Source organism: Paralichthys olivaceus, chromosome 10, assembly GCF_024713975.1.
Source record: "Paralichthys olivaceus isolate ysfri-2021 chromosome 10, ASM2471397v2, whole genome shotgun sequence".
NCBI lineage: Eukaryota > Metazoa > Chordata > Actinopteri > Pleuronectiformes > Paralichthyidae > Paralichthys > Paralichthys olivaceus.
The window spans coordinates 17,739,414-17,852,087 of record NC_091102.1 but is presented as its reverse complement, the minus strand read 5'-3'; the positions used below and the strand labels follow the sequence as shown (position 1 = coordinate 17,852,087).

Sequence of the window (112,674 nt, the reverse complement as noted above, 5' to 3'; positions counted from 1 at the left end):
GACTGTTTATGATGAAAAAAATCCTGGCATTAGACATGTTTTATGTCATGTTGCAGTGACCACATGTTGGGAAACAAAGTAGTTACATTCATACACCAAGCATCCAGGCAGTAATTCTTTCCCTACATTATGAAAGAAAGACTGAAAAAAAGGTCTTCAGGGTTGTTTGACCCTGTTTGACGTAAGCTTCTATTGATTTAGGCTTTGGAAGACTTGTAGGAAGCAATCAAGAGGTGGTGAACTGATTGACTGGGTTACTGATTTATTCATTCTCAAGAGGTCACTTGACTGGATTGGACGGCAAGTTGATGGGATCTTAATTTGAGAATTGATTTCTCTGTGTCTACTGAATAATCATTTTTCTTCACATGCTGCAGGTGTTCATGGGGCAAGGTCAGACAGTGGGAGCCTTTCTGATGGCAGCCATATGCTTGCAGTCACAGAAAGAACAAAGTTTATACACACATTTATAGTAAACCAGATGTTTAACAGTTTTACCCTGATAGGAATTAGATTAGCATTTATATACTTTTTAATGTGGATTTTCTCAAAAAAACACTATCCACCTTGAGACGAAATACAACGTACATCAATGTTCAGCCAATAGCCCATGCTCTAGGGCTGTTTTGGAAAACATCTGACTTCTCCACCTCACCATAAAGTAGCCTAGTTTCATGTAATCACTTTAAAAGGGTCTACGATGACAAGGACCAAAGGGAACCATGTGCCAGAGGTTTTTTTTTAACATATGTGGTTTCTCCCAGCATGTATTGTACTAAAGAGAACCATGAAATGCTTCTAGTTCATCACAGGACGGACACAGCTCTATATGTTCTTTATTATAAAAACTGAATATTTTTACTCATATGACTGTGGCTGTTCATCTGTAAATGTGGTTGAGTAGAATAGAACAGCATAGAAAAGAATAGAAAACTGGATTCTCTGTCTTTCTCTTCAGATTCACACACGTTCCACATAAAGACACACACTTCCATTGCCACTTGGCTGTTTCCATGGAGACTGCAGCGAGCTCTTTCTCTCCACCACAAGATCAGACCGTCTGACTTGAACACAAAACATATGCACATACACGTTCTTGCAAGCACACACACTGTAAAGTGTTACATTTTCAGTTTTACCCAATCAGTCTGTACTATGATGACTGTTACAGCTACTGTCCTACTTAGAGCTTATCCCTACATCCTACATGCACAAGTTTATTATCACCACTGTACTGCTATATAGATCACTCTACTCATCTACAGACTTCATGTTATTCTATGTCCTGTGCAACAGCAGTCCAATCCCTCGCATATTAAGGTTTTTATGTGAGGAGAATGTAAATATTTCTTCTGTGTGCATATTAAAAGAGAATCACTTTATACATTTGTATTTTGTAGAGACATGAGGTAAAACACTGACAGAGAGGAGTGCAATGAGTTCTGAGGGGGATGAGGGTTTGGGAGGATAAATTGTGTTTTTGGTATTGTGGATGTACACCCTCCAAATACAAAACGTGTTATTGTTCTAGCACTAGATTTGAATTATTATAAAGGTTCACATGTAGTGAGAAGATACTGGCACTGCTATGTCACTGCTGTGTCTTAAGCAACAGCACAACTCTCACTTCCCCCTCCACCAGTGGTCCATGTGCAGCCGTGTCACCACTGTGATTCTGCTGAGGTTCTTTTTCATATCCTTGGGACAATTATTTCTATATCTATCTGCTTCTCTTTAGCATACAATAACACTTAAGATGCATACAGGTACATACAATAAAAATGAAAAGAAAAATGTGTACCAATATTGATTTTTGTGACCTCTTTTCACCCCCAATAGTCACTGTTAAATTATTTTCTATACTTAAATGTGGCCACAATGCAGTTGGCTTGGTTCCCACTGTACAAAATAATAGGTGAATAAATAAAGACACTGATGAGTGAATCACACAGTCAATTAATTGTGATTTTGACGGCTGAAATTTTCAAAGGCATTAGGCATAAAGCTGTAGCCCCTGAACTTACAAATACAGATAACAGTATTTTGCATTACATGAATTTGATGTCTTTTTTACTTATAAAAATATATATAAAGGTGCACTTTTGTCCAGTGAGAAAATGTTATGATGCATGAAATGTTTGAAAATGGAGACGTCGGACAGGCTGTGTACCATCACGTTGCTTGTACAGTGTTATACTAACAGACTTCAGTATTGCTCAATAGCAATCTGCTTAATAGTGCATTATATTTATTTCTTCTACTGGACTGAAGAAAATGTGACTGTATTGTTGTTGAGCACCAAGCAGGGCAGCATAAAGGCTACCTTTCCTTGACTTGTCCCCTTTTGTGTCTACCAGAAATTAAATGAAAAGATGCACACCATGCAAAGGCTGCTATATGTACTATAAATCTATAAATGTAGACTTGGTAAAATCAGGATTATCTTCTCTGTATACATTAAGATTTTTTGAAGAGAATCCATTTTTTCAGTGTTGAACATCCTCGTGTGTGTATGGTACAATTTCTACTTGAGCACCTGCCTCCCAAAATGTAAGGCCCAGCTCATGGGTTTTGTTATGACTTTCACAAGCATGAAAAACAAAACTCACTCTGCAAATTGAGTATGTGTATTAGGCTTGTATGCCCGTCTGTGAAAAATGACCCCAAGACCTTACAGTTGAGTGCATGAAAAATCTTAATGTCATACTCGAAAATGCCATCATGCGTCAAAGCCAAGATGTTTAGCCACATCTGCATGATTTCATAGGAGATAGTCACCCCAAAAAATGTATCTTAGAAACTGTAAAAAAAAAAATTATTTTGTGTTTTGTGCTAATGTTTATTTTCTGTTCCATACATTTACTCTAACCATGTGAAAGCTATACTGATGCTTACACCTCTAAAGAAATTGTTATCTTTATGATTAGTTGCAGAGATATAGATTTGGGCATGCAAAGAGGAGGAGCCTAAAAAATAGACAAGATGTTTTGAATCAGCTCTTTGACTGCAGGCTGTAAAACCAATTGAAACTAAACTATGTTTTCTTCACAGTGGATCAAAGAAATCAAATTGTTGGTGTGATCACTCTCCTGAGTCTAAATGATCCTTTATCAGTGACTTTATGAGACTGGACATAATTCATTTGTCACAGTTCACACAGGAACATGACAACCAGGGGTGCTCCCGTATCCGCTCCAGTGTTGCACGTTTGTCAGAATATACAGCCAGACACATGCGCAACAGATCCTGGCACTCTGAGAAGAGAGACGACAGAAGAGAAAGGAAAGATTAGTCTGGAATCTGCACTGATATACTGCGACATGGAAGGAACACTATAACTGCACACTATTAATACGAAAACAAAGCTACTCTGATTTTACCATGGGACAGCTCATTGTTGAATTTCATCCCACTGCGGATGAAGGCACAGGTGTTAAATCGTGTGCTTCCATCCACCAACTCAAACAGCAGCACACCCAACTGCCAGACTGTGGTGGGGAGGGCCTCGTAACTGTTTGTTGTAAAAAACTCTGGAGGAGCACATGAATAGGTTCCTGTATGCAAAATAGACGGAGACAGAAAGAAACAAAGGATAAGGGAAGAGGTGGGGACTTTAGTGAAAGTCATCAATACAAAGATCAACAGATGAATGAAGAGCAGCAACAGAACCGTACCAGAGAAAGAGTGGTAAGGGGTATCTTTTGCATAGCAGCCACATCCAAAGTTTATGATCCGCACTCGAGGACCATCAGAGGTGGTTTGGATCAGGATGTTCTCCAATTTGAGGTCCCGATGGAACATATTCATGGCGTGCATCTCTATGGCTGCCTCCACCAGCTGCTTCATGATGATCTGAAACAGAAATACAGAGACACAGATGAGTTAGAGTGGTGAAGAAGGGACTGAAGTTACACTGATTATTGTCAAAGTAGCAGCTTTTCATCAAACAGGTTTGATGTAGTAAGCTTCCTGGAGCTTCCCACCAGAAATCAATGCTCAAGAAACTATAGGTGTTTAAAGAACTTATGTTTAAATTGAGTTTCAATCTAGTTTTGGTTGGAGTCAAATGAAATGTTTCAAAGTGATGACAGGTTCAGAAGCAGTCTAGTGCAGCTTAAAAAATGTCTGACAACTCAAACTGCTTCAGTACCTTTGCCTTGTGCTCGTCCAGTTGGCCACAGTTGTCCTGTAGGTGGTCAAACAGGTCGACACAGGGGACCGGTCTCTCCATGACCAGGAAAATCTCATCACCTAGATCGTACCAATCTAAAAACTGTACAACTGCAGATTTGCCCGCCAAGCCTGCTGGACCTGCTGCTGCCGTCATGACGAGCACCTCCAAGGGGATTTGATGATTCTGCCCATCGAAGACCTGATGGAAAACAATACAATATTAGTGTTTCTGCAACTGTGTGTGTGTGTTTTCCTCATCAACTACAGAAATATAAGAACAACAAAAATCGAAAATGATCCATTTGATTGAGTTACTCACAAATGTTCCAATTTTCTCATTTCGTTTGGGCATGTGTTTGATCGCCACCTGCAGGATAGAATCATATATCAGTACATTTGGTCAGCACAGTATGGTGAAAGTATGGATGGTGACTGTGTAAATGATGTGAAAATAGATATGATTCCACTTACCGGTTGAAAATCTGAATTTCTCTGACCAGCATAGACTGATCCTAAGCCTCTATTATTAATCTTGTAAAGCAACTGGTACTTGTCATCGAAGTCAGCTACACACAAACACATAAACACACACGTTTGTAGTTGAGATAAACATGAAAAAATATTGAATCTGTGACGGGTTAGATCTCATTTTTCTTATTTGAGTGCAAATTAAAAATGCAGCTAAATGTGGATACAGAGGAATATTAAAACATCGCAAAACCATAGTCGACTAATCCTAACTTTAACCCTAATCCAGAATTCAAAACCAAACTACACAGTGTTATCTGTTGGGATCTTGCTTCATGCAAACAGGAGCACAGTTATTTTCTTTCTCACACAACTTACCTCTGCTGTAGTGGCCAATGAGGAAAGAGAATCTGCTCTTTCCTTCAGAGGATGATTGGCCTCCGGAACTAGGGGAAGTGTCAGTGTCATTGTTGTCACCCCTCTTCCTCTTGCTGGGTGTCTCTGCCTCTGTGCTGGCCATTATTTTGTCTGTTACCAATCGATTCTTGTAAATGATTTTGGTGGAATTTGAATTTTTAGAGGTCAGGAATCGAAGCTCGTTTGTAATCTGGAACATGTTGTGGTTGTCTTAATCAGTACGAATGAAGAAAATATCCAACTGAGAATATCCACAAGCTGTTTCATACTCTTGAGTGTGACTGAGTTGCAGCAGCCTTTTGACCGCTTTAATGTTAGGTTGAGTTTAAAGACAGATCAAAGGAGCAAAGATGATTACATGTTCATATTCCCTTTCAAGATTTGAATGTCAGATATTGTTGTTCTCAAATATTTCATTAAAACTTAATTGTAGTCATGTTGTCAGTGTATTCAAATACAACTAAATTAATAAAACACTTTAATCCATGAACAAAACAGTTGTTTGAATGATGCAAAATGATTGAATAGAATCAAATTTAAAATGACCTACAGATAATGAAAATAAATAAAAATGAACAAGGGATAAAACAAAAAATGAACACATATATCCAATCTGTACATGGCTTTTGACAAACACTGTCGTAAAACGGTCGTGCAACAGCCAGGACGGCAGCTAAACCGCTTTACGGCAGGTACCTCTGTGGAGCTGAGCCGCAGCTGTCCTTGTGAAGATGTCAACAACATGTGAGTGTTTTAAAGATAACTTCTGCCTGCGGAGACAGTGAATGCTGTTGTACGTTTAGCGCTTACAAATAACCCAGTTAGTGAGGTAAATATGAGCTCAACAGTGGTGTTTTAGCGTCGTTATCTAACGTAAAAAAAAAAAAACACGCTGCATTGATCAACTTAATGTTCATTTATTTTTATTTCTCAGTGTTTTAGCGATCATTGGTGGCCTGGTTTAGTGACTGACACGTACTGCTGGGGTAGGACTCCACGGTTCCAACCAGTAAAGTTCAACACACATTTCCATGTGCATGTAAACCCCATAGCCAAGTTGTTTCTCTGTGTGAGCTGTATAACTGGACTGGAATATATAACAGTTTAACATGTCAGCTGTTCTCTCCCCACCTGGTGTCACTGTTGTTGTTAACCTTGAAGACATACTGACAGGGCTGTTGTGTTCACTTCTGAATATGATCATAAATATGCAGCGATGAAGGTGATGTTACCGAGGCCAAGATGTTGAAAGAGAGGGTTTCTTCAATGGGACAACCAGGGTTCAAATTCCTGCCTGAAGTGTCCTGATAGAATCTCAGACCCCTGTTCAGACCTGGAACTAACATTTATCCAGGGTGATCTGATTAAAAGTGATCTGAGAGATTTAAAAGTTAAAGTCTGAATGCATCCTGAGATTCGATAACTCACTCTACATCAGGATGTGGTAAGGGACGCATATGGCTGTAGGACCCTAAATGCATCCTGGGCCACATATGATGTCCTCAGATAGTAGCAGTCCTCTGATCTGCTACTGTTTAACCATGTTTTTACTCTTCTCAATGTCCATACACAATATCAACAATGATATAATGATTAATCCTTTTTCATTCATTAACTTACTGAATCCGCTTGTTCGGTCTCTCGTTTGCACAGACACACACACAAACATTGTCATCGGACAAATCTAAGGTCTCTTCGGGAATGCAAATTTACGTACGTGATTATTTTCATATAGAGCGGGGAAGTGAGATCGGATCACAAGGGGTCACTGGAGACACATTCAGGACACATTTTATTGCAAGGTGTGAACAGACAAGTTTCACGCTGTTCATCTTTGTGAATCTTTCAGAATGGATGTTTATACCAGGTCTGAACGGAGCCTTTAAGGCGATCTATCCTCTTTGAAATGGAGGGAGTTGCGTTGGTTATCATGTTTCTAGGAAACTGATTTCTTGGTATACTCATTAATGTACTGTCTGCCTTCTTCACAGATACTGCCTACTGAAGTCTGCATCACCTAATTTACGTTTAACAAGGACAAAAACGTGACATGGCATCTCGCCTCCTCAAGTACACGGTGCTTCTTCAGAAGTACCGCACCCCGCTGCTTGTGGTGAGCTGTGGCGGGGTGTTTGCAGCCAATATCGTCTACCATGTCTTCCCTGACATGTCCTACCGCCGGCTGTATCAGGCCTGGTACAAAGGAGAGCCAGTCACACTGTCGAAAAAGTTAGAGGAGGTTTTCCAGCAGGTACTGTGTGTGTGTGTGTGTGTGTGTGTGTGTGTGTGTGTGTGTGTGTGTGTGTGTGTTTGCATAATTTATTGAGCTCTCTGTTTTCTTCTCTCAAGGTCACATTTTTGTAATTTTAATTAGATTTGTAAAATTTTTGCAGATGAAAGATCCAAAAGATGTTACAGAGATAAATATTAGCACAATGTATATGTTTTTTTTTAGTAACGTTCTTATACAAATGCATAACATTTGCAACAGTTTTACAGTTTGTGAGGTGAAATTAATAGAGAAAAATAAAAGCTATTTAAGTTGCATCAATTGCAAACAGAAGGTACATAGATAACTGACAAAAGACTATAAATTAATATTTTGTCGAGCATCAATGGAATTTAGGGTTTGGGAGTAAAGCAGATTATTACAAAATGTAGTGACATTTTAATGTACTTGTCATTTGTAGGTGTTAAAGGATTATGGTATCAGCTCAGCCAAGAATTTCTCCTCCTTCGCCTCCTTTGGGTTCCATCCTGTCGGCGCTGGTGTCCCTTGGCTCCCTGCAGGGGCACAAATTGGCATCCCAGCAAACTTCAACAGCACAGCCGATGACTTAAGTGGCATCACCAACCGAAGCATTTTCATCAACGGCAAAACGGTGGACTGGAGCAGTGATACTGGCTCTGCACTAAAAGAGTCACTGGTGTTTTCACTCGAGGCACAGAAGTTTGCCATAGCACGAGAAGTGGCCCGTTTGCAGTCTGGAGGACCTGTTCTGAATGCTGCTGTGGCCCCATTCTGCCTGGGCGGGGTTTGGGTGTACAGTGTCGTTCTGAAGCAGGTGTTTGGGCTCCATGCCGGGCCGCTGCTTTTTCGCGGTGCTGCGAATGTTGTGGCGCTCTGCCTTGGTTACGTGTCTTACTTCCTCACCTCGGATGCTGTCAGCCAGTGGATTGACTACAACTCAGACAGAAGTGCAGCCAGGGTATCACATGATTATGCCAAAGGAGGGGTAGAGTTCTACGATAAGATTCTGTACAGAAACAAAACTTTGCGCACTCTGATGGGTCAGAAGGGAGAGGAGATGTATGCTCCCAGTGGGAACTTGTTTCCTGCTCACCTCCTTCAGCTGAAACACACATCATACACATCCAGGAGGGAAGGGATCCTCACTCTGCTCAAAAAGGATAAAGTTTGAAAGTCACCAGGGCTCTCAGGAACAACTGTAATGACTTATGTGAATTGTAAATGTCTCTGAATAGACTGTAGAGACCTATGAGAGTCTCTGAGCTCTTTTAAGCAGTAAAAAACTGGCAAAATAAATTCTTATTCTCCTTGTTTTGTGTATTTTCTGTTGTATTTTATGAATCCAGAAGTGCAGAGCAATTCAAATTTAACTGGGAAGCAGCATCAAAATGCCCTACTGAGACAGTTTAAACTAATATTGTTCAAATAATGATTCCCTATCATATGATGTCATAAAGAAGTCACTAACACAACATAAAATAACATTGTACATAGTTCATAAATTGATATTTAGAGGTATCTCATGCATCTACTTAAGCATGTTTGTGTCAGGCACAGACACATATAGGGAACTTAAGGAATTGAAGGGGACTGTATGCTCTCTACAGTGTGCCATATATATACATGTATGTATATATATAGATATATAATATATATATAGATATATATATCTACATTAGTTTTGTGCCTCTTACTATTACATTTACAACCTGCTTGGAATGATCAGTGTTGGAAAACAGTTTAACTGTGAGGTTCCTCCTAGGTTAGAAAGAAAAACATTTATTTTTACATTTTGTTTAATGGTAACTTGCTATTTTATTATCCGAAGTAATATTGTTTTAAAAGTATTTTTCTTAATTCCATTATACAATTTTTCATTCATCAAAACCTGAAACCCTTTATTTAGCACTGGAAGCTTCCTGTTGCACACCATGGGCCCACATTTGGTCGTACTGTCAGAGAATCTGAATTATCCTCGTGTACACTATCACTCAATGAAAGGCCAGAAGAACCCATTATGGAGCAAAACATGCTGAGTGTCTGTGGAATGGACAAGCACTGAAAAGCACTGTACAGTTGTGGCATGGCAGAAATGTGGAGCCATATCAAAGCAGTGAATCCTCTCACAAAGAAAGAAGCTGTTTGTACTGTTGAAAGAAGCCACGACAATCATAATATGAGGCTGAATAATGTAACGTGTTCCCAGTACGCCTGTATAAAAGCTCCGTCTTTCTCTTTCCCTTGCACTCTTTGTTCACCTTTAGTGACTTGTTTTTCCTTATATGAATAATCGAATTGATTATTTAACAACATCACTTTTATCAATACCACTGTTCTTTCATCCTCCTCAGCTCAGGCCTTTAATAACCTTTATTGAGAGCAACACTCTGCATACCCACACATCATTTGCATGCCCCCTACTAATTTGTTGGGTGATAGTAATCTTAATATGCAGCTTATTGTGGAAAGAGCTCCTCATATACTGTAGCACCCGAGTTCCCTTAGGTTGTCCGTTTGCATATTAACAAGGTTCAGATATGCTGTTTTAATTACATTTCTAATTTTGTACCCGGTGGATTGAACTAAATATAGAGGTCTTTAATTAATAGAGTTGCAGGCAGACATGCATTTAAAATCTTTTACATCATTGTCCTCAGGGACACTGTTTAATAGAAATACACGTGAAAAAAATCTGCCTGTTTTTTTCTCTATCCAGCAAGAACTAGAAAAATGCATGTTCTGATCAAATCTGGATATAAAAAGCATGCAGGCAGCAGAACTTGTGGAGTAACTCGACTGTTGTTCATCAAGGCAACTCGGGGATGGTGTTCTCTGACAGAGAGAACCTCTTTACATTGTGCCTTTGAGCAAGATACTGGATTTGTTCTATATCTATGCTCATGAAGCAGATTTGGGAACTTTCTGCAACTTTCATCGAGAAACTTCCCCCCGATGAACTAACTATTGTCATTGTTTCTTATCATCATATCATGCTGGGAAAATGTTGCAAATGAAACGTTGGGAGAAAAAGGGAATGTTCCCGTCAAGAATAAGACTAAACAATCAAAGTGTTGGCTAGATTTTTAGTTTTTAGTCCATCATTTCCATGACTACAAAGTGGCTTTGAGATGTGTATATGAACAACACTGGGCTTATTGTCTCGCTCTTGCCGCTCCGCTTCATCTGCTTACTTCATTGTTTACTCTCAGATACAACTGTACAATGGACCATTGTTTGTTGCATTGTACGCTATTCCTTTTAGAAGCCACTAGGGGTCAGGACAGCCTACATTACCACTCATACAATTTGCTACTATGTTTCTTTTACAGTGTCCATGAATGACGAATCCATTAAATGTGAATGGGTAGAGTTGGACTGGAAGTGAAAGGAAAGAAAAGAAAGGGGGGATGTTGATTATCAGTGATTAATTCTGAAAATCTGCCATTTATAAAGACACATATTTTCTCAATGAAATTCAAGTTAAAAATGCAATCACTGTGTGTGCTAGTACTTTTTTTTGCTAATTATTCTGGACCATATTGGGACCAAAGCCTGGTCCAAATGAGACAAGACTTCATTTCTGACATCCCGATCAAGGTAAAGGGTCTGATGTGAATTGTGGATAGGTTAGGTTAGGGTTAGGCATGGACTGTTCATCTCTGAGGTTAAGGGATGAGATACTAGTTTAGGGTTAGAAATTTAGCTGTGATGGTTGTGGTTTGGGTAAGGGTTCGACAATAATGAAAATAACAATATTTAAATAGCACTTTTCAAAACACAGGATGTTGTTTTAGAGGTGTAAGGTTAGGGAGGCCGGTGAGTGTCCTCATGAGACAGAAGTCCAAGGTTGTGTGAGTGTGTGTGTGTGTGTGTGTGTGTGTGTGTCTGTGTCACGAGTAGCAGGCTGCTGCAAATGTCCTCCAGAAAAGCTGAGAAAGTTTTTTTTTTTCTGCTCTTGTGGTCAAATAAATTCAACCTTAATTTTATTAGTGTATTATCATTGAGTAATGATTTGGCCCCATTCAGAAAAACTGGAGCGTAAAAACACGTGAATAATTTCGAAGGATTTCCCAATACATTTCACAACCCATGCAAACCGTGTTGTCAGTGAATGCAGCACATGTGTGCAGTGCATATTATTACAGTGTTGATGTTCATTAATGCCACAAGTTAAAACACAGATTAAAAACGCTACGGGCTTTCGCCTTTGTTCTTCAAAGGATCGTGTGTGTGAGTGTTAAGATTAGATTAGATCATGCAGCGGTTCTACGTGGATGCGCGCAAAAACAAACAGCGCGCCTCCCGCTCGCTGGCCCCGCCCCTGTGCGCTCGGTTTGCGCCATGACGTCGCCGCTGCTCGGAGCTGCGGTGCAGGCAGGAGCAGCTGCAGAGAGCAGGGACCGCGGACAACAACGGACACGCTCCCGCTGAAGTCTCCAACGCAACATTCGCCTCATCGCCGATCTGACGTCCACAAATCTACGCTTGTGATATTTTTTTCTTCGGTGGTTGCATTTTCTCTATTTTTTTTTTATCACGCATGCGTGGGATTATATTTCACATTGTGTCGACCTGAAATGACTGCTGCTGGTCGCCGCGTCTAGCCAATGGTTACTGCGGGGGCTCCTGTCTTGTGGATTATCCGTCGTCGCCGAGCCAGTCGCATGGTCGAGCCCGGAGGAGGCCCCGCTCTGCTGGGTGGATGTGTGTGAGGCACCGCCGGACTGCGAGTGCTGATGAAGACGGTGATAGTGATGATGCTCGGGCTTCGTCGGCAGTGGGCGAACTGATCTTGGATGTTCGGGCCACATCGCCCCGACACAAACCATTTCCTCACACAGCAAACATTCAATTGCTTAAAAACTGGACGCCCCTGGAGCAGTTTATGACGGTAAGAGAGACCCGCAGGCCACCAGCTCCACACTGCCAACTGACGTTAGCTTGCTAACTAGCTTAGCGCTGTCACTTTTACCCAAGTTGCTGCCCGCACAGGCTAAAATTGGCCACTATTGCGAAATAGCCCCGACATAACGTCACTCCAAGGGGCTCGTGTTGCAATTACACTTGTGCCTATTTAAGTGCGACCCCCCCACCAACAAGAAATACAAAGCTTTAACACACATTTCCCTCCACAAGCTCAGTAGCCAGTGCTTGTGTAGCTTGCTTGTTAGCTAGCCGCGTCTTAGCCCATTCAATATCTCGCTGCTTACTTTACGCAGCTGCGAAACAGCAGCGGATCCAGTCTGCGAAGCGTCGGTTTGCGTTTTTCCACGTTTATCGAATGAGCTTCACTTCCCCTGTAGTGGTCGCATGTCATTCACTCAAACAGGCCCGTTAATGGCTCATTCATTGTACAGTGCACAAGGAGCCCTTTAATGACAGGAGCCCAAGTTGGCGTTGAACGGAGCCAGTGCGGCGTCTGTTCAGCTCAGTTGCGGCTGTGGCTTAAAAATGTCACATCGCTGTTATCATATGCACCAGCCATTGTTTGATTTGTGATCGTTGAGAGGTTTGCGTTGACAGCTGCTGTGGAGATCCTGCCCTGGAGCCTGAACGTAAACAGATAAACCGAATAGAGATCATGCAGATCACCGTGAACGTGTGCGGTCATTCATTGGTGAGTGACTGTTGAAGCAGATGCGTTCACGTACGTGTCATATTCCAGAAACGTCACGCAAGGAGGCCTGTGTGGATAAGCTGCTTATTTCGCCTCTGCATGGATGATACTTCATTGTTGTCGTGCAGTAAATGACAGCATGAAGTCCTGTGTGCTGGGTGAGCAGCTCTAAACTGTGCTGTTCAGTAATGGATGTGATGGTTTTTTGCTGTGATGAGGCGTCCTCTTCTTTTCCTCTCTCTCTCTCTCTCTCTCTCTCTCTCTCTCTCGATGACGTAACCCTCCACCATCCGTGCCACATCTTTTGGGTCGCAGTCGGTTCCTCCGCTGCCTGCTGCTTGCCAGTCTGCTGCCGATGCTGAGATCATATGGACGGTGCTCTCTCCTGTTTGTCCGACCTCCCATCTCTCCATCGCTGGTCCCCTCTCCTCCTGTTTTAGCTATCTAAACTGCAGAACGACTTTAAAGACATTTCCACGATAGCTCATGAACTGGTTCTCAAATACAGGGGGCAGCCAGTGAATGAAATATTCAATCTCTCTTCAGTTTTCCCAAAAAACTGTGTGACCGGGGTCCCCAGGGATCTGTGAAGGCAGCAGCATAAGCCCCCCTACCCATCCCCTCACGCCCTTAACCCACTGATAATTTTACTGACTCTTTATTTGTAAGATGAGACAGTGGGAATTGTTTTGACAAGAGCTTTTCTACACTATCCACGTCTGAAAGAATCCCTATGAACACCTAGCTTAACAGACACCCCACCCCCTCCCAAAATGACTTTGACCTTATGTTAGTGGCTCATCTTGACCTGAATACATCTAGGATGGGGGGTGGGGTGGGTGGGAGGGCGATGGTTGCTGAAGCTGAACTACTTATCTTGGGAATTAGGCCTGCCATGTAGCACATTTTTAATATGGGACACCACTAAAGCTGTTGCATCAAGGATTATTTTACATTAGATTACACTACTAGAAAAGTGTGACTGGCTTTTTAGCCTGTACAGTCCTTAGACTTGTAAATGACATGCAACTTTGTGAAGGTCACTGATGCCACTTTTGCTATCAAATGTTGGTATCATCAAAATGCTGTATATTATATTTAGTAGTGCAATTACTTACAGTGAGATACACCCTGAAGAGCTTAGTTAAATGAACTCCACATTATTGTCATCCCTTAATTATATGTGTTTAGCTACGTATTTTTATCTGATCCACCTGCTTTCTCTTTCCACACACTAAGTGATAATTATTCTTTAAAATGATAAATACATAATTCCTGCCTGCGCAAGAATGTTTCTTGCTTCTGCTGAAACCAACAGAAGCGCCATGAAAGTCTGCAACCAGAGCTTGGCCATAACAGCAGAGTTGGATTCTCTGAAGCAACAATCCTTAACGAGTACATTTACATGGACACCAATAATCTTATTGTTGGTTTTATTTTGAGCAAGACATTATTTCAATGAGCATGTTTACATGAGTTGCTAATAGAACATTCTATTCATATTCCTGTTTACATGTTACAGAGCATAGTCTGATTATGACTCCCATGAACATTATGTTCACTACCTTATACGCCCCTTGTTCCCGCCAGAATTTAAAACCCTTAACCTGTGCTGTACAGTTCAATGTCGCAAAATGCTGGACGTCATAGTGGATTAAGACGTATATGTCTAATGAGTCTAAGGTTGGAATGCTCCCCCTGACCTTTTTTCTCCAGAGGCATATTATAAATCCTTTCATGATGTGCTGAGCAGAATCCTGGATTGAACTAAATATCTTTGCTTGTTGTGCTGTCCAGTACTGAAGAACTGGACTCAGCTGGTGAAGATTAAATTGCCTGTGGCAATGGCCCCGCTTTACTTGAGCAGTGCACCTGAACCAGCCATCCCCATGGTTTACGACAGAAGTGTGTGTGTTTGAGGTAGAGAGGGCAGATAGTAAGAAGCGAGGGGAAGGTTGGGATAGGGAGGGATGGGGGAAGAAGATGGAGGGGGGCACAGGTGTGGCGGAGGTAATTGGAATTAACTAAACCTGCTAGCAGAAGGCTGGGGTAACCCATGGGAGCAAGCTAGGAGTCAGGGGGTATCATTATCAAATTGGGAGTCAATTTCAACTGTGGATATGAAGCAGGGGCAAACTGTTATTGACCCCTGTGTTATATCCAACCATTCAACCTCAGAAGTATATTGTGTTTTTTTATAACAATAATACAAATAAGCATATTGCCTGTAGCAAGACTCTGCGATGACAACAAGGGCAAACATAGTTGGATTAGATTTTGACAGTCAGTTCTTTATCCTTAACTTGATGATATTCTGTTGTATCAATCCAAGATAAAGGATGTTTATATGTTGAATAATTCTGTTTGCCAGCCCTACGTCCTCAGGGGTTTAGTTGATGGCTGCAGGAATTTGACTGCTCCATTACCTCCTCAAAGGATGTTTTGTTTGTTAAATTTTGGTGCAGATTCAGGAGATTTTTTTCACTTTCTTTAACAATTTTCCCCTCTTAATATTTAACGGATCTCAGGCACATTTAAGGAACTGATTTTAATGTTCTTTATTGAGTCATATTGGGGCTGCTGGGGCTTAGTGGTGGTATGTGTTCTACTGAGTACCATTCTAATTGAAAATAGAAACAAGGAGACGCAGCAAATCCATGTCCACTTTGGCGTCCTGAGACTTCTCACTACCGATGAATCATTGTGTCTCCCAGGGGTTGATGAGTGCCAGTCGAGAAGATGCATACAGATGACAGCCATCTGCTTAAACATCATAAACTGAGCCACATAGCAACGTGGTCAAAGGTCAACCATTGTTCTCGTCAGTTTGAGAGACTGAGAGATGTGTATACAATGTGGGATGGGCTCCGAGTAGAGAATGTTAGGGAATCTGTGGAATATTGTATGCCTAAAGATCATGTTTAATAGGTCTTGTACAAAATTAGTGGATATGGGCAATAGAATAATACATATATGAATGAGGGTATTATCTTCATTCACCAAAGTTTTAGCTGCTGGCTGACATTCTGTCCTTCCAACATACTGTATGTTCCTTACTTGCCAGTTCCTCACCGCTTTCTTTTCTTTGTCTGAAACCTTATTTCTGGTTGGTCTCAATGTTATAAAGGCACGTGCTGCCACATAGAGTGGTGCTCAGTAGGGCTGACCGCTCAGTGTTTGTGTGAACTGACAAGTGTAGGTAAGAGTACTGCTAGTTGAGTGCTGCAGGCAAGATCAGAATTTGAAGATGGTGGCATTTGGTGAATCTTACTTTAGTTAGCTTATTTTGTTATAGTAAAAGAATCCAAGTAGTATTAGTGAACTATCCTTCCTGCCAATTACAGTGTCAGTCTGACATGGCAGAGGCTAACATTGAATTCACAGATCACCATGATTGTCCTGAGTCACAGTTCTTTCTGGCAGCACTTGAGTGAACATCCATTCATGAATATCTTGCAAGGTAGCTCCCAGGAAGGCAGCTACTTAGTGTTGTGTTGCTGAGGTGGATATGACACATAGTTCCTCAGCAAAAATCATCTCCCGAGTCCCAAACACAGCTGTGTTTACCCTGCACAAGACACCACGGCTACAGAATGCCAGGACGAAGGTGCCTCCACAGATCCAGACTTCCAAAATAGAAAGCAAGTAATGCCATATTAATAGCACATTCTGACTGGCTACAAAAGAAAGCTATATCAAATATGGATGCATCTGTCAGGCACAGTAGTCTCAGTATAATTCAGAAAGTAGCGGAGAAGACTTGCATGTTGTTATTTGCTGCCTGTGAACACTGGGACAAAAATAATAGTGGCCTTGTGAATTGAGTGTAAATGATTGGGGGTAGATTCACTTCTGTGTGGGAAAGAAGCCTTATTTTACTTAAGAATGAAGTGTTTATTCATAGTGGCACAGTCGTAGTATTGTTCTGTCTTGTTCCAAGATTTTATTTTAGATGTAATATTGTCAGATCAGGGTCACATTCTCTCTTTCTCTCTCTCTCTCTCTCTCTCATTCATTACAGAGAATTGTGACTCTACATGCATGAACAAGATCAGAGTCGTATCTGAATATTCTTCTCCTTAATAATCATACCACTGTCTCAGAGTGTAACAAAAATCACTCTTTCATCTGATCCAATATTGCACTAACAGAAAAAAACGCTTTATTACCTCTACCAGGGAGCTTATGTCTTTGTTTGTTTGTTGCTCAGTAGGATTATACGAAACCTCTCAACTGATGACATTTTGTGGGGGGATGAGGCATGATGCAAGCAAGAACCTGTTATATTTCAGTGAGGTCAGGGGTCGAGACAGGGATTTTCTATCAATGTTTCAATAAATCAATGGAGCTTGAAAAAAAAAAAGCATTTTTAGGGGACTGATATTTGTGTGCTTGCAATTTAGCGGAGATCCAAATAAAAATATAGGTCTCCAGGTCTCTGTACTGATTCACCAGATCATCTCAGGTTGTGAGAGAACAGTTATTTTCCTGTCCCACTGGATCTGTAAAATGGAGTTAGGGAATACAGCTCCTATCAAAGGTTTCTCTCAGAGGAGCATCCAATAAAGACAAAATAATTGATGGGTTGGGAAATCAAGGGGGATGTCATGCAACATGAATTAAGTTAAGAAATTCATTATGTTGTAAGAGATTTTATCCTTTCTACTTCATTCCTGACAAATAATCACAGAAAGAGTAAAATAAACTTATAAAATAAACTTATTTAAAAAATGACCTTACACAACACACAACAAAAGGAGTGGCTCTAGGTATCTCTTTTAATTAATCATGCAGTATTGTCCCCTTTATTAATGTTTTCTAACCCAAATTCAAAAAATGCAGGGCAAGATTATACCAACATGCCAGGAGATAAAGCTAGCTAGATTATGGTTTACGAGCTGTGAGATAGGCCGAGCCAGCCGTGCAGGGGTTGGATTAATTGACTAGAACATAAAGCGATTAAGGGATTAAAATGATCATTCATCATCAACAGGTATGAGATGGATAGATGTAATGATGGTTGTCAGATGAATGGGGGAATGGTAAAAAAGGGTGTTGGACAGGTGAACAAACAGGTGGTCAAGGATCAACTGATTGTCGTCATTGAGTGAATTGAATATGTGAAGCAGCATAAGGATAAACATGCTTGTGGTATATGGTACCATTTAGAAACATTTCATCCAGTTTGCATAGTACATTCAAGACTTCCAATAACCTTTTTTTTTCTTAAGCAAGATTCATTGCTCTACTTACAAACAAAAGAAAAAAAAAAGTTGTGGCCTATTCTATAATTATGCACTAAATGAGTATTAAACAAAGACAATTTCTATGCATTATTCTTTCTTAATTTTGTAATTCAATCAACTGACTGGGATTGTTTTAATGTGGACCTAAATAGAACTAATAATCCATAGTCGTTGTCTGATTTAAAGTCTGGTGTTGATATCAGCGGGACAAACACAAATGAAAACTAGACTTCTACACTAATTTCCCCTCATTTAATAGTTAGACAATTATCATTGTCACTGTCAAATAAACTGTCAATTGTAGCTGCTCAGATCCACTCATTCCTTCTCCTCAACCTGTCCACCCCTTTCGGTCCGACTTTCTCCTCAGCATATCCACCCGGATCTCTCTAGCCTGCAGGGGTTGTATCAAGAACCAGTTTTAACCAGTTTATTGCTGGGTAATGATAAGAACTGGAATACTGACGAGCTCCTGGTCAGTTGATGCTGCTATTGCTCATCATCATGTGGTTTAACCATGGGCATTTTTGGTTTGCTCTTTTGAATATCCATGGTTTAAATGTATAAATAAATAGAACTTTTAGACATTTGTTTCAACTGTCTGCTAATGTATGTTAGCAAGTAGCTCAGACAGTGATAGGAAGTTGTGTGTTGAATGTGGGCACAATTAAAACCTAAATATACATCTCAAATGTAGTTGCAACCTGGTCTCTGCAAGTGTTGATTGGAATTATGTAAGAATCTTGGTTTTTCAGACTGCGACTTGAAACAATGGGATTAAGATGATTAAGTCAGTCCTTTCTCACCACCACATCCATGTCATCATATTATTTAAAAATGTGAAAGAGGACTCCTGTCCTCTGCAGCCCCACCCCCACCTTTACACTCCTCAGGTATGTGAGTACAGCTGGCTCCTGACTCTTTACTCTAGAGTTATGCTTGAGTGCGTGTTCTGGCTTGTCCTTCCCTTCACCATCAACCTTCCCATTTTCTCCCAAAGTGTGTATACTCTGCAGCACTTGTAGTCCTCTGCACATTAAGACATACCCACAGTTCCCTAAAGGTGCCTTGTGCCCATTTTAATCTGTTGCTTGTGCAACCTGAGCTTAGTGTGCACGCACACATGTGTGTGTGTGTTGGCTTCAGATCCTCAGGTCTGCCTTTGAAACAGCTGCTTAAAGAGCCTTGAATATCTCAGGGGGTCAAAGGACACAGTTGCTTAAGAACAGTGGGTCAGAGCCAAAAATGGATGAGGTTCCTTATTCTGCTGTGTCCCCATGAGAATCTGCAAGGTTTCACATATTTTTTACCCAGCAGTGCCTAGTAATATTTTGAGGTGTGCCATTACAGGCAGTAATCAACTGTTATACAAACACTGTGACAGTAAGAGTTAGTTTTGTTTCTTTATCAAAACAAGCAGAAAATTGTGCATTTGTTTCCAACCTTAAATTTCCTGCCCCCATTTTCAAACACGCAGTGTGTTTTTTGTTTGTCAATGGACAGGGTTATTTCCAGGAGATCAACAGTTTACATGGTAGAACCTAGTTTATTCTGCTGCTTGTTTTGCTTGGAGATCTGGGGAAGTGCAAGGGACTGCATCCAACTCAAACACGAACAGATAGAGCAGTCTAAAAACACAGGGCATTAGTCTTTTTTATCCTTTCTTTTCTCCTTTGTTTTATATCCTTACTGTTCGTAAAATTTCAATTTTGCCTCTGCATGATTCCCTCTGTTTTTGTCAACAGATGGGTGCTGAATGTAGACGTGTGAGCATGTCATATCTTTACATGTGAGATGAGAAGCGAACAGAGCAAGAGGGGAAAGCGTCGACAACATGCGTATTGATATCTGGTTACAAAGGCTGACAGGCTTGGTTTTTAGGAGGGTGTATCCACCCACGTGATCTTTGATCTGAACACTACCCACACAAACTCTTTTGACATCTGGATCTCACAGCATGACTATCGCTAACATCAGCAAACTTTTTACACAATTCCAATTGCTCCCTTAAGAAACTACATTTAAACTCTGTATATTTGGATTTATATTTGGAAGTGCTCCAAATTGCACACACTCCTCTAAACATGGCTTATTTAAATTTTTTCATCAAGATCCATGAATTATTCTCTTAGAAGTCAAAGTAAAAGTTGAAGAACACACCAGCCCACAATGTAAAGAAAGTGAAAATAAACTCCTGGATCCATCCCTTGATCTAGATCTGAACAAAAATTGTATGAATTCTCCACTGATTCATAGCACATCCTTCCAACAAATTTCATGGTAATCTGTCCATTAGATTTTGTGTAATCCTGCTAACCAACAGACAGACAGACGAATAAAAGCAGACAAAATCACTACCAACTTAATGCAAATGGATAGGCAATTTCTCAAAAACAGTGTCATGCATTAATAAGTATATTTTCCAATATTGGTATTGGCAAATGTATGTTTGTTTAGAGAAATTTACAGAAAAAGCATAAAAAACCCTTAAAAGTTACCATTACATTTTAAAATGAATATGATCTAAAATTGATAACTAAATATAATTAACTCATTTTTAGTTATCGAATAAAAGCAACAAGGCTTTTGTTGACTTACATTTTTGTATACCAGAACTGGTGTGGTGAGTTGAATGGAGACTCAAGCAGACCCACTGTGTATTAGCTTGGTATTAATTGTGAAAGCTACATTGATTTTGTAGCTGTAGATGGTTATGATGACAGCTGACAGCTGTAATATGATTAAAGTAAAGTAGTTTGTTAACTAGTGAGCATGTGAGCTTGTTGTGTGTGTATGTACCTATCCATTGTGCTATCAATTTATTGCACTTTCAGTCTATTGATCTGTTGTAGTGTGTCTGCTGACAATGTATGTACTGTATCAGCTTGTTTTTTCTCTGTGGGTATTTGTGTAGATGTTTCTATGTGTCTGATAGCCTTTGGTTTGCAGCCATGCTCAGTAGGAAAAACAAATTGCAGTGCATGTGATTTTGCACTGTCAGGTCGTGTGTGTGTGTGGTGTGGTGTGGTGTGTGTGTGGAGTATCTGTGTGCAGAAAGAAAGTGACCAATATGTACATTCATACCCGCAGAGAATCTATGTGTTTGTGTCAGATGAGAAGGAGAGCAGCAAGAGAACATGAGAACAAGAATGTGTGTTTGTGTGTGTGCGTGCTTGAGCGTGTGCATGTGTGTGTTGGAGGAATAGGCAGCCTCACTACTTTTTTCTGGGGCAGGCTATCAGGCAGGGAGGCAGCAGGGAGGGATAATAACAGAAGCTGTTACATTCTTGTGGTTTCTCTGATTTCAGCATGAGGCTGGGGGGAGGCTGGCTCCGGCTGACTCATGGCTGTTCTGCATGCTTTGTCTCTGTCAGCCTCTGAGCCGGCATGGAGGCTGCTAGTACAAGGACAATGCATGACATTTCTCAGACACTTTAATCCAAGACACATTAATTACAAGACCATCAATCTCTGCATATTTTAGCACCTCTTCCTCAAGCATCAACCTGGCAACTGATTAACACTGCACACTGCAGCAATGATTTAAGTTTAGAGTTTGTCATGTGAGAGTTGTTCCTCAAGTTATTTGGATTGCGAATATCTCGCTGTGTTTCAACACAATTCCAATTCATTGATTTCTAGAGGAGCTGATAAATTGCTATAGCTACATGAATGCAACAAAGCACTCACACACTCATCATTGATCAACTCCAACAAGAACAAGCCCTGTAGAAAAACTTGGCTGTGTATATTGGTTGGAACCAAATGGGATACTCTTGTGTTTATGTCATGGCTGGGCAATAAAACAATATCAATAATCATCATGATCAAGTTTGAATCAATAGCAGTACAACAAATATTACAATATATATATTAATACATAGCTTATACAAATTGTCCACAGTGAGAAGGTAGAACAGACACAATTAAAAGTACAGTGTGTAGAAATTTGTGATATCTAGTGTTGAAATTGCATGTTGCAGCTGAACACCCCTTACCTCACCCTCTCCTTCCAAACATGAAAAAGAAACTGTGGTAGCCTTTAATTGTCATAAAAACTCAAAAGGTGTTTAGTTTGTCCAGTCTGGCCTAATGTAAAAAACATGGCGGCCTCCGTAGAGAGGGTCCCCTCGATGTAAATATAAAGTATTTAAATATAAAGGGCCTTTTCTGGGGTTAAGAAAATGAACTAGTGAAAACATCATGAGGATTATTCTACATTAAATTTCTGCCAATAGTTCCTGCTGTTTGTGTTTGTCATTCTCTGCCCATAAAGAGTGTAAAACCACCACCTTCACCTGGGTGCTAAAGTCAGTCCTTAAACATAAAGAAATAATAATAATGTGACATTTATCCTCTATACAATCACATCATTCCTGTGAATTGGAATCTGTTTCATCTGTCATTTAAAGCCGTCACTTAGGTCTGGGGTTGCACTAATCTTCTTTCGTAAAATCAGATTAATGTAGAGCTGGCATACCTGTGGTTGTTGCATAAGGCCAGTGCTGCAGAGGAAAAGCCATCTGTTATCAATAGCACAAATGCATAACCTGCACCGGCCTAAATACTGTATGTAACCATGAAAAAAGCCACAGAGCAAACATTTTACCTGTATTTTTAAATAAAGCTAATGCTCCTCCTGAATAAACAGGGCAGCCCAGAATTGCTCGATGTTTGAAGTGTTTGCACATGCAAATACAGTGGTTTGCATTGTTCCAGCTGATCACATGCCAGTTCTTCAGAAAAAAGCTTTGGTTAGTTTGGTAAGCTGCTTTATCGTGACGCATTATTCTGCATAAAAGCTGTGCCAGTGCTGTCAGAAGACAAAACGTCACACACTCAAAAAGCCTTACTCTTGGAGAGTTGTTTGAGTTATAAACACAGGTGTTTTGAACAAAGCACACTGTGGCCTTCTCATGTGGATCATTCCAGTTGCATGTTTCTGCCTTCATACATGCAAAATAATGGACAAGTTGCTGTCTCAGTATTTTTGCACTAGCAGCTAACCTTAATTTCTACCTTGTGGAAATGTTGTACAATGTACGAGATGACTGTCAGGTTGGCCCACGCTTTCCTGTTTTGGCTCTATTTACCAACCACAATGTGTTCCACACACCTCCATCTCTTCATCCTCATCTCTTCATGCAAATCTGTGGTACAGAGACATCCCCTAACACCTCACCCACACATGCTCTTTGTTATACGAGCCATACAATACATTCAAGCCAACTGTTTAATCATCAGCTCCAGTGTTGAAGCGCCTCTGCTTCTTCAGTCGCCTGTGTTCTTGCAGGGGCTTCAGGCTGTTAAGCTGTGTCGCTAAATAGTTTGCGGTTGACCATTATCCTCTCTACAGACACGTTTTTGTGTATGTGTATTATTTTCTATTTAGATATTGTATAGGTCTTCTATCTTGAGCATTCTTGTTATTGCTACCCACATCCCCTGTTTGTCGTCATTGTTGCTTGCAATGTCTTTGACCTCCCACCCATAAACCTCGTACACAACAGGTATTATTATGGTTTTTGTGATCCGATCACAAACAGGCAGCTCTAAGCACAGGTGTGAACACACTCAGATCGGATCGCGCCACATTTGGAGATGGTCTGGGCCACATGTGTCCAAATTCTATTAGCAGTGTGAATGCAAATCCATCCTGGGCCACATATGAAGGAGCTTGTACTCGGCTGACGTCCTCTGCAGTTTCACTATGAATCAAATGTATATTTTCTCTTCTCATTGATTTATTTTTTGATTGCTGCCACAATATCAACACTGATCACCACATAATCATCAATACTTTCCTTAAATGGAAAAAATCTTTCTTCGCAAGGCAGCAGCAGGAGCCATTCAAAGCCTCTCTCACCTCTCTTACCCGCTCTCACACATACACACACACACACTTGTGCATTCAGACTGAGAACAACAAAACTTGTTCTTCGTGAACAGAAACGTTTGTGTTTATTTGCATATAGGGCGGTGAAGTGAGATCTGATCAGAGATCCGAGACGCATGTGAATGCATGTGAATCACAAAAACCACACGTTAATACAGGTGTGTACGATGCCATAGACACTTGTAGGCTTGAAGGGCTGCACTGTGGGGTCAAATCAAGTTGGTGTCTAACAAGGAAGTGGACAAAACAGCAACATAGTAGACAAAACACATATTCAATTCACAACGAGCAAGTGGGCATGTTGATGCCGTTTGACACACTATGGACACAAACCTGGAAATACACAAATATTTCAGGATGGAAAAGAGGTGCCATACATGTAGGAGATGCCAACGAAGATTTTGAAGAAAGTGTTGATGTGTAGAAAAAAAGCATGCTTCCTGCTGTGGAATTTGTATGACCTATCCTGTGTTCTTCATGCTCTACCAGGCGCTACCCCTCATCTGTATGTTGTGTAAATTTAACTGTTGTTATGAAGGTGTAGAATCCAATCTCCTGCTGCGTTCTTCATATATGAAAGGCAAACTGATGTCTGGAACCAATCTGAGCACAGTTTGCCTTTTCATGTTCAATGTCTGGAAAGGGCGTCAGAGGCAGACGTGTTTATTCAAGTCTTCTTCGAAAAGGGCTCCAGTTTGTGTGAGGGGGAAACAGATAATGAACGAGGCGGGTTGAACTTAAATGAGATAAGTTCTGATTGGTTTAGCAGTGTTTGAGTATTATCTGTATTGAGTATCAACTGCCATATCTTCTAAGAATAGAAATACGGGGTCATCCTGAGGGTGAAGGGGATTAAGTAAATCATAGTCATCATGACTTTATCACATGCTGTCCCCGCTCTGTCCTTTTTTTAAGAGACAGACAGATTTTGTTGCTCCAGCATCACCAAAATCCAGCCTTTATTTTGAGTGTATTTATATCGAGCTTGGCCTACGCTGTTACCACTGGCACAGGGTGCACATCTCTATACTGGTGTAACTTTCCCAACACTTGCTGTGGTCATTTAGTTCTTGGGGAAAAAATAAAGTCAACATGTGTTCCATCTTTTTGATTTGGGAAGTTATTCTATGAATTATTATGCTACGATAATACAGTCAGATAACTGTGTTTCCAGTGTGTTTTTCTATTCTTCCATAGAAAAAAATCAGCTTGTTGTCTGTTGCTTCACTGTGCTCCATGCCACCAAATAAAAGAGTGTTAGAATACTCTGGCCTCTTTCACAGTAAGACCTGTATGAGCTCCTTGGTGTATGCAGGCAATGCTAAAGCTGCTTTCACATGATCAGCATCATAGTGCTTATGGCGTAAATCCATTCTAATTTTCTCATGTTTGGAGTAGTGATGCCCCAACTCAGCATCTGTGTTAAACTTAACTTCCTTTCTGCAGCAATGCTCAAAGTTACAATCCTTCCCATTTCTGCATATTGGCACACATGCATTTGTTTTGTTGCACCTATGTCAATATTGTAATGAAAGACTTGCACATTTATTCAGAACATTTTCAATTTAATTTAATTAATTATGGACATTAATTCAGAACCAGATACTGTTGTGTGGTTAAAGATGATTCTGTGGAAGGTGTGGATGGAAGACCTATATTCAACGCATACATGTGTGTGCGTTGCTTGTTCTTTATGGTTTATGGTGTCAGGGGAGCTTTTACACCCTAATGAAGAGATTCACTTTGCTGCCTATTGATCCTACATGCTGTTAAACACATATTCACACTTAGTTGGAGTGGTGGTGGATCTTTTATCAAAACTGAAATAGTTGTCTAGGATTGCTGTCTGGGGGACGACTGACTGGTGGACGCTGGCAACTGTCATGTTTTCACTGTTAAGTTTGTGATATAAAGATGCTGGTTATCATTACGTCTGCTAAGCTAAGGAGATCTGGACTTTTTTCACTTCCCTTAACATTATGAGATCTGAGAAGTGAATAATGGATTGCTCTTGATGAAAAGAATCTGGCATATATAGGGGAGTGATATCTATCAGTGTGTGCTATTTGGTGAGACCAGCACCTTTCAATGGCACTGCATCAATGCACCATCCAATTCTCCGGACAATGACCCTCTCTATTTACTCATTGGCTCTACGACATGAACTTTGTTTCAGGGAGCTGATAAACTAAAGTCGGTTTATTGTCCGGTTTAACTGATTTAACTGACATTTGCCCTCACACATACATTCATGTCCAGAAAATGTCAGGTCTTCAGCAATGTTAGAAATGCTCTCCTCAAATTCTGAATGAAAAACACAAAAATCTGGGTATTCCTGAATACATTTTAGTTTAAACAGCCAGGCTTCGATCAGTGTAGTATTGCCATGAAGCTGAGCTGCTACTTCCCCAAAACGAACCTAATGCAGCAGCAGTAGGGGGATGTGCTTGGCACAAAACACCTGGCCTCCCTGCTGGTGGGGCAGGAATGTGCCGGGCTGAGGTGGATGCAGGTGGAAATTTGCTGCGTTCTCAGAACATACCTGGTAACATTTGAAGATGCCAGTGTCAGCAGGAACAGCACAAAAATCATCTGGGGAATGTGCCGCTTTAATCAGACCATCATCTCTGTTTCTCTCTCTCAGTTGCATGTCTGAGAGAAGGAGAACGAGACTTATTGTTATATAAATTGTTATATAAGTCCATAATCTTTCCTATGCTTAAAGTATAGCTTTTTCATTTCATGTTTTTCCCCATCACTTGAAAGTGGTGGTATGCAATTGCTTGCATTGTAAAATCTGAACGCCTTGTGGCAAACAATTCCAGAAAGTGTCATAGCTCAGTAATAACTGTCACCTATGTAACAGTGCTGCATGCAGGTAACAGGGTCTGTCCCGGTTATTTAGAATTAATCTTTGTGAGACTACTCAGAACTAAAAAGGGAAACGTTTGTTGTGATTTCAATCAGTTATTGAAGCAGCCATGTGCCTTTTGTATTATATTTCTCTCAGTGTTTTGACTGCAGGTTGAATTATTTCTGGGACTGTTGTCGCACAGAACAGCCTGACAGGTGGAAATGGAATAGTTAGATGTTAATGTTTTTATGGAGCACTGTGACCTCTCCGCTACTGTATATGGAAATTCAAAACATCAGCTCTAGTCAAAAACACTGTAGGTATGTGTAACTGTAATCAAATATTTAGGTTGTACCTGCAAGTTTCCATAGTTTCAGAGGATGTAACGATTCTCCAAATCTAGACTTTGGTCCTGACCTCATTTCTTCTTGAATTTGTTGACTTTAATGTGCATTGGGCTTCTCTAATCTCAAGATTATTATCCATCAGGAGTTAATTTAACTATTTCTTAACCATTACCATGGACGTGATCACTCATGATGGTTAGACCAAAGCATTCAAATGACACAATAAAAGAGGTGTGTTGACTAATACACAAAACAGCAGCTTTCCTAACTTTAGCTATATTAATATAGTGATCTACATGTGTTATAGTGTTAATTGTAAAATGAAAATTAGTTTTTTACTTTAGTAAAATGATGAAAGGGCTGTGCCTGCAGCAGCGCTAGTAGGCTCAGGTTAGGTTACTGTGGTTCTATTGTTCCATATTGCAATACGATATTGCAGACATATGTATCTCGGTTTTGGTCTCAGTTTAAGAATTGTTACACCCTGACTGACTAGTAGATGTATTGAAGTTGAATGTTCACTATTTAAATAAGTGTATGCTTGTGCGTGTAATAATGTGCCAACTTGATGAACCATAGAGATAATTTTCACAGCTTTTAACATTAAATGTAAACCAACTCCAACCATTATCTATACTGCTTATCCCTTGAGTGCTGGGGGGGGCTAACATTAGGTGAGGGGCGGGGTACACTCTTTACCGGTCACTAGCATATTGCACCATCTTGTTAGACTGAGAGACACAAAAGTATAAATTCTGTCAAATAAACTTGAAATTATGAACAACATTTATGGGCTGGCACTTTTTCCAATGACACACAATTTGTTAGCTAAAGTGTAGGAAATCTGTGCCTGTTAAACACTTATGATGGATATACACTCTAGTCTAGTCCAAATAAACAGTATTATATACAGTATTTGTATTGCCAGTGATTTATATTTACTTCAAACTTCAAAATTTTGAATTCTCACAGGTAATAAAAGAGGTCATATAACCATTTCTAATCACTCTATGTGCTTAGTGGTAAATTATATGAATAGCTGGTAAAGCCAGATGAAACGGTTCACAATGACACATTAGGAAGAAAACATGTTGTTGAGTTTTTGTCCCTGTGTGTGCATTTAGCTCTCCAGCTGGAGGAAATGCATGCTGGCAAGGTCAAGAGGGGGAAATGAGAGCAGAGGTAACGACACGAGAAAAGACGAGAAGAGAATAGAGAAAAGATGCTCATGTACGGAAGAAGGGACACAACAAGAGGGGGTGGGGCAAGTAGTGGTTTTGGGGCTGTGTGGTGGGGGTAAGATGAGAGAGCGGTATAGCTGCAAAGGAGGAAATGGTATGAGAAGGCATACAGAGTCAGTGTAACATGGAAAGAACATAGACGCTCTGTTCGGGGTGAGGGGAGGAGAACAGGATGTGGATTGGATGATATTGTAATGAGGACATCATGATGGTTGGGTGAGATACATCTTAATGACATGAGTGCCGCAGAAACATTATCCAGAATGAGCTGAAAGAATGGCTGTAAATATCTGTCAGTTTCCATTATCTTCTGCATCTTTGATTCAGGAGGAATCTCTGTGACTGGTCTAACGTTGTATAAATGGCTCTCTTTGTGTGCATGTGTGGACACGTATGTACGTATGCAAAGGGCTGCTCCTTGTTACTGATGACTATAATTTGCGTAATGGGTTCACAGGCCATACTGATGCCTAAAGACAAGAGAGATAAAAGAAAGAAAGAAGAAATCGGTTTAAATGAAAGCTGTGATCAAGAACACTTGATTCAATTACTGGTTTTAAATCCCAAATGAATGGAAATTGTTACTGGTGAGGTGAAAAATATGTCATCCTCCAGAGATCGTGCTTCAGTGTGTTTATACTGAGGCCAATGTGTTGCAAAGTCAAAGACAAGCATGAGTGCTGTATGAAGACAAAAGAATGCACTGATCCAATCAAGCTCATCAGACTGAATGAAAGAAACGTGGTGTTCATAATATGTCAATAAAATAAAACTGTCTGTTTTCATGTATGATGGTTGTAGGAAGCTTAGAATTTGACTGGTCACTCAGCATTGGGGCAGACTGACTCAGGCTTTGCACGAATGCACTTGCAGAAGCTTGTTCCACAAAGGTTCAGTAAAGTCCAATCATCAGTTTGCAGGTGTTTGCAGTCTGTGTGACTGAATTGTGATGGTTTCACATTGGACACGCCAACCTCTCATAATGTACTATTGACTAATTTTGGTAGATGGAAGTGGAGCCACAATATCGATTGAAATCAGCCACTATATTTAGAATTGCAGGTAAAAGTGTCTGCTGGATGATTACAATGCAATGGGTAATATGTGTCATAATTGTTTTTTGATACTTATACAGACTGGGAAGACTTACAGTGGCTTGACTTGAAAAAAAAATTATATTTGTCACACGTTATATTTTTTGCATGAATTATGACAATGGAACCTAAAGAGACAGAAAGGTAGATTACTTTTAATTGTTAAAAAATTATAAATAGCAATGAATAGATTACGGAAGAACGTCACATTTTTGAAGAAAGTAAAATGATAGAATTGTCAAGAAGAAAGAGCCGTGTTCATCTCAGAGTACAAAAACCTTATCGTTCCGTTTCACCCTCTTCTCTGAAATGAAAATATACTGTAGCAATCCGATTACAACCAGTACTATATGACTTTGCCATTAGCTAGGGCTACATATTGCTACCCCCAAAAGGAGGTCAGAGGTCAGTCGCTGCCCACATTCCTAAAACTAGAACTTCCCTGGCACCCCACCTCCCCCACATAGACACATGTTAAATGCTTTGTCTAAATCCACCGGTTACACACACACACACACACACACACACACACACACACACACACTAAACAGCGCTGTCTGCTGTTTTTGCCCTACATAAGAGATCATTAGGATTGTGGGATATGGGTGGGGAGGCTGATCGCTAGACGAACAAAAAAGAGTGCAACACCAAATCTTGGTAAAGAAGGTGTGTTAAAAATTTGATTGTAGGTGAATGCGGGAGAGTGAAGGTCTATAAAGAGGCACAGGTAGGTAGAGGATGGGTGAGGGTGCCGTGGGGGCACGATTAATATACCGACCTGGAACAAGAGGTCTCTTTATTTTTGATCTTGGACTGGCAGTGTTAATTCCAAGCGTGCGTCTTTCTTTATGAAGACATGAAGATCTAAAATATTACACTGGGTCAGGCCATGTTTGTGTCCATGTCACGCAGCCCTCTGCTCTGTGTATAGTGCGTGTTTTATCCCTCTGTTCTTATTTAAACATAAAACACAGAAAGAGAGACAGTTTTACATTGGATTTTAAGCATTCCCCCCCGGGTCATTTATAATGAAAACTCACAACAATCGCAAGCTGTCTGCAACACACACACACACACACACACACACACACACACACAAACACACACACACACACACACACACACAGGCGGTGGCACACATCTGTAATTGACCACCTGTTTGACTATGGCCTAGTTTATGCTTTACGAAACACTGTAGAGGAGTGATGCACCATTCCTTTGGGAGTCCTAACTGCTTGCATATTATTTCAATTGTTCCACAGCAACACAAAGGGACAGAAAAAGAACATAAATAGCCCATATTTTGAGTTTCTTTTGAAGGAATTATGGGTATAAATAGAATTGTGTGGGCCAAATGAAGTTCACTCTTCAGCCCACATTTGAACTGGGAAAGGCCGCTGTCTCTTGTGCAACTTTCTCTTTTGAAGATTTTTGTTCTTCAAGTATGAATAAGAAATATGGGGAGAATCTTAGTTCACTAGTTTGGTAGTAACTTTATTGCTGTACTTCTGTGTTTGTGCGTATAAGTGTGTGTATGTGTATACTGATGAAGTGGAGCGACACACAACCTCATGTTGACATTAGATAACTTCCGTGTGCGTGTGTGTGCATGTGTGTGTTGATGAGATGTATTAGGTATGTTTATATGAAGGGTGTGTATTCCTGTGTACAGACGGGAAGACTGCAGGGGCATCTGTGTTTGCAATAAGCTGAGTGAGCTGGAGGAGCCCACCAGTGAGGGAAGCTTTAGGGTCAAGAGCCCTCATGCACATGCACGCACACACACACACACACACACACACACACACACACACACACACACACACACACACACACACACACACACACACACACACACACACACACACACACACACACACACACACACACACACACACACACACACTTGCCTGTTTGTAAGCTCTGCTGACTGCAGGAAGCAATAATGGTAGCGTGTTTCCGGAGTTCCGGAGGGTTCTCTCAGGGGAGTGTGGCTGTCCTGTACAGCTCAGCAGAGCAAAACTGAAAAGAGCACAGCAGAGCAGGAAATGATTGAACATTGAGAAAAGAATGCAATAGAGTAACAGAAAATGGTACAGTGTATCATAGAGAAAGGTAAAACCAACAATTGCTTGAGTACAATGAAATATAAGAAAACGCAACTTAAAATATGATCAAAGAAATTATGGTAATTATTTAAAGTCACAACCCTAGGGGAAAAAACTTTGTAGAACTGTAAGTCAGTGGTTGCATACTACAGAGATGATGCAGCCCTCTGCTCCTCTGTCTTAAAGTTAGGAAAATGTTAGGACAGGAAAAGAGCAGGGACAGCGATGCAGCCTGTGGAGAGTGTGTCTGTGTCAGAGCTCATCATCTGTGTGTCAGAGCTCATCATCTGTGTCCCACAGCTCCCCCTCAGCATGAGCCAGCATCGTCCCTCAGTTCTTCCTTCCTTCCTTCTGCATGGCTTCATCCCTACATCCCTTTCTGCTTATCTCGCTGGTCCGTTCGCTTGACTTCCCAAACTAACGGCTCTGCGACTAACATTGGCATGTGTGTCGCTCGCATGCATTCGTGGTGGGTGCATAAACTTATGCTGTTGACAAATGTATCGATCTCATCACGGCCAGTTGGATATTACCTGCTAGCTGTCATCCAACACTTCCCGTAATGCAGCCCCATTTGCTTTTCTTTATTACAGTAAACGCCTAAGTCTTACAAACCCCACCCACACTCCAAGTTGCTACACACAGGAAATTGTCAGTGGAGATTGTGAGCTGGATTACAGTTACTGATTCATCTCCCATCACTGGTACCAGTGGCTAGCCATATCTGTTTCAAAACACTAGTTCTTGCCTTCCGTACTGCGGACAGATCGGGTCCAGTCTACATCCAGGACATGGTTAAATTTTGCATCCCAGTCCATCCACTCTGCTCTGCATCAGGTGATCGGCTTGCTGCTCCCTCACTGTGAGGGACAGCTAGCCACTCAACAAAATCACGACTGTTTGCTATCCTGGCTCCTATATGATGGAAAGAGCTCCCCATTGACACCAGGACAGCAGAAAGTCTACACATCTAAAGACACATATTTTCTGACTACACCTTGGTTAGGGGTTAGGGTAGAAGATTATGTCTATCTAAAAAATAAAAATAATAAGTCTAGTTATATATTGCACTTACATGTAGAACTTTGTAGTTTGGCTTTTTTTTAAGCAAATGTACTCACATGATTCTTGCTGTTCTGGGTTTGTACCCTCACGGTTGAATGCACTTATTGTAATTCGCTATGGATAAAAACATCAGCTTGATGATATGGAATGTAATGTAATACCATTTAGTCACTAAATGTCAACATAAGCATCACCCCCACCCCCTTGTGGCATATGTTTGTGTGTAGCATGAATGTCTGGTGGTGACGGGATGGTCTGTGATGGCCTTGCTTATAGATTTGTGTACATGCACAGTGTGCACACGATCTGCCCTCGGTCATGAGGTTTGTGCTGATATACAGTGACAAGCCACTCAGACATGCAGTGCCCTCCATAGAACTATCTACCCCCACACACACACACACACACACACACACACACACACACACACACACACACACACACACACACACACACACCCACACCCACACACACCACACTTTGTACCAATGGCTATGCAGTAGTGCTCGATTACAGGGCCATAACCCTTGTGGAGTTATTATGTCTCCTGTCATAGTAGATCACCTGAGAATGACAAGTGACTTATATTATTATTATATCATATCTATGTATGTATTATATTTATCAAACCTGATTCACATACGAATAACTAATATAAAATAATACACCCCATTAGATGTTAATGTACAATATATGTGAAAACCATTATGTCTGTGATCAGACATTTTTCCTGTCCGTGTAAACTCGACTTAAACCACATTTGAGCGGTTTCAAATCTGGGCAGTCAAAGGAAAGCAGTGAGGCGTGGTGTCAGTAATTAGCGGCTTTGGTTTGTTCTAAATGGAGCAGCTTCAGATAGAGTTATTGTTATTTCTTCCCACTGATGAGCAGACTGGGGCACCCTCAGCCCTTGTTAATTTCCCAACCAATCACGAACCGCTCCAGCCAAGCACGTTGATGATTAAATGTTCAAATTAAAGGTATTGATCACAATCAAAAAGCATTAATGGCTTCTAATTGTCGAACCAGGCTGCTCATAGTGCTGATTGTTTTATTGCAATTACTTTTCATTCTCTGCTATTGCAGTTTATAATAATCCCATGCTGAAATAATGACACATACGATTCTCTCATTGTATCGTGTCTTGTGAGTGTGATAGAGCTGTGCTGTTGTGGAGTTTCCACATCTCCTCGTAGGGAATCTCCTACTTGCCTACTCATTGACATTCTTTTCTTATGAAGCAGTCAGTCTGTGCTTGTACAGACTTGTTTTACAGTGTTGCTGCCCTCCAGAGAAATCTTGTTGTACTCTAAGTTGACTTATTGTGTTCCGTGTAAACAGAAGGGGATTTTGTAACCTGTGTCATATAATATACATATATACATTACAGGTAATGTGGTCATTTGTAAATGGATTTCATAGATCAGACTTTGACGTTAATGATGCCACATTTCATTTATCTGACTTTTGTTTTTCCTCTTGCTGTGTCTTGGCCCATTACAGACCCTGGTAGGAGCGTGATGAGCGCGCGCTTCCGCTTGCCTGCTGGCAGATCCTACAATGTCCGGGCGACGGAGCTGGAGCGAGACAGGCCGCACACACAGGTTGTGTGCAACATACTGCTGCTGGACAACACTGTCCAGGCATTCAAAGTCAGCGTAAGTACCCCTCCTCCACTCAAGTATCCTACTTTTGATGCAGAGCCTGTGGGAACTGAAGCAGGAAGATTTTTGATCACAGCACAATTGCTACCTACAAAGTGAATACATGTGAGGTGTGTGTGTGTCAGAATATGTTCCCCCTGGGGTTATGATTTAGTCAAACCTTAACACACAGATATGTTACATATATCTTTTTGACCCATTAAGACCAAAGGAGCTGAATTCGCTCTAGGCTCGCTCTAAAACCTTAGCATTGTTTGAATTCACCCCCTAAAAGCTGAGGGGTTTGTGATGAGCTGACAGAAATTGCTTTGTTAAGAAAAAACTAAGGGGATAGAGACATTAAATAAATACCATTTAATAGAGTTAACATTTGGCTCTCATTGTAAATCATGACTTCCCCTTGAGTTAATCAACAAATCACAATATCTTTTATCAGTCACGTCTTATAAACATGAACTTGTCGCACCAGGTCTTAACACCCGGTCCACACAAATGTTGCAGCAGTTCTAAATAGCTTAATTCAGTGTGACTTAAACTTACTTACAGAAATAAACCTGTGAATAAAGATGCTCCATAAATCTGCAGAGCCTGATGAATCAACTCATAGTTGAGTCTTCTTCACTACCAGATAAATCAAGTAATAGCTGTTGTAGATCCATATGCTGCAAACAGGAACTGCCAAAATGTACAGAATCACATTCTTATGTTTCTCTAATTGTACATTAATTCAAGCAAAGCCTTGAGAATTAAAAACAGGAAATTGGAACATCAGTATTGCGCCTCTTCCTCCCTCTCACACCCCCCCTTCCTTCCCCTACTCCCATTACAGTAAGTTTCCCCTCAAGCCCACTCAAATGTACTTTATAGTCGGTGGGGAAACAGCCTGAGTGTGTCTCTACATGTTTGCAGTTTAAAAAGCAACCCACATTGTATGCTTTTTCTGGTGGGACTTTTTGTGTAATTTCTTTGTTTCACACTTCTTCAGTATCCTCTCCTACTGGTGCTCTGACATCATTGGTCGATCAGTGAGGTTTACAAGCATCCAGTCGGTCACATGCTGTCACACCTTGAGAGGACAGAAGGAGAGAATGTGTCAGTGAGTGTGTGTGTGTGTGTGTGTGTGTGTGTGTGTGTGTGTGTGTGTGTGTGTGTGTGTGTGTGTGTGTGTGTGTGTGTGTGTGTGTGTGTGTCTTTGTCGGAGTGTCTGTATATTTGTGATTTATTTTCTGCCAGGTCACAAGTTGACTTGTGACTGGCGTTACATTTGTCTGTCACTTCATGTGATAGCACATTTCCTTTTCTCTCTCTGTCTCTCTCTCTCTTTGTGTCTGTCTTGATGTCTCCCTCTGTCTGTGAGTGTTTGATCAGCTCTGTCAGCGCAGGGAGGGAAATTCCCTTTGTGAGCCAGAAAATACAAATCCTCTAATGACATCCCCTCTGACAGATCACATCCTGTTGGATCTCAAAATGTTTTGTGTGAGTGTGTGTATCAGTAAATATGCCCCAAAAATGCTTAAATAATAATATGCGCATTATTGTATATATATATATATATATATATATATATATTTATTTTTTTATTTTTATTTTTATTTTTTATTATTAATTAATTCATTCATTCATTTATTTTTCTCACTGGTTTGTTGCTGGAATGTTTTTCATTTCCTACCACTCTTTTCTATACTCCTCTTCCTGTGGCTCACACCAATACTACCTGAGTCACAAAGTTTCATATGAACCTTTTGCATATTATACCCCATTTATACCAGAATTGTGTGGGTCTTTTAAGCGTGGGTAAACCTGCAAAAAGAGGTGATTGGCTCCTTTCCCATTAACATTAGAAGAGTTTGCCTTTCATATTATCCCCTGATGTGTCGTGTTCCACGCCACTAAATTCTAAATTAACCTATACCCCTGGTTGTCACGTTTCTATCACTGCTGACTAAAACCTGTCTACGCAGTCAAATGACCGCAGTAGACGGGTTTTGGTCAGATGTTAGTGTGTTTTTTGACCAGGAAAAGGGATGTTTTAAATGTGGCCGGAACCTGACATATATTCAGTTTTTTGTGTCCAAGCTGCACTGAGTTTGTGTTACTCTATCCCTGACATGCATGGTTATTGCTTGTTTTCCTCATTACAGACAAGTGCAGCGTAAAAAATTCAGTAGGTTAGTCCAACCAACGTGACTGAACGCGTCTTGATGGGTCTGTTATGCACTCTCTTGTGTATATGTAACTACTTTTACAGTAATACTGTTTATTTACATTCATAGTAATTTAACCAAATCATCAGTATGATGTGCTCTCGTCATGGTATTCCATCTCCTGAAATGTGTGAATTTCAAACAAAACAAATAACATAAGAAGAAGAATAAGATAATTTATACATGATAGAGTTGTATAACTAGGTTTTCTTTTTTAACCAAAACTCATTATTCTGTTGTCTGCTGTTTGTGTTTTTTTTAGAATCTGCACAGTTGCAAAAATAATCAGGATTATCCCTCTAGGGATGGATCTCTCAGTCTTTCTTGTAAAATCTCTCCTCTTTCTTTACATTCCTCCCTGCCGACTTCTCTCCCTCTGTGCTTCCTGCTCCAGACCCCCCACCCCCCCCCCCTCCCTGCCTCTTGCTGAATGAATGACTCGGTCTCTGTCAGTCTCTGTGACAGTGTCATTGATCAGACCCCTTCAGCAGCAGTAACTTCCTGGAAAGACAAGGCGTCCTAAGAGCAACAATACTTCTATTGATCCTCTCCCTGGCCGACTGGTCTTGATATTTAGCGGCGAGTGAAAATCCAGAAGCAGTCACTTATCGTCATGGGAACCATGACATTTGTGGTGTGCCGGGCAGGCTTGTATTGATGATACCTATAGATAGGGAAGTCTGTGGCAATTGAAATGATACCGGTATAAAGCATAATCTGGTGTCGCTTGAAAGCATGATAGATGACAAGAAATTTAAAAAAGGCCAGTCCACCACTGACCCACCTCTCCACCAGAACAAAAGCAGGGTCAGAGGCAGGAGCAAAGCAGTAACCATAGTAATGACTGCACACCACATAAACATCTAGCTGTACGAGCCGTTTGGTAATCAAGTAGCTCCTCATACTGTGCAAGTAAGAGCAGCAAGGGGCAAAGGATAAATAATCCTAATAAAACCGCTTTTAGTTCAATGTTGAACGAGACCTCTGAATAAAATACAAATGGAAGTTGCATGGAAGAAGTGATTTGAAAAGGATGAGAGCATTAGATCTAATTTTCCTCATGCACAATTATGCTTTTTTTTCTAGCGCCTGAACCCTGTGGCTGCTTTTGTTCATCTGTGGAAAATTTGCATTGGCTATTACCTTTTGACATTTTGTTCCCACTTAGAAAAATATTCTAACAGTCTTCTAGCACAACTAACTGTTTGTGAGGAGGCGTGAACAGAATGTAGTTCACGGTTCAAGTCAACATTGACTTAATTTTGTGTGTGTGTGTGTGTGTGTGTGTGTGTGTGTGTGTGTGTGTGTGTGTGTGTGTGTGTGTGTGTGTGTGTGTGTGTGTGTGTGTGTGACTTAAGTCTACTCACTAAATTGCAATTTGAAACCAAAACTAACCAGATCAACCTAAGTCCAAATGTTCAGGTGGAAAAAAACAACCCTCAAACTAGGAACTATTTCATGATAAAAAAAAAACAGACATGATAGCCAGCCCTATTAAAAGAAACATAAGGCGAAAACACTATCATTATAAAATGTCTTCCATTGTTACTATAAGCAGCGTAAAAACTGTAAATATTCTCTGTGATGCAACATGATGCAATGTAGCTGCATAATTTTACCCTGCTCTTTATTTTCCCTTTCGTTGCCCAATGAGCCATCATCCCAAACACCAATGCTCAAGCAGTTGCCGTGCCATGTCTGTTACTGGGTGAATCAAAGTGTAGACTGCAGCTGCTTGGTGTTTGGGAAATTATTTCATTTTAATTACGTGTTAGAACGAGAATCTGTGTGAAAAGCGGGAAGAGGCATATTTGTGTTTGCGCGGCGGGACGGGTGTGGCTGTGGGAGCGTTGTGCTCTTTAAGCTCCTTCTCCATCCAGAAACAGGGAGGTGTCAGAGTGTCCTATGGAAAGCCTGGGTGGGATATTGAGTATGTAGTTATTCCCTTGGTATATTTTTGTCCGCTTTTGAATGACTCAATACCAATCTCTGCCTTAAAATATCTAAAAGCTGGTTAGAATGCGATATGGATTGGAGAAGGTTATATTTAGCAGCTCCATCACAATAGATCGACTGCGTGAGTGACACAAACTTTACTCATAAACTTGAAAGAATATAGACATACAGTTTATCATAACCTCTATAGATATTTGAGTCTTGTCTATTTGATAGTATTCAGACTGCAGGATTACAATAATGCATTTAAACTGAGTTTGGCGACATTTTTTGTCTTTTGAACATGCACAGAGTGAGACAGGGGTAGACGTGAATGACTCCTCCTGTGTAGCTTCCTGTCTGGACAAGCTTCCTCATGCATTCCTGAATTTCCATCATTCTTTAACACAAACTTGTACATGCACCACATTCAGCTGTGTGTCCCGTGGAAGGACTGAAATGAAAGTGTCACTATTTTGCTTTTTATTTTTGTTAATCTTAAAAAAATCAAATTACTGATGTCTTTGCGGCTGTTCCCCTCTTACCCTGCAGATAAACCCTTCGTGTCGGGGGAGTGGGTGGGGGTAAAAATTATCAGAGCATCTCCCTCTCACTCCCTCTCACACTCTCTCAGCCTGTCTCTGGGCTGTGATTTCTCTCTGTCACCGAGTCTCCCTCTTCTGTCCTCGCTCTCATGCACACAGACACTATTTCAGTCAGTGGTGCTGGTGAACTGCACAAAGAGCGTTTGTTTCAGTCAGTGCATCGTCAATCACCCCTTTTCTCTTCTTCCCTCTCTGTGTCTCTGTGACTCCCTCTCTTCCTCTTACTTTTGTTTTCACTCTCTCTTTTACTTTTTCTCTATCTTTACGCTTCATGACTTCACTGAGTATCTAGTCCATGAGCTGTCCACAATATGGAGTTGTCACTGCTGTAGACTTTCCTGTAAAGAGAGAGAATGTGTGAAATTGTGTGAGTGTGTGTGTTTTAATTCTGGCTCAGTTTAACAACATATATTGGTTTGCTCCTGTGGTGTCAACAATCACACATTCGGCTTGCACGCATTTCAAATATCAGAAGCGACTAGCACCACATACGGACACGCATATAGAGAGAAGCAATTGGTTTCCTGGGAGCACAGTTTAAAAAGTGCACAGAGGGCGCCCACATCCAGCTTGAAAAGCAGCTTCATACAAAGGGGAAGTAGATGAGACACACACACTCAGAGGTGTCTGTGAGGAGCCTTACATGATGAAGGATCATATTAGAGTGCTGCAGGTTTTCTCACATCTCCATTTTGTCTATTCAACCCTGGTCGGTCAGTTACATCATCAAACTATTTAAATACTTTTTAAGTCCATCTGAAGGGAGGATCACAACCACCAGTTGGTTTTCAAGCCATTTTAAGGTAGAGATCTTGTGACGGTTAGATATGAGCTTTTTTGAGAAGCTATGTTCTCCCCTAACTAAACACAACGCAACATCTACATTTTCAGAGTTTGTCACGTTAGAGAGCAAAGACACATTTTCAATACTTAGCTTAGTGTTGATCAAAAACTAAAAGTGTAAGACGTACTGTATATTATATAATTCTGCAACCCTTATATAATAACAGATTTTAAGATTAAACACATTTTAACTTTTTTTCATCATTGACATGAAAGTTAAGCTGTAGGTAGGAGAGCAAGAGGAGAGGGGATATACAGAGGGTATCAGAGTTGACTCACACTTAACAAGGCTCTGACAGTTGTAGAACACACACACACACACACACACACACACACACACACACACACACACACACACACACACACACACACACACAGAGCACTAAAAGACTGCTGGTGATCCTAGAGGGCTGTCTTGTCAACATGTCAACTGTCAACTATCATTTCATGTGTTCCCTACGCACACATGCTGGGCTGTAAAACTGTGTCACCAAGGGAAAGGAGAGTGTTGAACGAGAGCTGTGCATGTGCATGTGCGCGTGCGTGTGCGTGTGTGTGTGTGTGTTCTCCCATGGGAGCTCTGATGGAGTTGCACACCATCCCTCTCTTCCTCTCAAAGTCGCAGTGGGATCAGGTGGGAATTTCTGCTCCACTTGTCATCCCACAGTTTATCCTCTTGCCCTTATACTCTCTCAATGTTACATTAATAATCTCTTTGATAAATTATTCCTCACTTTATTCAGGTTTGACAACCTTTCACCCCTTTTTCATTCAATCCCTCACTCTGTGTGTTTTTATTTCTCTTTTCTTGTTGTTATTTTATTCGCACAAAGTGCATAACCTCTTCACCATGTTGAGGCCTTTGCCTTCAAATGTTATGGTGTCTCTTGTATTCTTGAGTAAAACGTTAGTATAGCTGATGGTAACATCTTTAAGACTTAACAATAAAAACATATTTTCTTATTAAGGTACGTAGACATACTTTTTAACATCTGCTTGAGTATAGCAGAAGATTATTACATAAATCCTTCTTGTCTGTACCAAGTGAACAACACATAGCAGCGCTGGTTGCTCCCCACCTCGAAGCCCCTTTTGAAGTAAACATCAGAAAGCATGAGTTAAACCCTGTCAAAGCTTGTCGTCATTGATTAACTTGAAATTAATAACTGTCTCGGCCTCTGAGTGTTTCTCTTTCCATGTCTCTCCTTTATAAAACTTTAACCACACACAAATGATGGTTTCAGGGTTAAGCTTTGACAGTTTTTTTTTTGCCCACCCAGACTTTAGATGTACATTTTTGTGCCTGCAATATTTTAAGAGCAGTGTTCAATTGCTAGAAAGTTGTCAGATGGTATTAAACATTCACTGAAAAAAAAGCAAGTACCAGAATTGATAAATATGTGACAATAGCCCAAAATCATGCATTTGCTTAATTCCTTATACATGTTATGCCCTATGTGGTTGGAAAGAAATTTAATATGGCTTGACACAGGTTAATCTCACATGAGTCTGAACTTTGTGAAATGTTTCTGGAGCAGTGAGCGTTTAAATAATTTAAACATCTGTGGTGGCAAAAGTGGATATCGGCGTTTGAAGTGTAACAACACTGGGCTTCAGTCTTCACTACAATATGGCACAGGATGGGGTTTAATCGGTTCCCCTTTGCATTCTCTCATTGTTCCCTCTGTGACCTTCCACTGAGAGGAGTAGCCAAGAAACAAGAACAAGATCCAGAGATCCAGTTTGTCTGCAGTGTAACAAACCACGTAACGAATTCTGGATTTATTCTCTGTTTTGTGTCTCTTCACTCTGCAGAAGTCGGACCATGGCCAGCTGCTGCTGGATGCTGTCTTTAAGCACCTGGAGCTGACTGAGAGGGACTACTTCGGGCTGCACTTGGCTGATGACTCCTCAGATACACCGGTTAGTTTCATTTTCATTAAGAATCTGCATGTTTGTATATGAAGGTACATGTGTAAACCTGCAGGAGGCCTCTAGAGATGCTCTGTATTTGGATCAGTCTCATAAAATCAGATATATCCTCTATGTGTGTGTATTACTATCTAGGTTGTACATTTACTGTCAGTGAGCATATATTGGTGTGTGTGTGTATGTGCATAGTATTTAAATATTTCTGACAGGTGTGTGTGTGGTTTGTGTGTGTGGTTTGTGTGTGTGGTGTGTGTGTGGTGTGTGTGTGTGTGTGTGTGTGTGTGTGTGTGTGTGTGTGTGTGTGTGTGTGTGTGTGTGTGTGTGTGTGTGTGTGTGTGTGTGCGTGTGTGTGTGTGTGAGAGAGAGTCTACTGGTGAATAATTTAGCTTGTGTAGTCATGCTGTGGAAGCGTTACTGTGTCTCTAAGTGTCTCACGATCAATATTTTACAGCGCTGGCTCGATCCCAACAAGCCCATCAGGAAACAGTTAAAAAGTAGGTGAAATCCACAACACTCCACTTTAACGAACCAGCTCAGTCCACATGAAGCAAACATCACAAAATCTTAAAGGGATAGTTCACCCAAAAACGAAAATTCCCTCATTGTCTATTCACCACTATGCAGATGGAGGGGTGGGGGATTGAGTCCACAAAACGCTTTTGGAGTTTCTGGGGTAAACAGCGTTGCAGCCAAATTGAGTAAATGGTGACTGAAAAAAAACCCAACATGCCTCCATGCTGCTCCTGTGGTGTCATCAAAGTGTACATACGCCCATGTTTTTTGCCCTTAATGTCTGCTGTGATCCATGGATGATTGGGATCCAGAGGAGGATATCAGAGGACTAAAAACATGGAGTAAATGACGCCGTTTTAATTCCAATTTGAATGTCGGGGCTTAAGGAGGCTTGGAGGAGCAGTATGGAGACATTTGTGTTCTCACATACGTACACTCCCTCTGGGTAACTGGGAATGTGAGTGCTTCTGCAGCTGGGGCAGTAGCAGCTCAGCACTTTATCCACCTATGCAAACTTTGGGATACTCAGTGCAATATGTGCATGTTCAGGCCTGCTGGGCCTACACCCCCTTTTCTCCAACCCTCCTGGGATGGGGACATGCGCCCCCGTTGGGCCCACATAAATCTGGTTCAACTGCCAAGAGGTTAGCCTCAGCAATGTTTAAAAACATACTCCTCCTACCTAAAGCAAAATCGTCCAGTGCACATGGAGCGTGATAGAAAATTCTGAATATGCCTTAAGCAGTGATTAAACTTCATTTCAACTCAAGTCTTATTTTTTATGAGTAATAGAATTTGTAACATGTAGAATTAAGAAGTAGCCCTAGTAAGATCTGCAGTCATCCTCCAGCAATGTGTGAACTGAGCTTCAACTCTGTTTTTCTGCAGAGGAGTAATGATTTTGTATTATATACCTTGTGAGAATAGGCCGATGTGTTTGTATAAACGTAGACTTATAAGAAAATACACATTTAAGCTACAGGCATTTTGCCAGAAGCATGTCTCAATATGTGTGGAAAATGAAAGATAACATGTACATATACAGTAATCACAACAGTTGCATTTGACTCTAAGACGAAATCCAGTCGGCTTGTACAGTATATAAGCTTACATATAGCTTATACAGCTTATAGTACATATACAGTTTCTGTTCATGTTTCATTCCACTAACTTTTTATCATTTTACTTCAGGAGGCTCTCCCCATAACTTGAGCTTCAGAGTCAAATTCTTTGTGACAGACCCGGGTAAACTTCAGGAAGAATACACACGGTAAGAGTGTTAATTTTAGAGGAGGGGAAAAAGAAAGGAAATATTGCTTACTATATGAAGAGTTACTGTATTTCCTTTCTTTAGATGGTAAATCACAAGTAAACAATTGTTTCTAAGATGCTGCTTCATTTCCCCACAGGCTCATTAAAGAAAAATAATAAGCTGCTATTTTTTATATCAAGGCTTTAGTCCAACCCAGTGTTCAGCAAACATAAGGTCTGCAACACTATGTCCTACATAAACAACATGCAGAGGAGGTGTCATGGCACCATATCGTCCCTTCTGCCTGGTGTTTATTACAGCCTCTCAGCCGCGATCTCGCTCCTCGAGCCTTATCAACACTTTGCATACAGCTAGTAACAGTGAATACTGGGCCTTGGATCTTAATGAGACGCTACGTGCTGTAGCAATGGAGCAAAACACTTTAGTCAAGTTACACATTTCCTATGTTAGTATGAGTGGAAAGTGGTTCATTATGAAACTGGTGGGACAAATTCAAATTTGGAGAGCTGCCAAATTAATGATAATTAAAGAAAAACAATGATGTTATATTTCATTTAAACAGAGATGATGTTTAACTGGTCTCTTGTTGTTTCCCCCCTCAGATATCAATATTTTCTTCAGATCAAGCAGGATATATTAACTGGAAGGTGAGTATGTGAAACCTCTGTATGTTAGATGTTGCCATGTGCCCTCAAAGGTGATTATTGCATAAGCATTGGTTTCAATTGAGGAGCGTATATATAAACAAACATTTCTAAGCAGGCGCATTGGGCAGTTGTAAAAACACACAACATTCTCATTATTATTTTTGTCAATGGAAATACACACTACTCTTTTTCCCTCTCAGTTCTTCAGATAATTGATAAAACTCTTATTGATGGTGATGTTTTTCCCACCTTTTCTATCACCATTCCTATCTAAGATGTTTAGTTTGTGCTTTTTGAAAAGAAACTGTATAGTTGTATTGATCCAAGGCTGAGTAATCTCTATTTGTGTGTGTGTGTGTTTCCGCATGCGCCCGCGTGTTGTGTTCCTGCGGCTTCCAGATTGCCCTGTCCACACAACACAGCCGCACTGCTGGCGTCCTATGCTGTTCAATGTAAGTAGTGCTCCCCGGATACACCCAGTCTACATAACAATGAAGAGGAAATTCATTAGGCCTCTCTGTAGCTACACACGCTGTTAAATGTAATGGCTGTGGTTACTAGAGTGCATTTAAAGCTGCTGCTCTGAAGCCATTATGATTCAATTAAGCTGTGTTGTGATATATGATATTAACTTAAGGGCTATAAATATTCTATGAGATTGTGTCTTGTTTGTTTTTACAGTTAGGTGCAAAGTCAGACGAATGAATCAGATACTGTACAAGAATGAATAGGACAGATGTGAGGGTGACAGCCACCATGCCCAGTGGATGTTGTGTTTCTACACAATTTTGCGAGTCTATTATTGTGCTTCAGTGCTGAAAGAACAAATAAATAGATGTTTTAAATGTTCTAGAGGAAATTACTTTAAATAATATCAACACTTCAATTATAAATGCCCCCAAATCCCTGTGCTTCATAAGCAGTTGGCAACCAAAAAAATGTTGCACGACCCTGTTCTATCACTTTGTGTTTTTCCAAAATGCAAAGACCAGCCTGTACCAGTGGACGTTCAGCCTCGGCGCTAATCTCATCTACTGTTGTGATTTAGCGTTGTGGGTTAAATGCTGACTGGGCCCCTCTGTCATCAGAATAATGACTCCTGACACACTGGTGTGTCACACTCGTGTTTTCTCTTTTTTACAGCTGCTCATTGTTTTCATGCAGCCTGTTTTTGCCCCTCTGTCTCTTTCTCTTATCTCTGTTTAGTCTTCCTCATCCCATTCTGCTTATCCCCCTCATTTTTTGCCCTCCCCCACCCCGCTTTCTTTCTCTCCTCCACCTCGCTGGCAGTATTTTGCAGGGAATTTGTACCGCTACAGTACTGTATATAGGTCAGAGAGGAGATTTGGCCTAGACTACCAACATCATGACACCACTGCTTTTCCACACACAGTCACTCACATAAACACTAACACACAATTACACACATCGTCTGCAGAGAGATCCATGTTGTCACTTCGCTCAGTGCCAGCACAGATTATGAAGATAAATGTTTGCTTTTGGATAAAAGAAAAAAACAGCTTGAAGCAGCTGCTATGCCGCTAATTCAGTTCGCTCGGCCCGAGTGCCAGCGCCGATCAGTCTAAATCCCAAACTAAAGCTTTGCATTCTCAAAACGTTACAAATCCCAGACCTACATTCTTACCGGAAATACTGTCTGGAAACACAGCCTTTTCAGAAATAAAGGTGTTAGAAGCAGTAGATTTGGACTTTATTTTAAGGTTCTTTTTTTTTTGTATGTTATCATCCAGCACTTCATAAGCTGTTTTTTGTAAATTTGCATTGTGTTGCTTTCTTGGGGATATTTTATTTAGCTTTTTCAGAAACAAACAAACAGTATATAACCAATGATTGACAGGACAGGTTGGCAAGACATAAAAAAATAAACAATTTAAATGATTTAAAATAAAATAGACACTGTACACACACAAAAATAAAAAAAATTAAAATAAAATAAATTCATGAGATTACCTCATCATTTCACCTCAGGGGTTTATATATATATATATATATATATATATATATTTTTTTTTAAATGCTTTACTCTTATTCCCTTAACCAGTTCAGGCCACATTCTAATTGACATTGGGGCATCTGATTTCCATTTCAACATAATACATTTTTTGCTGTAGTCAACAGTATTTTTGTTGTAAGGTTTGAGTTTGTTACCCAATAAACAAATATCTGGGTCCATTAAAATGATCTCCATCCCAAATGGTGAGATGAACGGGTTGTTTGTGCTCTGTTGGTCAAGAGCATCATTATAAGGAGCCTGAGCTCAAGCTAATCTCGCCAGTGTGCAGCCGAGTATGGATTTCACATCAAAAGAAGAATATAAAGAGAGATCAGGTTGTCAGCTTGTCTTTGTACTTCATCGTCCTTAAGGTTAAACACTGTTAAAGTAATAGCTGCTGCATAAAATAAAACCCCAACATTACCCTGGTGTTCTGAGATGTAAGCTATTGACCATACATATATTTCTCCCTGGAGGTGTGTGCACATCAATAAGCGGGTGAGCTTGGATTGATTTGTTGGTCGATATGCTTAGGCTACTGGGCAGTAGGTTAGTCCAGGGACTACTTGAGTGAACTGCTAGCCAGTGATCTAATGGCTTTGGGGATTCACTTGTGCTTTTTTGTCTCTGAAGACGCTGAAAGCTATTGTTTCACTGAACGTTAGTTTTTATGGTTTCCTCTTCTTATCTACAATCTTTTGTTTCTTCAACCTCAAAACACCTGTGTTTTTGATTCTGATGTCTTTTGCCATTTTGACTCACATATTAAAGCTTCTTGTCATCAACGGTAATCCTTATTGATCTCTAGTTATCATTTATATTTTGACCTGATTATTTCATATATTGACACCCTATGTACTGGAAAACAGAGCCTTCTAGCTCTGCTGAAAATTTACAAGAACATGTATTAATTCACTCCGACACACTTAGATTAGATTAAAAAATAATGTGGTAATACTGCTTTAGACGAGGAGCACTCGGCTTTTAATCTCCTGATGTTGTCAATATGCTTCAGTGCTAAGTGCACTCTCTGTGTCTTTCCGTGCGGTGCTAGTTGAGGTATGTGCACACTTAATACAAAAAGGATTGTCGGAGGCTGTGAGAACATTTGCAGCTAAGGTGTGAAGATTTGTTGTTTTTTTCACCACTAAATGATTTTTCTTACATCTTCCTGAGTGAACACATTTCTGAATGAGACTACAGGAAGACTGCACAGTGTGAGAGGATGGCTGTTTGAAAAAGTGTAGGGAAGGAATGACAAAGATCAAGGGCCATTTTAAGATGACAAAAAAAATTCTGATGCAATATATTTAATCATGACCCGGAACATAGAGACATTCATATCCTGACAATGTTTTTCAGTAAAGATGGTCGTATTCATTATTCCCATGGCTGTCATTGTCTATTGTTTTTTTCGTTTTGTATTTTGCAGTGACAACATACTTTGGCTGATCTGCCAATTTTAGGGTCAAGGAAATAAAACAGTGTTACCTTGGTGCAGGAACAAGTTATTTTCAACAGTTTGAATTATAAGAAAGAGCGACCAGTGTTTGCTTCTGCTGCGTTTCGGTCTGTAATAAATTGTTTAACCATTTAAATTCACTAGATCCAGATTTTTTTCATTGGATCTGCACCAGATTGCACACACTCTCAGTCCCCTAAATATCAGTCCCCTAAATATGGTAGATTTGTATCTACCCCCTGATCCAGATCCACACTGAAATGGAATGGGTTCTTCTTTTGGTCATGCCCCTTCGACAAAGTTTTGTGGAAATCCGTTCATTTGTTTTTGTGTAATCTTGGTTACCAACAAACAAACACATAACCTCCTCTTTTAGCAGTAGATGTGGTTTTATTTTCTCTCAGTAATCCACTACCAGGCAAATTCACTCCACTATACTGCAGAACATCATTTCAGTCCACTGCCACACTACATATCAAAAGGGGTAATTATAAGGCATATTTGTATACACAGAGTTAAAGCCTCTCTCTGTGTGCCCCCTCTGTGGTTCCTTCACATCTCATCAGTATTTCCTCTTCTGTGCTTGTTAATTTGACAAAATGTTGACACATTGATGAATACATTCCCTCTCTCTCCGTCTCTGCAGCTGAGATAGGGGACTACAGCGAAGTGGAGCATAGTTCTGGCTATCTGTCTGAATACTGCTTCATCCCCAACCCCCCACAAGACTTCCACAAAGAGGTCGCCAAACATCACCAGCAGCACAGGTATGCTGACACACAACACACACACGAAAATACATCTGTGATATCTGAAATCTGACACATGCAACTGGACCTGGAAAGATTACTGTGCTGGACCTCCAGATGAACTAGTGTGTTTACCTTCAGTAGCAGCGGAGCCACTGTCATGTTTAATATGTTTTAATGATGCCATATGTTGCATTCAATTAATTCTGACACAAGTGTACATCATACTGAGAACTATCAAACTACTGTGATTATGGAGCAATGATACATTTTTTTCTTATAATTGATATGAAAGAAAAGCTACTACTGCATAGTTTATGTGAGTGCACCTACAGCTCTACACTTGCACAAACACAAAACGATCACATGCTGCAGTTAATCTGACCTTTTCTCTGCCATTAGTGCATTTTATTTCTGATTGTCATTTCTTTGTCTCTTCACCTCCCTCCATGTGTCTCTGTCTCTACCTACCTATATTATTATCCCCACTCTCTTTGCTCCCACCCACATCGTCCCATCCCCGTCTGTCTTTGTGCCCCCTCTCTCCTTCTCTCAGCGGTCTATCTCCTGCCCAGTCAGAGTTTAATTATCTGAACACAGCACGCTCGCTGGAGCTCTACGGGGTAGAGCTGCACTATGCAAGGGTAAGTCAGGTTTTATTTCATGTCTGCTGGTCTGCTCTGGTGTGTGTGTGTGTGTGTGTGTGTGTGTGTGTGTGTGTGTGTGTGTGTGTGTGTGTGTGTGTGTGTCTGTGTGTGTGTGTATGTGTGTGTGTGTGTGTGTGTGTTTGTGTGTGTGTGTGTGTGTGTGTGTGTGTGTGTGTGTGTGTGTTGCAAGGTAACCAAATCAATATCCACCTCCAACATGTGTGATTTAAATTAATATCATGGTGTCCCAAAATGTTAAAGATTGTTCCTCCCCCACCTTCACATCAAGGTTAACATGACACTGTTTTCATTCCACTAGCAACATACGGAGCCCAGCACAGTCCCATTATGAAACCACATCTAAATTCTCTATATTTATTTAGTTCGGCACCAAATTGCACATGCTCAGTTGCACACAATCAGTCACTGATTTTTTAGTCAAGATCCATGAATTATTCTCTGGGAAATCAACAAAACGTTGAAAAGGCCCTATCTCACAATGTTAAAGAGAGGGAAAATGTATTCCTGGATCCCCCTGATCCAGATCTGCACCAAAATGTAATGGGTTCTTCCTTGACCTATGCCACATCCGTCCACCAAGTTTCGTGGTAATCATTCCAGTAGTTTTTGCATATTCCTGCTGACTAACTAATGAAAACGTGATGAGATGAAGCTCAATGACTACCTCTCTAATCTGCCCAATGTGCTATGGTGAAAGCTTGAACTTTCACTAGTAAACACTGGTGTCTGACCTTGTGTTCAACCATAATGACCTGATGATGTAAAGAGTGCTTATAACCTGACAGCAAACAGCAAGTCATGTGTTTCTTTTTTTATATTAAATATTTTAAGCAGTTTGTACAAATTAACATAGTTGTAAACTTAAAATGTGAAATATTCATTAATTTTAAATACAACATCGAACCTATAGCTACTCTGGAAGTGGAGGAATCTGAGTTTAGGCTGGTTTTCCAGTTTAGTCTGTTCATGATTTTTTATTAAGTTTCATTTTCTTCTTCAAGCAGCACCAGAAAAACATGTCAGGATTCAGTCATCATCACTATCACAGGCAGCACCAGTCTTATATACAGTCGTACTGTATATTCAATAGAACGACATTTCTGAATTAGAGCATCAATCAGGACAAAAGTTTAAACATGTTGTACAACAGCTTGTTTACTATAGATGTTAATTTCACACTGGCCCAAACCCCTCCTCACAGACTCTATTCTTATCCCCTGCAGATTCTTATTTACGTCTGTGTGTGTTTTCTTAGGGCATCTCTTTAACCTCTTCTCTTGGTTTGAGGCAGGTTTGTTTTCAGCGACCTCAGCATGTTTTGTAGCAGCGAGGAGCCCTGTCCAAAAATGTCTTGGTGCTGTTGTACTCTCCCGCTCTCTGTTTGTCCCGTTAGGCTCTACTCCCCCGCTGTCACCTTCACTAAACACACACACTCCTTAATACACGGTGTTCCCCTCTCTGCAGGACCAGAGCAACACAGAGATTCTCATCGGGGTGATGTCCGCTGGCATTGTGGTTTTCAAGAACAGGGTACGGATCAACTATTTCCCATGGTGAGTGACACACACTTGCAGAACATTAAATTGCATGGGGTATTAAGTTTCAGGGTTGATATAGTGTACATCTTGGAGTTCAAAGAGAGGTTACTTCCAAAGATTACTTCAAGGTTGCAGTTGTGTGGGAAGTAGAGCATGGAGCTGTTGATAGTGAGAGAGTATTCATAGGTGATTTTGATACGAGCTTTGACACCAGTAATGAATATACCATATTTTTCCCGGTTACATTGTTTGGAGTTGGCTCAGAATCATGATTTCATTTCAGTGAGGCGGTTTGGTCAGGGTGGAGTTAGATGCAGTGATGTATTTAATAAATGTGTAATCAGCAGAGATCATGGCGATGTCACAGAGGGATAAAAATGAAAAGGATAAAGTTTCCTTCACGAGTTCCAGCTCAGCAGAAAATTTGAGAGAGGTAGAGAGAGAGATTACAAGTGAACCAAAATTTAAACAATATATTTACAAGCAAGTAAAGAAACTGCTGTTTCAAAGACTGTGTGAAATGTGAAAAAAAAGTGTGTGATCAGAAGTTCAGCTACACCTGCCAAAAGCAAACCTGGCAACCGTCGGGTGTGAACATCTTGATCTGTGTTTATTAGAAACGAAGCATTGCTATAAAAAAGCTAAAAAAAATGTTGTTTTCATTGATATTTGTCGCTTTGAGCAGCTCCATTTGAAAAGGTAAATCTTTACCCTCTTTTTTTTTTGGTTCGAGCTGAGAGGGATTGCTCCTCTGTTGTTTTGCCTCAGCTAGATCTGCTACTGAATAAAACTGTGGACGTCCTTGTTACGAACCCACGTGTTTCAGCCTGCTGCCAGCTTCACTTTACGGCCTCCAGGAAACCTATTTGCCGAGAAATGAGCTTCGTTATATTTCTGCTGACCTCTCGCATTGCGATTACTGACCTGGCATTTTAATGTTTAAGCCACATTTGATCGTTTCGAGAAATATGCATTAGATTAAACAGATATTTTGTGGAGTGGTGAGGTGGATTCGTGTTAAACGAGGTTTCCTGGAAATATCACAGGCATCACATCTGCTCACTCTCCTTCTCTCTTTGTCGTTTTTTTTTTTTTTTTTTACCTCTAATTCACTGTCTCTCATCATGTCTCTTGCTCTCATTTTCTCTCAAAAGCATTGATTCCTGGAAATCTCCCATACTCTGCTGCTGCACTGTGGGAGGCTAAATGTTAATGGGTGCCCGGGGGTGGGAGAGTAACTACTCAAACGCCTGTAACTCAGAAAGATAAATTCACTCATGTGTAGGCTTAACACACACACACACACACACACACACACACACACACACACACACACACACACACACACACCCCCAACCAAATGGACATAGCAGCTGGTGTGTGTGGACATCAGCGTATGTCTGACAACAGTGAGATGTTTGTGCTAAGATTAGTTTGAGTGCACGCGTCTCTGTGCTCATGTAGGGTTTATAAATTTTGTCTTGGATTTTGTCTTAACAGCATTGTGGGGATCTAAGTCACAAACTCTAGGACCTGGGGACCTTCCACTGGGGGCAAAAAGCCAAACCATTAAATTTCAGGGTTAGGATTTGGTTAGGACAAGTTTCAGTGGGTTGAACAAAAAAAAAAGACTTAAGCAAGTTAGCGTGTGTGCATGACCAATCCTCTGAGCTTAATATAGAGACCAACAGTGGTGTCCCCAGCAGCTGTCCTCTACCATGTGTGAGAGGGAGAGACGGTCAAGTGTCTCTCAACCCCTGCACTCGCTGTTATTCTCCCTGCTTCATCTTCTGTCTTTGTCAGCCTCACTGTTTCTCCATGTGCATGTCAGTTCTCATGCCGTCTTCTTTCTTCCTGTCTCCCCTCTCTCTTTTTGTCAGACAAGGAAGGGTAGGGGGAGAGAGATTCCGAAAAAACGAGAGAGACATTCAGATTTCTTTGCCTCTTTCCTATTTCTGTTCACAGCAGCATGGCAAATAAGCCACACTTAGATGGGACATGACTCACACCCTGCCTAAGCATGTGTGCGAATGTGTGCTTGTTTGTCCATGCAAATGTGCGCGCGTGTGTGAGTAAGTATGTAAAATATATTTAGCAAGGAGCAAAGAGTCGCAGCAGCAACAGAGCTCTTAGAAAGGATTACGTTTCTCAGCTGCTCATGGGCAGACCTCTTACTGCAGTGTGCAGTCTCCAGATTCTAACATTATGTCATAGTGTTTCTGCTAGACACATGATAACACACTGATAGATAGCAAGATGCAGGTATCGCTGAAAAACTGTGACACTCCAGTGCTCCAACCGATACCCTCCAGCGAGGGAGGGAGGGAGGGAGGGAGGGAGGGAGGGGTCACATGATTCATTCAGAAGTGTGCTTTTCTCTTCTAGTCATAGATTCCAGGAAGAGATGTTTCTGGGCTGATGTGCTTGTATCTACATCTCCAGTTATGAATGTGTAAACTCGTATGTGCTGCTGTTTGGTGGACTGGAGCGAGTGTGACCGAGCGAGTGTGGCTGAGATTGAAGTTCTAAATGACAAAACATAGAATATTGTGGTTTATATTTTAACCTTTCAAAGACAATGGCTATGCCAGAGTGTCAGTCATAACAAGTTGATGCTGTGCAGCCATAAATTGCTCACACTCTCCAGGAACCTTCATTTACATACTTAATTCAGAAGTTTCCAAAGTTACTAAATATCTGCATTTGGATCCGGTGTTCTGAATAATTGTCCAGATCTCTCTTTTTTTATTTCAGGGGTTCAAGTTAAGTTTTGTGTTGTCCCCAATTATTCTTTTTTTATTTCTGCATGTTTCAGCCAATCAGAGCTTTTGTCATAATTAAACTCTCTTTAAAATGTTTTTAACATCGTCATGAAATCAATAAAAATATAATATCCAGAAAAATCAAAATGCATTTTCACATTTCAGTCAGTGTAAGGTATATCACATCATGCAGCTTATTGGTGATAGACCCATGTAGAATATTTATATCATAATGTAAGGCAGAGTGAAAAAAGTTGATTCTCGACCATAACGCTGTTTTAAGTGAAAGAAGTGATAACTGCATGTTTTGCTGTAAATAACACAGTATTTCTTTTGTTTTCTTCCTTATTTAGGTTATGTGGCAACATCATTTATTTATTTTGTGCTTTGCTAAAGAAGTGTTTAGTGATTGTCGACAGCTTACAGGAGTAAAAATCATCAGTGATCATCGTATTGCCACAGGTTTAAAATAAGAGCAATAACTGAAACTAGCTTTGACATTGCTCGATTCCATCACATCAGCACATGTTGCCTTTTCCATTTCCGTTTTGTTACATTTACTTTGGTGTAAAGATTGAGCTTCTCTCTCCTTACAGATGATCTTCTCACCAACTGTGGAAACACTAACTTTCTTTTTGATTTTTCTTTTTCCCTTTCCCTGCTTCCAGGTTAAAAATAGTGAAAATCTCCTTCAAGTGCAAACAGTTCTTCATCCAGCTGAGAAGAGAGGCGGTAGGTTTACACACACACACACACACGTGTCCGTGTTATCAGTGTATTCTGACTCTGATGTAAATGTGTGCATATACAATAGACATTATTAGTAGATGTTCGCTGAGCTGTGTGTGTGTGTGTACGTGTGTGTGTACGTGTGTGTGTGTGTGTACGTGTGTGTGTGTGTGTGTGTGTGTGTGTGTGTGTGTGTGTGTGTGTGTGTGTGTGTGTGTGTGTGTGTGTGTGTAAAATCAGCGTTAGATTAACCCCCTGCTGTCTGTGTCCTGGTTGACTTTGCTTTCATCCTGTGATGCTTGTTTGACACGTGCATCTCTTACTGTTACCAAGACAACAAAGTTTTTTTCTGTATTTTCTTTTCTTTTCTTCCCCATTTCCTAGTTATTAACAATAAAAAAAAGTTTGTATTATTAGTCAAAAATAATGGAAATAGTTAACAAATGTTACACATACACACAACCACAGTATAAAATAGATAAAGCTAATAGATTAATAGTTAAACGGTTTTCTTTAAATTTAAATAACCTTATTATTATTGCTAATCATGGTCATGGTGAAACAGCTTAACAATTATTTAACAGTCGTGAATAAACTGTTGAACTAGATTACCAATGGTTAAATTGCTGAAAAATTAATTTTTATATATTTAAATTTCACCAATATAAACACTGCCTATTTTCACTGCACGTCAAATTAATTTCTGTTTAATTCATACCGTGGCTGAATGCTGGTTAACCACTGTCACCTAACATACAGAATTTTGTGAATTGTTATTCATTGTCCCATCTCTGGACACAGGCTGAGACCCGGGAGACACTGCTGGGTTTCAACATGGTCAACTACCGGGCCTGTAAGAACCTGTGGAAGGCCTGCGTGGAGCACCACACCTTCTTCAGGCTGGAGCGGCCAATCCCGCCACAGAAGAACTTCTTCGCTCACTACTTCACCCTGGGCTCAAAGTTCAGATACTGGTGAGAACAAGATGACACGTGATTACACTCACAGAGGAACATGGTGATTATTGACAAAGCACAGACTTTGAGACATTTTGCTTTGATATTCAGACACTCACACACACATGGAACAACTTGTGGACACGTGTGTCTTTCGCCCTTACTCCGAGCATCAGTCCCACTTCCAGTAAACCCCAACGGAAGTACATGTTCTTACCACTTAGGAAGTGAATGCACTTGTTTCATTGAGGCTGAGAGAGTAGTGGGATCCTCTCATGTTGCCAGGCCTCAGAAAAGCATAGTTTAATTATTCACGGTTTACATCCAAAAAGGAAAAAGCAACTTGTCTGTGTTTGGCCTCGTAGCCAGTCTTCTAAGTTTTGCATAAATCATTCATGTGCATGGACTAGCATCTTGTGCAAATGACTTCACAAATTAAAATTAAACACTTCTTTTAATATACAGTTCGTGGGAACATGGACTGAGGGCATAGAATTATACAGACATTTACCACCTTGCTGGACTATGACATCGTCTTGCTTCGCTTGGTCAACAGCACATTATTTTCATTTTTTTTCTCTATGAAATATGAGGGTGAGATGAACTGAATGTCTTGTGATGTATTATTGACCAGCAGCACTGCAACATGAATGAGCCGAGCTCTGAAGCTGGCCTTGACTGTGTGTGAGTGTGTAGTTGTGTGTGTGAGCTTGTGAGTGAGTGTGAGAGATATTGACTGACATTTGAAGAGTGTGTTTGTGTTGTGTATCATGGTATTTGTGTCTGTCTGTGCTCAACTCAGTGTTGGTGGCTCATTTTAAGGCACAATTTGACACAAAGATTTTTGGGGGTGTTTCCCCCAATGTAGCAATTATTATTGCAGTTGAAGTACGATATTTTTTTAGGTTAGTCCACTGACTTGTTTTTGTTGTTTGTGTCTGTAGCGGGCGGACAGAGGTGCAGTCTGTGCAGTATGGAAAGGAGAAGGGCATCAAGGACCGAGTATTTGCCAGGTAAAGGACATGTTTTTCAAGATTAGTTTAATCTATCATTACCAGACTCTGAAGGGGAGATAAAATCCTCATAAACTTCATGTATTATCAGTGCTAGGCACGGTACGACATTTCTCATTAAAATACTAAACTTTGCCAATAACTTAGCAGCAAAGGTGAAGCTTTTTAAATACTTGCAATTTCACTTTTCTAGTTTCATTAAATTATTATTTTTAAACTTTTATCTCATTTTGCCTCTTCTCTATTTAATATGTACAAATGTAGATATTTGCCGCTTCATCCTCAAAACACAGACACACATGCAAGCAAGAAAAAGTTATTAAGTTTTAGTAACTCTGATATAATGAATACATTTCAAATGATTATCCCTCACACACCTCGTTCACATTACTTAAACACTGATCATTAATCATTTGTGCTAATAATGGCCACAAATTAATTCTTGTCTTGGTCCGTGTAGGTCTCCCAGCAAGCCACTGGCCAGAAGGTTGGTGGGTGGAATGGACTGGGAGTCGGTCAGCAGGAACAGCCTATCAGATGAGAGACTGGAAACCCAGAGCCTGCCCACTCGCTCGCCGCCTGGGACGCCCAATCAGTGAGTCCAAACTGCAGGGTTCATACCAGGCTGGGGTTCAGTTCAGCTTCACTGCAGAAGATTATGGCAGTGGAAATATGAATAACGTCTTTTTAAATGACTGTTTTAACAGCAAGCATATTTCTCCGACATAGTTTTATTATTCTAGTTGGATATGAGGTGAATTGTAGTTTTAAAGGTTGGTCAAAGGTTAAGGTGGCTTCAAAATACATGTTTTCATGTTTTTGGCCTCTTGAATGGGATTTCTCAAGAGTGCTTGAGGGAATCTCTTCAACTTTTGATCACTTGTCACTTGGACTAAGATTCTCAGATAAAGTGATTATGTTTCAGTGGTCAAAGGTCACAGTGACCTTATATATAAATGGAAAGAAAGTATGTAGAAATATTTACACGCAAACCGGTTTGTTGTCGGATGCATACAACCGCAGTGCAGTAATTGTAGTTTATACCTGATGTAAGAACAAACCTGCATAAGTAACAAAAAATATATAAGCAGTCCTTTAACATTATGTTTTTTCATGTGTTTTTGACAGAAACTCGCTGTTTGTTCAAGATGGCACACGACTACGCCCTTCATCTGTCGGACACCTGGTTGACCATGTGATCCACGCTTCACCCAGCTTGCCTGTCTTCTCCTCAAATCACAAGTCTGCGTCGTCCACGCAGGCAAACAGCATCAGCCTGGACTCTACACCGTGAGTCGATAAAATTCTGATTTTCATGGGCAGGCCAATTCATTATCATTTTCATCTTCTCGTCTTTTTTTCCCCGTTATTCCCCTGTATATTCCTTTTTGATACACATCACGCCCAGTTTCTTTAAAGTTGTTTCTCTTTGGGAAAAATCAACCTCTAACTTGGTTGCAGAGCAGCCGATTTCACTCTTAATTCACTGGCTCATAAATAAAGCACCCCTCAAAAACAGCCACCCTTTAATTTTGAAGTTAAATTTTACTCATCAGTGTTAGTGCCACTCTGTCTGAGCGCATTGCTGAGTTGACTGCTTTTTAAATGTCTGTCTGTGTCTGTGGCTTCTCCCAACAGTTTACACCCTCTCCCAGTGTCACTTAGCCAGCCCCATTGGAAAGATGAAGCCTTTGAAAAACAGCCTGTAAAATGTGTTTATAGCGGGTAGCAGGGCGGAGGGCTTGTACAGTAAAGCAATTCTTTCCTTATTGTGCTCACACACTATTAAACATGTGGTGGACTTCTTTAACTAAGTAAGTTCCATACTGATGTTTCAGATGCTAAAAATTTCAGGAGTAGAAAAGAATCATGGGATATTAGCTGGAGTTTAGTTAAAGGAAAATAAGTTCAGTTTAAAATGAGCTATGGAACTATAACGCACACATGCTGAGGGCCTGGACTGGTCTGTACCTTGTCAGGACCAATAGAACTCATTGGAACTAAAGCCCAGTCCCTATGTTGAGTTTATGGTTAAGATGTGAATTGTGCTTAGGTTAAAGTTAGGGTTAAGCATGAATTGGGCATTGTTAAAGTAAGGGATAAGGTTTTGGTTAGTCTGTGGAAGTCAAAGTAAAGTCCTAATAAGGATCGCTGTGCAAACCTGTGTGTTTTGTGAATTTGTGTCTGTGTGTGATTTTGTCTATTTGTGTATAAGTTTGTGTGTTAGAAGGAGTTGGAATATCACTCAGTTGGAAATCAGAGTGATTAAGTAACATGATAGTGGTAGTTCGAGCACCCACACATGCACACGCGCATACACAGACAACCAACGCCAAGTTGTTAACTCATCAGTTTGTTCTAGAGCCAATAGATGAACACTCGTTATGTGTGCATGTTTTTTTTGGATTGGCTTGATTTGGTTTATTCACCATGGCAGTCATAATGGATACTTTTTAAAACATCATAATTTATGATTAGGTAGTTCTATTTTACAAATTACATTTAATTCCAAGTCAGGATAACAACTTTCACTCTAAGGCAAAACTACGAAACCAAATATTAGACTGGGTGATTTTCAGCCTTTTCAGAAAGGTTTCTGTCCGACGCCTTTGTAGCAAACATTCTCTTCATATAGACAAATTATTATTTTAGTATATCATCGACATTCTGTTTAGCTCAGAACTGCATTCAGCTTGAAGCTCAAAATCTATTCACCATGATTTTAGGATGTAAGTGATGTAACTGAGCTGTTTCAATGAGGTGTTACCTGATGATGTAAATGGGATTAATTTGGAAGTACTGTATGTCAGACAGAGGGACCTTGGTGAAAATGAACTCAATTTCACAATTTCCCACGTTTCTTGCCTAAATCCTGTTTTCTCTGTTGAGTGGAATAGTTTTTTATTTATCTGGGCCCTGAACATCACAGAAATCCTTCAGAGACTCAAATCTGTGGGTGGACTGGCCTTTCCTAATCTCAGATACTACTACTAGGCTGTAGAAATTTAGTTTTTAACTGGTTGCCATCAAGTCTCAATGAAAAGTAGATTATTGTCCATTGAAAAAAAATCCTGCTATTATAATCATCTCTCTTAGTTTTGTTTGCTCCAGTTGCCTCCTCTGCAAACCCCATTGTGATGTCTACTATAACATTTGGTCTCAATCAAGATTCCATTTTGATTTTGGCCAGTTATCCATTCTGAATCTTCTGTGTAACAATTATCTCTTTGCCCCACAAGGATTAGACTCAGTGAGTCAGACATCCCTCATTTTAAAGATTTATGTACCATGATATATTTGTCATGTTATATTTTCAGGTCAATTACTTTGTTCCTGAAACATTTCCCTCCAACTAAAACTGCATTAGAATCAGCCCTGTCTCCCACATTACCCATAACCCAGCACACTCTATAATGTTCTGTTTTTAGATGGGAGTGAGTGGAGTGAAAATGATCCGTTGAGAGAACCACGGCATATCACATTGATGCCTTGTTAAACACAGAGTCTTTATTTCCGTAACACTGTCACAGAACCAAAATGTACAATTATACAAAGCAATGCATCACATATGCTATGGTATATTTGATAAATTACTGTGTATGCTGTAATCAGTCTAGTTTCTCCAAAGATGCAAATCAAGTGCTATCTGTATAGAATAATTCATGTAAAAAAACTCTTGGCCGTGCACTGGACATGTTATTACCTCTGCCAAGTAGGTTGTTTTCGCCCCTTTCCGCGAGTTTGTCTGTTTATATGTTTGTAAGCAGGACTAGGCAAAGACAATTTATTTTCAGAAATATTTATAAATTTACAGGAATTTCTGTTTTTCTTTTACTTTCCTCTGAAAATAATGTTTTTGTTGCAATGGTCAGCACGGTGTTGTGGTAGTTAACATTGTTGCCTCACAGTAAGAAAGGTTCTGTGTAGAGTTTGCATGTTTTTCCATTCCTGTGTGGGTTTTCTCCAGGTATTCTGGCCCCTCCCACCGTCCAAACACATGCAGACTAGGGTCAAGTTAATGGAGACTTGAAATTGACCATTAGCTTGGATGTGAGTGTGAATGGTTGGCTGGCGACCTGTGCATGTTGTACCCTGCATCTTGCCCAATGTTAGCTGGGATTGGCTTCAGCTCTCCCTGCAACCCTCAAAGGATTAGTGATAGATAATGGATGAATGGATTGATGGACTCTGTGCAGGGACAATAATAGGGAATCTACTATCAATCTTTGAACAGATTTGCACCAAATCTCCTGGAAGAATAGAACACGAGTCAAGACAGAAAATAATAAATCTTGGTATGCATCTAGGATTTTATTTTGTTTAGAACATTGCGAGATAGGACATTCTCAATGTATTTACCAATTTCCCAGGGAATAATCCATGGATAAATCTGGTATATTTAAGGAAATGATATTTGTTTGCACTCTTGTTTTTGCAGTGATGAAGATTTGTTTACAATCCAAGTTTATAATAGAATGACCGAACAGGCCTTCATTATGTTGATGTGGACAATGTTTGAATGTCCTTTTTCCTGGGTGTTTTCTAAGTAGTGGTAAGGTATGAAGATACTTCCATATCCATTTCACTTGTCTGCATCGTGTTGAGGAAAGTGAGGATGTGCAGTCGGTGAGGCCCGCTGCGCTCTGCCCGCTGCGCTCTGCCCTCCTGCTGAGAGCCTGACCTGGTTTTGACCCATAACAAATGTTAGTTTATGTGTGTGTGTAGTTAAGACACAAAGTGGCACCAGCAGCAGCAGCCACAACAAAGGCAATGCTCTTTGACTGGTGATCCCAGCCCTAAGGAGTGCCTGTACATACATACACACACACTCACACACAGGGAGAGAGAGAGAGAGAGAGAGAGAGCGAGAGATACAGACGTGGAATGAAATGATGGGCTTTTACCCCCCAGAGAGTGGGAGCCATGATGCTGCTGAAAGCATTACCTGACTGACTGTGTTGTTCCACCTTCCACACTGACTGCCTTTTATTGTCTGGATGATGGCGGGGGGTGTTTTCCTTCCTTTTATTGAGGTTAATGCATTGTGACTAACACAGCACTATTAAGGCTCTCTGTCTCTTGCAATCTTTTACTCCCCTTTATCTGTTTTTCTCTTTGCGTCTCTATCCTTCTCTACCTTTTTCTTTTAAAGCCCACCTCTTTAACAAACAGGAAGGCCTTCAGCTCCATTTGTCATGTCTGGTTCTGTACCTCTTTGTTGTAGCATCTATTGTCCACCATCTTTGAAATGCCCTTCTTTATGCGTTTAAGTTAGCACTATGGTGTGTTTTGTAGAGGCCACGAGTGTAATCATAGAATATGGTGATGCATATTAAGAAACATATCAACACATCCAGAGCCTGTTGTTCTCCAGTCAGATTATTTGGTACAAAAAAACCACCAACGTTGTTTTGAATTAAACACTTCTCTCCCTCGCTTTTCTTTATTTTCATTTCCATTCCTCTGACTCTGACACTGACTGTCTCTCTTTGTGCCTCGGTCAGGTCTCCTGAGGGGATAGACGGTCAGCCTCCAGCTCTGCCTCCCAAGCAGCTGAGTAGGAAGACCTTGAGCCAGATCATCCAGGCCCACTCTCAACAGAGCCTCCTGGACAACCACCTCAACGAGATGTACGACGTTCCCGTCAATGCTGACAAGACAACGGTCAGTGTGGCAGCACAAGACACAAATACTGATTACATTAGTATATATATACATTTTAACATATTTTAAGGAAGTTATAAAGATTTTAAAGTCAAATTCTTAATTTCAAAAACTGAACATTTTGAGTCTGTCCTCAGTCGGCTAATTAGGTAAAACACTGTCATTTGAAGCTTGGACTGCTACTGGTGAATTTATCCAATATCCAGTTTGGTTTTGTCTCTTTTTTTAGTTATACATTTGAATAACCATGCAAACATCAAAAATAACTATTTACATTTAAATAAAGCTCTAAATTAATTCTAAACTCAACATTACTCTGTTACTGCTGGACTGTGAGAGGTGTTTGCCTCTCTTAGATGTTTCTTGCAGTCCCTTAAGTATCATGCTTAGCAAAGAAAGCAAACAAACTCTTACAAACATAACGTCACTGCTCAAAAGGTAAGTGAAATTTGACTCTGCATTCATCATATGGCCATAACCATAACTCAAATAAAATATATTTTTTTGTCTCTGTTGGACATAAAGTTATATGGGTTACTTTTTACGAAACAGTTTTAACTGCTCGCTTTAACTATTAACTTTTGTCAGCCCGCTAGTGGTCATGAATACATAATTGAATCTCTCACTATTAAGTTGTAAATGTTTAATCATGAACATTCCAACCAAAAGCTCTGCTGTTACCCAGTGTTAAAGCTGCAGTAACCACCGCTAAGGAGGAGGAGGATGATATGGATGAAATAAGGATGTGAATTTGACGTGTTTGGCCGTGTTCTTTCAGCTGAATGGAGTCGTCCCTCATGATAATTTGGTCCTCATCAAGATGAGACCAGATGAGCACGGACGATTCGGCTTCAATGTGAAGGTGAGAGCTGACACAAGTTGCAACATAAATGGAAGTCTGTTTACAGTTTATGGTTCCTTGCCCCTTGGCACAAATCATCTCCAACATCCTTAATTTTATCTAAAATGTTTACTTGTCTCTAAGAAGAATGGACAGTTGTGCTGTGAACATCTGTGTCTGTTTCTCCAGGGTGGAGCTGACCAGAAGATGCCTATCATCGTGTCGAGAGTAGCTCCGGGAACATCAGTAAGTCAACAACCACCTCGCATGAGTCATGAGTCAGTAGATGAGTAAATACAGTCCCTCTCCTACTCTTTATTTTCACTCACTTATGTTAAGTAACAGCAAATAAAGCATCACGAGTAAAGCTCAACTGTAGCGTTTTTGAATCTGAAAATATTTGCTCTTTCATTAAAAACATTTTACTGCACTAAACACTTGTTACTAAACTCTAAAAGTCACTTTGATTTGTGTCATCTTCATGTGTCTCTATTCTTCCTTGTCTTTTCTTTCTCTTCTGCCTGTATTTGCTTTTTCAGGCGGACCTTTGCGTGCCCCGCCTCAACGAGGGCGACCAGGTGGTCTTGATAAACGGGCGGGACATCTCTGACCACACCCATGACCAAGTGGTCATGTTCATCAAGGCTAGCTGTGAGAGCCACTCTGGGGAGCTCATCCTATTGGTCAGACCAAACGGTGAGTTGTTCCCATTGGTTGGGTCTCCTGTGTAATGTTCTAAAGCTGCCATCAAATGGAGAGTCTCAAATAACCGCTCCAGTCTTAATGGTTTTATTTTTATTAATTTTATTTTATTTGTACAGCACCAAATCCCAACTGCATTATCTTGTACACTAACAACATCAGAATTCTCTGTTGCGACGTGTTTGCTGACATTTTCGGAAATAGCAGTGGCCGTGGAAGTGTTTTAATTTTGGAAAGTTTTTCCTCACAATTCCTTCTTGTCATTATTTGCATTATGTTCCCAGTCTGGAAGCTTTCTATATGTATTGCCTCTGTGGCGGTGTCCATGTCCAACTTCCCATGTCGTAATCACAAGCTCATGAATTTTATTTGAAAGCAGCACAACTTCAGCAAATACAAGTTAATGTAAGGTTGGTCCTTTGTTTCTAAAACACTTTTTTTTAATGTTATTTGTCCTGATAGCCATTTATAAATAAAGTTATCTGGGGAAAAAAGCAGGTGTCTTTGGCCCTCGCAGGTCTGTAATAGACACGACCGATCATTTAATTCAGTGTGGATGAAATTTTTTCCTGGATTTTACCTGTCTGTCAGTAACTGACCTGCCCACACCTGTACAGTTCATGACTGAAATCTTCAGCCAGAAGGACGTACACCAATGAAGCAGAGACGATAGGTAGAAGTTAGTGAGCAGGTCATGGAAAGGTCGGCTTCTAGCAGTTGTCAGTGCATGTCCATGTTTTTTGGGGATGTAACTTTGACGAGAGGGTTGTTTCTAGCTAGCTTTCACTAGCTTTTCCAGGATTACCAACCCTTGCTTTAATATTAAACAGAATTTCAATCAAGTGTGAGATGAGCCATGTCAACCATTCCTTGATGCTCTTCATTTTAGCTACATCTGGTAGTTACCAGATGTAGCTATTCAGTCACAACTCATTTCTATGAAAGAGCTAGTTTCTTAGGTGCAACCTGTTTTAATTTAGCCATGCATGAATCTCCACTTTGTAAATCCTAAGCTAAGTGTAACATCCAGACAGCCGGTGCAGCTTCATGTCTGATCACAAGCTTTGCCTCTGCTCTTGCTTTCCCTCAGGCTGCTCGGTTTCACTTTTTTGATTGCAAATGAGATTTATGAAGTTGTACACTTTGCTTTCTGTACATCTCAGCTATATATGAGTGCACCATGTAGGAAGAAGACTGCGAAGCATTAGTAAAGTGGGGTGATGAAACATGGAAATTCTTGGGATTTTAACTGGGTCAAAGAGGGATTTGTGCATTTTATCCCATATTACATTAAAGCTGATATAAGATGGCATCAATGTAAGGAACGCTAGAAAATTCACGGTGTTTGATTTGTCTGTTATTAGCTCACATGCACAGCAGAAAGGCAATGAAATATTTGTGGTGTTGCAGTCTGTTGGCTTTCTTTCATTTTTTATGTTTTCTTCTTCCATACTTAAAGATAAATCAACTCCCCTGAGGCCTCCAGTTGCATAAACAGCTGTGTGTGTGTAATCTGTGACATATGCCTTCCTCTGTCCCGTTCAGCCATCTATGACGTGGTGGAGGAGAAGGCGGATTCGGAGCCAGATTTTCAGTACATCCCTGAGAAGTCCCCTCAGGACCCCACCCAGCTAGACCAGCATGCTTTGAGGGACTCTATGGTAGCACTGAAGGAAGGCCTGAGCGGCGGAGCCATACTGGCCCAGTTTGATGTGAGGAGAACGACACAGAGATAAATTCACACTCACTCAGACGTACACACGTTAGTGGAGGTGCAGGTTTGACTCAGTCGTTTTTGATTGATTGCTGGTGGATTACTTTAAGTACTTTACTCTCTTCCTTCACAATCCAAAGAAAACCTCCAGCCTGTTATCACTATCACTTGACAGCTTCCTGTTAAAGTGTGCTATTAGCAGAGAGGAATGTTAAACACAATCACACACTCACACACACGTCTAAATGGTCAGTGCATACATTCGTTTTTGGACATGAAAAAAAGTTAGTTTCAATGGTCTTTGTGAAGTATTTTTATTCTATCTTTATTTTTCAAGGGGTAATAAACATTAAAACATAGTGGAACAAGCTGTTGGTTAGAATAGAATGCCTTTTATGTCATCACACAATGAAGCATGGTGAAATTACTGCAGCTACCACTGAAAGGTACTTTTAGTAAAAAAATAAATAAAATATAACAATAAAAATAAACATGTTTACAAGAAAAGGATAACTTGTGACCATACACACAACCATATTAACTCACACACGCTTAGGATAAAAAAGCACCAAATCAGGGAGCCAAGAGCCGCTGCGTCTGTACACGCCGCCATTATTACCAATGTGATCCGATAGAAGTACATGTGAGTTCATACAATGATGGATTAGAAAACATCAAGGTGGGACACATACACAATTTTCTCCATGGTTTAGTCACAATACATATCAGTCAGTCTTTGTTGGAGGCTTGAACTTTACCAATATCATTAATATCACTAAAAGAGCTGTAATATTGGCCAAGTAATTATAGAAAAATCTATTCTTTCACCAGATGTTCTGTATTCTTGTTTATTGATATTTTTATGGCGCAACTTTACTATAAATCTTTTTTTTTTTTTTTTACTTACAGCAACTGTACAGGAAGAGGCCGGGGATGACAATGCTGTGTGCCAAATTACCTCAGAACGTTTCCAAAAATCGCTACAGAGACATCTCTCCTTGTACGTAATAAAAACACAGTTGTCTGTTTCTGTTGTTGTTTTTTTGAAAACCCTATGTACCGATGTTAACCAACACCCTCTCAACTGCCCTTATCAACTTCCTTTCTCTGTTCTATTGGGAAATATTCTCTCTTCTGAAAATTCACACCCTTTCTTTTCTATTTCTTTTCTTCTCTCCTGGCAGACGATGCCACGCGGGTCATTCTGAAAAGCGCAGATGACTACATCAATGCAAATTACATCAATGTGAGTTTTTTCCTCCTCACTTTTCTCTTTCATCTTTTTATCAGTGTCTCTGCGTTTTGCTCGTTTAAGACATGGTGGGTGGGTGGGTGGTCTGTTTTGCCAACCATCAGAGCACATGTTAATACACTCGTGGCCTTTTTACTGGTGAATGAATTAACCACAGTGGCAGTATAAGCAACATGACATTGTATGTTAATGTTTTTCCTTGCTTTTGAGTAATGTATCTGCACGTCTGTTTAAGAACAGAACCTGTGTGTGTTTACACAAAAGAAATGCACTTTGCTCTTTTTTTATAAACATAAGCCCTTTTCAGACATTTCTGACATTAATGGCTTCATGTATGTGTCTATATAATGATATATGTAATGTTTATAATTAAAATAATATTTTAAGGGAGTCAGCCCTCGATCTCTGACCTGTTATGGCTGTACTGAAGAATCGTCACTGAGTTGCACAGTGAAAACAGCAGTGATTTGAAAAAAATGATATGAAGAAAGAAAATTGCTCTTAGTTTTCTAACCGGCTGAATCAAAGCTGTACTCTTAAAATGTATTTAATAGGTAAATAATTGTTTTATTATTATTTAATGGTCATGGTGATCATGTAGGACGATGAACAGATGTTCAGATGTGTCTTTTATTTCATTTCTGTTTGCTGTGCATGTGAAGTCCTGAGGTATTAGTTCTTGAAAGTGATGATATCGATGAAAGTTAAAGATTGATCTGATGGTTTTCTTGAATTTAACCACAAGGTGAGAAGTCAAAACTGGCATGATTCAATTTTTTATGGTAACAAGAAGTGTAATTTACATTTATTATCATCTGAAATCCCCATCAGTGCTGCTAAAAAGTTGAAGAAAAGATCAGTCATTTTATATATCCCTCTGACACATGTTAATGACTTATTCAAACAAATGTATAAACTACAAACTAAAGTGATGAGAGCACACAGATCACATATTCTGAACAGAAAAGAAAAGAAGCTGTAAATGTATTACCTCTGTATCCTGATCTCTTTGTCTCTCTTTGGTAGATGGAGATTCCAGCCTCCAGTCTGATAAACCGCTACATAGCATGCCAGGGCCCACTGCCCAACACCTGCCCTGACTTCTGGCAAATGACCTGGGAACAAGGCTCATCTATGGTTGTCATGCTGACTACGCAGGTCGAGAGGGGGAGGGTAGGTCGACATTTTCTTCCAACACAAGACTGGAAACCATGTATGGACTGCAGCGTGGAATTAATGATACAAACACCTTTTACTGAACACAATATAGCTACACTGTGGATTCTGTGTGCGCACAGGACACAGTCTGAGCAGCACAGCAGCAAAGCAACACTCTGTGTCTGATGCATTCAGGCATTGCATTAAGTTGTAGGCCATCCTAGTTTTAGCAGTGTTCAGAGCCCATTATACAATCACTGTATTACACGAATGCAATGCAGAAAAAAAAATGCTTTTGGTGGTGCCTACAGGCGTATGGCTCAAGTAAAACGTGTTTTGAAGCCTGTGTAGGCAGTTGGATTGATTTTTGTTTTTTTAAAGAGAGAAAAAAGAAACTGCTCTATCTCTTTAAATGTAGCTCTCCTGATGAAAACAAGGCTTAATTTCAATATATGGAAATCCCAAGTTCTGATTCTGAGTGAGCCTCTCATAATAATGTCAGTATCATCAAATGCACACACGGCCTAATCCATCCACTAAGTTGTGTCACTATGAATACAATGGATTTAAGACTCGAGATTCAAGATTCAAAACTATCAAATAAACAAATACAATACAATACATAAGAAGACATAACCTGGAATACAATTTCAGATAAAGACAAAGACTGTATACCAACAGAATTAGAAAAGTAAAAGTTGACATTTGACAATTAAAAACGTAAGTTCTTAAGTTTCTCCTTTCTTGCGACAGAAGAGCATAATGGCAGTGGGGATACATTTGACATACTTCTGTTGACAGGGTGTCCTGAACCTTTGGATCTAAAATATTTTATTTATCAAAATGTGAATTTTCAAATTAATTATAAAACATATTTATACTCTAACAGGCTGGACTGAGTATTGAAATATGTTACAAATAAATCATGGGTCAAGTGATAAGAATTTTGAGGTTTTATGTGACTCCAGATACCCTGAATATATTTCATAGATACATTACATGCTATAAATATGAGTATTAAATATACTAGGTGGGTAACTGAACTGAGTGAACAGATGCTATTCTGGAGTAAACCCTGACCTCTGATGTCATAGCAGAGAATAACAATGGTGACTAACAAAGTTATACTTGAGTTATAAACTAAATGACTTTGTCTGTTTTTAAAGGTGAAGTGTCATCAGTACTGGCCCAACCCAGACAGCACCACCACCTACGGAAACTTCACAGTCACATGCCACAACGAAGAGGGCAACTCTGCCTTCCTGGTCAGAGAGATGACTCTTGTGCACATGCAGGTAATCATAACACACACAAACACACAGTCACCTGCATCTACAAAAATAACATCAGAGGAGGAAGAAGGGTAAAAGGGACAGGAGAGGAGCAAATAAAAGGAGGAGCAGAGGAGACGGACCAGAGCGTGGAGGAAAGGCGAGGCAGTGAGAGGGCGTGTGCTGAAGGCCAGAGCAGGTTAAGACAGGAGAGTGAAGGACTTGGGGTCCAATCAGAGGAGAGGCACGGGGAGTCTCAGGAAGGATGAGCCGCAGAGGGCCCCCTGGAGGAGGTGTGTTGCCATAGTGACCGGTGTGGGCTGTTCTTTTTCTGGCTCCCGCTGCTTACATGCGGGCCACGTATTGGGATCCGGTTGCCATGACAACCCAACCACCCCAGTCAGTCACACTGCTGAAATATAGAGAGAAACAGAACAGAGTGAGAGAGTGGGACAAAGATAGTTTTGAAAAACAGAGAGGCAGAGTGTGTGTTTGTTTTTCTGTGATGCTGAAAGCATTTGATGCTGAAAGCATTTGATGCTGAAAGCATTTGATGCTTTCAGTCGTTCTTCAACATGTCGTGGTGAACTTTTATGTTGTTCCCTCTACACTGACAGCTTGTATTTGTTTTGGGATAACAACCGGTGCATTTAAGTTATCTTTGTGCCTGAGTCTATGCTGTAAAATAACAGTATGTAACATGTACATGTACAATACCAGCTAATTAGAAATGAACATATACAACAGTATCAAATGTTCGTGCTGTTGATTCATCATTTTCTGCTGCCTGTGTTTTCCTAATTACGTCCCTGTGTGTTGCCCTTGTATCCTGACCTTTTAAGTATACGGCTGTTGGAGGAGGCAATTAGCATTCTCCTCTGCCTGTGATTGTTGCTATGGAGATAGATGTGTTACCATGGTGATGCAGCAAGGCAGTATATTAAAGAGGGGAAACTGGGGCTCTAAGTTGCACAAGGAACAGTGGTCAGAAGTTGTTTTAGGGTTTGTGCTTGTGTGTGTGTGTTCACATCATGGTGTTCCTTCTGGGTTTAAATATCGCCGATCACTTTGTGCACATTATCTAGCTTGTAAGATTTTTTCTTGGATTGAACATGAGAGGAAGTGTGTCTAGTCTCTCCAGTATTTCCAGGAATATAAAAAAATATTCAAAGCTGTGGAAAATATTATTTCCAGTTTCTGGGGTTTTCTTAAATGGGAAGCAGAAGCGTGAATCACCAAGTGGTTGAGCAGAGTGGAAAGAATAGAGCCACTGTTTGTTATTCACACAACCTGTTTTATAATATGGTTAAAGGCCAAATTGACATAAACAAGATTTTCTGCCACATCCTTCCTAAGACACAGAGCTCAATGAAACACGCTTGGAGGTCGCCCACGTGAAATATAGTAAAATGTTTTGGGTTAAGTATTAGTGATATCTGAGAACAGATATCCTCAGTTTGTTTCCAAGGGTTTAGATTGTTGAGGCGAGGGGTGATGTCTGGGTTGAGCATTCATGTGTTTACATCACATCGACACCGTCCCTTATCACCAACAGTTCTCAAATCCTGTTGACATTGTCTTCGGTGTCTTCTACGTGTACGACTCCTCTTTGTCATCCTGAGATATTTGTATTCTTTGTTGTTTTATTTGTTAGAAAAGTCGAACACGCCCACTTGCTTGCAGTGAATCCTCCAGATAATCTCCTGCTGTAGTCTCACATTGGCTGACTCGGACATTATCCAGAGTTTTTACCAGGGGGCTAGCAGAGATTGTCTGCAGCAACTGACTTGGACCTTTACGCTGTCATATACAACACCTCTGGATATTTTCAGGATATTATCCAGAGTTCAGTGTGTGTGTCTGAAAAGTAGTGCATGGAAATGAGAAAGATTTCTTCATTTGTGTGTTTGTGGGCAGAGTGAGCAAGAGAGAGAGCTGACTCAGATCCAGTACCTGGCGTGGCCTGACCACGGAGTTCCCGATGATTCCACTGATTTCCTGGACTTTGTGGCTCTGGTACGGACTAAACGGGCTGGACAGGACCAGCCAATGGTGGTGCACTGCAGGTACAGTGAAGTCATTCTGTCAGTTGAAACCCTGTTTCTCTTCCTCCACAATCTTGCACTAATTTTCGCACTAAACATCCATTTCTGTCCGTGCTGCTTTTTTTTTTTCAAGTGCTGGAATTGGTCGGACGGGGGTTCTCATCACCATGGAGACGGCATTGTGTCTAATGGAGTGTGGTCAGCCAGTGTATCCTCTAGACATCGTCAGGACTATGAGAGACCAGAGAGCCATGATGATACAAACACCTGTATGTAGCCACATCCATTAGTGTGTCCAGCTGCTTTCAGCCACACTTCACACATCGGCTTTACATGTCTCTCGTTTCTCTTTAACAGAGCCAGTACCGCTTTGTGTGCGAGGCCATCCTGAAAGTCTACGAGGAAGGTCTGGTCAAACCACTACAGACCTCCATCTACCAGCAGAGAGAAAAGGTGAATGACGAGAGAGGGGAGGAGGAGCAGAGGGAGCAGCAGACAGAGGGAGAGGAGAAGGAAGAGACGGCAGAGGCGGAGGACGACGAGGCGGGAATGGTGGAGTTGCTGGAGGGAGGGCTGGACGAAGAGGACGACGATGACGAGGAGGTGGAGGTGCTGGACGTGGGTGAAGTAACAGAAGAGGGGGAGGAGGAGGAGGAGGAAGAAGAGGAGGAGGAAATGGAGGAGCCGAGCGTTGCGAGCGCCACCAGCGTGACGAGCGAGACCAGCGCTAACCCTGACGCCGATCATGCTAACCTGTGACGTTTTGACCTCCAGGGGTCATCAGGGGGTTACAAGGAGTGCAGGTGGTCGGAGTGGAGAACAAAAAGCACTGTTGCACTTTATGCTGATTTAAAATGGAAAAAAAAGACAAACAAACAAAACGTGAAAATCAAGGACATGTTAGAATTTTTTAAAAAAGACATCCAGCTGTGTTGACTAGGTACCATTAGGGAATATTGTATGTTCAGGGTAAAGAAAAAAAGTATACAAAGAACGAGAAGATAAAAGTACGAGAGAGTAAAATGTGGATGGGGAATTGCTGTAGTGCCATAAGTATGAAGGGGAAGGGCCGCCCCCATGGATGGAAGCCCCCTGCCCTTTTAATTCTCTTTTATTTTTTTCCTAAAGGGTTGCCCTGTCCCCTTCTCAGCGAGTCTGCCAGACGGACCTGCCTTTTTTTAGTGTCCTTTTAGCTGATAAAGAGATAAACCTTATCTTTTGTTCTTCAGAAAGAGTATTTATTGTGTTTTAGTTTGTGTCAAACCCTGTCCACTGAACAAAAAAAGTTGTATGTTTTGTTTGTATGAGTCTAAGGCTTCACGCTTTTCCTGATTAAATCTTAGGTAGTAAAGTAGTGTGATTCCTCTTCTTCTAACTACTTCCTTATTTCTTTTTTTTTTAAACTTTTTTGTGGATAAAAAAACAGTGATTTAATTTATTGTACTATTGGTTTTTATCTTTCTCAGCTTTCTCGTCTATGTTTCTGACAGACTGACAGCAGAAAGCGCCTCGTGTCTCACCTCTCGTTCTATGCTGTGGCGAGTCAGATCCCTCGTCGCGCTTTGTGCTGTGTTTTTTGAGCTTACAGACACGCGTGTGCTCTGAAGTGGCCGTTGTTTGGTGCGGTGAGGAGTAGAGCTGGTTTACAATCCTCAGGGCCTGTGTTTACTGGGCACCTCCCTGTCACTCCCGTACTAGTCACAGCAGCTGCTGTTGAGCTATGACTATACGCTGAGCTAGAAATGTTTTAATTTGACTATTGATCGATTAATTCATGATATATGTTGAACCTCCTTGGATTTAACACAAGAAAACAAAGATGGTGTCCCAAAAAGAGGCCCCAGCAGACACATGGTCGCACTGAGATACAATCTAAGCTATGTCCCTGATAAAGCTAAGAAACGATCCTGAGGTCAGTTCTTTCTTCAAATTCTTACCCAGTATATTTTTTTCCCACAAGGTTTCTCAGAAAGCTTTTTCTTGTTGAGCTGACAGTGAACTGATCTCAACCTTTGTGTGGCAAAACCTGAACCTTTAGCAGCTCCCTCCATTGGCCTCCCCTTCTTTTTTCTTTTTCCACATCCAGAGACCAAGACTTTTGTAACCTGTGAAGTGGAGCAAACCCACGAACCTGCTCACGCTCATGACTCATTGCTTTATATGAGCGATTGTCATTAAACCAAGTAAACTTTTTGTTTAAAATCCTTGCGGAGTACTTTTTTGCTAAGCTCCAGTGGGGTGGCAAGGTCAAAGGAGCGGAGCTTACAACCAACTGAAGAATCTGATCTAAATGTGCGTGTGCCTGCCAGGGAACAGTTGACAGTTCAAAGAAGCAGCACAAACAGATCAGTCAACTATTACTTTACCTTTATTTTATGTTAAATACTGATCTTTTACAGTGGTACTTCATCATTTTGAAGGCACGTGTTGTTTTTAAAAGAATGATGTGTTATGATTGATAAGTGACTGAGTGATGACTTGTAATTTTAATTCACAAAACCCAGCATCAAGTTGCCCGTTGAGTCTTTTTTTAATTGTCGAAGGACAGGTTGAGCTGTCAATGTGTTTTTTCGGGATGGATTGGAGTTTAAGCCTCTTTATAATTTGAGATATTTTTTCATACCGACTGCTTCAGTTCCTGCTGTCATTGGCTCCTACAATGGACTCTGCTGGAAAAACCTACTGCTGTCTGTGTGTGTGTGTGCGAGTGTGTGCGCGCATGTGTGTGTGTGTGTGTACTCAACCTCTCTCTCTCTTTCTCTGCCATTTATGAAATATAGTTTATCCGCTGTCTGGTCTACGCCTGCTTGTTCGTTAACTGGAATGAAAGGTTGTGCCATAAAGCCATAAACCTAAACTAAACCTGATCTCAAGTTTTTTTGACAAATGCGAAGAGCCTTCGTGAAGAGTCATATTTTGTTAGAGCCTAAATTCAAAACTGTGCTCATACCTCCTCTTTTCAAACCAGCTGAGTCATACTTCTGCCACATGTAGAGGTGGGAATAAGAGCATTTAAAACTGCTTTCCTCTTCACTCTATTTTTGAAAAAAAAAAATCTGTCCTGTATTGCGACACTCTCCCAAAAAAAACTCCCCTTGGTCAACATCAGTCATTTTTGCACAGCCCACACAACATCCACAGTCCATTCTTCTCATTGCTCCCCCCCCCCCCCCCCCCCCAGATGCCGCTCTCTCTGTTTTTGGATCATTATACACGGATCCCACTCTCTCTGCACGGCCTCAAGGCGAGTGACACATCTGAGCAGATTAGCACGGGTACAGTAGAAGCAGTTCAGGAGGACAAACATGCTAATGGGTGAATACATTGCAGATCGCTACATGCAGCAGCTTTTAATCGAATGAACAAAAAAAATAATAATTAGCCTCAAGTGGCTCCTTTCCATCAGTTGTTGTACCTGAAGACTGGGCTGATCAAATCAGAATCAATCCACTCTTCAGTTACAGTTCAGAAAAATTGTCACTGCAGTGAAAACGTTGTTCATGGATAAGTGAGGGCTGCTAGATTTTCCATCTGCACAAAATGTTCAACAATGAGGTGTCTGTGTTCCAAGTGTTTCGACGTTGACTCATTATCGGTACTGTCTGTGCATTTAGGGTACTGATCAAATGTAGTTTGGAGGGTACCGGACATGGGGAGGTTGGGTTAGTTGTATTTTTGTAAAGATGAAAAAACAGTTCTAGTCGGGTAGGGAAAGGACAGCACTTTGTAGAAGGCTTAGTGGCAGGTAGTGCTACTGAAATAAATGAAAAAAAAAAGTTGGAGACATAAAGCATTGTTAAAATCAGTTGTTGATGAGTTGTTTATTTCTTTTAATTTATCATTTTTATTTTGTTTGAGAATAAAGACACCTGTAGGGAACCAGAAAAAGAACTCCTAACTACACAGTGCCACTTGTTAATTTTGTGTAAATAATACTAGATGTAAATACAATGTTGTATATGAAAAAAAAATCTTTAAAATAAAAGGGAAAATCATTTGTGAGCAGGAAGATTTTGTTTTTATTTGATTTTTGATTTTTTTTTTCCCTCTCCCTTTGAATGACTCAAATGTGACACAACTGGTGTGTATTTCAAGACTGCTATCTCAAACATTTTCTGTTTTATTTGAAACGTAATCTATAACAGCGAGTGTATATATAATGGAACACAGAATAATGAGAAATGTTTTACCGTATTTACCTTTGGTTTAACTCCTTACCTGTGTCATAAAATCCTTTGTCCTCAGTTGCTTGTTTCTTTCTGGTATTATGGTTTCACGGCGCTTTGGACATGTCTATAAGCTTGATTGTGAACAATTAAAGCTTGTCTGTCAAAGCATGGAGACGTGGCTTCAGATCACCTTGCTTTTCCACACTGAAGAAGTGAGGTTGGGCAATGTTGCAGAGCGCAGGAGGGACGCACCACTGCTGAAGAGCTCGATGAGAATCTCTTGGGTCACATTTCTAGGTTTTTTTTTTTCTTGTGTGTTTTAACCATCGAGAGAAGCCAGTATTGAAATTAGTTAACTACAATTTAACATTTCTGAAACAACAGGCTCTGAAGAAAAATTACAAACACTGAGACAAGGAAAGCAACAAAAAATGGAAATAGAATAGAGTTGTAAGGAAAATATTAGAATACAAAACAAATTGCTGAATAAATGACTTCCCATCAGTGTTGCATGCGATTCAGCCTTGATGTATCACAATGTTAGGTGATTTGATTGAATAGTTGGAGGTATTACTCTGTATTAGTACCCCACAAAACAGAAATACATATTTACTTTGTGTACTGATAAGGACAAACACAGTTTTAAAACACAAACAGTTTTAAATGTAACATTTTACCGTCTTCTATGTATTTGTACACAGATGTGAAGTACAGCTGGGTCTGTTCCAACATTAAGTAGCCTTACTCTAGCTATTACTAGATTTATCTATGCACATTATTAACATTCATAGTATTAATACAAATTATTATTTTTATAGCATTTTATAACTTGAAGAAAAGCGCTTTACAAATAATCATATAATGAATATTAATTTTAATAAAAATTAAATAAAATCAATAATTAGAGCTTTTTAAAGAATGTTTTAAGAAGGAATTTAAAAGAAGTACAGAAGTTACCTTTCTTATATTTTTAGGTAGTATGATGACATTTTGGATGGTAACAGTTTTGTTTTACTGTCTACACACAACAACATAAATAATGTGTATTTATATGCAGTAAACCGCTGATACACTGGAACAAAGGATTGGATCAATTGATTTATTGTCGACAAAGCTTTCAATTTGCTTAGATTTAAAGGCATACATGTTTTTTTTTTATTAAATGAAATATTGCAAGAAATAAATATTTCAGATTTTATTTCAATTGACATGAAGAGATCAGGATAATCCCCAGAGCTGTGTCTCTGCCTCTGGAATCAAAAGACAATCAATCACGTTGTATTTGTTGAGCCCATATTCATAAATCACAATTTGTTGCATAGAGCTTAATAAAGTGTGACACCCTCTGTCTATTAAAACAACACTATTAAAACGTAGAAACCTCAGAGAGAGCCGCATGTGAGGGATCCCTCTCCCTGGAAGGACAGAAGTGCAGCAGATAGACATCAACAAAAAACAATATTTACAGCACTGATTGAAGGAAACTTACTTTGAATACATATATTTACGTGTAAATATATTTACAGTTAAATAAATATTTGTACATTTTTACACACACTGTAATGACAGCAACAAAACTGATCATTGAACTCAAACCATAGTTTGGCTCTGGCAACATTTGCAAACCATTATTCCCAAACTCACCAGAGGAGGGTGCTGTTGCCAAGTGATTGTTGACCGCTCTGTGTGACTGAAATCCAGAAAATGAACACAATGGCCACTTTTTGGACATCGGAACATTTGAATCACATCACACAACATTGAATGAATGAATAGTTATCAGATTACTTGGCTTTATGTGTGTAAAGGAGCTTAGCAGCATTTAAATGTGCGGAAAACAAATGACATAATCATTCAAATGTTCACATTAGCAGTCAATGTAAAAAAAAAAAAAGAAAAAAAGAGTTTTTCTTGATTTAAAAAAGAAAACGACTAAACCGTAATTTGACACCAGTCATAAACGTGTCTCTTTAAAAGTGCTAATGAGGGTTTGATGTGGGGGCTTTACTGTGACGCCACATCCGGGGCAGAGCTCCGCCTCTTACTTGTTGTAGGGAGGAAATGATCCCGCGGCGGTGACGAGCTGCATCAACACGAGAAACAGGGACGAGCGCGCACTTTAACAAACATGGAGGCGGCCGGACTCGCTGTTTAGTCTCCTGCCATGCAAGCGGACGTGGTTTCACCGTGAACTGGTTCGAGCAGGACTCTGTAAGTATCCGCTCATCCCGCAGCAAGTGTGCGTCTTATTATCCAGCGCCCGGAGCTGAAGGCGGCGTTTGTTTTCCACAGCGGGGGACACGCTCGCACGGGCGGAGTGGTAAGCAGTCAGCGCGCCCGTCCCCGCCGGCGCGCCCGTGCGACAAGTCGAACGCACACCTGTTGCCTTTGCTTGCGCCAGGTACCTCGGGCCTGACCCGAGTTCAAGAAGTGAATTGCTGTATTTTAACTTTCTGCATGTTTCCCCGCAGACGTGTTCTTTGTGTTTCACGGTTTGTGTTTGGCTGCTGGCAGCTCCGGGAGCTCCGGTCATCTCAAGTGAACATGGAAGTGAAGCCCCGTTAGCTGACTCCTTCAGTCAGCTGTGCAGACTCCATCCAAATGTTCCAATGCTAACTCCTGTAGCTTTCATATTCGAGGAAGAGTGTCACACAATTAGAACTAAGTGTTTTAGTAGTAAAGCATCTTTACTACGTTCACGTTAGCTTCACATAATCATACTTACCTGTTGCTTTTGCAAGTTTTTACTGTGACACTCATAGTTAAATAAACTGGCTGTATATTATTTATTAGTTTTCTCCCCAGCAGAGTTACTGTATAAAAAGTTATATATACGTGGTTTGATATATTATATTTCTAACTTGTTAGCTTCTGACAGTTAGTGTAGTTAGCCAACTTTTAACTTCACATTTTGTCTGCTGACACTCCAGGTTAATGGCAAACTGCAGAGTTAACATGACACACAAGATAATAGCTGCTAATGTAAAGCTGCTTGGCCCAGACCAAAACCTTTAGATAGGTGTCAGCTGATATCTGGTAGCTATGTATCATCAAGTACACAAAATGGTGTGCCCGTTAGTTTTCAGGTGCACGTCTCCTCGGTTTGTTCCAGGTATTTGCGGTGGATGAGTGGCTCCGTGCCTGCTGACGTTACAACAACCTGCACAGACTCTGCAAAACATGCATCTAACACCCACACGGCAACTTTGTGTCTGTTGTGTCACAGTTGTTTTTCACCTCACACGTTGTTTACAGTGTTTCAATGTTTGTTAGTGTCCCAGTTCTGAGGCTTATGCCAGGGTATGCTGTTTACATGGATCACTGAGAAATCTGGTTATATCCCAGAGCTAGAGAAATAAGGTGTCTCAAAAAATGGGATAAGGACTTAGCTAGGCTACTGATATCAGGAAATGATGTTTACATGCTTCAACACAAAAATGTAATACTTCAAAAACCCAATAATAATGGGGATGATAGTGTGCAGGTAAAAAAAGTATGTTTCATGGGTAGTGTAAATATGTAACATTTCTGAAGCCCTGTTAGGTTTCTAAATAGTTTCTCGCACGTTTTCCATCTCTACCCTACAGGTGTGGTACTGTAACCCTCCCTCTCCCCCATCATGCTGAGTTTCCTGCGCAGGACGCTGGGGCGACGCTCCATCCGGAAACATGCAGAGAAAGCCCGGTTAAGGGAGGCTCAGCGAGCCACCACACACATCCCTGCTGCAGGGGATGCAAAGTCTATTATCACCTGCCGTGTGTCCTTACTGGACGGGACGGACGTCAGTGTCGAACTGCCGGTAAGGAGACATGCTATTATTTGTGCTTCTGTGCGCTCTTAGTCTTCAGTGTTTTCACAGGGGTCATAAAAAGTCCAAAATTATTGTAAATAATTCATTTTATTTGTATTTTAAAATATCTTAAGTACGTTAACCCGTTGTGTAGCTGGTCATAAATATGCTCATATCTGTTTAATTATGTTAATGTTAATTTTCAGCGACTTGTCTTACTTAAAAATGTGTTTTAAGATGACTTTGGGTTTCGAGGGATATTTTCTTACTTCGCATTATTTTCCATTGTGGGGAAGTGTAAGTACTTTGGGGACTGAGATATTCCTTCCTAGATGTCAAACTTCAGAAAGATCTTTATATTATTTCATTATGATCTTAAAAAGAACCCAAAAAGTTCAAACCTGCATAAATCAGATCATTCACTTTTTTTCAAGTTTTTAACTTGGCAGCAAGTGTGTTGGAAGAATAAATGGAGAGAAAGAGATCACACATGAAAAAAAGCATACATGATTTCAACAGGAATGTGTTCACTGAGTGTGCAGAGTTTTCTGCTGTTGTTTAGAAGACAGCGTCACGAACAGTATTCATATGAAACCTGAAAAACAAAAGCACAAGAGGAGTACTAGTGACAATGTGTCTGTGTCAGAAGAACAATCCTTTTAAGCCTATGTAGTGTTGGTGTGTGTGGTAGTGTAGCGGATCACCTGTAATTCCATGATCCTCTCTTGAGAACACACTTCATCACATGACCGCATCATGTGACACGTTGGGCTCATCACTAAGTGGACACAGAGCAGAACTTCTCTCTTTTCCCACCACTGACTCCAATCTTTCTTTTCCTGTCCTTTACCTCTTTCTTATGCTGATCTACTTAGTTTTTTCTCTTAGAACAAACAATCAGACTATGCTTAGAGAATACATGATTCAACTTATGTAACAATTGAGTAACCTTAATTTTAAAGTAAGGGAAGAAATATTTGTTTACTTCCCCGGGATGATGGATTTTAATACTTTGTTTTTCTACTGGGATTCCTTCTTTCGAACCCACAGCATTTCAGTGAGGCCAGCCTGGTTTCTAACTCCTCAAGTCCTTTATGACTCAGTCTTATCTGTAAATCTAACGGTAGGGTTTATATTTCCAGGGAGATGTGCTGAATAGAACACTGTTCCTCATTATTTCCTTATTTCTTTTTATTGTTTTGAAAAAAATCAATGTATACATGTATTTTATTCAGCACGTCTCACAAGTGATGTCACACATTTTTGAGCCTGTCTGCTGTGGGTATAAGACCTGCCAAGTCCTTCCTATCAGCTCAGTATTATGTGCATAGAAAGGTCAGATTGTATTCTTATTCTTTCTTCTGGTGGAATGTTATCAGCTTGGACTGTTCTCTATGTTGCTCTTCCTCTCGCTTGCTCTTTTGTTTGTAATTGAGCAGAATTTGTCGCAGGAATCTTTCCAAGGCTATATATTAATAAATATTAAACTTATTTATATGGCACACAACAGAGTTTACAAGGTGCTTTGACAACAAAGCAAGAAAAGTAAATACAAATTTGAACACATAAAAGCAGTAATAAAAAGGAAATAAACAAGTAAAATACAATGTGAAAATTAAATGATTAAAGACCAGTGTAGAGAAGACTAGTGTATGAATGACTTTTTGCAAGTACAGGTTTGGTTTTGAAGATGGTTCTGATTTGCAGGAAGCAGAACTGGATTTTTTAAAAATGTGTACCAAGGCTACGCTCCTTGATTGATTGATGGGGTGGATGGTCATCAGGTCTCAGCGCAAGGTATATCTGTGTGTCATCTGCATAGCAGTGGAATGAGCCAAACGGTGTGGATAACCTCTTTAAGAAATTTGGTGGGAATGATATCAAGGCTGCATGTAGTTGGTTAATGAGGGTTATGATTTCAGATAAAAACGAGAGTTACACAGGTTCAAATTTTCAAAAATAAGAATATCCCTCTTGGCATTTAAAATGGTGTGAGGACGAACGATTTGTTGCCTAATGTCTTTCACTCTGCCTGTAAAAGCATTAAAAACCTCTCACACATCTCTTGTGAGGTGTCTGTAAAATGAGAGGGGGAGGGGGTGAGGATAGAATCTACTGCCTTAAATATGGGAATAGAGTAATTGATTCAAATCAAGTTAGAAGAGAAGGAAGCTTTTGCGTCTTTAACTGCTGTTTGCTGGATTGGTTGTTGTTTTTATTAGCTATTATTAGTTTTTTTTCTATTAGTTTTATTTTGGAGTTAATCAAGCGTAAGTACATTCTTACCTTAAAGACCCAGGCATTTTTATGTGTGCACCTGAAGAAAGTTTTTGTATTCAGCTGGATGCATTCCAGCAGGGTTCTAGCCTTCTGGTTTTGCTTTAAAAATGAGATCCTTTGTTTCCCCCCTCCCCCAGATATAGGTAGCTTCTGCAAACACATGTGTCTTATCATCCAGCTCTGTAAGTGATAAGGAAATAAGAATAACACAGCAGTTAGCAGCACTGCTTTGTTTAAATGTTTTACCTTTTACTGTAGACAGCATCACCAGCAGCTTTTCAACACAACTATGGAAGAAATGCAAACAAGAAAACATGACTTCTCCTAGTTTAAGATGAAAAATCAAGTTAAACAGTAAAACATGCAATCCACCTGTATTTTAATTCAGTCAATAGTCCCACTTGTGTTTTAAGTCAACTCTCCTCTGACTCGGTAACACAGAGAATGAGCTTTCATTGACGGGAGCAGTGTGAACATTTAGTCAAACGTTTTCATAGTAGAGATCGATGTTGCAGGTTTGCAGGGAAACATAGTAGCTCCCATTATCTGTGAAGCAGCCTGACAGACTGTGAGAAAAAGTTCTTGTAGCACATGCTGCTCAGACTCTGCTCTAAGTGTAGAGTACAGTTTTCGGGTATAGTGCAGTAGGTGTTATGCAATGTAAAACACATCAACACAGTTTGGTTGTCAATTAAAAATGACTATTGTCCTCCCTCTGTTGTAGTTTGGTATCAAGTGCTTTTCCTCAGCTACAAAGTTGTCCATTTGACTCAGGGTGGCAAAAATGTGAATGAGCCCCCCTGCTAAATGGTGCAGTTTGCTTTTTCTTTTTATGTTCAAGTGGTTGTCAATACACTGCCACAATCTGAAACTGAATAGGAGTCATTCACTCACAGTGGCTCTCCAGCTGTCTGAGTTCCTGGTATGTAAGGCCACCCAAAGCTGTCTCCCAGGGTTACCACTGTTCTGCAGCATCCATGTCCACACATCAATCCACACAGCCCCACATTCTTTCCTTTTTATGTATTTACATGCCTGTTTTTTTCTTTCCTGGAATCTTTGTCCCCCACTCACCACCCTACATCCACTCACATTAGACACATTTACTTGAACACTAATTTGATTATACTCCCGATGAAGAAAATAGATAAGTCACTGCGATGTAAACAGCATTACCTTAATCCAAATAAAGTAATTCTCGGAATTAGCAATAATCAAATTAAGACATTACCTCAGTCGCAATACAAAGACATGTATATGTATTAATCACATTATAATGTCCTATTGGAGTTTTCACAGCACTTTGTTACATGAGTATTTTCCAGTTACTAACCACTTGATGACACATGTCCTATTGAGTGTAAACAAGTATTTGAACCTACAGCTGACATGAAGCAGTAAAGCAGATTCTGCTTTGTAACATGTTAACAGGAATATGAATGCAACTCATGTAAACATCCTAATGAGACTAATGTCTCATTGAGAATATAGTCAGCAGACTGAATATTGCTGTCCATGTAAATGTGTCACTGTCTCTCCTTGATAGATTTGTAGCCTAGAAAAAAAGGGGAAGCGCATGCTTTATTTATTGATACATAAAGATATCCATTATTCTATTAATGGTAGCACAGCTCTTCATTAGCATGGTGTGAATATTATGCAACAATAAAAAGCAATAGTTAGAAATGTCAGTGAACTAACTGAGAAGAATTGTTCATTAACATATGTTACATTATTTGTTAAAATATATTTATATAATGTATCTTAAAAGCTACATCCTGCTAACCCTGTATGGAAGTGATGATTGATATCATTGTTGTATGGCTGACTCAGGTTAAACCTTTTGAAAAACAAATACATACAGAGGATTATTTCCACAAATGTTTTTTTATTATTTAGTTTATGATCTAGTTTTAGTTTTGAACAATATAATAATAACATTTTACTTGGACATTTTAGCTAGCTTTGTCTAAATGCCACACTGCAGGGAATCACTTCTTCTTTGCCACTCTAAAAGCAGTTCTGGCTGTTGGCAGTAAAAGCCAACTGCTGTTTTGGAATGGTGAGGAAGAAGTGACCTCTGGGAAAAGAAAATTTCACTTTTAATTAAGTGAAACTAATATACTTTTGAGACATCGGATCAGATTTTTTTTTAAATCCCCAAGACTTCTACTATTGTGGATGTTGTGCTGAGGCCTTTATTTAAATTAATAAGTAATATGTTGTTGACTACAGATAAAGGCATCAGCTCAATTGTAACATTAACATTACAACACTGTCTGAGAGACAGAGCTCTGTCCTCAAAGGCAGGTGGAAAGACTGCAAACAGCCAAACAATACTGCAAGAACTATAACACACACACACACACACACACACACACACACACACACACACACACACACACACACACACACTCACACACACACACAATGAGTCCTTTGTACTCTCTCTCCCTGGGTACCGTAGGGGTGCGGTATGCCTCCTCAGCAATGCCAGCTAACATGGGGCCAGCCTCCCTACTCTGCCCAGCAGCTCTCTTGGGGTGAGAGTCTGTGTGCACATGCGTGTGTATGTGTGTGTGAAGGAGACCCAGGGAGACCTCAAGGGCACCTTTGGTCTACACCATTTACTCATCCATATTTTCGCTTCTTTTCAGACACAACATATTCAACATAGTTTGTAAATGAATGCTTAAAAATGACAAAAGTAAACTTACCACCATTAAAATACAGTTGCGTTGTTTCATTTGTTGTATCCAATATATGTTCTTGTTTTGAACAAGGAGACATATAGAGAGCTTAGACAGAACCTCTGAGCAAAGATTTGTGAATGATTGTTTGCGTTTCATTTTCAGTTAAGAAAATGTATCTAAATCTTTGTTTACTTTTACTTTTACCTGCATGAATGGCATGACTAGTAAAATGTTTTTCTGCATGTTGCTCTGGTCCTACTTCAGTATTACACTGGCTACCTGTTACCCTCCGCAGGCCTCTCACTTGATTGACATGATTAGCTAAATGCTGTTGATGTTGTGGCTTTCCAATGTGTTTTTGATGCCAAATAAAACGAGAGAAAATAATGTCCTGTGAAAGTGTATAAATAGTAATTTGTTTGTAACTGTAGTACGTGTGGGTAGAGTATAAAGTCTGCTGTATATTTGGTTAATTTACAGATCAACTTATAACAAATATAGTTCAAGAAATAAATGAAAGATGAGAGAAAAAACCCAGAGAAGGACAGAGGAGAATTACAGCTGCGGGCTGATCTTGGACAGCACCTTTTTCATAGAGCCAGATGATCACATGATTTGTTCAGCCACCCCACTTCCCCCTTCTCCTGGGCGTCTGGGGCACTTCAACCCCAGTTACTGTGGCAACCCTGTCGCTGTGCCTCATGGTGGGGTTTAGAAGTGTGTGTGTGTGTGTGTGTGTGTGTGTGTGTGTGTGTGTGTGTGTGTGTGTGTGTGTGTGTGTGTGTGTGTGTGTGTGTGTGTGTGTGTGTGTGTGTGTGTGTGTGTGTGTGTGTGTGTGTGTGTGTGTGTGTGTGTGTGTGTGTGTGTGTGTGTGTGTGAGATCTCCCAGTTCCAGGCTGAGCACAGGCAGTAACTGGTACGGCTTTGTCAGAAAGGGCTACACCTATATTCACATACTTCATGTTAATATTTTCTTGTCTCAATTCAAATCCATAAAACGCAAATCAGATCACATAAATACATAAACGAAACTCAAAACAATATTTTGTAAAGGTTGAAGAGAGAAAGCTATAATCATTTGGAAAGGAACTTTTGATCTTACGAACTTCTGTATTAGTATTTAAAAGTATCCAAAGCACTTTATTTTAGAGCCGCAATGATTCATCGTTCAGCAGAAAATGTTTTAGAAATGATCTTGACAAGTGTTGTAATTTTGGGCTATGGGGATTTGAGGGCTTTTTCCACCTTCCTCTGACATTTTAAAGACAATAAATCAAGAAATGAATCAACGTAAAAACTCTTATTGAAAATTATTTAACAGAACAAAAATCTCAAATGTCATAAAGGTTGCAAATGTATTTTGGATTTTTTTTATCTATCATACTCTCTGGATATTATTCTCCCAAAAGAAAGATAAGTATCTAAAACTGTAAACATGATGCACATTCTTTTGTTGTGATGTAACGTTAAGGTTCCGGATGCCAGTTTCTTTACAAATTGTTCATACGTTCACCATCCTGAGACCCATCTTAACTTCCTCACTAAGTTATTTGTGTTGTGCTGACAATGAATGACTGGGAATGTTCCTTCAATATCTCTAGTTCAAACTGTGTTTTGTCCATGACTCTGGGTGAGGCAATTTGTCCATCAGATCTCTAAGCCCTCTGTTTATTGTGTGTTTCTCTGCTCAGAAAAAAGCCAAAGGTGAGGAGCTGTTTGACCAGATCATGTATCATCTGGATATCGTAGAGAAGGACTACTTCGGACTGCGCTTCATGGACTCCGCACAAGTGCCAGTAAGGCTGGAGATGCACTTTACACTTTACATTAGTCTGTTGTTATCCGATACTCTTTATTTTTGATACCATAGTATGTTGGGTTGAACCAAATCACTGCTCATAGATGGATGGCTGAAGAAAGTAAAGGCAAAGTTTCTTGGTCCCCTTGTAGTGGCTGGCTGCAGTATCGGTCAAAACCCTCACCTCCATGTTAATGGACAGGACTTGGGTGAAAATAAAAAGTCAAAGTACATTTCAGATACATTTTTCTCAAAGATGGTTTCTGTCTCTTTAGGTAGTTCACATGTTATATATCAAGTGCTCATTTTTCTCATAGGTTTGGTTTTAATTAGTTATTTGATGCTATTTAAAAACAGGGTGAAACATCACGTATACTGTGCACTCATCAACTTTAGTGAAATTATTTATGTCTTTTGAGTTAAGTTATTATTGTATGCTTCACTAATCGTTTCAGGCAGCCACTTCTTAGCCAGACTTTAAGTTCCAGTCCACTATTCACCCACTTGGTGAGAAGCTTGAGACAGGGGCTTTCCCTGTCCGTGAATGAGCTAAAGGGATTGGTTATGGGACACTTGGGAGTCAGGCCGTGCACTAAGACAAGTGTTTTAAGTCACTGGTCTGCTACCATCCTTGTTCCTTCACACTGATCCTCTGTGAAGGCCATGGAAGGACGCAGAGCCAGTGGGAGGGAAGATAAAGCAGAAGGGAAGGACAAAGAGGAGAGGAGTGGAGCTAGAGAGTAAAAGAGTGGGAGAGTGTATGAGGTCGAGAGAGGGAGAGAGAGGGCTGAAATAAGGAATGTGGGGGAGAGTAGACTAGAGTGTGCGTTTTCATCTGTTATCTTTCTCTAACACACACACACACACACACACACACACACACACACACACACACACACACACACACACACACACACACACACACACACACACACACACTGCCTCTCCTTGACATTGTTCATGCCTCATAGAACCAGAACCAAGAAGAATTACTGTGTGTATGTGTTCACATATATAATAATAACATCTATTAAAATATGACAGATGCATATCAAGTATCCAACATCCCATAATAATTAGAATGTTTTGATAGTAAACCACACCTTTCTGAAGATATTGTACTGTTTTAATTGTTAACCTTGATGTTGTTTCAGCATTGGCTCGATGTTACAAAAAGTATCAAAAAGCAAGTGAAAAGTAAGTATACACTGGCCTCTACAGTTTTTTTTCCCTTCCCCAAACATACATAATTACTTGCGATCATCCAGTGATTTCCTTTTGCACCTATATATCTTTATATCATGTGTATTCGACAATTTCTCTTCATCCTGTTACTTTGGTTACTATAACTTGATGGTTGCTAAATGCATTGTTAAACCTGATAGTGTTATTCATCTGTTCTTCAGTCGGTCCACCATACTGCCTGCACTTGAGAGTGAAGTTTTACTCTTCAGAACCCAACAACCTGCATGAGGAGCTCACCAGGTGAGTAAAGACATGTGAACTGTCTACTGTAGTGCACCTTCTCTTGTATACAAATTAAGCAAAACCTCAAGTTTACCTTTTCTTGTAAACCTTCAAAAGTTAGTATGTTTGGATGAAGCAGCCATGGACCATATCACTGAATGTCTGTGACTGAGGTTGAAATTAATTCACTCAGATCTGTCGTGGCAATTTTGCAATCCCACTCCGACAGCGAGGAACGAGACACAAATCTCTTACAGTATTGTCACACTTCAATGCTTAGAGCATCGGTACACAAGAGAAAGGTTGGTTTGTAATATGCACCCAATGGGAAGCTGTTCTTTCTCTTTATACCTTTGGCTCTTTCGTTCCCCTCTGGTTGAGGTTGTTTATTAAGCCAAAGGTGAGGATCTTCTGATGACATCAAGGTGGGCAACAATGCCTTAGTTCATGCAATCAGGCCAAGATTCATTCAGTCAGCAAAGCTTACATTGTACAGGATTCAACATGATCAAACATAGGGGAAATGAACATGAATGCATTGTGTATGACAAAAGATTACCTTACAGATCAAACTGCTACCACTCAAGACATTACTTTTTTAATCTAAAAACATGGTTGGTTTCAGTGCCCCTGATTGCCGATCGGCATAGATGGTTGTTTTTGTACGATATCCCATAAAACTGTAAAATTTAGTCAAATGTCATTACTATATTTAAATTGTTGTGTTTTACTTGCAGATACCTATTTGTGTTACAATTAAAGCAAGACATCCTTAGTGGCAAGTAAGTATTATCACCTCATCTTAATGAAGTACACAAAAAATTATAGAATAATACACACAATATTTGGATAAAAGTTAAGTTAGAGAAAGGAAGATACAGAAATATAAATGACTGACACACATCAGTGCTCCAACCTGCCATAATAGACCTGACAGCAGCACGTTAGAGGCCTGTGTAGCCAGTTCTGAGATTAAGTCATGCCAACAGTTGAGGTATACATTAGTAATAATATTTACCTCTAGTATAAATTACTTGAAAATTGTGAGACATTGGTTTCTGATTGAATCATGAAAGATGAAGGTCACTCAAAATAAAATAATGACGCAAACTTCTCATCTTTCATTTTGTATTTCTTGGTATCAACACATTCTGAGTGTGTATCCAGTCTGTTGAGAAGCTGTTTCAGTGAGTCAATCACAGAGCAGACCAGAACAGATAATAACCTTATTATAGAATGAGAAACCTTTTCCAAGCCCACTCTGCTGACCCAAGTCAACATTTTACTGTTCTGAGTCCAGTGGGTCTCAGTGAGGGGAATGTTGCTGGCCTGTGTCAGTATTTACTAATTTTAATCTGTGACTGACTTAACGTGTTTGTATTTTCAGGCTAGAATGTTCGTTTGACACTGCGGTGGAGTTGGCTGCCTTCTCGTTACAGGGTAAGCACAGCAGGTATCTAGGATCCTCTGCAACTCTGTTTTGGTAATTGGAATCACATCTACAACAGCTGCCATTTTCAGGGTTATGTTTTATTGCAGTGCAAGCTGCATTACAGAGTTGAGACGTCTGCTGTCTTTGCTGCACTGAGCCCAAAAATGCTTGTCAAGAAAAAATAGAGCCTCAGTTAGTGTGGTGTGAGTCACACAAGCTCTATCTGAGGTTTCTATGTTTTTTTCCTCTGGTAATAGGGGTGGGGGGGTTGATAGTTTTTCCTTAATCTTGTTGAGGGTTAATAACAGTCAAGCCCTATGAGACAAATGGCGATTTATGAAAATGGGCTATACAAATAAAATGTTATTGATTGATTGACAAGCGTTTCGTGAATATGCTTGTATACCAAGAAGTTTTTCCATCTGCACTGAATCTTTCCCTTTTCTAAAAACTAGTTTGTTTTTGTCTGCATACCTTAAATCTGTTATTGCCCTCCCACATGCCCAACAGACATTACTCCCAGGCCCTTCACTTACTTTGTGGCTTTGAGCTGATAAAATGATGTTCCCCACATCTCATGTGAGCTGTGTACAACCGAGGCGCCCAGCAATCAGAGCCATGTGCTCTCTCAAGTCCATTTGCAGGAATGGACCCTTGTGTTGTTGCTCCACAGGAGTTTTCCTTGATCTCTTTCAAACCAGTCATGCTGTCGATGTGAATCACCATCTGCTCTGAGTGATGTTCCTGGCAACATTGCTGCCCTAGTCACTGAGGCACATAAACCTCCCCGCTACAATACGATTGCAAATCAGAGGAGTGGTGTAGCATTAGATGGAGTCGTGGAGAATGAAATTGCTGACACATGTGGCTCCGAAATGATTTCCCATACAACATTTAGGGGGGTGGGATAAACGCAGGCTTTCAAAAGAACTTAAGCGGTGAGCTGTTGCCTCTTTTTTTTAAACACGGACTAAATGGCTGGGTGAGTGATACGCTGCTATTCATTGTGAATTGAACCTGGCGTTGCAACTCGGCACTGCCTGCTGTGCTGCAGAGATTTATTTTTATTAATATTATTATCACTCATCTTACAATGATGCTGATGATGTTAGCGTTGCTAACTAGCTGTCAGCCACCACGCAGGATCGCTGGGAGTGTGTTTATGAACTGAAGTGTCTCCCACAGAGGTTCTGGCACTGACAGTATCACCCAGCTGACGGATCTGTTTCACCAGTCTAAACGGCAGCGAGCAGGATTGTTTTTGGTTGGCTCTTGCATCCAAAGGGCTACTGGTTTTGTGTTCGAAGCTGCTCTCATTGGGCTCATCAAGACCCATAGATTATATCTGAAACATCTTCTTGAGAACAGTGAGGCTAACAAAGGATTTGTTCTGTTGAAAGATATTTGTTTCAGTGTGACATCTAGTGGCAGTGAATATTGATTGTATAATCTTTAACAAGAAATGACTCACTGCTTCCAGGAAAAGGTGTATTTGGGTTTTTCTTTCTGCAAATGGACTGATACTTAATCATGTGACTGTGAACTAAATTATTTTGTTCAAAAAATCTGTAACATGGGCAAATTCATTTTAATAATCATATATTTTTATACTTTTCATAAGAGTGAAATTCTTCAATCCAATTCTACTATACTCGCCTTTTTCAATCAAATTGTTTCTAATCTCATTTTTGAATAGTGTCAGTCAAACATGTGTATAAAAGCACTCCACTACATAGGCCTACATTATATTGAAAAAGCACTAATGGAGCAGAAATTGATGAGGCTTACTCTATTAGTATACACAGATGTACAGCTTTTAAAGAAATATGCTACATGCGGAATATACCTGCAACATCCTCATAAAGAGTCCTGCATCAGAGGAACAAAGAATGAGTCAGTAGAGATTTTATGAAATGGGATTGCATGCACAAGACACACGCACACACACACACACACACACACACACACACACACACACACACACACACACACACACACACACACACACACACACACAGACACACACACAGACACACACACACACACACACACACCCACACACACACCCACTGTCACTGTGGGGTAAATGCCAGCTCATTAGTGCTCCATCCTCTTCAGAGGCCCCCTAATCCAGTACCCTTTCTGTCTTCTCTCTTTCCCTCAGTTGAGCTTTCTCCCTTTGTCTTCCCTTTTTCTCAGAATTATGTTGTTAGTCCACTGACATTTATGGGACAGGGAGAGAATGAAATTACCTTTTCCTTCCTCTGCATCCTGAATCTTTGCTCACATCTGGGTTAACAAAAAAGTGAGGAGCTCCTAGCAAGTCCTAGTTTCTCTCATTTATTCAATGATCAGAACCAAGACTTCTCTGTCTCTGTCCAATTTCTCTTCACTACAGAGATAAGGTTTCCCCCCATTTCTTGTTTTCAATATATCATTCTCATTTAGGGCTGGGCAATATGGAAACAAATCTTATCACACACATTTTTTTATCGATATATATGGCGATATAAATCAAATCAGCTCCACTGCACTGAGGTGTCTTACTCTGCGCATGTCAACATGTGATTTTGCTCCTCTGATGTTTTCTGATCACTAACACGTAGAACTGATCTTTATAAAAACCTGCTGAGTTTTTGATTTATGTTCCTAGATAAACGAGGGGTCGCTTCTTCTACAACAATGAAGTTAAACCCTGTGTTGCATCATAATCTGCAGAAAGAACTGTGTGTGTCTGTACACTCGTCTCTGTCCCACTTCACACACGAGCTGATAATGATCAGTGATGGTGTTTATTGTTGACCTGATGCTACACAGTGCTTTATGCACTTGGACATAAAGGGAGGGTTTGTTGGTTTGTCATTTTGTCCAGTAGGATTCCTATTTTCTACCACTGCAGTATAAGACACTATTACTGTGTTTCTCTCTTAGAGGTTGAAAGTTAGAGTCTCATTAACCTTTAAGAACAATAAAGTAATTTTTTAAGACTATATTGTCTTTAGTTGAATTGTACTCTGAACAGTTCATTAGATACAACTGTACAGACTTCAGCCCTTAAACACATGCTCATCATCTGGACTGATTCTGCTCGGGGTTTGAACTGCAAATTTTTATTTTATGTTATTATTAGAACTTTATTATTATTATTTGTGTGTGTGTTTTCAGCTGAGCTAGGTGACTGTGACCCATTAGAACATAATCTGGACCTGGTGTCAGAATTTCGCTTCATCCCCAACCAAACAGAGGATGTGGAGCTGTCTATATATAACACATGGAAAGAGTGCAGGTAAGCATTTCTCTATTACTGAAGTACTGTATGAGTGGGCAGTCAATTCAAGTTAATATTAATAAAGAGTTGAATTGATGCTCATTTGCTTTGAATAGGGTGACGTCGTACATTTCTGAATTGTGGTTGTGTTGCATTGCTTGCACAGCGTGCAGTGGAAGCTTTCATGTGGCAGCAGATCAAATCGTGTTCAAACAAATTCACACGCACATGCACTAGCCAATCAAATCACTTAAATGCAAATACAGATCCTGCTGTCAAAATGAGTTTGTGAAGAGGAGGCAGAGGGAGCTGGTGAACTGTGATCATCAGGTTATGGATTTGTATCTCCTGTGTACTTCTCTTTGCATTGTATTGACAACAAGCATGGTACATTATCATGAAAACTGGCCTTATTGTGTGTCCTGAACAATGTCATTAGTGTCATTGTGATGACTGTGCCAGCACCAAGTGTCTGGCATACCCACCATTAAGCGATAACTCAATGCATATGTGTGAGCCCTGCATAACTGGACACAAGTAGTAGACATGAGATGTCTCATGTAAGGAAACAGATTTGCTTGATTGTGTAGCCTGTATGTTGTGTGGGAATGGGCTTATAGTCAGTCCACATGAACACTGCGTTGATATGTTTTCCACATGTTTTTTTCCAATCCTCCCTTGCTCAGGGCTGTAGTTGAAAATTGGCTTTTCCCTCTTTTTAAACTACTCTCTGTTTTCCCTCCTCTCCTTCAGAGGTCAGACACCGGCCCAAGCTGAGATTAACTACCTGAATAAAGCAAAGTGGCTTGAAATGTATGGAGTGGACATGCATATGGTCAAGGTAAGTGACTGTCTCATTAGCATGAACTATATAACCTTGATCAACTTGTTTCACATATATATAGATGCACGTACATGGAGTTGATCAATGGCATAGCTGAGATCTAAAACAGGAATTGTCCTTCATAAAAGACAGGAATTGGAATGAATGTGCATAAAGACATGATTGATAGTTTCTTCCTTTTCTTTTCCAACCTTTCTGTCCTGCAGGCAAGAGATGGTAATGAGTACAGTCTGGGTTTGACACCCACTGGAGTTCTGGTGTTTGAAGGAGAAACAAAGATCGGGCTCTTTTTCTGGTATATTTGGTCATGACCTCATTCACTGAAATGTTTATTTCAATACTTTATAGAAAAACATTAACATTTTAATAACTCCTTTTTGGTATGTATGTATGTGTGTGTTTTCTAGGCCCAAAATCACCCGGCTAGATTTTAAGAAGAGCAAACTGACACTTGTGGTCGTGGAGGATGACGATCAGGTGAGTTTTAGCTGACACTCATGCCATGCAGTGGAATGTTACAAACAAAGGGCAATGCTATCTATGCTCTCTATGTACTGTACCTAGTTATAACACTTATCTGTTATGAACAGGACCATAAAGATTCATAGTTAGTATTCTAAGCACTTAAGAAAATGTTATTTATGGAAGTGGAGGCTTGAGTATGAATCTGTAAGAGCTACAGTAACACTCACTTTGCAGTCGATGGAAGATGCCGTCGGCTTGGATTTAAAATATTAATAGATTGCAACAGTGACACAGTTTCATTGTGAAAGTCATAAATTTAGTGAACTTCTTTGTGAAAATTTGACAAATTGTATCTAAACCATAGACTGTATGTAAAGCTTGCTCCTCCCCAAAAGTGAACTCAAGGCTTCTTGACCTCCCCCTGGTGGCTGATTGCAGTATTGGTCATATATCCTGCTGCATCCACGTTAGTGGTTGGGACAGGGACTAAATTAAAAAGTCAAAGTGTACATCAAATCCATTTTTTGTAACTATGTTTGCTGTCGTTTTTGGTAGTTCTTATCACACTAATGTATTTTTAATTTTACAGGTAAGATTGGTTTTCATTAGTTCATTAGTTCATGAGTCTTTACATACATTCTATGATCTAAGCCCTGGTTTGGTTTAATCATGCACATCTAACTCTGGTGCCACTCTGAATTCATGCTGGCCTCAGCCTCCTTCTCCTGTGAATTGCAAAATATTATATTATTACTATAGCTTTTAAGAGGAACTAAATCATCTAATTTCTCTATTTACAAAAACAAGCAAACAAGAGTTTTTGGTTTCACCACAACTGTAGACCATGCATGCCATGTTTACTCACTTGAAAGAAAAATGAAAACATACAGCGTTTGCTCTGTTCATAATAAAAGCTTGTCTGAAGTAGTGCCTGAGCCTTGAAAGAGGTTTGTTCCAAATCATAATGAAACAAGACTTTATATTGTTGTACCCAGAGGCTAGTGTATATGAGAGAAAGATGTCTGTTTATGCCCATCCTGGAGGTCTGACTTAGGAGGTTAATAAAGAAGCATGCCCCCTCTGGTATTTCTGGTATGCACCGTTCTCCTACGCACACACACACACACACACACACACACACACACACACACACACACACACACACACACACACACACAGGTCTCGCCTCCCAACTCTGTCCTAAACAGTTATATAATGTATGTAGCTCTATCACCACATACATTTACTGTACATTATTTACAAGCACAGTACATTTTTAAACCTCTGACAAGATTGTTGTCACTCACACACACACACACACACACACACACACACACACACACACACACAGCAGGAGCTTTAGTGATGGAACCTAGGGAGAAAAGACTAGCTGTGATTCTTGTCAAAATCTTGTCACATAGTAAAGTATTGTGTGTAAAATGTGGAGGAGGTGACACATCTCAAAGAGGGTTTCTGGGGACAGGTGGCCTGTTGGAATGCACAGTATGTCTGTGAGCTTGTATATCTGCCTCTGTCTCTCTGGCTCCACTGGACCTATGGGAGCAAGTCTTACTTTCTAATTGGTCGTGGTGGTCAATTTGTATTGTTGCAGGCCTCAGCTCTCTGTTAAACTTTTTTTTAGATCTATAAGGGCATGAGCGGATCTGGGATTAATCTGACAGCATAAGCAACACATGCTACATTGTTAGTTATAAAAAAGCAGGTGGTTCAGGCCATCAGGGAGACTGAAACGGATTTTGTAAATATACGGATTGAACTCTAGGCGTTGAGACTGTGGAAGACACACCCTCACCTTTTCTCTATTCTTTGGTTATTTTTATTTATGTAGTTTTATATGAAGTTACGTCCTTCAAGACTCTGGATTGGCAGTGAATGTTTTGTAGCCTTCTGCGGTGTCAGACTTTCATCTACTCTGCAATTAAAAACCTGATTAGTGAGGCAGTACCTGGACACTGTTGTGCAGCCATTGATTCTTCACATATCAGCCTCGTCTACAAGAAAGAATTAGCACATGGGCTTTGTTTTACTGAAAATATTTTGTATAATTTCAAATTATTCTTACGTTTGTTTTAAAATGAACTTGTTATAGTTCACAGTAGATGATTGTGCTACACCAGACTGTGGGTGAGAGTTCTATTTCAACTGAAGAGATATGAGACTTTAATCTACTGAGACCTTAATCTATTCTCTGTGTCCCCCACGTCTAACTCCATGCCAATCCTTGTCAGGGTAAAGAGCAGGAGCACACCTTTGTCTTCAGGATGGACCATCCCAAGGCCTGCAAGCACCTGTGGAAGTGTGCTGTGGAGCACCATGCTTTCTTCAGGCTCAGAGGGCCAGTAGAGAAGAACTCTGCACGCTCCGGATTCATACGCATGGGATCACGCTTCAGATACAGGTAACAGTTGGACGTTGGGGCAGGTCAGGGGTTAAGGTCGCATTTTAATGTGCAAGTTCTCTCTGCATTTTAGATTCATAAAATAAAGTCAATATCAACAGTAACACAGTTGTTATGAATGACTTTTACATTATCATGTTAAGTCTTGTGGCAATGTTGTTTCCAGTGCTGCTCAAATAACAGTGTACATATAAAATATGTATAAACTATAACTCACTCCTGCTTTTTTTTATTTTATTAAAACATCAATTCACCATGGAGGACTCAACACAAAAACTGTCAATGTTTTAACTGTAAGCACAACTGTAAATTGTGAAACATAAAATATATAGTGAACCCTGTTGATATGGCAAAAGTCATCACTTGAACTTGCAATCTGCTTTTCCACATCTAAAAATTGCTTATTGTAAAAAATACCGGAAGTTGTTAATGAATTAGACGCCACAAATTTTAAAGAGCTGTGTTTGTTTCGGTACCTTGTGTTTGAACGCACCAACAGAGATAAACCTAGCGTGTTACAGTATCATCCCTCTGTACATACAAACCCCACACATGTGTACACACTGATACTTGCAATGGTTCAAACCAGGCACTCAGTGTCAACATGCTGCAGTAGCCAGCTAGTTCCCCCTCTGTGTGTTTAAACATTACCCAGTTGGATAAGCACTGGCAGTAATGTTGGTTTAACACAGAGGTTAGAGGGTTTGTTGTTAATAGAAGGTTATCGCCTGGATGGGTCCTCAGTTCAGCAGTGGTCGTCACAACGCCTGTTGTTTTTAAGAAAATAAGATTTAGCAAAAAATAATCCTGGAAAGTTGTCTGTTGTATTTAATGAAATGGCCAGTGATTACCAGGGTCACCTTGACTTGCAGAGTAAGAATAAATAGATATGTATTTAAGTATAAAATATGTTTTTTGTCTTTGTGTTGCCAGTGGAAAAACAGAGTATCAGACGACCAAGGCCAATAAAGCGAGGCGGTCAGCCTCCTTTGAGAGACGGCCTAGTCGACGTTACTCAAGGAGAACCATGCAGATCAGAGGTCAGGACAACACTCAAAGTTACAAACCAGAACATAGGAATGTACTGACAGTATATACATGACAATCACATAGGACAAATATGTACAGAAAAGCATATGCATACATAGAATATCTATATTTTTATGAACATTACACTTTCATGAAGTAGAATTGTCTATCATATAAACTTACTCACATCTGTACATTTCAAAACATGTATTAATGTCGATGTTTCTGTATATAACACTGTCTGTTCTTTGTTTTTTTTACAGGACCATTCAACGCACAGGAGTAAGAACACTGATGTTTTATTCTATGTGATTGTGTAATTGTCTGTTAAAATGACCTCATCGGTGTCGTCCTTCTTGCAAAGTTTTAATTCAGGTTGTAATTAGAGGTTGACCACAATTGTAGTAACCTAGCTTCTGGGTGTTCCACACCTTTTAAGCATGGCTGCTTACAGTGCTGTCTCAAACACACACACACAGAATCTCTCTCTTCTCTCTTTACGCATGCAGTTTCACCATTAGGCTCGACTATAATAATTTTGTTAAGTGTGTGTGTGTCAGTGATAGTGTTAATCTGTCATGGAACCAGCTGACTCAAAGCATAGTAATAATGATAAACATTCCTCTGACTTTTCATCACACCTATTTGGAGATATTCTACACTACGACAATGCTAGTAGTTTAAGCAACAAAACAAAACTGATGGGGATTTGCTAATTGGCTCACAGGCATTATTATTTGCATTATGGAAAAAGTATGATCATTTTGTCCAAAGACAGACAGCAGGAGTTTGAGGGGTTTGTTGAATAAAACCTCGATTACTTTCTTTCTTCAGAGTTCTTTCCTCGGGCAATGGAGTCAGCTCCAGCAAAGAGAACAAGGTGAGGAGCAAAACTGCTGCGTTTTTTTAACCCTGCTCTATTATAATGGGAAACAAAACAGAGCAGCCCAAGAGACTCAGGCTGTTTTTGAACCCTGTTCACTCATTACCTACTCACCAATATGCTGATGGAGGGGTGGGTGAAGTGTTTGAGTCCACAAAACACTTCTCAGGGGTAAACAGTGTTCCATCAGCATAGTGTTGACTGGATCATTTATCTGTGAACTATCCCTTTAACATAACTCTTACAAATTACCCTTTGTATTTATTCATTTTCTTTCTTTTTTGTTTTCAATATTTTCAATACCTCCCCATCTTACCCTCTTCATGCCCTTCTGTACACTTCTATCATTTCTACTAAATTCTTTTGAATTGCCCTCCGTGGAGAAACAAAGTTGTTTTTGAATTTGAATACTCCCAAAATAGTTTGCTCTGTTTAATATAATTCTGTCTTTCCCCCTCAGGTTCCTTTCAGTAGAGGTGCATGGTCTGGTGTGCCTGTGGTCACCCCAGCGGCTGCTTCTGTCTGTGGACCAATGGAAATCGAGTCTCTGCCCAGGAGTCCTGGAGTAGAGAAAAGGAGGTTGGTTCATTGTTATTTTGAGTTTTCCTTCATAGTTAGCTCTTCTGAATGTCAGCGTGTCTTATTAAATGTTTTTTTTTTTTGTATTTGTTGAAATGCTCTCCAGTCCCTTGTTATTAAGACAGACAGTTCTGAAAGAGGATGAATCAACATTTTAAATTGAGTCAGTTTTTCATATGCCAGTGGCAGCTGACAAGAAACAGGGCCATGTAAGGGGGGGCTGGCTCGGGCTGACTGATCCCTGTTGGATGCTGAAAGAAGTGGGTTGATAGATTCAGTGCTATCAGAAAATATCCAGACATGTTTTTACATTTCATTATGTTTCAGCCTTATGCTAAAACTGTTTAACTTCATTTCCCCCCTCATCACTATACACTTAGTAACACATAATGACAAAGCAAGTATAGCATATTTTTTGCCCATATATGAAAAATTGGAAAAACTGACCTTAAATTATCAATTTTAACTAGTTTCACATAGGGCTGAGGTAGAGAAAAAGGGATATTAGCACATTTGTTTTTTTATTTGTTGCTGTGTGTCCTTTTCATGCTTCGCTGCTCTTTTTCCATATTTTTAAGTTCTTGCTCTATTTTGCGAGGGTACCATGATATACAGGTTGTACTTGTGATTCTATGGGGAGGTGTTCTCTGAAGGACAATGGTACGAGGGACGCAGTCACTTGTGTGTCTGCATTTGACTTAGTAGAAGACATCGGAAGACTGTAATTGCAGAAGTGTTCAGGTAGATAATAAATGCAGTTAGACAAGTATCTGACTGACTGACAGTTAACAGGTAACTGAGTGACGGGCTGTGGATTCAAGTAGAGGCAGACGTACTCTTGAAGGCTTTCTCCTGCTTTTAATTTTAGTAATTTATCTCACATCTTATGGCTCTCTCTGTTTCTGCTATATTTTTGCCTGTGATTCCTCAGTAGCCATTTTTTTCTAAGTTCATTTTATTTACACATACATGAATAAAAAGGAAAATAGTCCAAAAATCTAATGCCACTTTCCCTTGTTGTCTCAGATTTTAAAGTGGTCTCAGATTTTAAACTTCAATGAATGCAAGCTCCTCAGTTTAAACCTGCAATGTCCCCCTGTGTGTTCCAGTATTAACATGTACTGAGGAGTAATTGATCTTGTCTGGAGCCTGGTCAGGTAGGTACGATCCAGCACTGAATCTTGCTGTTGCGCTGGCTTTAACAAATCAAACGCTGTGTGGTGACGGGCTCCATGATTTTGGCTTTTAGAAAAAGGGCTGTCTTACAGTACATTCATCTCCTGTGATTCTATATTTGTTCACTGCTGATCAGCATGAAATCTCAATCTAATCGGTGCAGGGTATGATGTGATGATTTAGCTGGGATCTTGTGTTTGGCATTATGAATCAGTGATTAGATGATTTTTGCTTTGGATCTGCTCTGTTCAAGAAATTGGTGCGTGTGGAGGTGTCTCTCCTTTCAGTCTATAAACACTTTGCATCCTGTGAACCTGCTTACTTACCCTCTAAACTTTTAAATAGTTTGAACAGTATTTGAGAATTTGTGGAATATTGTTGTTAAAAATTACTATTACTCACCTAAATGTTTTTTTTTCCAGCATAATGTAAATATTCCTATTTTCCTAACCAGCCTACTTTGGCTTCTGCATAAACAGCTCATCCAGATTTACAGCTCAGGCTGATCCTGTTTCTAGTAAAGTACATTTCTGGTCAGCTATAATAAGAGGATTGCCAGTCATTTCCATATAAAATGGGACTTTTTTTAATAAAAAAAAAAAAATACTGACTTGCAGCCGCAATTGCAGGGTGCACAGATATGATCTTGATAAGGCCAGTTCAATGACAGCATGATGACCTCACAATACTGTAAATACCAATTAGTCCATAACTAATATTTCTAAAGATTTCAAAGAAACTATTCATTTTTTAACTATTCAACAGTGAAGGGTCGTGATATTAAATGTTTTAACTTCCCAGTTAGTGTCAGTGACGGTGTGCTTAAATGAAATTAAGTTTCCAAGTGATTTTACTGAAGCTCTGGCAATATGATCCATTGTCCTTGAGGCTTTCCTGCTATCGGGGCTTCTGCAATTAAAAACACACCTAAGCAAAACTGACACTAGTCCTGAGAGACGTGTGTTTTATCAGCACTTGTTAGACTGAGATGGGCTCTGATGTTACACCACCTCTTGTTTATACCATCAACCCATAGAAACTGTGTGCACTGGACTCAGTGGACATGAGGAGGATGCTTTGAAAGAGACAGTTTCATCACTAATGCTTCTGAATAAACTGTGGAGCTCTTTTCCTGCCACATCTTGCTTTTAGTCCAATGTTGATTTTGCAACCTTCAGCTGTTCTTTCAGATAACACGAGCAATTCATCTAAATAGCTCTATATCTATCATTTATATTTACTAAGTACAAAAGAGAATAACGTGCATTTGCTGTATGCCTTAAAGCTGACAGTATGATCTTAACTTTTTGTATATAATGTATATAGTCAGAGACAGTATGATTAACAAAATTAGTCCAAAATTAGTGACAAGAGTGAATTGCACATTTTAAATCACAAGGAAATCATACTTATAAAATTAAAATAATTAACAAATGATCATTAATTAATAATTAATCTGCTGAGTATCTGAGCATCTAGTCACATCACATTAGTTAGATAGTCACTGCTTTAAAGTGTCAGTGGGAAACTGTTCTCTTTTGACTTTCATGCTCCTATAGTGCTGCATAAATAAAAGGCTCCAGCACTGAATATATGAACACAGATTTGACATAGGTCATCAAACTTCCGCCACTGGAGGTGAAAAGCCACATTACAGACGGGCCATAGACATCTAGTCCACTTCACTTGACTCAAGTGTTCATGTTCACTTGTCAACATGCACTTATATGTACGCCAGTGTACAATGTAGCAAGTTGTAAGGCTTATTCAGTGTCCTGACACTGCTGGCCCTACCACAACCATGCACGCCTTAGTTTTATTCATGAGGTTTCATGTCCCCTGAAACGTTTTTGTGATAGTACTTTAAAATATATTAAGTTATTTATTGCTTTATGACCTGTCTCAGGTTAAACTTTTTGAAAAATAAATACATGCAGAGAATTAATGTCATAGAACTTCTTAAATTATCATGACCATCATATCTGAAAAAAACACAAATATGTCACATCATCATTTTCTTGTGGTACTTTCCAGCATGAAATATTGTCAGAAAGCTGTCATTTTAGCTAAACGTAGCCTACACTACACTACCAGATATCAACTCTTCTTCACCGCTCTAACAAGACATCTTGCCATTGGCAGTACTACTGCTACTGCTGTTTTGGAGTGGCTTAGAAGTGATTTCCCTTAAAAAAAAAACATTGCAGATTTATTTGGGTAAAACGAATAAAATAAAAAGATGTGGCTCCAGATCACTACATATAGATTTGACTTCACCAGGATCTCTGATGCTGGTGTTAGAACATCTCTAATTAGCTTGCATGTCAAGTCAAATTCAATGAATTACATTTCAAAGAATTAATCTTTCATACTAATCTTTTTCTTTATCATTATACCTTTTTTAGATTTATTAGCTACCCGCTGCCACAATTTCTCTACTGCTGCCCTCTGCTCCTCCCTTGTTCCGCTGTGTTAAATAAGATGCACTTATCTTCTCCCCCCCTCTCATTCATTTGCATATAATCTCATCCCCCAGTCTCGCTTTTTTGGTTTACCTCATCTCTCATTCACTCCCCATTTCCTCCTGTTTGTCCAGTTCCCCTTGTCCTTGCCCTCCCCCCTGTTCTCCCCAGGTCTCCTCTTCCCTCCATCCCCCCTGCACATCTCTCATCAAATCTCCCCAAAAGGAGTTGGGCAGATCTGACCACCCGACAACAGTCTCACCGTCTGTACTGACATGAATTGGACAGCACACTTATGAATGGGAATGGCACAGCAGTGGCTCGCTCCATGAAAAAACCCTGGTGTGAAAGCAGTGACTGTATCACATTGAAGAACACACTTTGTGTGAATGTTCATATGTCTTAGTATCTGAAGTCTAGTAACACTAGTCACACTTCTTCAAGCTTGAAGTCACACTACTGCTCCCTCAGTGTCTCTTTCATCTCCTTCCACTTTTTCCGTCATCCTCGTTCCACTGCCATGTCTGAAAGGTTTCATCTCCATTTGCTCCATTCACCTTCTTTTCCCTCTTGTCCTTTTTTCAGATCCTCACTTTCAATACTTTCTCACTCTCTTCTCCTTTCGCTTTCTCCCCCTTTCCTCCTCTTGACCTTCACTCCTAACCTCATAGTGAAAGTGTGTGGCTGGGGTGAGATGGTATCATTATGAGGGGAAGGAATTCAACTCCACTCTCGACTTTGCAAGGAAACAGGTCACATAGTTCCTGGAGGGTTTAGACCCGCCCTCTGCTTCTTTGTTTCTCTCGCTCAAAAATAACGTGTTACATGTTTTTGTGATGCTTGTTGCTTCATGAAGTTTGACTTCCACCAACTGATTTTTTCATATAAGAAAATAATTCAATTTTTGTCTCATATTTCATTTGTTCTGCACATTTCATGGATCTGGTTCTGAAGGAGGTTGAATTGCTCTGTTAAAGGTGCATTTCATACATTTTGCACATTATTGTTTGTCTCTGCTTTTAGTGATAAACACATTATGGACACTATACTCAGAAATTATTATGACCTTCTCATCCAACTTCTTGGTAGAAATCAAACGAGTGTAATTCCCTAAAAATATTCAAAGTTGAATCAGAGATTAATTTATCTGTTGTTAGTTCACTGTAAGAGGTTAAAGCACAGTTGAGTGTTTTTATGAAATGAGCCAGCTGTCAAGCTAATGATGGATCCGGCTGATAATTCTTTGCATTGTATCGAAGTTGTTATCCTATGAATGCTTCACTACACCTCAGCTACACCACTGCATAGCTGTTTCTTGCACATCCCACACAATTGAGATAATTCCATTGTTTGTTTTGCTGATGTTAACAAACCTGTGACCAAAGGATGTACACCTTCTGTGTTTACAATCATTTCATAGAATAAATACATGATTACTCTTGTCACTGAAGAGTGTGTAGCTTTAAATAGTATCTTTAAAGTATGTTTTATCAGTATTCCTACTTAAAGCTAGGGTTGGTAATCCTGGAAAAACTACACTTTGACAATATGCAACCAATGCATCCCTGCTCCTCCCAATCAGCACAACCTTACATACCGACTTGTCGCTCACTAACCTCTGGCTGTCGTCTTAGCTTCAGCGGTGTATGTATCTCTGGATAAGACTCTGGTCATGTGCAGTGAGAGCACAGACATGGTGTGCACAGGCAGGCAATTTGGTTAGTGACAGACAGGTATGCCTACCATAGTCCTGTGAGTTTATTAGGGTCCTTTTTCTTCTTCCTTTTTTTTTTACCAATGACTTATTGAGTCATTTTGGGATGTGAAGAGAATTTCAACAAATAAAAAAGGGTTTCAGGAAAAGTTACCAACCCTATCTTTAACTGTTAGAGAAGAATTACCAGGATTTTAACATTTACCGATTGTAGATCACACACAAGCATGTAAGGAAGTAGTAACTGTTTACTATTTTTGATGCTAAGTTCATGCATAAAATCTCTGGATAGTTTGACATTTATTTTCATTCACTCCGTGACAACTTTTGCCGTGCCTTTTCTACACCTTTCTAGTAGTTCTATTTTACATTGCTTTATAACTACTCTCAGACTTTCTGTCAAAAAACTGTTTGAGGAGGAGGCGAGTTGTGTAGCTGGTGAAATTGAATACTCATCATGTATGAGAACTGAATAGCTTGCTGAGCAGAGCACCTAAATACAGTTCAGTGCTTGTCTGGGAGGAGACCGTCCATCCTTGGTATGTGTATCCTGCCTTCTGTCTGTGTTAATTGCCAACATCAGGGGTTTATACATCCTTACTGTCCATTTTGTTTCCTTAATAGATAACCGAACATGTGGGAGTACTTATATATGTTTGGTTTGTGAGACCTCTGGCAGAGCATTTTTCTAAGTCTGGTGCTCTCTCCAGGCTGTATGCATACTACCACTATACTGCTTCACTGTGTCTTCAGGCTACAGAAATATGAGGTAATAACTGGGCTGCTGGAAGAGCTTCTACCAAAACCCATGTATAACATGTTTTGCTTCAGGACACTCGCATCACATTATTTCCCACAAAAGTTATTACTTGCTTTGCAGACTTATTACCATTGGCAGAATCCTGTTTCTGTGAAAGTGTTCCTTTACTTCTGGAGAGGGCATCTGGGTTTGGGCATTGTTTTTTAGAGCTACAGCCGCAACATCTGTCTGATAGAAAGTACAGCCACTGCTTTTGTACTTTCTTGTTATTCTTGAACAATTATTTACAGTGGTTGCATGGTTATGCCTTAAACCATAAGCTATTATTTCAGATATGCTCAAAACATATATTTGTTTTCAAATCTAATTCTCCTTAGGCAAAATGGAACTTAAGTTTCTTTTTGTTTTATTTGTTTTATTTTAATATTGTTGGTTTTTAATGGGAAGTTGGTATTATTCTCGAATGTCATCGGATACACTATCATGGACCAGTTTTGCCATCTTTGCAGAGCCCATTCATATCTTATGGATGCTGCAGGTAAGTTGTACAGCTGTGTAAACCTCAATTCTTCTGTTACAGTTTTGGTTAAACATTTGCATCATCCCCTCCATCATATCTGATTGTGTTTGTATTAAAATACAGTTGCAATCATACAAGCATCTTTGCCTACAGCTCCTTTCATATCTTCCTCTTCTACCTTTTATTGTCTACAGTGTGCCTGTGGTTGCTGACCTGATGGAGACCTGCATTGATGATGTCCTCGGGGCTCCCGTTGTTCCCACGGTGACGGCTGCAGAGGAACCCGGACCAAGCAATGCCTATGCTGCTGCTGCCAGTGTCACAGCAGAGGATCCACTCAGCCTCGCTGGTGAGGTTATAGAATGCAACAAAATGGGATCAGTCCGACAATGAAAATTATACTGCTAAAAATTGCATTTTAGAGGCCAATCCACCTCTAATCCTGTAAATATATTAGGCAGGTGGTTTGTTGTATAACTGTAGTGTATCTTAAACTAACAACCACCACTTAGACTCCTGCCACCATTATATCTTAAACAATTGCACAGTTTATTCTCACATAGTTCTGTATTGTACATTAAGTCTGTTATTAATAAATCACAAAGCTGATTATGTGGTTCATGATATCAGTCAACATAAGATAACTTCTAGATAAATATTTTGGAATGGGACATCTACAAATTTAACTTGTTTTGTTATTATAATGATAATCTTAATTAGAAGGGTGCTCAGAGAGCATGTATCTCTGCCAAGGGTAATGTCCTATCTCCCTATGATAATTGGTATGTTTTTTTAATCCAACTCTTTATCCGATACCGCTACAAAGTTCAGTAGTTGTTGCATAATCCTGTTTAGTAACTAAAAGACAAACACAGATGAAAACATAACATCCTTGGCAAGTTATATTGTAAATTCACTAAAAGAATAAAATAACGTTGGTATATGTGTGCATTCCTATTTATTTGTTTCTCATCAGAAGCAGCAGCTCGTCTGAAGCAACTGGAGTTGCAACTGGAGAGCAGTCCAGTTACGCCGAGAAATAACGTCAATGTCAATTTGGTCATGAACAATCAGGTGCGTGTGTTTTTATGAGATTGCTATTAAAGCGAACAATAATGAGAAGGTATTTAGAAGGTAGCACATGTAAAGTTCTGAGCCAAACTTGCACAGGCAAATTGAATCAACAACTGTTTATTTGGGATTATTTCTGGGTTGACTGTTTAGGATGTATACTCAGAACTATCAAGTTTTTTTTAATCGGCCCCTTTGTGTCCCTTCTGACCATGCTCCAACAGGAGGACGTGGTGAAGCTCACAGAGAAGTGTGGTCTGAGCAGCGCAGGCAGTAGTCCAGTTGTCACTCCACTGCGCACTCCAGAGGATCTGAAGAGTAACATCCTGAAAGCACAAGCTGAGGCTGCTGCCCTGAAGGTGAGAACAAGACTCCTCTAAAGTGGACAGAAAGAAATAGGAGGAAAGACCCCTTACAGCTACAATAACTTCACATCATGCTGATCGAAGCATTTTTACTCTGCAGTGATTTAACCATTTAGGTTCAGATCAGTTCTGCATTGTGTAGTGTATGCGATTCTAAATTGAAGGACTAGCAGAGATTAAACAACGCCAGCACCTCTGGAAATTGTCTCAGGTTATTTTCTAATAAATCACTGATAAGAATTTCTTAACTTAATTAACTTAACTTATCTCTCTCTGTGTACCTCTGTGCAGGGGCCTGTGGAGGAACACGTCATAATGGTTGGAGATAAAAACTGTAACATGCAGGAAGCTTCTACCAGGTAGGTCTGCACACTGCTTTTTATTACATATTGAGTGTACAGAGTGTTAGAAATGAAAAGAAATCTATATCTCTAAATATTATAAAACTATGCAAAAATATTTCTTTTTATGTAGCACGACTCCTACAAAACTCCTCCTTTTAAAGTTGGTCGAGCACAGTCAGTCATTATAGAGCGAACATGGACAGGAGAAAATCTATCGCTTGTGCTTCATTGTTTTGAAACTGGGTCTCCCTCCTCCTCCTCCTCCTCCATCCTCCTCCATCCTCCTGAGTCATACCAACTGTCATTGCATTGTCTCAGCCAATCACGAATCACAATCCTCGCTGCAAGAGCTGATTAACCTCTTGAATATTCATGAGGATTATAAGCATAGCTCACAACATTACATCACCTGCAGCTCATCCGTATTAGCGATGCCACACAGATCAACAGGCGTCTCTCTCTCTCTCTCTCTCTCTCGGACGCTATAGTTGGGTCAAACTGGAGAATCAGCCACAATAGAGTTGGCAAATGCTGTTGCTCACAATCTTAGTTAAAGTTTCCCTTTTACGAGGCCTCATGATGTGGTTTGAAGAGACAAAGGGATTTACTGAATCCAATATTTTTAGAGATGAATTAACTTGTAATAAAACCTGTGTACAAATAAATTCCTTTTAAAATGGTGATATAGTTTGAAGCAAGATGATATATCATATTGTGCAGAGATTATATTGAGTATCATAGGATTGATTTGATCCTGTTCTGTAAGTGATGTGTTTTTCTTTCTTAATCAGACTGAATGTTTCATGCAAACACATACTTGTGTAGATTTTTCTGGCACAAACATAAATATACGCTGTCTTCTGACAGGTTGAATGTGGGTACAGGGCGACTGGGCAGTAACTCGTCTCTCTCCATTAGCAGCCGCCCTGACACCCAGGACTCCTGGGACCTGCTGAAGCCAGCTTCACTGCTCTCGTCAGCAGGAGCCAGGTCAGTGTGTTTGCTTTTAGTGCAGTTTCTTTTCTTTTGCTTTGAATTTTACACTGCTCTTATTTAATTTTAATGGGTTGGAAAGTCATGTCATGGATTAATTACTCGCCTGATAAAGATGAAATAAACTGATGTTGTTCATTCATCTTGCAACTTTAAACACACCTTTTGTATTGATTTGAACCTGAATGATGGAGATTTTTAGGGGCCTATACCAATCATATTCACTTCACCTTCTTCAGCTTTGGACCTGAAGAAGAGAGGACAGTAGAAAGAAAGAAATGTTTTTTTACCATTTAGTTCTTAGTAAGAAATAAAGTTTCGGAAGTAATTATTTATTTATAACTAGTAAGGATGGAGAGTCAAGACCTGAATGTAACTAGATTACAGTCCACACTTGCCTTTTCTTCAGTGCCTCACTGTATAATCTTGATTATCTTGGACCTACGATCACTGGAACACAAAGATGCTGCTTGTTCTTTGTGGTCTTTGCTGACATCCAGTGGCATGTCTGAGTACTGCATGTTTGTGTTTATGAGTCAGGGTGGGTTGGTCACATGACTTGAGTTCTACCTGGATACTGCTGCTCAAGAAGTGTTTACAGGAGGATGACACAAAAATACAGACGCTTGACAATTCATGAGGCTGTTTGGCTCCAGGCTCATAGATGCAGTAAACGCTCACACTGCTCAGGCTCTTCTTCTTCTACAGTCTGGACAATTCAAAAAATGTATTAATCACAATCAGCAACTATTTTTGATATATATTTAAACGTTTAATGAATTTATCAAGTAAAGATATCCAGTATATCTATCTCGAACCTCTCTCATGTGCAGATGTTTTGTTTTTATGTTTAATACTGTTGTAACCATACCAACTGTTGGTCGGGGCAAAACATTTTTTAAATTTTTTATAAAGGGTTTAAAATACCAAGGAAGAAGAAAGAAAGAAATATATTAAACATTTTCTTTGAAATTCTTCGTCCTCATCTTTGTCCTTTTTTTCTGCTCATCAGTGCCGAGAGGTTAGCTGAAGACTTAATCCCACCAGTTCCCAAGATGCCATCGGAGTCTGCCGGCGAAGGCATGTCTCCAAAGGTAACATATTTATTTTTAATCATATAGTTACCATATAAATAATTTTACACATTTTCAATATGGAACAAATAACATTACCTGTAGTATGTATTATGAGGCTACAGGTGCATTTTACATCCTATGTTCTCACATAATGTGACTCATGGATGAAACAGTGTGAGGAGCCACAGAGTCTCTGACAGCTCTGCAACCTGAGCCAGTTTCTGTCTAATACAGATGTACACATGTTTGTCTGGCTCTCACTTGATCTACAGTATGTGTCATGTGGAACATGTTGTGAACTCATCATCAAATACAGGATTTGTATGGGTTTGTTGTAATTTAAGAGTGTTTGTGTAAACAGGTTAAAGCAGAGGAAGTTGACCTGCCAAACAATGCGCCGCTATCTGACAACCTGATCGACTTCACTGATCCAGTAAGTTCAAGCCCACTGTATGTGCAACAATTCCTGCAATGATTTGTAATTTAACCAGTGTTTGAACTACACGGTGGCTGTGCGCACTTTATGCAGTGTAACATCTTTCTCTGTGATACATGGAAAAAAAACCTGTGTCTGTGATCAAACAAGAATTAAATGCAGAGATAGAAATGGGTATGATGTGTAGATGGTAACAAAGTTTTTCTGGTAATGTTTCAGCTACCACCAGTGCAGCAGCCAAAACCCGTCATCACACCTCGCTGGATTATTCCAACAACTGCTGTGAGTGCCCAGTATCTTTTCAGTCCTCAGTCTTTGCTCTTCCTGTCTGTCTGGTCTTTGTGTCGGCCTGTTTCTTACTTTCCACATGTTCTTCTATAATTTCTCAAAGGTTTGTGATCTGTAGTTAATTAAACAATTTTGCATAAATAACACTTTGCATAGTTGCTGAGGATGTTGGCTGATGTAGAGGCTATGTAGAAACTGACCTCCTGCCTTCTCCCTCATCCCCTTCTAATGCAGCCTCCCGGCGTCTTTACTAACGGCCTGCTCGACCTTGACCCCCATGCTAAGGTCACCCCTCTTCTCCCTGCAGATGGGGGGGCTGCTACCCCAGCCCTACCCCACCTCGCTCACACGCGTAACACCACCTCCGCCAGGTAAAATTTAAAACCAAAGTACTTACAGGTTGTTTTCCAAGTGTTGTATCATGCTGACCCAGCAAGAAAATGCTTCATTTAGCTATTATCCCAAAACTTTTTTTATTTTACTCTCTTAGGTACAGTTTAAAATAATGTCCAGTCATATTATTAAGCACTGTTAGTCACTGGACACAGTTAGAACCGAGAACATGCATATGTCAGAATGACGTCAGCTATGTACCTGACCACATGGACGTTTTACCTGACTTTATTATTATTTATTTCATCTGTTCTTAATCATAAGTGTGCTTTTGTATATTTTATAAATATAGAATTATTTTAAAGGAGTGTTTTCCAGAACCAACATGTTCATAACAATTTAGTGATCATGCAAGTGTGTCTGCACTGGTAAAGCCTAGTTCACACTACATGATTTGCCAGTTGCTGACTCCTTGGAGAAATCAAGTAATAACCATGGGACGGGGTAATAGAAACTCAGAGCAGCTTTGATTAACTTTATTAATATATTACCTCAGAGGGGTTTGAACCGAAAAATGCAGCCAAGCTGCTCTCCATTCTTTGCATCTGTGATGTCCACTGAAGCGTCTCAGCTCCTCCTGCCTGATGCGTCATTCTTGAGCAGGAGGATCAGTCAGACTCACCGTGTCTCTATTCACATTTGTTTTTGTGATCAATTGTAGTTTGGAGCCCAAACATATGAGTCAGGGTTTCACTTAATAAAGATGTGAAGTCTGTAGACGTCTGTCTCCAGACTGTTGTGTAGTATGAACTGACAACAACTGCAAGGCTCCTGATCACAAGACAGGAAGACGTGTAGTGTGAACTCCAGAGCAATCCCATGACTTTGTATGTCATGCAGTCTTAACTCGGCTTAAAGTAGTCTCTCATGTAATAACGTTACTATCCTGCCACTCCCCCCCTGTGTCCCATAGCATTGTGGGTCAGCCCCCAGCCTCGGACAATGGAGCCAAACCCAGAGGTCTCCTGACCACTGAGCTCTGATGAAGAAACAAGGAGCCAGACTGCTCTCCCTTCTCATCCCATCACCCATCCACACACACAGGAAAGCTGGAGGGGTGCGCTGAACACTGTGGGCGGAGAGGACTACGGGAAGGAGGAGGCAGCTGACACGCTCCACATTGTCAAGTACCCACACTGACACAGATCAGCAGTAAGAATATTGAGAACAATTATTATGACCAGATGGTGTCAAGTTTAGTTTTGTTAATCAGTTAACACAACATTTAGCTCCAGTTTTAACATCTTAAGAACACTGTTAAAGACATTTACTGTAATCCATCCACTCCACCCAACCTCAATCTCACAGCCAGCAGCACCTTCTTGTGTTGAGTTTAAATCTTATGACCCTGTTAGGTACATTGTACAAAAGCATCAACAACTGGCTTATTTCATAGAGGGTAGGTTGCCTCTTTTAGTGCTGCTCCTCCATCCCTCCTCTTATTAACACCACTGGATCCCTGCTCTGAGCTCACATGAACAGCTGCTGCACTACACTGGATACAGGACTGAAAAGACACGTCTCTTAAAAAAGAAATGTTGATTCTAAGAGATAAAACAGCGCCTGGACTGTTAACATGATGAAACACATGGATATGATACTCTACTGAACTTGTAGCACACTACAATCTTTTTTTTTTCCTTTTTAAAACCCAGACAATTCTACATGTGAAACTCACCACTGGATATAAAACTCACGGCAACACTGGACCTTGAAAGAATTCTTGAATGATGATCAAGTTTTTGTTTTTTTTACCCTTAAATTTGTCTGTTTTCGCTGTTTTTATTTGCCCTTTGCTGCATTTAATTTGAAATCTGCTGATGTTGGTACCAGCGTTAAGAGGGACTGAACATCTCAAACTCCCCTCATGGTTTTTAATATGAAGAACATGTTGACCTATAATTTAGTGTTCTCTTCAAAACACTTCTTTCATGACTGGATTTTCATTCCCCACATGAGTTTGAACTTCTGAATTGGGAATGTAAATGCAACATGTGATTGCTGGATTACATCATGGACAGTGTGTCCAATTGCTGAGTCATCTTATGTAAAAACTGATTTCATTAGACAGTATCTTGATTCTTTTATTAGATGGTGACTGCAAGTATTAACATGCTGTAGCTATGACCCTGCCTTATGTAAATGAATGTATTCAAAATGTGTCATCTTAACAATGCTGGAGATGCCATGGGACAAATCTAACTGTTGCTGATACGTTGAATACCTGGAGGAAAACTTTGGTACATTTGGACAATTGAGTCCTAATTCTACATGTTCTTAATGAAGTCTATCACACTGACTCTTAAATGGTAGAGTTGTAGCATTTTTAAGAAAACAAGCACATACACTACATGATATCCACTGAGTCTGGACCCTCATTCAAGTTGTCTGTAGTTTTGTGAGCACGGTGTTGAGCTCATTATGTCTCGAACGAGGGAAGCTGACTCTTTGACATTGTCTTCTTAGCCACTACAGTTATTTATGCTACTACTCAGTGTCATTGTTCAAATTTTACACGTTGTCCACAAGTGTTGTAGCGCTCAGTTACAATGTATCGTCAGTGTAATGGCATCACCTGGCTGTAGATATGAAGTAGACCTATATATATATTATTTGTTTGAAAATGATGTTGGCAGTATTGTTACTACGTACTAAGGAGAATTTCAGCATCGAGGTGTTTTCTAATTACAAAACTGTTACTGATCAAAGTGAATGGGGGGAGAACACACTTTGTGACAGCTCAAATGCATTTTTATATAAACTTTTATCAATATTTTTTTCTTGGAAAACCTTCATCATCTTTCAGTAAAGCTTTGCTACAGTAGGACTCAGTTGTTTTTCATTTATTACTTTATTTATTGTTTGGTCGTGACTAAATGTTTTCAGTGATTTCAGTTGGATTTATGCACCAGATAATCTGATTTTCTACTCTGCTGTGGACCAGGGGTAATTTTGTCTCAATAAATGAGCCATGAAACAATAACCTGGATGATACGTGATACAAAATATAATATTTAGCATATTTTCCA

General features: G+C 40.0%; 4 protein-coding genes across 9 annotated transcripts; 3 read left to right on the top strand and 1 right to left on the bottom strand.

The window, feature by feature from the left end:
• Positions 1-3,002: 3,002 nt before the first annotated feature.
• On the bottom strand, positions 3,003-5,355 carry LOC109631120 (serine/threonine-protein kinase pim-2-like). The gene is made up of 7 exons (XM_020089718.2): positions 5,020-5,355; positions 4,645-4,739; positions 4,493-4,540; positions 4,151-4,372; positions 3,675-3,852; positions 3,381-3,554; positions 3,003-3,254 (listed from the first exon to the last, which is right to left on the bottom strand). Exons 1-7 carry the CDS (start codon positions 5,255-5,257, stop codon positions 3,139-3,141), a joined length of 1,071 nt encoding a protein of 356 aa, XP_019945277.2. The 5' UTR covers positions 5,258-5,355; the 3' UTR covers positions 3,003-3,138.
• A 304-nt stretch (positions 5,356-5,659) lies between these two features.
• tmem177 (transmembrane protein 177) lies at positions 5,660-8,620 on the top strand. The gene is made up of 3 exons (XM_020089767.2): positions 5,660-5,802; positions 7,050-7,309; positions 7,749-8,620. The coding sequence occupies exons 2-3, from the start codon at positions 7,109-7,111 to the stop codon at positions 8,478-8,480; spliced, it is 933 nt and encodes a 310-aa protein (XP_019945326.2). The 5' UTR covers positions 5,660-5,802; positions 7,050-7,108; the 3' UTR covers positions 8,481-8,620.
• A 3,043-nt stretch (positions 8,621-11,663) lies between these two features.
• ptpn4a (protein tyrosine phosphatase non-receptor type 4a) lies at positions 11,664-75,175 on the top strand. Of its 2 annotated transcripts, XM_069532210.1 has the most exons (28): positions 12,076-12,200; positions 12,833-12,926; positions 34,281-34,435; positions 41,844-41,951; positions 42,412-42,454; positions 43,665-43,743; positions 44,349-44,393; positions 44,793-44,845; positions 48,516-48,636; positions 49,175-49,262; positions 50,751-50,839; positions 54,255-54,318; positions 55,117-55,289; positions 56,216-56,284; positions 56,745-56,879; positions 57,413-57,574; positions 61,789-61,948; positions 62,727-62,810; positions 62,979-63,035; positions 63,329-63,485; positions 65,037-65,203; positions 66,115-66,205; positions 66,390-66,451; positions 67,484-67,630; positions 68,782-68,910; positions 70,804-70,952; positions 71,065-71,200; positions 71,289-75,175. In XM_069532210.1, the coding sequence occupies exons 3-28, from the start codon at positions 34,298-34,300 to the stop codon at positions 71,688-71,690; spliced, it is 3,108 nt and encodes a 1,035-aa protein (XP_069388311.1). In that variant the 5' UTR covers positions 12,076-12,200; positions 12,833-12,926; positions 34,281-34,297; the 3' UTR covers positions 71,691-75,175. The 2 variants fall into 2 exon arrangements, with proteins under 2 accessions (XP_019945614.2, XP_069388311.1); XM_020090055.2 differs by lacking the exon at positions 12,833-12,926 and having other exon boundaries at positions 11,664-12,200.
• A 1,952-nt stretch (positions 75,176-77,127) lies between these two features.
• epb41l5 (erythrocyte membrane protein band 4.1 like 5) lies at positions 77,128-112,472 on the top strand. Of its 5 annotated transcripts, none has more exons than XM_069532212.1 (26): positions 77,128-77,311; positions 78,688-78,899; positions 85,555-85,659; positions 86,816-86,858; positions 87,068-87,146; positions 87,866-87,910; positions 88,516-88,568; positions 91,726-91,846; positions 92,582-92,669; positions 92,879-92,967; positions 93,080-93,149; positions 95,387-95,556; positions 96,490-96,596; positions 96,849-96,867; positions 97,420-97,465; positions 97,929-98,047; positions 104,874-105,028; positions 105,656-105,753; positions 105,975-106,109; positions 106,407-106,474; positions 107,381-107,449; positions 108,465-108,546; positions 108,890-108,961; positions 109,184-109,246; positions 109,487-109,623; positions 110,559-112,472. In XM_069532212.1, the coding sequence occupies exons 2-26, from the start codon at positions 78,720-78,722 to the stop codon at positions 110,626-110,628; spliced, it is 2,283 nt and encodes a 760-aa protein (XP_069388313.1). In that variant the 5' UTR covers positions 77,128-77,311; positions 78,688-78,719; the 3' UTR covers positions 110,629-112,472. The 5 variants fall into 5 exon arrangements, with proteins under 5 accessions (XP_069388313.1, XP_069388312.1, XP_069388314.1 ...); XM_069532211.1 differs by having other exon boundaries at positions 107,378-107,449; XM_069532213.1 differs by having other exon boundaries at positions 107,327-107,449; positions 109,560-109,623.
• Positions 112,473-112,674: the final 202 nt, after the last annotated feature.

What these genes read in the sequence shown, in the direction of transcription:
- LOC109631120 (XM_020089718.2), bottom strand. Translation starts at nt 5,257, where the DNA reads ATGTTCCAGATTACAAACGAGCTTCGATTCCTGACCTCTAAAAATTCA. An exon ending in CCCTTACCACTCTTTCTCTG is followed by an intron (nt 3,555 to 3,674) that starts GTACGGTTCTGT and finishes TTTTGCATACAG; the next exon opens with GAACCTATTCATGTGCTCCT. An exon ending in CAACAATGAGCTGTCCCATG is followed by an intron (nt 3,255 to 3,380) that starts GTAAAATCAGAG and finishes CTCTCTTCTCAG; the next exon opens with AGTGCCAGGATCTGTTGCGC.
- tmem177 (XM_020089767.2), top strand. Translation starts at nt 7,109, where the DNA reads ATGGCATCTCGCCTCCTCAAGTACACGGTGCTTCTTCAGAAGTACCGC. An exon ending in TAGAGGAGGTTTTCCAGCAG is followed by an intron (nt 7,310 to 7,748) that starts GTACTGTGTGTG and finishes TGTCATTTGTAG; the next exon opens with GTGTTAAAGGATTATGGTAT.
- ptpn4a (XM_020090055.2), top strand. Translation starts at nt 34,298, where the DNA reads ATGAGCGCGCGCTTCCGCTTGCCTGCTGGCAGATCCTACAATGTCCGG. An exon ending in ATGACTCCTCAGATACACCG is followed by an intron (nt 41,952 to 42,411) that starts GTTAGTTTCATT and finishes AATATTTTACAG; the next exon opens with CGCTGGCTCGATCCCAACAA. An exon ending in CAGGATATATTAACTGGAAG is followed by an intron (nt 44,394 to 44,792) that starts GTGAGTATGTGA and finishes TGCGGCTTCCAG; the next exon opens with ATTGCCCTGTCCACACAACA.
- epb41l5 (XM_020090040.2), top strand. Translation starts at nt 78,720, where the DNA reads ATGCTGAGTTTCCTGCGCAGGACGCTGGGGCGACGCTCCATCCGGAAA. An exon ending in CAAGACATCCTTAGTGGCAA is followed by an intron (nt 87,911 to 88,515) that starts GTAAGTATTATC and finishes TTGTATTTTCAG; the next exon opens with GCTAGAATGTTCGTTTGACA. An exon ending in CTCTCGTCAGCAGGAGCCAG is followed by an intron (nt 107,450 to 108,464) that starts GTCAGTGTGTTT and finishes TCTGCTCATCAG; the next exon opens with TGCCGAGAGGTTAGCTGAAG.